The sequence below is a fragment of the Tiliqua scincoides genome, chromosome 4, assembly GCF_035046505.1.
Source record: "Tiliqua scincoides isolate rTilSci1 chromosome 4, rTilSci1.hap2, whole genome shotgun sequence".
Lineage (NCBI taxonomy): Eukaryota > Metazoa > Chordata > Lepidosauria > Squamata > Scincidae > Tiliqua > Tiliqua scincoides.
This window is the reverse complement of record NC_089824.1, coordinates 150501481-150645659: the sequence shown is the minus strand read 5'-3', so window position 1 is coordinate 150645659 and position 144179 is coordinate 150501481. Positions and strand designations below refer to the sequence as shown.

General features: G+C 43.8%; 2 protein-coding genes across 5 annotated transcripts; both read left to right on the top strand.

The window, feature by feature from the left end:
* The first annotated feature begins 65030 nt into the window (after nt 1-65030).
* On the top strand, nt 65031-67051 carry FOXD3 (forkhead box D3). Its single transcript, XM_066625245.1, has one exon. The coding sequence runs from the start codon at nt 65031-65033 to the stop codon at nt 66246-66248; it is 1218 nt and encodes a 405-aa protein (XP_066481342.1). The 3' UTR covers nt 66249-67051.
* A 19303-nt stretch (nt 67052-86354) lies between these two features.
* ALG6 (ALG6 alpha-1,3-glucosyltransferase) lies at nt 86355-118028 on the top strand. Of its 4 annotated transcripts, none has more exons than XM_066625401.1 (15): nt 86355-86376; nt 89489-89600; nt 94500-94584; nt 97395-97484; nt 100156-100244; nt 107026-107108; nt 107945-108009; nt 109654-109839; nt 110365-110500; nt 112269-112354; nt 112816-112900; nt 115032-115102; nt 116654-116722; nt 116835-117033; nt 117536-118028. In XM_066625401.1, the coding sequence occupies exons 2-15, from the start codon at nt 89519-89521 to the stop codon at nt 117731-117733; spliced, it is 1524 nt and encodes a 507-aa protein (XP_066481498.1). In that variant the 5' UTR covers nt 86355-86376; nt 89489-89518; the 3' UTR covers nt 117734-118028. The 4 variants fall into 4 exon arrangements, with proteins under 4 accessions (XP_066481498.1, XP_066481500.1, XP_066481497.1 ...); XM_066625403.1 differs by lacking the exon at nt 86355-86376 and adding an exon at nt 86526-86591 and having other exon boundaries at nt 109669-109839; XM_066625400.1 differs by lacking the exon at nt 86355-86376 and adding an exon at nt 86526-86591.
* Nucleotides 118029-144179: the final 26151 nt, after the last annotated feature.

Sequence of the window (144179 nt, the reverse complement as noted above, 5' to 3'; positions counted from 1 at the left end):
CCTTCCCAAACTGCTTTTGAGTGTTGGGGACAACTTTCCAGAATAGAGCACGCGGGGTTGCAAGAGGACAGAAGGAATCAGTGAATATTGGACAACAGTTGTTACAGCTGGAGGAGTAGAAAACTTTCCCCCATGGATTTTGATGTTTTCTAAGTGCAGAAAGCAATATTATGTGTTTTTACTCAAAATTTACATTATAGACTATAAATTGCGTTAGGTAGGTGATATAGGTGGTATAGTGTCAGCAGGTGAAGCCACAATCTTTACCCATGCACACACATTCCATTAAATTAAAAAAAAAGCCAAATAAAACTTTTATTTTTTCACACATTTTGAATTTTTTTTTTTGTAACCAAAATCAGAAAGCGGTGTTATGTGTTTTTATTTTATTGTCACCATTTTCTCCCACCTGTAGTTATAGCCAATCATCTTATTCTTCTGGAGTGGAGCTTTTTGTTGCAGACTATAGCGACTATAGTTTTCAGAGTGGTCCAAACACTTCACACACATTTGCTTACTAATCCTTTCCACAACCTTGCAAGGTAGGCCACTGTTACTATTCCCATGTTGCAAATGGTAGATTGAGGCTTAGAAACAGTTGCTTGCATAGAGCTACCTACCTAGTGACCTCATGGCTGAGGTGAGATTTGTAGTATGAGCCTCTCAGCTCACTCTTAACCACTACAGTAGACTAGCACTTTCCCCACAGAACCTCTTGCAAAGCATTTTGCTGCTAGACTCACTGCTGGACTCTTCTGTTTTCAGATGGGCTAGAATCATCAAATAACACAGGTGAGTAACATAGACCAGTGAGTCAAGCATTGTGGTCCATGGGCAGAGATACTGAGCCACGGACAGCAGACCCAGAGTCAAACCTGCCCACCTCCTTTAAGCCTGCAAATATGGTATGCTGGGAAGGAATTCAGCACAAAAAAGAGAATTCACATATATATCACTCAACAACCCAAACAAAAAACAAACCCTGGCAGCTGCAGCCTATGCAGGGCCTTGTTTATGTCAATCATGGCTGCCGATCCGGCTCTGATCAAAAGCCCAACAGATTGTCTCCTCTGCTGATTCATATGGGCTGAGGATAGATGGAGGCCAAAGTGACAAAGATCATGGCTCACCTCTGAATTTCAAACAGCAGGAACCACGTTAGGCAAACAGATATGGCAATTTTGGAGCGGCAAATTTCAGATTTCTTTGCCGAAAGCACAATGCATCATTCCAGTATTTTCAAATGGTAGAGAGTGAGCTCTTTGCTCTGCAGAACTATCCATTTTATTGAGAAGCAACCTAAAGTTCAACTCACCCCCTCTTCCGTCCATGTTTTCAAGTAAGATCTAAATTAACCATATATTGAGTGAAAAATATCTGGTAAGTTGCCCTCTTTCAGAAAATAAAAGAACTTCAAAAAAGAAAATGATCAACGTCTTTATATTTCATGCACAGTAATGTGAGTTATTTTCGTCTCTGCTTAGACTTTTTTTTTAAAGCCTTCCTTTCATTTCCCCCTGATTTTTACAGTTCAATAAATATTTTCCCAAGCTCCACTTGTCAAACAAAAGAGTTTAGCCTCAGTGTTAGCACTCTGACAAATATCCTTATGGTGTTGCTCATGTGAGCCATTGATAAACAAATTAAAATTCTGTCCCAGCACAGAGCTCAGCTGGCCCATTTCATCTTGCGGTATGGGTTTGTAAAGGTCTGGGTGTCTGTCATCCTCCCCTAACCTTGTCTTTGTCAAAAGGATACAAAAGCCTGCACGCTCGGGGCCTTACGATACTGATTAGTGTGAGTGACAAAGTGGAGCAGCAACTCCACTCAGCCCTTCATAATAAATCTATCAAAGAGTAATAGAATTCCATCAATCCTGCATCATCCCCGAGGGTCGCTGTGTTGGGATGGAAAGTGTGTTCCGTTGGGATTGTACAACTGTTATTATTCAATTACACTCTTTTCTTCCTAGTTAAAGACCATGATATCATTATCACTTAATGAATATATATAATTGGATCTGGACTCTATGTTTGGCTGATGAATACCGCTCACTATTCATTCAGTCTCAGCTCATCTTCTGACCATTTATTATAGACTTTTGGCTGAAAACCATGATGACAAAGGGAATTTGAAATTAGCTGAGGTTTCATTCACTGCTCAGTTAGACACAAAGGCAAAATACCATCCAGATGCCTAAATGAAGCTGAGGCCACACGGAGAAGTTTTGTCTGATTTAATAGCCACTCGTTTGTATAAAATAGAAAGACACATATACTTAAGCATGGGAAGGCTCCTGCGGGGTCTTTTTTTTTCCTCTTTCCCTCTCCAAGGAATCCCATAACTTTGCAAGGCAGGCAACCTACGAATGTTTAAACATCCCATCAGACACCCCCTGAAAGAAAGCAATTATCCAAAAAGTAATTAGGGCAATTATAAACACGAATATTTTATTTTCTCACAATTAGGCAAAAAAAAAAAAAATCTGCAAATGTAATTCAGATCTCAGGCATAGATTTCCTGACCCAAACACCATTTTATGGCAACAGAGCGTTTAAATCAGGCGGCGCAGAAGAGCTTTCAACGCAGCGTATTTATGACACCTTTGCACAAGACCGTCATTAAGTTTCATCAAACAGTGTGGCCCCCAAGGAAACTCGCCCTCCTCTTCATATTGTTGGGAGTCAATGTAGCATACCTCCTTTGGATCACTGGTGAACAGGCCACCTCATTAATCCTAGTTAGTAGATGCTGCTGGGCATGTGGAGCAGCCAAATCCAGATGCTACCCACAGAGGCTCTCTAGGCAGTTAGGGAATCACAGAGTATCACCTCCAGCCTTCCATACATCACTTCAAATTAAATTTACATTAAGTGCTACTCCATCAGAGCTGAGAGAAGCTGACATCTTTGGAAAATGCAGATGATAATCCATTAAATCCTATTATATACATGTCTTCTAATTTTGCTTAAGCTCCTGCATACCAAAGTGTGAGTTTGTGTTAAAAATTAAAGACCCTCTTACTAGAACAAAAGACTTTATGAACTGTTGACTTTGGGAAGGTTTATTACAAGATCAGGCAATTCTGTCAAGACCAGTCGACTGGGTTCCTTTTTTGTTCTCTCTCACTCTCTCTATTTCTCTTTCACTCATTTATTTGTCCTTGCCATAAAATTTCTGGTTAATTATTTGTTCTAGGGCTCTGTTTTCAAACCTAGAATGTGTCTTAGCTCCATCCCCTTCAAATGCTTTGTTCTCTAGTGTAAGAATGCAGACTCTCCAAGTTAATCAAATGTTATGAATGAAACAGTGGGACACATATTGTCTCTTTTTGCAATTAAGAAAATATTTACTGGCAGCCTCCAAACTGGCAAGAGTAAGAAGATGCCATAAAATCATTACAGTGAAAAAGCTCAAGATTTAATTACCCCATTACCACATATGTTAATCTCTTTTTATTTTCAGAGCCCTTATCACAGATACTTTTACTTTGATTAGTCTTTCACTTCAAAGCCCTTATCTTATAATTTTTGATTTGCAGTACTCATACGTTTATTTTTAACTGCAGTCTTTAATGTGCTTGTTTCCTTCCTGATTCACCGGTAACTAAACTAAAATTGGAAAGTATACAGAATTTTAAAGGAATTATTATTAATTCTGGTATAAAGTAATGATGATTGCATTTAATCAAAAAGCTCACATAGCCATAACTACATCATTAATTAGAATGCTATTTATCAGGATTTTTAATTTTGAAACGTTGTCTAGATGTCTGTAATAATTTCAGCTCACATTCAAAGTGTTTGCACTGAACTTGCCTGCCTTGCCAACCACACCATGTGGTCCTATCTACGGTACGTATCTTGCAGTTATACAATAAGGGATCACAAAATGAGGAAGGATATGTTTAAAATCAGGACCGGTTCAGTGCCCAGCTTGGACAGGGATCCACCATTAAATGGATATGCACGCACACAGAGAATCCAACCACTATTGTAAGAGGAGAAAAATAACCACAATCTGCCCAACCTCTTCCTTGCCCTAGCAATCACCACTGAGCAGCTATTTAGCTAGGCTGTTCACTGCTTTATTCATCCTTGTTGCAGTTTAGTGGAAGAGAGTGGCAGGGATAAGTGGGCAAGAGGAGAAGGAGCAAGCAGTAAGTCAGTTGGCAAAATCACTGCTGCATGGGTGACACTTGGAGATAGCTTTACTGCGCAATCCAGTACCTGTCTAAATCCCATATAGTTCAATATGACTTACTCCCAGGTAAATATGTATAGGATTGCAGCCTTTGAGAGGAGATGGGGTAGATTTGGGCAACTACTCTTCTTCCTCTGGGAAGCAAAATGGAGATTCTCTTTCTAGGCAGTGGTGGATAACAAAAGTAACTGCCCCTGCTCCACATTTTAAGTGGGGCCACTGAGGGCATCTCAGCTCGAGAACTCCCCAAAATCTCGAGCTGGTACCATTTAGATTTTTCTCCATATCACATGTCCTGACTTTTCCTGAGAAACCAATAGGGCACTGGTCCCTTCCATTGCCTCCCAAAAAACGATTTCTAGTTTCATTTAGCCAAACATTTTAACACTGGGATCAAATTTTAAAAATTAATAAGTAATAAATTAAAATTATTGATAATAATTGAGGTTCTGTGTTCCCGAGGTTACTAGAGACCTTACATATAGTGCGTGCATGTGTGTGGACATTAGTTAGACTCTCCCTAGAAATGGAGTTCAAGGTCTGTTCCCCAAAAACCTTTACAGCCATTCCAGGGTACCCAGAATGCTGAACTAGAGAGCAAGACGTGCAGATAGGGACTTCCGGAACAGACAAAAGGATGAAACTGGGTTCACATGTGATCTATGGCATGCTAATGACTAGATAATATTGGAAAATGTGATACTTTAAGTTGAGGCTATGAAGACTACCTCATATACAAGTTAGATTCTAGCTAACAGTTTTCTTCTGCAAACAGCAAAGTTTCTTCCAACTTGCAAAGTTATTCTTTTTAAATATGTCAAAAACTGATTTTGAAAAAAGGTGCTTGCAAAGCTTTTTTGTTTTAATATTTCAAAAACTTTTCATGACCCACCAAAAATAGGCTCCAGCCACTCCTATGGGATTTCTCAGATCTGGGAAGTCTGATGTAATGCTGGGCCGACCAGCCAAGAGGTTTTGATACAGCAGAGGCCTGCCTGATCCTCCGCCTGTTCCACCCTCCCCCACCCAAAAATGCTCTTTTCCCACCTCCAAACTGCCCCCACCGCTCTCTCCCACCCTCCATGCCACCCAGTGGCACACTTGCCCTGCTCCAGGGGCAAAAGTCTATGATGGTGCTCCCACGAGCTGTCATCACCCCCTGCACACAAATCCACCACCCCCCACTCACCAAAACATTGCAGAACCTCGCATGACTCTGGGACACATTGGGGAAGCGTTCTGAAGCTTCCCAGACTTCTTAAACTGTGCTTCCGGCAAACCGGAAGCACAGTTTCCGACCATGTCAGATGCCTCAGAGAGGCTTCCACGTGGTCCTAGAGGGGCACAGAACTCTGCACCTGGGGCATTTGCGCCACTGAGTTAATGGCAGACCCACCACTGATGCTGCCCAGTGTAAACTTACATGTGCTGGCCAGCATGGTAAAAAGACCTGGTGCTGCTGAGCCGGTGTGGACCTCTGCATCAGCCCAGTCAACTCTACAGTAGCTGCAAACATGCCTTATGTGAACGTATCTGTGCCTTATGCTAACTTGGGGCCCAATCCTATCTAATTTTGCAGTGCTGGTGCAGCTGTGCCAATGGGGCATGCACTGCTTCCTGTGGTGGGGAGGTAGTCATGCAGGCCTCCTCAAAGTAAGGGAATGTTTGTTCCATTATCTTGGGGCTGCATTGTGGTTGCACCAGTGCTAGAAAGTTGAATAGGATTGGGCCCATATTCTCATCATGGATCCACCAACATGTTTCTGAAGAACCTTACCGTTCCTAGGGACAGACTGAATAAAATGCATTAAACAACCCCATAATTTTAACTGGATGCAAAGCTGAGAGAAATCATCAGGCTATAGAGAATAGCAGCACCTCAGAAAAGACTGTTATTCATCACTACTCATTTGAACTAGCGTTCAAAGTGATGTGGGGAACAGGAGACAAAAGGTTAAATTTGTGCCAGAATTTTGTTTATTGTCTTCACAGAGCTATGAAGGAAAAGTGAAATACTGGCCCATAATACTGAATAAGGTTCCATGTAGATTTTCCTAATGAGTGTCGGATCAGTATTTATATGGACATAAAAAGTTTTTTATTTCTTTGTCCCCATGAATGATTTATAGGCTTCTCTCCCTTTTTAATACACCACCCATTTCAGGGATCTGAATTAGACAAGGCATATAGCCTGGTTGGTTTTTGTTATTCATAAGCTTTATGAAACAGGGCAAGAGAAGGGAAAAACATCATAAAGAGTTCAACATCCATTCGCCTTCTCTGTGTACCTGCCATTCCTTGGTTAACAGCACAATCCTATGCAAGTCTACTGAACTTGAAGAATAACTGAACTCCACAAAGGATCAGAGCATTCTGTGTTTTTATTAAATTGTCATCTAGCGCTTATGCTTACTGGTCCGGTTGAGACATAATGAATGAGCCCTAGGAAGTCCCAAGCTTTTTATATCCCCTCTTCTCTCCTGCATTTTCACACATGAGAGGAGGAAAGAAAAACTTTTTACTTTCATTTGGATGTTAACAATTCCATGTTAGCTACAAATTCAAGGAACTGGTTTACTTCAAACCAAGGTACATGAATTACAGATGTTAATGTAATGGTACATTTATTTTTATTGAATATTGCTCTGGTAAGCAACTAAGGGCCCAGTCCTGAACCCTCTCAGTGCCAGTGTTCAGTGCCAGCGCTGGGTTCAGTAAATGTGCCATAAAGCACAATAACAGCACCCAGAGAGTAGGGAGTTCTGGTGCTGGGCCTGCACCAGTAAAGAGCCGGGCCCAGCTCCAGCAGGAGGAGGTGGCACTGCCGCAGGAGGTAAGCGAGAACTCCAGGCAGCGGTGCGGCCTCTGGGGGGGCAGGGGGAGGGCAGAACAAGTGTGGGGTGGGGGAAGAACCAGGGTGGGAGAGGAGCAGGACCACTGGAGCCCTGCTCCGCAAAGCCCAACACAAAGGCTCTCACGTTTGCGCCAGCAAAATAGCCTTCCTCCAAGGAGACCCCCAGCATCCTTGGCAGCACTGCTGAACGCAGCAGATCAATAGATTAGATAGATAGATAGATAGATAGATAGATAGATAGATAGATAGATAGATAGATAGATAGATAGATAGATAGATAGATAGATAGATAGATAGATAGATAATCAGCTGTAATTCATGTATCTTGGATAGATCCAGTGGTACTTCATTTACCACTAAATAAAGTTGATCGTCAAGTCAGAAGAACCTACAAAATAAATAAATCCAACAATTGTGGTGGGCAAGTTTAGTAGAGACCAGTGAAAAATATTTTTGGACCTAAACCAGATATGATCAAAGTAATTTTAAAGAGAACATTTTCAATTATCTACTGCAGAAGAAATCACCAGTAAGTTAGTGGGAGCAGAACTATTTATAATTTCTGATGCCAGCAGTGAATTTTGGCTCACTCAGCAAGATGACAAAAGTTCCAGGTTGCGTACATTCACTATACCTTTTGGCAGATACAGATTTACAAGACTGCTGTTCAGTATTTCTTCGGCTACAGAGGTATACCGAAAGGTGACCCAACAGACATTTGCTTTTTGAATAAGATGAATATGGATTCTGATTGTTTGGATAGCTAGATAGCAGCACTCAACTTTGTGTTTGTTTGTGGGCTCCATGGAAGTCTGGACAAGGACTAGAGTGTTCAGCTCCCTAAGGAATTGTCAGGTTTTTGGCATCCCAGGCTTGAGATTGTTGTTAGCCAGGATGTGGCAGGAGGCCTTGATATCTGGGCCTGGTCAGAATCTGGGCCTGCTGAAGCAATCAGCAAAGCAGCACAGCTGATGCAATCAACTGCACCAGTTGCAGGTGGGAGTCACGTGACTTGGGGAGAGATGAGTGCTGAGTGCTATGGAGGAATGGTGCAATGCACCACTGGACAGCCAACCAGGTGGGTCACAAGACTGTCTTGTGACTGTGAGGTCGCCCTACTCTGATTGGCTGGCCCTGGTATATATGGGGGCAAGCACAGACTCCAGGTGTGGGTTGTTGTGGTGGAGTTTCTGCATGTCATGCTGCTGGTTTGTGTACTGATTTGGACTGCCTTCTCTTGACTGTGACCTGCTGTATCCCTGACTTCTGGACCATTTGACTGCCTACTCCTTTACCAATACATGCTTCTGCAACAAACAAGCCTGTGACTGCTTCTTTGGCTCTGTTTGGGATCGCCTGCTTCGTGTGCTGTCTCCCTACACTCCCATGCCACTTTGCTATCGGGAAAGCAAGGGCTATCCTCCCCTGCTGACCTGACAGGAATAATTTTGTGTCCCCATTTCTCCACAACAGAATCATGCTCAAATAGATAAATGTTGGCAATTCCACCAATTCAGCGATAAAAAATTGTGATGAAAGTGGAAGGAGACCACAAAGTACTGGAGGGTACTTAAAGAAAACTTTGTAGAATACACCTGCAAGAATCCAATAATGAATGCTATCACTAGAGAAATATCAAGTGGAATATTGATCAAGTAAAGAATTACCAATTGCTGGCATTCTGTCCAAGACAGATCTGGAACAAGGAGAAAAAATAAGTTCTCAGAAAAGTTAACATTTATATACAACTCCTACTGTCAGAGGAGCAAACAGCATGCTTCCTAAAAACTTATCATTACAGCAGCAAATGGCTTGAGGGTGCTTTTAAGTTGAGTGTTTTTAAGCTTTCCAACAGATAGGGGAAGGCAATTTGGCATGAGAGCATAGCATATGGGGAGTTGGGATTTCCCCATACACTAGTTTTGTCACTATGTTCTCCCCTCCCTAGATTTTATTTGCAGAAATAGTCACTTTGGGGCAAATAGCCACTTCAGAGTGGCACATTTGAAAAAAAACAGTGCAAACTGTGCTGTTGAAGGCATTGGGGACTTAGTGGTTGTTTGGAGGCTTGAAAAAGGACCAATTCCTGTTAAATTCCTGCTTTCTATTCATTTATTACTAATGAATTTAAGGTAACATGCAAACACTGTTCACGTGTTCAGAATCTATGTACAGAGCAGATTGTTTAGCTATTCCCCAGCTCTCCTTGAGTATAGCGTTTATCTGTAGAGATGTATATTCCTACACAGAAGTGTCCAAACCCAAGACCTATACACAAGAACATTGCATTTGAGGGCAGGAGGTCTGGTCTAGAGAGCAGAGCCTCTGTTTGCCTGAAGATAACATCTGCAGGTCACCAGTTCAAGGCCACCAGCACCATGAATGGTGAGACCTTGAAGCAGCTGACAAGCCGAGCCATTCCACCTGCTCTTCGGTGTGAGCGAAGAAGCGTCTTGGCTGCCCTCCATGTGAGAGATGGAGCTGCTTGTCAGCTTGCGTGGGAGGAAACTGGAGGCCAGAATGTGATCCATCTGAAATGTTGTGGTTCTTGAAAGATAGATCCTTTCAATTGTAAAAATCCCTATGGAGATTTAGAACAGCCTGCCTTTGTAAACCGCCTTGAATAAAGTCTGAGGAGAAATCTGACGACCAAGAAAGGCGGTATATAAATACCTGTATTATTATTATTATTATTATTATTATTATTATTATTATTATTATTATTATTAGAGGTGTACTGGAATGGGCTAACACCGAAATGGCTGCCACTGCATCCAATGGCCGCTGTGCAGCTGCCACTGGCTCCTCGGCGAGAGGGGACAATTCGTTCCCTTCCCCCTGGTAAGAAAGGAGGCCCCACAATGGGGCTACTCACATCTGCACAATGGGGCTACTCACAAGCAGCTCCATATCAGACCGGAAGGCCCAACACAGAGTTCTGGATCTGGCGGAGCAGAGCTGCCTTTCCCCAACCAAGGAATGCCTCTTCTCTACCATGGATCACCCCTCCACTGCCTGGAGCAAAAGACGAACTCTGGACAGCACGCAATGAGCCTCCGGCTAGCACTGGCTCAGCACAGACTGGTACTAAACCAGCTCTTGTACTGAGCCAGAGGTGAGTGTCACAGGCATGATTTATGGCATGTTTGTGACACTCAGCGCTGGTGGAGAGCTGGCACTGGTCTGATAGGATCGGGCTTGGTAGCTAACTGATAGCTGATTGCATCAAATGAACTTGAGGTAGAAGTCTAAGCAATGGGGCAAACTATTTGCATCCTCTAGGACAGGAGTGTCCAAAGTTTTTGGCAGGAGGGCCACATCATCTCTCTGACAGTGTGTCGGGGGCCAGGGAAAAAAAGAATTAATTTACATTTAAAATTTGAATAAATTTACACATGTTTACATAAATGTATATATTAAAGATGAACATAAGAATGAAGGTCTTGCAATAGCTCAAGGCCTATAAAAGGCCTTGTACAATGCAAGGCTGGCCTTTCCTTTTGCTGCCTCTGCTGCATCACAGACATGAAACTGCAAGCAGTGGCAGGAGCCCTCATCCCACAGCTCACGCTCCAACAAATCTCTGGAGGGCCAGTGGCTCATTGGAGACTGGGGGCTCCCTGAGGGCCACTTTGAGAGTCCTCGATGGCCGCAAATGGCCCCAGGGCCAGGGTTTGGGTACCCCTGCTCTAGGAAGTGGGCCTGCACCAAGCTATCCTCCTGCCTATAATCTTCCAACCTGGGCTTATGACTTGACGGGAAACACACATTTTACTTTTGTAATCAGTAAAGTTTGAGGCACTTTTGACCCAGTGAAGTTGTTCCCTCCAGCGTAATTATCATCCTTGCGATAATCGCAGCAATGATTTTCAAATTATAGACTAATAAAACCTTTTAATTTGTTAGGATTCATTGAGGTCCGTTTTATAGGTTCCTTACGGTACTGAGAGAGTAATAGCAATTTATTTTTAGATGTTATAATTACTTTGACTCGTTATAAATATAAGTAAATAGGGAATTTTTTTTTAAAGTATTCAAAAAGAGGTCCTGTTCAAAGACAGTAGTTAAGAATCAAGATAAGTTTATTTGGAATCCAAGTTTAGAGTTCTCTTGTTAAGACCTTGGATAGATCTGTTTGCATTCCCTTTGATTTTACATAGTTTTGAATTGTCAAAGTGAGGAGAGTCCTTATCCTCACTCTATTATTGTTCACTATCAACCAGGGCTGGCCTTAGGAGCTGCAGGGCCCAACTGGAAACATTTTTTGTGGGGGGGGCCCCAGGTTCACAGCCAAGATCTGTAGAATCTTAGAGATATCAATAAAATTTATTACAGATTTTATATCTCTGTGGTAGAAAGGAAAACAATCATAACATGCATTTAAAAAGTTCATGTGAGTTAATGGACCACATAGATCTAAACACGTTTTAATATAAAAATTGCATACACGTAAGTCTACAAATAAAATGCATACATTACCCTTGAAAAGTAAATGGTAAAAAGTAAAGACCAGCCCTGCTGTCAACTACACATCTAGTGTGAGTGTCCCTACTTCCTCGCACTTCACATACAGCCACTTGTTCCCACAGGAAAAGTTTACATTGTACGTACATGCAGATCTTCAGATATCTGTCAAAGAGCCTCCATACCAAGATAGAAAGTATTTGTGATACAAGGAGGGATTATTAGCCTTGATAGAAATTATATAGACAAGGAATGACAGGCTTATGCCCAACAGAATGTTGATGGCTTGCTTACTTAGGGCCCAACCCTATACAACTTTCCAGCATATGTATAGCTGCAATGCAGCCCCAAGGTAAGGGAATAAATGTTCCCGTGCCTTGAGGAGGACTCTGTGAACTGTCTCCCTACCACAGGATGCAGCGCATGCCTCATTGGCATGGTTGTACCAGCACTGGAAAATTGGATAGGGTCGGGTCCTTACTTAGAACCCTATCCTATGCATGTCTCCTCAGAAGTAAGTTCCATTATAGTCAATGGGGCTTACTTCCAGGTAAGTTTCAATAGGATTGCATCCTCCAAACTGTGCCCTATGCCGGGCCGGACTGGGAGGGTTGCAAACATGCTGTAAAGCACGTTTGTGCCTCCTCAGGAGGAAGCCCGACCGGCAGTCCCAGAAGCACCGGCCTGCAGAGGCTGAAGGAAGCCTCCACCCCAGCTCCTTGTGTCTGCTCGAGGACGAAAGGTAGATGTGGGGGGAGGAGCAGGGAGGAGGAGGGAGGGAGACATTCCTGGGCGGAGGTGGCGCTTCAGGAGGTTGTGCAAGTCCGAGGAGACCCATAGGCGCCAGCAGCCCTTACTCAGAGGTAAGGGGAAAAGTTTCCCCTTGCCTGTGGCTAAGCCACTTCTGGCCACAATCCTGCACTGGATACAGCACAAGCCTCCTGGCTTGCCTGTTCCAGTGCAAGTTAGGATTGCGCCCTTACTTACTTACTTAATGTTGGCACATGTTATGGGACACAGTAACTTGTAATTGTACTAGTAGCTTCTGCCACCACACTAGACATAAACTTTTCACCATATGCTTTTAGAGACTTGATTCATTTCCTGTAATTAGACTGATTCCAAATTAAGAGATTCTCAGGGAAGTGTTCTCCCTTCTAAAGCAGCAATCCTATGCATGCTCATTTGGAAGTAAACCCCATTGAACTTGGTGAGATTTACTGCTAACTAAACATGCATAAGATCAGACAGCACATTCTTCCTTCATCATAAAATCACCCAACATGTCTGGAATAACCTAAGTAGCACTGTACATTTAATCAAATCCATTGCAAAAGTAACATCTAACTTGTGTTTGCAGTCATTGATAAAAGGATCCTCATGTAACAGTGCTTTCTTGGAGATAAGGTCAATTTTTAGAATAAAATGTTTTTCTCCATCGCATAGGGGAAAATGAAAGATATTCTGATTTTCAAAGTTTTGAATAGTAGGCATTAATCACAAAGGGTTACAACTGGGCTGAACTATGAGGGATTCAAACAGTGAATTTGGATCATAAATGTTTGAAGGTTCAGTTAATAGGGGTTTCAGTTCAGTCATATAAAACCAAACTGAATGCTGGGAAGAACGTCACATTGTTAAACTACCAGATCGATGGGAGCTAAAATAGTTCCACCCTTTTCAGGAAAATATTCATGTACCTGAGATGATCCAGCAGTTTGACAGGCCTGATGAAGGGCGTGGTAAGCAAAGTTAAGAGCCAGTTTATGGAACGAAACTATGCATGCTAAGAATGTGCATAGAATGATTGTCTGAATGCTTCACAGTGCCTGCAAACACTTTCAAATCAGCCTGCATTTACTGTGCAACTCAAGTCTAATTCTTACAAACCACAGATGAGTTGGTAACTTGTTTCTGTACCACTTCAGACTACAGGTTGTATCCTCACATGAGTGAATGCTCTTCTGTAAAGAAGCATTTCCCTGAACAAAGAACACTGAATGTCAGGGAATAGGGTTCTAGCCTAGCCTTCTCTCTGACAAGCCAGCTTTCAATGGACTGAACATTTATATGGAGCAGCTTTAAATTATTTGAGTCCCCCTCCCACTTTTACAAGTTTTGACAAAGGATGGTAAATTTGGGTTGAACTCAAAAGCTAGAGCAGTGATGCAATAGAATCACACCACAGTGCCAAACACTCATAGCATAGGCTGGCACTGTGGTGTGAATATGTAGTCTTAGGAGGCTAGGATAGGCTACCAACACTGGCCTACCAACAGCACCAACAGTGGATGTGATTTTCAAGTGCAGGCATGGCCATACTATGCATGCAGAGACACCTTGGCCCAATTCTGAGACCCAGGCTGCAATGAGGGTGGTCCAGTTTGGGCATGGAGGGTCAGAAACAGAAGACACATTTGAAGATGGGAGAGAGTAAGGTACTAAATCAAGCAGCAGAGGACAAATGAATAGAGGGAAGAGGCATTGCTGATCAAGGATGGTCCTGGCTCAGGTACCAGATCAGTGAGACAAAAGCAGAGATAAAAAAACGAGATCTGCTCAAAATCAGGCAACTGAGCAAATACTAGAACAGGGCAAAAGAGGACAAGGTAAGAGAAAGCAGGGCAAAGCAAGTCTGTGGAGCTACTTGAAAAGCAAGTTGCTAGGACTGCCAGGCTGTCTCAGAAGTGGAGCTTGTGAACAGGGGTCTGATGTGTCCTCATTGGATTAAGGGGTCAGCTGACCACATTAAAGCTGATAGTGCTCAGACTTCCTTTGCAGCCTAGAGGCCATGTTTGCTCCACAGTCTTACATCTGCTTGGTTTGCTGAACAGCCATGGTGTAGGTGGCACAGGAAGTAAGATGCCAGAGACAGGCTGCAGGAAATCCCAAATGGAGGATCTTCCACCTGGCATCCTACAGCCACCAGTGTCTTGTGCCATTGCAAATTACTGGACCAGTGCAAATCAGTGCAGTACTCACTGAAAATCACAGCATGTACAACCACCAATGTTTTTGCTGTTCTTCACTATGAAAAAAAATTGTGAATTGCCCCAACAGAAAAATTATGGGAAGCCACACTAGAAATTTAAATACTTTGTTTGCAAAACTGACAATAAGAAATGTTTGTGTTTACACTAATGATTATTTTACTGATGATGTGATGTTTTAATAACTACATGTAGCTAAATTAGATTGATATTTGATCAAGAACAACTATTGCAAGAATATCATTCCCAGAAAGCTGTTGTGGATATTTGTCACCATTATCCCATCATTTCTAATATATTCTGCCTCTCCCCACACATCCTTCTCCCTCGGCGACGCTCCGTGTTGTTAACATCTGAACATCCAACAAGGTAAAAATTACGATAAACCATTATTAAATTTGCTTGAATATTAAGCTTTTCACCAACATTTACCCAGAATGGGAAAATTAAATCATTTTTGCATGTGACCAACGGCACATAATTAAAAACAACAAATAAGAGTCACATTCCATAAGAGCATAATTATATTCATGTGGGATGGCTGTAATTGAAAGACAGAAGATTTCATTCTGTATTAAAGGAGAATTTCTTTCACAGGGTTTCCTGCAGCTCATTAGCTATTCCCTGGGTGCTTCTCCTAAGTAATTAGATTTTAACAGGATTTTCAACAGATCAGAGCAATCTCAGTGGGTGCCAATAGGATACATTCCCTCTGGCCCTACCAGCAGGGCAGTATGGATAACACCCAGACTGGGAGTTAATAGGGACCATTACTGGTTCTTTTTTTTAATGAGTTGCATTAATGCACTTAAGCTAAATGGTTCTGCGTATGATTAAATATTAACATCTGCAAAATATGAAATCATTATATGCAATCAAGTTTTGTTGTTTTAATTTCCCCCAACATAGGGTTTTTCAGATGCGTATGTAAAATGTTCAAGAGATGGGGTGTGTGTGTTAAACTTTCAGGACCCAAATGAACCATATTCTTGGCCAATTGTTTTCCTGGATCTGCTTAGTTGCAACATCTTTGGAAAGGAGGGTGGGGAAGCTAAAACGGTTATGTTTTAGACTTCCTCCACCACTATGAAGGATTAAAATGTATTCTTTTCCAGGACTTTAATAAGAATTGTCTTCCACTACTGTAAATTCATAGAATCACTGCCCAGCAAATTAATAATGTTGCTGAGTATATATTGGAAAACTTCATTAAAAGATTTCATTAATCCCTCACTGTACTTGCCTGGATTATACAGTGGAATGGCAAGGCTGACCTGTTGTTTTTATACTAGACGAGTATGAAAAGGGGCCTCATTCAATAGATAGCATATAGTCATATGTACTTTTAAGTGGTAAGGTCATGAGACTACGTATTATATGTGCCTAAACTAAATACATAAGAACATAAGAACAACCCCACTGGATCAGGCCATAGGCCCATCTAGTCCAGCTTCCCGTATCTCACAGCGGCCCACCAAATGCCCCAGGGAGCACAGCAGATAACAAAAGACCTCATTCTGGTGCCCTCCCTTGCATTCTGACATAGCCCATTTCTAAAATCAGGAGGTTGCACATACACATCATGGCTTTTAACCCGTAATGGATTTTTCCTCCAGAAACTTGTCCAATCCCCTTTTAAAGGCATCTAGGCCAGATGCCGTCACCACATCCCGTGGCAAGGAGTTCCACAGACTAATCACACATTGAGTAAAGAAATATTTTCTTTTGTCTGTCTTAACTCTCCCAACACTCAATTTTAGTGGATGTCCCCTGGTTCTGCTGTTATGTGAGAATCTAAAGAGCATCTCTCTATCCACTTTATCCTTCCCATGCCTAATTTTGTATGTCTCAATCATGTCCCCCCTATAAATACATATTTAAATAACTCACTGAACTGGATCTTAAATTGAATTGTTTTTGTTTTGTTTTTGTTTGGGAAGGAATTCATGGTGTAGGATAAGCAAAGGTTGTAGGGTGTAGGTGTAGGTTGGGGAATACCTATAATCGTAGTGTACAGGCAGGGATGGCATGCATTTTTCATGATTTGTACTGACTCAAGTCATGCGTGTCAAAAAGTTGGGCACTGATTTGAAACTCAGGGATTTTACCCTAAAAATGAAAAGACTTGAGTAGACTCAAGGCTCACTTTTGTGTGGCTCTGTTTTGGGTGTGTTTGCTTGCTTGTTTTGTTTTCACTGCTTCTGCATCTTGACTCACTTAGAAAGACTCCTACTTGAGTCAAACTGACTCAAAAAATGACTCTGAACGAGTCACAACAGTGACTGTTATGACTCTTGGGCAACTTGAATCAAGGGGGGCAGATAGTCAGGACTTGAGACTCGGCGCTGTGGCTCTGGCAGATCCCTGACAGGCATCCCCCCATATGCACAGATCCAGTATCCGTAGATTCAGCTATCGATGGTTCCCCCCACACCCATTACCTTCTGTTTCTTCATTAGCAAGCAGTCATGTTTCTTGCTTTTACAGACTCTAGAACAGGAACGCGACAAGCACATAGGCAGGCTGCACATCATTTGCATAGCTAGTGAGGGGCAGGGGGCGGTCAGCCCCAGGTACCAGCCGGGGGGGTGACACCACAAATGACCCAACATCGCTAACATCCCGGAGGTTACAAATAACCCCATCATGCCATATACTGTTGGATGCAGAATTTCCAGCAGAATGCAGTGGAAAAACTGGGGTGAAAGATCTCCTTTCCATCAAAAGTTATTGCCAAAAAACTGGAAACCAAAAAATGCATGGAGTCCTATGGAAAGTGAAACCGAGCCATATCACGTGTTTATTCGCGAGTAGGTGAACTTGCCTTAGTTCGTTGGAAAGGGCAGGCTGAGAGGAATACAATGACACCTTAATGGTTCCTATCCAATGAAAGCAGCCCCCCAAAAAATACCCAAGAAGGAAGTCCCTCCCTCCAAGCAGATGAATGTATTGAGCCCTATGGAAAGTGAAAGTAAGCCACATGGTTGCGTTTACTTGCGAGTAAGCAAACATGCATTGGCTGCTGGTCAAGTCAGGCAAAGGGGAATACAAGGCTAGCTGTATGGTCCCAATCCAATGAAAGTGGAGCAAAACAAATGCTCCAGAAAGCAGCACACACACACACCCCCCCCAAAGAATAAAACAGAGTCTTCAGCTGGTAAGGTCAATTTTTATTTGTTTTTAAACTTGCAAAGCCAGGTGGGTCCTGATAGTGATATGCTTGAAATATAAGAATTAAACTCAACTGGGCACTGGGGAGGGCTGAAAATCTCACTGATATTTGGGGGGGGGGGTGTTATTGCAGGCAGGCTACAGAGAAAAATCACTTGATGAAACAGTGCTGGCTTCTCCTTATTTAATTATTTGTTTTTCTTTAATTTAATTACACAGACCTACAAAATTGAGGGTCAGAAAAGTTTTTCCCAAACTTTATGGTGGTTTGATATGAATTTGGGGTGCCAATTCCAAAAATGGCATCCATTTTGCCCTATCATGTCTAGTTTTGGAGATATAGTATAGCCTCATTAGTGAATGGTTCAAGCAGGCTCCTTAACTCTTGAGGCTCTTCCTCATGAGGAAGCTACTTGAACCATTCACTAAAGAGGCTATGCCGTGTCTCCAAAACTAGACGTGATAGGGCAAAACGGATGCCATTTTTGGAATCAGCACCCCAAATATACCCAGGAATTGGTATAACATTTAAGGAAGCAAAATGTGTGTTGGCCTGTGTTATTTATAATTATTTATTTTATTTTTCTTGATTATGTCATTTCTAGCCATGGCATCACTTTCGGGGGTCCCAGATTGTCATTCTAAAAAAGTGGGTCCTAGTGTTATAAGTTTGAGAACCACTGCCTTAAGTCAAAACAGGCCAATGAGATATCGGGGGGCGGGTGACGCCCTAGTGACCAAAATTCTGGAAATCGTGGCTTTTAGGAATAATACCATCATGTTATATACCATTTGATGCAGAATTTCATCCATTGCTTGTGGGGAAATATTCACTGCATTTATTTTCTGGCCATTATTATTATTCATTTCATGTCATGACTATTATTTATTTATTTATTTATTTGCAGAATTTATATCCCACCTTTCCACTCCAGAAAAGAGCACTCAAGGCGGCTATCTATCTATTACTATCTCTCAGTCTCACCTACCTCACAAGGTTGTTGTAAGGACAAAATAAGGGGAGGAACCATGTACACCACCTTGAGCTGCTTAGAGGAAGGGTGGTATAAAAATGTGAATGAATTAATAATTAATACAATTAATTAACTAATAATTAACTAATTAATAATCAATCAATTATGTCAAATGGGGTGACAAAAATTTATGGGGCCACAGTCAGAATGTTAACAGAAAGCAGGAAGTTCTGTTGGGCACAGGGAGACGTGGAGGATTGTACAGGAAAGATAGGGTTTCTTCTTTCATATCCACTGTTTCCATATCTGGGAGGGAGGGGCTGGAATGGATCCCCATGGGTACACCTGTAGTTCATTTTATATCTTGTATTCCTTTTGCAGAAGAGGTCTTTACTGCTCCCCTCTTCCCACTGAAACTTCCATCACTCCAAGCCAATTCTGAGCTGCAGGGGTCTCTCAGTAATAGTGTGGGATATGACACTGGGAACAACAGAAGAAGTTAGCATAAATCATACAACCACCACCACACCTTGCTTCAGTCAAAGTGCCATTCCATTCTGGCTAGCCACTTCTGCATCTATCACTCTGCCTTTATCTTTTTATGTCATTTCTCATCAGTCCATACTTGCTGGCTGGGATGGGAAATTGCTGTCAGTACATAATATTTACCTATTTTTGCATATTTGTCTAGTAAGTCTTGCCATCATAGAGTAATTGTAATAGTTGTGATCTCTTCCAATTCCATTCAATGACTAAGGGCCCAATCCTATCCAACTCTCCAGCACTGATGCAGCTGTGCCAACAGGGTGTGTGTTGCATCCTGTGTTGGGGAAACAGTCATGAAGGCCTCCTCAAGGTAAAGGAATGTTTGTTCCCTTACCTTGCGCCAGTGGCATCGCTAGGAGGGTGCGGGGGGGTGCAGGCTGTACCGGGTGACGTGCACAGGGGGGTGACATGTACTGGGGGAGTGACACGCTAAAATCGTGGTAGTTAGGAGTAACCCCATCATATTATCTACCATTGGATGCAGAATTTTGAGCAGAATGCAATACAAAAAACCAGAGTGAAATATCTCCTTTCTGTCAAAAGTTATGGCCAAAAAACTGGAGAACAAAAAATGCATGGATCCCTATAGAAAGTGAAAATGAGGCATATCGCACGTTTACTGGTGAGTAGGTAACTTGCCTTAGTCCATCAGAAAGGGCAGGCTGAGAGGAATCCAACGACACCAGAATAGTCCTGATCCAATGAATGCAGCCCCCAAAAACACCTGAGAAGGAAGTCGCTCCCTCCAAGCAGATGAATGTATTGAGCCTTATGGAAAGCGAAACTAAGCCTCACGGTCGCATTTACCTGTGAGTAAGCAAACGTGCCTTGAATAGTGTGGAAGATCAGGTGAAGGAGAGTGCAAGGCTACCAGAATGGTCCTGATCCTATGCACCTGCAGCTAAACAAGTGCTCCAGAAGGCAGCCTCCCCCTCCCACTAAAAAGGATCAAAGCAGAGGCTTCCGCTGAGAAGGTGAACATTTTTGAGACTTGGAAAGCCAGGTGGATCCTGACAATGATCTGGTTTAAACAGAACCAGATCTTAAATTGAACTGGACACTGGGTAGGGCTGAAAACCTTACTGGTTTTGAAGGGGGGGGGGTGTTATTGCAGGCAGACAGACTACAGAGGAAATTCACTTGGTGGAACAGGGCTGGCTTCTGCTTATTTAATTGATTGTTTTACTTTAGTTATTTATACTTATTTATTTTAATTTTCCTGATCGTGTCATTTCCACCATGACATCACTTCTGGTGGATCTTGGATAGATTGTCATTCTACAAAGTGGGTCTCAGTGCTAAAGGTTTGAGAACTGCTGCAATAAGGTGTTAGTAAGGTGACATCCTGGGGGGGGGGTGACACCACTGGTGACCAAAATAACTAAAATCACAGTTTGTAGGAATAATACCATCATGTTATATATCAATCAATGCGTAATTTCATGCAGAATGTGTTCTATCTTTGTTCTATCAAAAGGTACAGCCAAAAAACCAGTGGGGGCAGAGTGATGGTACATCACCACGCCCACCACCTGGGGTGTTGCCCCTCCCACTGCATGGGGGGTGACACGCTGGCATCCTGTACCGGGTGATGCGAACCCTAGTGACGCCACTGCCTTGGGCCTGCATTGTGGTTGCACTGGCTCTGGAAAGTTGGATAGGATTGGGCCCTAAGGCAGCAATCCTATACACACTTACCTGCAAGTTAGGCCCATTGAATGCAGGGGTATTTAATTCTGAGCAGACATGCATAGGATCGTGTTGTTGGTGTGTTACATGAACATAAATTATGACTGTTCAAAGCAACTTGTTCCTTGGAATTGAAATTGAGTTGCTGTCTAAAAGAAAAGAATTTCTGGTTGGTGAAAATGCAGAAAATTCCAAAATCCTAGAGGAAAACTAGGTCTTTGACCACCATTGGAGATTATATGGAAGCTAAAGCTAAATGACAAGAGACGTATGAGTGTAATATCAAGGTCCATAGCTGTAAGGAAAGCAATTTTGTTTGCTGATTTGATGATATAATCAAATCAAATCAAATCAAACAAATGTTTGATTATATCGGTGCAATATAATACTGATCACAGCAGTCATAGGAGCAGGAGCCAGGGTGGTGCAGTGTTCTAGCAGCTCTCAAACTGTGGGTTGTGACCCAATTTTTGGTGGGTCGTTGGCCAGGACTACACGGAAGCCACAAGGCATTTGGGGACATGACAAGGCCAACGAAGTGGGTTGGGTCCAGGGCTCCCCGGAAGCTGCAAGGTATTCTGGGGTGCACTGCAGTCAACAAAGTGGGTAATGGTGGTAAAAAGATTGAGAAGTGCCAGGTTAGATTAAAAGACTGGGAAGACACAGGTTCAAATCCCCCATTCAGTCATGAAACTCACTAAATTATCTTCAACCAGCCACTATTTCAACCTCATCTACCCCACATGGTTGTTCTGAGTTTAATATGAGGATGAGGAGAAGCTCATATGCTGTGCTGGGATTCTTGGAGAAAGGGTGAGGTATGAATGAATGAATGAGTGAGCATTGGGTGATGGAAAGCACCTTCAAGAAAATGGAATTTGTCTTTGATCACTATTTCAAGACCATTAAAAACAAAAGAAACTAAGGGCTCAATTCGATCCAACTTTCCAGTGTTGATGCAGCCATGCCAACAGGACATGCACTGCATCCTGTAGTGGGGCGGGGTGGGGGGAGTCACAGAGGCTTCCTTGACATAAGGGAATGTCTGTTCCTTTACCTTTGGGCTGCATAAGTGCTGGAAAGTTGGATAGGAAAGTTGGGCCTTTAACAAATTAAAGGACCTAGAAATCTACATATTCATAGCTATGGTGAAATTCAGCAGGTCATAAGTTCTGCCTAAGGACTAGAAACCAACAGGTGGCTCAATAGTGCTTGCCGTGTTTTAAGCTGTACTCGCTTTAGATGCAGTTTTCAGACATCAAATGGTATTACTAGAGATCTTTCCATGATCTCTCCATCAATCCTCCTATGGTGATAAAGGCTATCTTACACATTACAGCTGCCATACAGAAAAGTTTGCACTAACACACTGAAAAATTCCCCAGTTATGAGATTATCATGATTTACTACATGGTAATAGATACAATGACATGGAACAATTTAAAGTGTCCATCATGTGACAGTGATCTTTATTATCTGTATATCAGCCCTAAGTCTGTGTCTCACCTCCACCCTGCACTTTTTGCTGCCAAACTACTATTCCTTTTCTATGAAGTAACCATTAGGTTGGTCTTCCTGTCCAGAAAGCCTTGCAAAATCACTATCATGATCCCAAGTTCCCTTTTTCTAAAAAGCAGATGTGCCTTAGACAAATTCATTTAGTTTTGATATCACCGAAAACTATTAGTGTGGGTGCAGAATTTGGATTTTTTTAAATGGGTGTGTATATATTCCATCTTCCCTTGAATACCTCTTGTACACATATTATCGTGGATAAAAAAGGTTCTCCTTTTAAAGTTCTGCTCAAATCTGTGCCTTAATAGGAAATGGCTATTTCTGAGAATCACCATTTTCACTGTGTAGGTTTTATTGTGTAACATACCTTCTCTCCTGTCATTTATGATAAATAATGTTTATTGATGTTCACTTCCTTCAGTGAAATAAAGTGTCAAACAGCACATCAGTATTTGCTCATTTTCTTTGCACATTTCGCGTGATGTGCTTTTTATGTTACATGCCTGATTAAAAATTTAAACATTGTCACCATCAATGTTAAAATGTGCTGCCAGCGTATCTCTAATTATGCTTACTCTGTCTGCTCCAAGCAGGGACTGACATTTCTGGGGCAGGGTTTGGCTGATAAGCATTACAGAAACTATCCAGAAGCTACTCCCCAGAAAAGAAGGTATTACTGCTTTGGTGAAAATTGTTCAGTGTGCAGAGTGAGAGCAAGTCCTATGGAAATGGGCTTTGAGAACAGGGATGGGGGGGATGCTACGATAGAGCTGCTGTAGCCGACTGGAAGACTGAGTTAACCAGGACTTCCCTGGTTCAAATCCTTCTCTTGTCATAAACAAACTACTGTATCTAGTCAGGGAAACTACCCTGCCTCAGCTGCAATGTCAGGATAATGATAATACTTACATTACAAGATTGTCCAAAGCACAACGTAAAGATAATGCACATCATTTATTTAAATGATTTATATTCCACTTTTCCCTCCAAATAAATAGAGAGCTCACTGCTATTCACACTCTGAATGTGCTATGCTAATATTAATCAGTGCTTTTTTTGTAAAGAAAAAGGTGCAGGAACTCACAACTTGTTAATCTTTTATTTATTTATTTATTTATTTATTTATTTATAAACCATTTTTTATTGGAGAAATAAAATATTTTTATGTGCTTCCCCCTAAAGATGAACTTACTTCTGAGTAGACATGCATAGGATTGGGCTGTCAATTTCCACATCCCCTTCCCCCTAGCTACTTTTTCTACACATGGGGAAAAATACTGTACAGGTGCACTTGTAGCATGTAGTATGTAGTGTGGCACTACTTCAAGGAGAGGAAGCAGTGAATGGATTCCGAAAAATGGCTTACATGAGTTCCATGTAGTAAAATTACTCTAAGCAACTGTGGGAGTAAGAACAAAAAAGGAATTCTTACACAAGAGGGGTCCTTAGGTGCACATAGAAACAGCTACATTTGCAAACAAGCGATTAAATATGGTTTAGTTCAGGTATCAGAATACTCTTGTGTCTTTGGGAAGGCGCTTGGCATGCAATTGTATGTTCTCTTGCCCTGAGCAGCTGCTCTGCACTGCTGGAGAGGAGCTGCAAATGCTGGCTGGCGGAGGGCATGCTTGTGGGGGAAGGATGAGGAGGACCTCTGGCAAGGCTGGACAGCACGTTGTACAAGCGTAGAATCCCTTTTCACCTGCCCTTAGCATGTGAAAATGGGTGCAGATATATATCTCTGTCAGGATTAAGAGCCCAATCCTAGGTATGTCTACTCTGAAGTAAGTCTTGTTCTAGTCAATGGAGCTTACTCCCAGGAATGTGCCTAGGATTGCAGCCTAAGAGCCCAATCCTATGCATGTCTACTCAGAAGTCCACTTTAGTGAATGGGGCTTACTGTGGATAGGATGGCAGCCTCAGGGCCCAATCCTGTGCCTGTCTCCTCAGAAGTCAGTCCCATTAGAGGCAGTGGGGCTTCCTCCCAGGAAGGTGTGGAGAGGACTGCAGCCTCAGAGCCCTTCCTCTGCCTGTCTGCCTGTCAGGCTGCAAGGCTATGCACCCTTTCCCAGGAGCAAGCCCCACTGAGCACAATGGAACTTACTTCTGAGTAGACATGCCTAGGCTTGTGCTGCAGATTGGCACGGGGCTGCACCAGCCAGGTTCCTTCCCCTCCCCCTCCGCCAAGCCAGTACCTGGGCGTTCCGTGAGTGCCGCCGCCCATCTCCCTGGCTAGCTGGCTGGCTGGCTGGCTATCCGTCCTTCTCCTCAGCGTCAGTGCATGTCCCCCACTCCCTCCACCCTCCTCCGCCCGCCCTTGGAAGCTGCGCGGGGAAGCAGAGCGCAGGGGGATGGGAGGCGGGCTGGGCTCAGGCGAGAGCCTGAGGGGGCAGGAGGGGGTCGTTGTGCGGTCAGGCAGGGGCCAGGCGCCCAGCCACCCTGCACCCCCCAGCACCCACCCAACGAATGCCTCCGAAGGGGAGGGGCCCCTGCAAAAAGGTGCCAGAACTCCGTCCCCCCGCATTCCATTAGAAAAAAAGCCCTGATAATAATTAATGTTATACTTTAGAATATAAGCATTGTCTTTCTGGATCAGGCCAAAATTCATCTAGTCTACCATTTTCTTTCTAACAGCAGCCAGCCAGATGCCTGTAGAGGCTCACAAGGAGGGTGGGAAAATAGTGACCAATCTTCTAGCATCTAGAATTGAAAAGTATATGCCTGTATATGAAAGGGATCTGTTTGAGTGTATCAGTGGCTATTAGCCATGACAGCTGTCCTCCAGTTAATGTCTCTATGAACTTACATTTTATTTGCTAGAGTTTCTTCTCTAACTGAAGGCTGCCTTATGGTCCCATCTTCAAAGTTTTGCCATTTACATCAGTTCTATTAGTTTGTCTCAATAGCAAATAGATTGCTATACTAGAAATCAATAAGAATGACTTGTCCCTACCCACATTACCCAAAAGGAACTCATAATGATCATTGAGGTGGTGTCAGGGCAGGCACTGGCCAAGCACCTGCACCCATTAAAAACCCCAGCTTGCTGGGATAACCATTCACTACCAGTGACTATGGTAGCACCCAATTTTCCATTGGGGGTGAGTAGGGGATGTTGTAGCGGCCCTGTGTAGGGCTTTGCCCCAGGGTCCAAGCAACCTAATAGTGGACAAATTATCATTATCCAGTAGTTTTAGGGTAGCGGTTCCCAAACCTTTTTGACTGGTGGCTCCCTTGATCTTCTAGGCCATGGGTTACAGTCCCCATTGGGGCTACAATTCTATACATTGTATAGGGGACCAGGTTTTTCATGAGGATCCCTGGGTCCCCCTGGCTGGTTTCTGCAGCTCCCCAAGGAGTCTCAGCTCAAAGTTTGGGAAGCACTGGTTTTAGGGGGACAATCCCAAGACATTAAAAGAGAGGTGAGACCCAGCATTCCATCCCGTAGGCCAAAAGGCCATTAGTAAAGGTAAGGTTGTCTTTGAAATAGAAGCACTAAATGTTGGTTCCAATGGTGTGGGGATGAGAGTAATGATATACAGTGTGTGCTTGATGCTAATGGAAACTTTTTATTTTGCCATTCATTTTTTAGTAAATTGTTCCAACAGTTCATCCATGTGAAAGCTATAATTCTGTCAAGGTCAGGGAGACACAGAGATTTCCTGAGAAATCACCTTCATTTCAGCAGGTAAATAAAGACTCATTTTTCACAGCTTCCTAAGTAGTCATTCCATAGAACAGTTAAATTATGAATACAGCACATATGTTCCATATCATATCATTTACAGCACACTTTAGTATAGAAAGGATGCTTGCAAGGGAATGGTGGTATCGTTCCCTAAATGCATTCCAATAACGTAATTTCATTCATTAAAGCCAAGCCATTTACAGTAAGTCAAAATCATCACAGGGATTGAATAGAGTATACAGTTGTTTGTTTGAATAGTTAAGCTAGGCAAGTCAATTTCTTTCTGAAGGTCAAGGACGCAGTTGTTTCCATTTTCTGTTACAAAAAAGATACAGCCTGTATCATAAGATAATGTAGCATCATTTCAACATTATCAAACAGATACCACCACCACCCAGCTCGCCAACCCCAGTTGATCTTTGCTGTAAAGCGGTCTCATGTAAAATATGCTTAAATTTTCAAAACTATTTACATAAAACAGAGTCAAATTGAGATTCTCTTTTTGCAATAAAATACACAAAATAGTAATTTTGGAAGGATATGTTTCCGCAATTTCATGCTGGAAAGTCAGGGTATAGATTGTAAAAATAAGAAATGATCAACCACTTGGCTTGTGGAAATGTTGTTCTAAAAGCAGTGTATTTTCTTTGCCTTTGTAACAGGTTCATGCTTGCTTTTTTCCATCAAAGGGCATACGTTAACAAATATATGCTGTCACTAGTACAGTATTCATAAAAATACAGTAGAACTTCTTTAAGTTGACCACCCAAGGGACTGGAGAAAATTGGTCAACATAGGGAGGTGGTCAACATACAGGGGGAAAAAGGCATTTAAATATTATCATGTTTAGCTCCCAGGACAACAAATGCAAAGCCAAGTTATTATTTAGATTGAATTTTTTTAAAGTTTTGTTTTTTTGTTTTTGTTTTTTGTTTTTTTTATAATGCTTTATTTATTTATTACAGATACAGGTAAGGAAAATTGGATAGACTTAGGGCTAGGACTACATAGGTTACACACGAGGGTGGTGGCCATCGATTACAACAAACATTAATCCACACAAAATTAATAATCAATACAAAAATTATCATATTCTTTAACCCGACTGGTTAATACTTTAACATTCCATATTTTTCCTCTAACCTTATCTATCCCATCATAAAAAAAAACACTTCAAACTTTAACTTATACACTCTTCTTACCACTAAACTAATCTCTAAAATAAAATCTTTCTTATCTAATTCTTAATTTCTAATATAACATCTAAAAAAGAAGTCTCCGATTACAATAGTATTACCTCCTTCAATATCTCTTATACCATGTTATACATCATTTTCCATAACTATCCAATCAAAAAAGGCTTCAAATTTTTACTTATAGACTCTTCTTACCACTAAACTAACCTCTAAAATACAATCTCTTATCTGATTCTTAATTTCTAATATCACATCTAAAAACAAATATCTCCAATTACAATAATATTATACTTTTTACTTATTATTGTATTAATTGTATTAATAATAATACAATAATATTATACTTTGCTTATCCACCACATATTTATTAACCCAAAATACAGGTTTAATATTTTCTCCAAAATAAATTGACATCTATAATTTATTTTATTTACCTTCTTTTTTTATAAAATAACCTTTTATTTGTCTTAATACCACTATAATTTACACCATACTTATATTCCAAAATTACAATTCCATCTAATTTATTTCATATATTTACCACTTTAATTTTCACAATACTTATATTCCAAATTCCCTTTTCATCCACTTTAATTTAATCTAATTAATAAAATATTTATCTTAATACCACTTAATTTCCGCAATATTTATATTTCAAATTTTCATTTGCATCTATTTTAATTTAATATATTTAAAAAAAATTCTATTTATTATTCAACCATTTTGCCCTTATTATTATTATTTACTTTGTACTCTATCTTATTGGTGTTCCCTCTTAGTCCTCCTACTGGTTCTTCCACTTCTTCTTTTTCTTCTTAAGTTCCCCCCTCTGTTTTTCTTTCTTCTTTTTCATTCTGTTACTCTTGAATTCAATCCATAAATTCTTCCTCTTCATGAGACAGCTTGCTCTCTGAACATTTCGTCTTTTTTCTTCCATAAGATTCTCAGTTATTATGACAATTTCTTCTTCCATCTCATGTCCCATTTCAAAATACTCCACTTCTTTAACTTCACCCGACATCTGATCCATTCTTTTTTCTTCTCTATTGTTTATAATCTGTTCCCGCGAGTTTACAAGGGAGGAGCTTATTTGCCCAATTTGTTCAGAGAGTTCTCTGACTTGTTGCTCCATTTCTCTTCTAAAATCCATCAGAAAGTCCACCAACAAGGCCTGACTTTCACGATCATCTTTTAGATTTTCAAAAGCCATTTTTATCAACACCAACTCGAGCCACTTCCTGCAGGGCTACTTTCTAATTTTGTATCCAGGGCTACTTTCCAGGTTTTTTTATCCAAAAAAAGTCAATCAAATCCACAGTCAAATTAGGTTAGTATGCCTTTAAATGACCAAAAGAAGAAAAAAAATTCAAGCCTCTTGCTGAGAAACCGAAACCGAAAGTAGCAGTGTCCAAGAATTTTTTTTAAAGTTTTATTGCAAATATCAATGAGAATTGATTCTCTTGTGATGCTTACTATTTATATCATCTATATCTGTATCAAGAGACAGAGAACAAACAGCCCACAATCAGTGTTTTTAAAAAACCCTGAAAATTCATAAGCTTAAAGAAAAATTGTAAGTTAAAAAAAAAATACTTGGTTTCATAGCAGACAGGCAGACCAATGCTATCCCTTGTCAGCCCATAGCATGTAGCATGTTACATAGCCCCAACAGCTAAAAAAAAACGAAACCACTTTTTTACTTAGGCTGCCTGGCCTCCACTGGGTCTCCTCAGATTCACTAAATGCCAGAAGGTGTTTGATACAGTCTATAACTAAAAGCTGTTGAGAAAACTCCACAGTCAGGGAATAAGAGGATAGGTTCTCTCATGGATTGGGAACTGGTTGAGGACCAGAAAACAGAGAGTGGGTGTCAATGGGCAACTGACAAAAAAAGTGGAGAGAGGTGGAAAGTGGAGTGCCTCAAGGATCTGTCCTGGGACTGGTGCTTTTCAACATCTTCATAAATGACCTGGAAACAGGGATAAGCAGGGAGGCAGACAAGTTTGTGGATGACACTAAACTTTTCTGAGTGGTGAAGACCAGAAGGGATTGTGAAGTGCTCCAGAAGGATCTCTCCAAACCAGGAGAATAGGCAGCAAAATAACAGTTGTGTTTCAATATAAGTGTAAAGTAATGCACTGGTGATGGGAACCAAAGTGAAAGGACAGTGGCTTCACTATGCACAAGCAACCTCATGTCCCTCACAACTTGGTACATGTCCAAGTACAATCAGTAGCTGGCACAGGTCTGTCAGCTATCTGCAGTGTGCCCACCTATAGAAACCCTTTCACACACGTGCTAGCAGGCATAGGGGAGGGATTATCGCGTGGCTTCTTGCTTTTCCAAGATGGGACAAACCAGACAAAACACAGGCCCACAGTATTGCGTTCAGTGGGCAACTTACAGAGGGTAAATTAATACTCTGCGCAATGGTCGAAGTGGTCAAGATACAACTTACGGAAGTGGCCAATATAGAGAGGTTGGTCTCCCATAGTGTATATGCAGTGTCTGTGCATGCTGTGAAAATTAGGTCAACTTAAGGAGGTGGCCATTATAGAGAGGTGGTCAACTTTGGAGGTTCTACTGTATCATTTTTGAACCACTCCCTTTACAAAATTCGTAACTGTTGTCAGTTCTTTAGAGTTAGGGATAAAGTAGATGTGAGACTAAAGAATCATTTGCATATCCCATGGTGGAAATTTGTTTTTTAAGTAACAGCAACCTAGCAACCACAAAGGGGCAATCTGGATCAGAGCCACAGTGCTTGGGGGTGGGGAGTGGGGACTGACCCATTTCCTATGCCATTTTCTCTCACCTGCTATTTCTTCCATGGGGGAAAACTTATGAGTATGTGTTAATATTTTTCCCACAGAGCAAATAGCAGTTGTGGGTTGCCAGTTTTCAGGGAAGCCCAAGCCAATTTAGCACCTGAGGTGGTGCCAAATTCCTTTACCCACCCACCCCCATCAGCATTCATACCCCCCCATGCCAACACCCACCATTACTCCAGCATGAACCATCCTTGTTGCCATCTTCTTCACCATGGCCTCCTCTACTGTAACTGCTTCTGCTAAACTGGCCTGGTATGGAGAAACCATTTATTGATTTATTTTGCTACGTAAACTTTGTGAACTACTCCTGTTGAAAAGCAGTATATAAATATTCTTAATACATAATTAATCATCATCATTACCATCCCAGGAGGGAAACCTCTCAGCTTCTATCATTCATCCCACAACACAAAGACAGTTGAGAGATGCAGTGGGGGGCGGAGGCAGTGGACGAGGAAGTAAGGGCCAAACACATGTAACTTCAGTGCCAGTGCTGAGCTCCAGTACCAGTACTGCGTGTTGCAAACATGCCATAAGGCACGTCTGCAGCATGTGGAGAGGAGGAGCTGCTGGCACAGGACAGGTGCCAGTCAGCGCTGAGCTGCAGTGTCATGTGCAGAGCTAGCCAGCGCTACTGCAAAGCCGGCTGACAGTGAGTATTTTCAGGACAAAGGGGAAGCAGGAAGTGGGCAGAATGGAGCAGGGGGAGGGCAGGGCGGGGGAGGAACAGTGAGGCAGGTGGGATCAGAGGAGCTCTGCTCCACTGTATCCTGCTCCACTGTATCCTATCCTTCATGTCAGGTTGCAAATTGGCTTGTGACCCCCCTGAAATTCGCTCGTGACACACCTAGTGGGTCTCGACCCACAGTTTGAGAAACACTGGTGTATAGAAATGCATCCTCAGTCTTCAGAGTTTCAGATCCTAGATTTAAAAAAAAAAGAATTCCATGAGCTATACTGTAACCTCCATTTTTATGGGTCTGGCAATCATTCTTTGTCCAATAGTTTTATTACTAGTTAAGAACCTTCTTACTCTCTATTTTCACAGCTGCTGCAGCAGCAAAAGGGCTATCTCCCTTGGACTACCATCAAGCATGGCAAGCTGAATGGATTAAAATACAACCTAGTTGTTTGTGTCTGTCTTTATAAAATCTATTCTATGCTTTCAGAGTTTCAGCTTCCTTCCCATTATTTATATTAGCACCTGACAACAGCCAATCAGAAGATAAAGTGAAAGTGAGGCATTTGTAATACAAATGAGCACTCTGGCCAATGTACATTTACATTCTCAACACAGAGCTACGATAGCAAGAGGTGTTTTAAATCTGCCTTATCTTATGTCTAAATCCCTTTCTCTAAATCCTAACATCTCTAAATCCTCTTTTGCTCTATTCACAGATGGCTCCAAGTGTATATCAAGTCAGATGAACGAGGTGCTGTTTACTCATGCAACACTTTGGGTCACCTTGCACCCTTATAGTGAATGTAATGCTTTCAGATGGTCTGCAGCCTGAGTGGCAACATGTACGTGAATCTGACCTATATGCATAAACCCCTTGCAAACCTTATTTCTAACATTGGGCGCAAGGTGGGCCCAATGACATGGCAACGTACCTGCCGAGTGGGGTAGGGACAATCCATTCAAGCCAAGTGAACTGAGGCTGAATGTAGGCCTAGCTCCTCCCTCTGAGCATTTGTCCTGATAAGCAGTCACATGGACTGACTGCTCTGCTGGCTGCCCCCCTTTGGAAGGTCAACCATCTGCCTGATTTTGACTGTATACCTACCTTGGCTCCTTCCAAATCTCTCTGGCTGACTTCTGCCTGCCCTTATCATATGCCTGACTTGCCCACTCTGTCCCAGACCCTGTACACTTGTTCTGGCAGCTAACCTGTACCCTGCTGCTCAGTGGCGTCACTAGGGTTTGCATCACCCAATGTGGGAGGCCAGCACGTTACCCCCATGATGGACCTCCTTCCATGCAGTGGGCAGGGCCCCAGGTGGTGGGCGTGGTGATGCACCATTTCCCCGCCTCCCGTGCTGGTTTTTTAGGTATAGTTTTTAATAGAATAGAGATATTTCATTGCAGTTTGTTTCACTGCATTCTGCATGAAATTACACATCAAATAATATATATAGTGTTTCTCAAACTGTGGGTCAGGACCAACTACGGTAGGTGGGTCGCGAGCCAAATTCAGGTGGGTCCCCATTCATTTTCATATTTTATTTTTAATGTATTAGACTTGATACTCCCATGGTATGTGACTGCATTTGGAGAAATGTTACAGATCTGTACTCTTAACAGGCTACTAGATATTTTTTTTTTAACAATAATAGTAAATGGGACTTACTCCTGGGTAAGTGTGGGTAGGATTGCAGCCTAGGATTGTTAAAAAATTTCCTGCTTAATGAGATCACTTCCAGTGGGTCCTGGAACTAGATTCTCATTCTAAAAAGTGGGACCACGTGCTAAAAGTTTAAGAACCACTGATATATAACATGATGGGATCATTCCAAAATAGTAAGATTTTAAAAATTTTGGCCAGTAGTGGTATCATCACTCCTGTGCACACACCCTGCACCTCCCTAGAGGTGACAGCCTAGAGTGAGACCCTAGAGTCACTGCTGCTGTTGCTGGTGCTCTAAATCCTAGAGCGTCCTCACTGTCAAGAGGAACAAAAGACAGGTTGTAAAGCTCTCTAGACCTTACAAACATTAGAAATCATAATACTTTGTCTTAGAATTATGAGACAACATGTTTGTCTTTTGAGCATTTTTTAAATGTAAACACACTCTCCTTCCTCCTTCCAGGGGTGGTATATTTCTAATCCTCCACAGAATAAACTTTGCTAACTGGCATGCAAAAAGGACACACTTCCTGAAACCTGCACTGAGAGAAAGAAGCCATTTGCATTCAAAATGACCCAGGCTGCTGTCCCAAAGCAGTATACATACTCTGCATTCACATCGGCCAAAGACCTGCTAATCTATCGCTCTTTTAACACATCATTGATAGTCAGGATCTGGTGAGCTTCACCTTCAAGGGCTGTATAGCAGAACCCCACACATATTTACTCATGCTAATTGTGGCCATTTCTCCTCTACACAAAGCTGTTGTTTCTGCAGGATCCTACAAGTCAACTTTTTTGTTGTTGAAAAGCTGTATATAAAAACAATGTAGTCCACACTCAAGCTGTTACAAAGAGCATAATTCTCCAGGCCTGTCCATCTCATCATTTCTGTCCCCTTACACAGAAGCAAAGAACCACACAGAGTCTTGTGGCACCTCAAAGACTAACAAATCATTTCTTAGAACTGTAGCTACCTTTTCTAAATGCCATGGATATCACTAAGGCTGCAATCTTACCCACGCTTTCCTGAGAGTAAACCCCATTGAACAAAATAGGATTTACTTCTGAGTAAACCTAGTTAGGATTGTACCCTTAATCAACTTACATGGGTCTGTAAGATTAAAATCAATTTTCATTTTGTGGTAACTGTTGGAGTAGATGCACCAAGATTTCTTCATTGGTAATGGCAGCCCTAAACAGATGAGTGTTTGGAACCCCCTTCCTGTATTTTTCTACCTCCCATAATTGTTTCAAAATTGGATTTGCTGGAGCTCTTAGTTTAGATCCACAATCACTCTGTGGCAGTGGTCAAGTCTTTGGTTTGATTTATCTGATACAGTTCAGAAAACCATATTTTGCAAAAACAGAAAATAAAACTTTAAAAAGCCTAACAAATCTATTGTGGTGTGGGTTTCTGAGTGGCAATTGCTACAATTGATATTAAAACATTTTTTTTTCTCCCCTTTCCCCTACTAGAGGGAGGAGCCTGTTAAATTTACAACAGCTTAAAAATGAAAACAATAATAATATGTTAGACAAAAATTTAAAAAGCCCACAGAAGTAACCTCAATGAAATCATCTGCAAATAGACAGCCCCAAGAGAACACAATGACAAACACCTATAGGCTAAGAATAAATGGTTGCGGTGCCATTTTCTCATTCCTTTGCTAAGTGAATCACTTTGTGAACTTTTTTTGTTGAAAAGCAGTGTATAAAAATTCATCATCACATTCCTGGAGTGACTGAAGTTTTGGAAGACATTAGTATTGCAACTGGTTTTTGATGGCAAGTGATGGGATAGATTACTACTATTTCCCATAGCAGGCCTTTGGATGGTATCTAATTGATAATATTTACATTTAGTACTTATCCTTCATATAAATCTAGCTATCTGAATAGCAAATTGCACATTTTATCATTTACTAATCGAAATGTTGGACTAAGAGTGTGGACAAACTAATCAGTCCAGTTATTCTAAAAATCTGCAAATAGAGAGAAATGGTTCCTAAAGCACTGTGGATTGTTAAGCCTTGAGCTGGAATTTAATTCTTGACTCAGTTATGAAATGGTGGGCAACCTTCAGTCTCGAAAGACTATGGTATAAGCCTACAGCACCCGGTATTCCCAGGCGGTCCCCCATCCAAGTACTAACCAGGCCTGACCCTGCTTAGCTTCCGAGATCAGACAAGATTGGGCATGTGCAGGATAACTCAGTTATGAATTTTTTATTCAAAGTCACAATTTTTCGGCCCTGTCTTTAGACTTATAAGGACCTACTTTGCAGGGTTGTTGGGAGAGTGAACAAGGTAAAGATTGTAAAATCCTTCAGCAAATGAAAGTACTAAATCAAGTAGTGAATAAAAATAATCATTACAATTGTTTTTATTGTGGTAAAAACTTGAAGTTGATCACTAGAGTGGGAGAAAATTGCCTGCCAATAAGGCTATTGAGCAAAACACTAACAGCAGGAAAAACACTTGAGGCCAATAAGCTTCCCCCATCTTCCTGAGCATTGGGGATGAGCAGCTCTGGCCATGCACAAAGGACACAGATGGCCGCTAAATCTCTTTGTAATAGACACTCCAGCCACAGCTGTCCCGGGACTGACAGCTTGCAAGGAAATGGGCCTGGTACAGATGATCCTGGCCACTGATGAAACACTGGCAGTGCTCACCAAGGCAGAAATGCCAAAGTTTTCAAAAGACTGGATTGTTTTTGGGGGTCAGGCCTGAAAAACATCAAACTGAGAAATAACTCTGAATCCAAATGCCTGGATCCAAAGTCCAGGACTAATTAAATCAAATATTTTACAGGATGAGCAGAAAGCAGCAGACATACATTCGTTTACAGTTGGTAAAAGCCACAAGAAAGAGAGGTAGGAAGACCTGAACTTTCCTGAACTTGTTATCCTTCAACCTGACATTGCACATCATATCAGGAGCAGCTCAGTTCATTTGAGGGAAAGAGACAAGAATGGTTACTGTAGTAACATGTTGTATTTGCTTCTGAACTGTTGTGGTACTTGTATTTTTAATGTCTCGAATCTCTTCCTAATACGTTTTGGGGGGGGGAATAATAGGAATATTGGGGGCACAGGAATTCTCTAGGCATGATGAGCATGAGCATTGGCAAAAGTATCAGCATAGTTATACATCATTCATGAATGTCTCCAGAGGCATCCTTGGGACTAGGCCCCCAGCCCAGCAGGTCTTCTTGGACCTGTGCCAACTATATAGCTTGCATGGATCTGTGAAGGCCCAGGAAAGCCCAGATTGGGCCCAGGAAGGAGGTGAAGATTCAGTGGATGCCACTGCTGCTGCCATGCATTGCTACCATCCCCCTTGCCCCTGTCTCTGAAAGGGCCAGAGCAGAGTTCCTCCCTGATCAGTTTGGGAACCACTTATCTAGGCACAATATGGTCCTTTGGAAAGACCACAGTTTGTTTTGACTGAGCAAAGACCCAAGCTGTGGGGTCTGCCTCCAGTTCTACCATGACCGAAACAAACAAACCAGAAATTGGTTATGTAGGCTGATTTACAGTGATGGGTGGGATTAGACACCACTTAAATTTGTCTGGGAGATGGTGCAACTGCAGATGTTTCAGTTATGTGCCAAATAAAAATCATGCAGGTCAATCAGGAAGCCATGTGGTTTCCCCAGACCATATCCCATGAATATTTTGTGTTTCCTTCATCGCTGCTTACATTTATTCAGGAAGAGCTATAGCTCACTGGTAGAACTCCTACAGCCAAATCCTATCTGCACTTTCCTGGGAGTAAGCCCCTTTAATGGGATTTACTTCTGAGTAGACATGCATAGGCTTGGGCTGCTAATCTCTCCAGGTAGGACTGGAAAAGACTAGATAGGAATCTTCAGGTAGGACTGGAAAAGACCCCTGTCTAGAGGGCTGCTGCCTGTCTTTGTAGACAAGACTGAGCTAGAAGATGAATGGATGCTCCAAAATATTTTTTCAGGGTGGGCGGGACTATAGCTCCATGCTAAAGTATATGCCTATCATACAGAAGGTCCCCTTTTAAACATTTGGTATCTCCAGGTAGGTCTAGGAAAGATCTCCATTTGAACCCTCAAAAGCTGCCACCACACTGTAGTCAAGACTGAAGCAGAGGCAGCCATGGTCTGAATAAGTCTAATCTTTTGTCCTTTATTCCTCCTAATCTCACTTATTTTATTCATCTTTGGATAGACAAGTGGTGCTTGTACAATTCCAAAAGTTGCTGTAATATTACATAACGTATGTTTCATCCCTTTGCGTTTGGTGTTTGATGGCACCAACCTTGAGTGTGAAGATAGAATCAGTTGAACCCATTTTTACCAGGGCCACAGGTGTACACATTTGGTCCCTATTGCACATATGCAACATTGGGTAGAAATGGCTGAAGTGAAAACTTGACCCTACCTCAATTTACCTTTGGAATCTTTGCCTTTATAAAGGCTCTGGATAGCTCAGGACCCAATCCTATCCAACTTTCCAGTGCTGATGGAGTCGAGCCAATATGATTGATATGACTGGGCCCTCAGTCAGCTATGCCATTGTGGTTAGGCTAGACAGGCACCAACTGTGGCAAAAGACACTGTCACTTTGCTACACACACTCCCTACAGGGCCTGGCAAGAAGCTTTCCTGAATGACTGTTTACAATATGGAAATCTCATTGTTCCATTAAAAGTAGTTAAAGGGAGGGGATGTTGTACTTCACTGATAGTCATAGATCACGTGCATTGCTCACCGTGGTGAATACATTATGAATCAGCACCCAAACGAATGTTTAATAAAGCAATAAACCTGTTGGAGAAATAAATTAACTGTACCGCAAGATTATGCTTTGAGTCTGTCTACACTACAGAAGAGGAACCAACTCATTATAGGTTTATCTACAGTGTGGATGGCCATTCGGCATAAAAATTTAAGCAATTAGCAGACTTATTTCTCAGGAAGAATTGCTTGCTGCTGTATATTAGCACAGATTTTGCTCCATTAAAATTGTTCACAGTCAGCAAAAACAATTTCTGCTCTGTAATGACATAATGAAATAATTATATGCAAGGGAGGACTTCTGATCTTTTTAATTATTCTATTCTTCACTTTTAAAGGGCCTCTTTGAAAACGCACTCTTATAATTGATTGCTATAAATCAGTCAAAAGCATTCTAAGGATCATAAATATTCTAACTTTTAAAAGACAAAGAAATGCTAAATATTCAATGAAATCCTTCAACATTCAGAACATTTAATCTAGGGTAAAAGGATAGAGTGCTCTTTTGAAAATAAAAAGTAAATTTGTTGTGCTGTGAAAAATGAAATATCTTGAATGTCAGTAACAGAAATGGAATTAACAAGAGATCTTTTTATTGTTTTTTAAGGTCATTAGGCTGTGAATTCTATAATTATGGAAATTGTCAGTCCAGTTCTGTAGAATGTTTGCTCCCATCCATAAGGTATTGGAATGTTCAATCAGTCTCTCTCGTGGGAAAGTTAGGTCATAACTGTAAGTGTACCAGCAAAATTGAATTAAGCAAAGAGATTTCATTAGTATTTATAGCCAGAAGGCATCTGTAAAAGTACAGGGCAAAGAAGTTATGTGGAAGTCAAAGGAGAAAAAAATGGGTTTCTAGTGACAAAGGCAAATCTGAAAGAGATATAAGTGTATAATGAATAAGGGCTATTGAACGCCGTTCTGAGGAAGGAGTTGCAAGGATGTCAAATATTGATTTTCCCGGGTATGCCTTTGGACTACATATGTAATTGTTTGGCTTTGCTGTCTCTGTGATACAACAATATTTGTTATTGAAGGTTAAAAAGACAGGCGTGAAACAACCCAAAAAGTCTGGAACGTGCTAGAGAATTTATTATAAATTTTACAATGAAGATTATGGGAAAGATTCCTCCTTTTCTTTACAATTAAATATTTGCAGAACAACATAAAATGCTAGCCTATAATTTTTTTTTTTTAAAGACAAAGTGTCAAATGACAAACCCAATAACACTGCAATACCAATAGTCATTGTATGGCCTTCCTATTGAAGCATACTGCCTTTATTGATTATAAATGTCAGTTCACATGCAACACATTTTTCTGTTTTACAGCATGTCTGCCTAGGTGCACATTCTGCATGTGGGACTTGCATTTGACCTCTACACTATCAAGAGGAACATATGAAATCTCTAAAAAAAATACTATATTCAATAACCTGTATATTTACGCTACATGTTACACAGTGGCGTCACTAGGGTTTGTATCCCCCTGTGCGGGAGGCCAGCATGTCACCCCCATTGTGGACCTCCTCCCATGCAGTGGGCAGAGCAAAACCCTGGGCTGTGGGCATGGTGATGTACCATCGCATTACCCCTGTTGGGATCTATTGCTATAACTTTTCATAGAATTGAGATATTTCGACGTGGTTTGTTTCATTGCATTCTGCATGAAATTATGCATCAGTTGATATATAACATGATGGCATAATTCAAAAATAGCAAAATTTCAAAATTTTTGGTTGGTAGTGGTGTCACCCCACCCCCACCATATGCATCACCTGGTCTGGTCTGCACCCCCCCCCTTAGCAACACCATTGATGTTACATTTAAGATTAGAAGTGTGCATGAGCAGGAACCATTTGGTTCTGATTGCTATCCATTTGGGGCAGAGCACAATGGCCCCAAACCACTTTCAAGGGAGCCACACTCCATGTCAGTGTTCAGGTCTGCTTAGTGCTCTTGATTTTTATTTACAGCAGTCAAGCAAGAAGGGAGGAGAGAGAGACTAAGACAGACTAGTTCTGTATTTTAAGCATTTGTAATTCTTGGATTTGCAGCCTCCATTTCTTGCCTTATGTATGTCAGTATCAATGAAAACTTTTTTTCCTGGGGAACACAGTAGCTAGATTTGGGGGCCCAGAAGTCAGACCTGTAGCAGGGAGAAAGAGTAAAGCCCCATATGCCCTTTCTCACTGTAGCCCTGATCTGTATCAGTTCAGCTGCTATTGATGAAAGAAAATGGCATTTTACCAATAACTTTTGAGTTTGACAGATGAGCTAAATACCCTTTTGTACAAGAGCAGCACTAGTTTCAGCGGGGGGGGGGGGAAATCACTTGTGGATCTCTGACAACAACGGAGCAACAACTTCACTGCTGTGTGGAATAACACTACTGCGCAATTGTTTGGGGAGTAACACAGCAAATGTTACTGCACAGCAGTAACACAGAAAATATTCTTGAGCAAATTCAGGAAGAGACTGGACAGCCAGGCTGCAAGCTTTCTGCAGAGGCTCACTCATCAAATAAGGTGCCTCTTTTTCCTTCAGTTGGCAAGAATCAAACAGATTGGGGCCAAGTTAGATGGGATTGTTGAATGTGATTGGCTGTGGCACTCATAGAAAAAAAGGAAAAACTCTGTTTTTCCCATCTCAACCTCTCAGTTAGTACTTTCACCTATTAGATCATGCTGTTGACATCACTAGTGACAAGGAACAACTCAACCCACCTGTGCCTTTCTTTGAATTTCTTGATTGTGGAATTCTTGCTGAACTAATAAAGCACGTAAGAGCTCATGTAGCTATTCAGATTAAAGGACTGCAGCAAAGCTCCCACACTGTCAGCAGCAAGGTTTCCAACACAAAAACTTTAACTTTTATTTCTGGAGCCTTTACACTCCTCCTCTCCAGTGTTGCCGCACTCATTTGAATGCTTCCAGAAGCACACTACAAAGTACATGTTGTTCTGGGAGTGCATTTTTAAATTTAAAAAAAAAACCTGTCCAAAAAAACAAAGCAGCCATTCAAGTTGAAAGGATGGGAGGAGAGGCGAGAGAAGAAGAATTTTGTCAATCCTTTTGCCAGTCATATGTCTGCTCAAAACTGTACCTTCCCCCAGATGCTTTCCCACCTGCTGTGGAAAAGATACAGGCATCCCATACCTTTTCCTCCTCAGAGAGAAGAATATCAGAGCTGACAAATGACTTTGCAAGAGACAGGGTCAAACAGCCCTTTCCCCCCACTACCATCAATTCTCTGCTCAAGCTGGAATTGTTCTGAGTTCTTTAAAAATCACAGACTCCTTGAGCTGAAAGGTACCTAAAAGGTCATCCAGTCAAACCGCCTGCCTGTAACAAAAGTATAACATTTGTTATGATTTGAACAATTAAAAACACAAGATACTGCCTTATACTGAGCCAGACTATTGGTTTTGCCAGCTCAGTATTGTTTCCAGGATTTTAAGGAGAGACTGAACTTGATATGGTTTTATGGTTGGCAACCTTCAGTCTTGAAAGACTATGGTATAAGTACAGCACCCGGTATTCCCAGGCAGTCTCCCATCCAAGTACTAACCAGGCCTGACCCTGCTTAGCTTCCGAGATCAGATGAGATCAGGCATGTGCAGGGTAACTATCAGGCATGTACAGGGTAACTGGGGGCCATCTGCATGTAATGCAAGTGTTCTTTCACAGAGCTATGAACTCTCCATAATACGTGAATTCCACAACTTGTCAAGAAAAGCATTTCCCCAAAACGAGCCCTGTCTGTTTCACCACTTGAGAAGAAGTAGGTGAGAAAGTAGCAGTGAGTAGCTGCTTGAGAAAGTAGGTGACAAAGCTCCCAGACAAGTTATTTCCACCCTCTCTGCCTGAACAGCCTTGGAGATGAACTTGCTCTTTGGGGCAAAAAGGGTTCTGAAACCCTCTAGGATAGAAAGAAGTGCTTATAAGGGGATTGAGAAAATAACACCATGTTAGGAAGCGAATAAGGCCAGGGTAAAGCAAAGGGATAATCACAGCAAAGGCACCACTCAAGTCCAGTTCTGTGCGTGTGAATAGTGAAATCCTAATTGCATAGACCCTTCACACCTGACTTGCAACTGGCTAAGAAGGAAGGCAACAGGGAAAGAGCCATGTGACCATGAGTTTGGCCCTAACCATAGTTTCAGCTATTCTCACATATATGTAGATGCATCAGATGAAGTGTGAGTGCAAATGATGCCGGGAGAGAAGGAAAAAAGGAAATTATGGAATGTTGAGTAAACATGTTGGTAGGATCAATGGCAGCAAAATGAAAGCTGTTGTGTAGCAAGACTGTTGTGTAGCAAGACTGACAACAATGTCAGTTCTGGCAGGAGCAACCAAAACAAGCTCTTTTCCTTCAGTTAAAAAGCTGGTCAAGACTAGCAATCCACCTAACAAAAGTTAGTAGCCTTAGTCTGTGGTAGCATTGCAATTCTATGATCACTTATCTGGAATAAACGCTGCAGTGACTTACTTCTGAGTAAATGCACATTGGCTGTAGCTACACATGTGTTTTCAAAGTGAGGGTTTTGTTCTGCCAACTTTTGAAATAAATCTTCAGAGCTTCATTAAAAGCTGAGAAAGACTCTACCCCCCTCAAACTTCCGGGTGGTTTCACCTATGAAAAGGAAAATGCCTTTTAAATCTGTAAACACCTCAAATATGCTTTGCCTGATCCATTTAAGTGGAAAGATGTATAATTTAGCAAGCCATCAGATCACTCTGCATTACAACTGTACACATTCCCTGAGCCTGCTAATCTTTCCTGCTTGTTCTGCTAGAACTAAAGAGGCTGGAAGTTTTTGGAGCCCTGCTGGCAGAATACAATGTTGCCTAAGCAAGCATTAAGAGATTATGGTAATGATCGGTGTGCTTTCCCTAAATATAAGGTTCCATTAATCACACCATATTGAGATAAACCTGTCAGTGGACAGAGGAAACCAGAAATCAAACAGTGTGAAAGTTCTGACAGAGTGTTAAATAGAAACCCTTTAAAATGGAATTTAATTTACTGTGATATTATAGATATTTATGCATCAATAGGCAAGTGCAAATTGAGTTCAAGGGTCAGCTGTGGTGCTTGAAAAATAAAAGCCTAGAATGAAACAAAAGGTGACAGTTACCTGGGCAAGAAATTAGAGTTTATTAACCCAAAGAGTTATCTCTAGGCTGATTTGTATTAGGAGAGGCACCAAAGCAACCACATTGGGGAAGGCAGAATGGGTAACAGGAAAACCACCCCAAAAGGATTCTTCATTCCGTTAAAGTCAAACTTATAGTAACTTTTCACATGCAAGCTGTGGAAAATCAGTAGAATACATTTTCTACCATAGAAGAATCCAGAAAGAAACACAGGCAAGTCTTATACATATATGCTTCCAGAAGAAGTTAATAAGAAATCCATGTCTACCTCCAAAGTTTCTTGGGGGAATTATGAGATGTGTGATAAAATTTAATTTTGCTGGAACTATTGTGTGTGGATTTAATAAGACAACTTTGGCTTTTAAGTACATCACATTACAGAGGCTAGCTCCTAAGGAATAAATCTTCAGTTTTACCTATGCCAGAGACATTAATCCTACTCTGATTAAGCAATTGGCACCAATTTAAATTCAATTTACAAGCCTGTTTTTGAGATTCCATTCATCACATAATATTTGCCTTTCTTTGGTGTGGCAAAGCGAAAATCAAATGGAACTTTTGCAACAAATGATCACTTCCTTTAAATTGCTAATTTACATAGATTTTTTCCAGACATGATTTAGGAGGTGCCACAGAAAATAGGGCTGTACTTTTGATGGTTGTATAGAAGCAGAAGTTTCAGTAGACAACAGCAGCAGAAGTTTTTCCACAGGAGAAACATGTGCTTGCTTCCATTCACTCACCTACACAACTGTTAAAGGAACAGGAACCTTGTCATCTGGTCAGCCTACATTGTGTGAGCCTCCTGCAGAAGCTTGATTTCACCAAAGTAACTCACAAAAATGTAGGGGACCTTCAAAAAGAGTTACATCTGTGGAATTGAATCTATAATTGTTCATTCGCAAAAGCATTCAGTCATCAGATGATGAACATGGGTTAACCAATGCTTGGGTCCCATTGGTTTCTAGTCCCCATATACAGTAGTTCTCCTTTTCATTAAGGAAAAAAAGTTTCCCTTTATTTCTGCCACATGCATGCAGATATACACGCAATCTCTCATTTAAAAACTAAAACTAGTGCACCTTATACAGCCATCTTCCTGACTGATCTGAAAAAATGACACTTTTGCCTCGAAAGCCAAGGAGCAAAATAAAATATCCCTGGACCATCCTGTACCCATAAGCCATTTTCTGTAAGCATCAACCTTGTGCATGAGGAAGGACACAAAGCAAACCACTGTTTAAGAATTATCAAAGTGAAAAGGCCCCTAGAGACAAGCTTATAAAGGCTCATGAGCAGGTGGGGAATAAAATATAGTTCATGTTCAGACCCATTTCCTGGCATTTGTACATACAAGTCAATCATAGGCAAACAGGTCTAAATCATATCATAGTGATGTGCTATATCTATATTTAATGCATCTACTTAAATCTAGGTGCTGCTAACACTTGTGGGGTCCGCACCCACAATAAAGCAGTTTCATTGTGAAGAGAGGTTTATTATACAATAGTTGCAGATTTCCATGTGCCTCATAGTAAAACAACTGGGACTGGACTTTTTTTCTCACCAGGGGACAGCAATATATAATTTGTTATACATTCTGTTATGTCACTGCTGTCAGGAATATTCATGGAAAAGGAAAAATGCTGTTCAATTACCACAGTTATGATGTTCTAAGAGGCAGCAGAAGTTTTCTCCAAGGAACAAGACAGACCGAAGTCCAACACACTCCAGATTAAGTACTACTATTACACAGGCCTACAAAATTGAGGGTCAGAAAAGTTTTTCCCAAACTTTATTGTGGTTTGATATGAATTTGGGGTGCTGATTCCAAAAATGGCATCAGTTTTGCCCTATCATATCTAGTTTTAGAGATATAGTATAGCCTCTTTAGTGAATGCTTCAAGCAGCTTCCTCATGAGGAAGCCATGGGATAGGCTTTCTCATGAGGAAGCTGCTTGAACCATTCACTAAAGAGGCTATGCCGTGTCTCCAAAACTAGATGTGATCGGACAAAATGGATGCCATTTTTGGAAGCAGCACCCCAAATATACCCAGGAATTGGTGTAACGTTTAAGAAGTAAAATGTGTGTTGGCCTGTGTTATCAGAGCACTATAAAAATTTGTCTGACTGCCTGCAGTGTGAAAAGGCAGGACATGTAAAAAGAGAAGATGGCTGAAGGTTGCCTCCTCCTCCTGTTAATAACCTCACACTTTTCTTTACATAACACTGTGAGGGGATTCTCAAATCCTATCCATTTGAATCATATGCAAGGAAACTCCTTTTCAATGGTGACAAGACTACTCCAAACCCCCCCTTTCTTCCTCACTATGTGTTCCTTACCTAATTAACCACTACTACCATATGCTATAAACCTTTCCCCTGGTAACCTGGTGATGATCACATAACCAGATACTAAAATTGAACCAACAGAACAAGCTTGTTATTTAAAAAAGAAAAAGAAAAAAAAAAGCTTGCTTCAGTTGACCATTACTTACAATACTTCTCAGATACTAGCTCTCAAGAAATGTCAAGACCCTGTGACTAGTTTATGTTCCCTTAATAGTTTAGATAGCCAGTCACCCCTTCCTATCTCCACCCCTGTAATGCACACACACAAGCATCTCTGGAAAGCAAGCTGGCTCCACATCACAAGTAGCTTCCAGAAGCTCCCTCAATTCATAGGCCTCTGGACACTCTTGCACCTGCTACATGACTCACCACCAGGGACACTGTCAAGAAGTCAGATTCTAGCTTTTTGTTCAGAGTGACTTCTAAGAAGTCTTCCTTGAATTCTCACTCAAGTTCTTATCTACCACAAAGCCCTCATCTACCTTGTTTCTTTTTCCTAGCAACCCTTCCTCTCACATCCCAATAGCCACCTCTCTTCCAGGTGCTGACTACCTCTTTTATGTTGTCCCTCTCAGCATCTGTGACCAACCATAAGGTGCACTCTCTCAAACCTATTGACTATTGAGTCTTAGTTAAAAGTCCATGAGAACTCTTGGAGGGAATTTTGAATAGCCAATTGAAAATGACCATCTGTCAACCAATCAGAACAGGTTTCCAATGTCTCCTGGCCCATCTGGGTATCCCTACCACACTCAATCCTTCACAGTTCTTTAAATAGTTGGTGTCAATCACTGTGGCTGACAAAGCTACCTTCTCTCTGCCTCAGCATAGCCCCCCAGTAATGCAGCCATTTCCTCACAGACTCTATCTGCTCAGTTCAGGGTGACCAGATACAATGAAGGACAGTGTGTCTAAACCTTTAACCATTATATAGAAAAGGGAATTCTGACAGGTATAGCTCAGCATGGAAGGATTTAAAAAGTGGCACCTGCCCAAAAACCCTCTTCTATGCAATGATTAAAGGTATAGGCATCCTGTCCTCCATTGGTTCTGGTCACCCTAGCTCAGCTTTAACTTGAGGTTCAATTTTCAAACAAAATTACCTGGATTATTATTATTATTATTATTATTATTATTATTATTATTATTATTATTATTATTATTTAAAGATTATCTTGCCAAATATCTTTCTGTTAGGTGGTCCTAAAAGGCACAAGAGAATTTAAAATGTGGTAATTCCAATCACTGTAAGAATTGGCTAGAAGTAAGAAATTCACCAGGTATGGTTTTTCTTCTTATAATGAGGCATCTCTAAGAAGAACAGCACTAGCCAGGATTTTTCCTTCTATATCTCTCTGAAAAGTGTATGAGAACATTCTCTGATTTGGGTCTGACTAATACTACCCTGGCTCTTTGGCCTGTAGTCTATTACTTGACTAGATGACAGCCTATCCAGTTGCCCCCTATTTTTACTATCCTGTTCTTATACCTTTAGCAGCAATCTAGGACTCTGAGCAGGTGAAGCTTTTCCCAAAACTTATCTCCATGAGAAAAAAAGTTCCATCTGCTAAATTTGTCAGGCTGTTTTAAGGACCCAGGACCAGTGCCAATATAGGCACTTTCCACTTTCCAGCACTGACATAAGGGCAATGTAACTCCAAGGTAAGGGAACAAACATTGCCTTAACCTTGGGGAGGCCTCCATGACTGCGTTCGAACTGCAGGATGCAGCACATGACATGCCCCACTGGCACAGTTATGCCAGTGCTGGAAAATTGGTTAGGAAATCACCTTTCCTAAACCTCTCCTCCCTATCAAAGCCCTCACACCCACCAAAAAGTCACTGTTGAAGGCTGGGAGAGGACTGGCAGCAGCATGAGATAAGCAGGGTGCAGAGCAAGGGGAAAGACTTTGAAAGCTGGATGAGGCTGGCATTCTGGTTCTGTGGTGAAGTAATTACTGTGCATTGCTCTGGTGATTTCTTTTACCTTTAGGCTCATTCTCTTGTGCCTCATTTTGGTAGTGAAGCACAGATTGATCTTCAGCATGTCATGCATCAAAGTTGAACCAGCATTAATTCTTCATGGGCTTTCAATATCTATTCACATTTTTTTTCCAACCCTGAATTGTTCTCCTGTCCCTGTTAAGTTAAAAATTAAAAATTAAAAAAATAATAATTTAATTGATTGATTGATTTCTTAAAAATTAAAAAAAGTTAAAAATACAGTATTTATTTAAATTTTTAAAGAGACCACACATTGGACCCTGCTTCATCTTCACCTAAAAATTATCCACCTTTGCCTGGTGGTTTCCTCTTCTGGAATGGAATATGTACCTTTATCAGATGTAAACATGATATTAAACAACTTGCCTGTTGTATGGGACAGTGGCATAGCTAATGATCTTGTAGCCCGGTGCCAAGCTCAAAATGTTGCCCTGGAAGTGATGTCATAACTGGAAGTGACATCACGCCCAGGTTTTTTAAAAAGTGAAAATTGGGAGGAATCCACTTCCTCCCCCCAGCAGCTCACCACCCACTTGCTCTGCTGCCTCCCCCCAGTCAGTGGCATTGCTAAGGCATCTACCTGCTATCTGGGGTCAAAGAAAATTTTGTGGCTCCCCCTCCATAACAAAATCAAATTTAATTAATTAAGTAAATAAAAAGTTATTGGTTCCATGCTGCATCGTAATAACATCTCATTGGCACTCAGAACAATCAGTCTCATAGGTCAGTTTGGAGTTAAACAAATCCACTTTTTGTTCCATAAAGGCAGTTGTGTTTTTATTTTCTGGTTAATTGGCCATAACGTTTGATAGAATAGAGATATTCTAATATGGTTTGTTTCATTGCATTCTGCATGAAATTACCTTTCCAATTATATATAACATGAAGGTAGTATTCATATATACCAAGATTTTCACAATTTTGGTCACTAGTGTCAAGCTCAGCTTGTTGCCCCCTAAAGTCAGATGCCTGGTGCAACTGCTACCCCCTGCACATCTTTAGCTATGCCACTGGTATGGGACATTGCTGGAGTCCCTGTGCCTTGTTAGTGCAGAAAAGCTCTTCTTGGAGAACTGGAAGGATCACACTCCAGCAGCTCAACAATAGATCAACAATCTCAGAGGTTTGGCAGGTTATGACCAGGCAATCTACAAACAACATCTGATGGACAGGTTATCTGCTGGACAAGTATGACATTTTGATCTCATTGCATAAGGTCACCACCTCTATAATAAGTGATGATATACTGAATATTCAGTCCTACAGTGTGCCCTCACTGTGATCCTGATACACCACCCCCAGTTTTCTCCTTTGGTTTTACATATCTTATTGGGTTTTTAAAATTTTTTATTGAATATGGAAAAGTGGGTTAAAACTAACAAAAATAGTAATAATATAACAAGACTGTGTATCTTATTAATTATCTATATGTCTACGTACAGACTGAAAAATTCAACATACAATGTATTGGAACAGGATTTATTGCAGAAAATATCAATCTCACTTATGTCCTATTAAAATGAATGGAATGTTTGTTACCCCCCCCCCCCCCAAAAAAAACCTTATAATGTTATCAGCAAGGCTGAAGTGACTCTTTCCCTGGTCACTTCAAGCTAAACAATTTAACAGTGCAATCCCAGGCATGTTTACTCAGAAGTTATTCCAGTTCTTCTTAATGGTGTTTGCACATTATGCACTGAATTAAAACTCAAGACTGTTAAAGCATCAATCTTATCCATACTTGGCAATAACTTCCACTGAATGTAATGGGGCTTACTTCTGAGTAAACATGCAGAGGATCAGGTTGCATTTCTTTCTGTGGCAAGTTTTGCTCTGAGGGTTTAAGAGTCACATAGCCCTGGTGCTGATGCTTGCATGGAAAACTTTTGCCCACCATGAATTAATGTGTGAGTATGTATTCAGAATCTTTCTATTTATGGCCTCAGCATTTCAACACATGTTCTGTTCCTGGTAATAAAAGAAACCAAGGATGCTGTCCGTGTGGCACTGCTACAGGCTCAAAAAATGCATTTGGAAAAACACACACAAAGCTTCCTTTGACTCCCAAAGAAACATGGGAACATGTGAAAGGGCAGAGCTGCCTGCATTGGAACTTTGGCCTCCTGTTCCCTAAGGACAGTTGGAAAAGGGCCATCGACAATGGGAAGGGGAGATGAAAGCCAATCAGAGGCAATCTTGAAATCCCATAAAGATAAATGAGGAGCAGTAATGTGGTTAATATCTACATAGAACTGGCTGCAGCCAGGATGAAAATCACACCCTCAAAAAAACATTTGATTTCTCTTTCAGGCATTGACCAGGTTTGCACCCACTTAGCTTCTGAAGCTGGTTTGGGTAGGTGGTTTAGAATGGGGAACTGAGGCTAAGTAATAGGTTACTTTTATGCGCCTCCCCCCTGCTCTATTCTAAATGGTTCCTTCCCAAAGTGACTCTTGTTTTTAAAAAATGGCATCAGGGCTCAGTTACCCTGGTGTATTAGGCAGTTAGCTCCTCATTGCAAGCATTGCCTTCTGACTTTTGGAGGCAAGCTACACTAGCTGGACTGTGGCTAAGACCATGTCCTATGATTACAGAAGTCCTTGCTTTAAATCTCACCTTGGATACATACTGTTTGGTCATAAGGAAGCCAAGAGTTCTTCAGCCTCATCTCTCTCTCCACAAGAGGGGGCAATACTGGATTAATATGTATATGGGGCTGTTGGAAAAACTACACAAGAGAATGATGGTAAGGAGCTTTGTGTACTTGAAATACACTATGCAAATGCTATGCGTCATTGTTAGAGATTTGCTGCACAGGTTCAGACTGATTATCCACTGATTCGGGATCCGAAGTTTTATTTAACTAAAGGTTCCTAACCTGTGGATTTGGTGGACCTATTCCTTTTGAACGTGACTGGAACTGCACTCCGTCTGAGACTGGAGGGCTGGAATTTGATTAGCTGTGGGTTTTGGCATCCGTGGGGCTTCCCAGAATGCTCATAAAAGTGAAAGGAAGTGATGTCAAAATCACATCCAACCAGAGCTCTTCCTTTAGAAAACCCTATCAGGGCTCCCAGTAGTTTCTTTCCAGGCATTGATTGGGTTCACACTTCTTTAAAGAACATGTTAAAGCTCTGGCTATTCATCAGTATTGAACTATGACATGCAAAGCCCAATCCTAGCTAACTTTCCAGCACCGGTGTTGTCCCAAGGTAAAGAAACAAATATTCCTTTACCTTGAGGAAGCCTCTGTGACTGCCCCCCCCCCCACTGCAGAAAGCAGTGCGTGCCCTGATTGCATGCTGTGATCCTGTGCACCTTTCCTGGGAGTAAGCCCCATTGACTATAATGGACCTTACATCTGAATAGAGATAAATAGGATTAGACTAGCACATTGGTGTGCCACAAGCGGTCCACAGGTGTGACATAGGAATTGGGGGGGAAGGTCATTTATTTGTAGAGCCAATGGGGGATGTCAGCCCCGCCCCGCACTGGCACCATGGTGTGCCTTGTCAATTGTCAACAACCTGATGGTGTGTCATGACAGTTTTAGTGCCTTGTCAGTATGCTGTGAGATGAAAAAGGTTGAAAATCACTGGATTAGACTGCTAATTATGTGTAAAAATCAAGCATCAAAGGAAAGGTTTAAATCATGTAATCCTGTTCCCCCCATCATTACCTTATATCTTTTCAAAGGAATGTTTTTGCTGTGTTCATTTCAGTAATCTATACACACAACCACTGAAATATAAAACTGCCATATACCAGGTCAAAGCACTGATGTATAAAATTCACACACACACACATGTTGAAAATCTAATGTTAAGGATAAGGGTTTGAGCTCAGCCTTTTCTGGGTGCAGTGACTTTTTGCTGTGTTCAAAACCTATCCTTTCTCCACTACCACCTAGATCTGAAACTATTTCAGGGGTACCGCTGTACTTTTACCACCTGCCCTTTGTGTAGACCAAGCCACTGTTGTTGATCCTGAAAAGCTGCATAGTATTCACTCCCTTGAGGAAGAGATGGTGCTCCAAAGTGAGCAGCAAGATTTGCGATGGAAATGTGTAACTTTTGAAACTGTTTTGCACTCTTGTTATGGAATGTCTGCTGTCCACTGAACTCTGTTTAAGATGTGAACACATACAAGGACTTGGGTTGGAGCAAACTGACTGCAATAAATGATTTAGTTGTTCCCCTAGTCATGGTTGCCCCTTCCAAGGTATCTGGGAGTGAGCCACCACATCCATTCAATCTGACTTGATTATTTTTTCATGAATTACTCTGTGCCCTGCAAATTGATGTTCAGTATTCAAATATGAATTGTGGTGCTGATTTGTGATCAGACTTGCACAGAGCCAGCAACTCTTCCTGCCTTAGCACTGAGGCAGCATGGTGACAATGCAGAGATCCTGGATCTGATTTGGTGCCCTTGGAAAGAGCTGGCCTGCAGGAAACCTGCAGGGAATACAGCTGTAGACAAAGCTGCCTATAGTGGCAGAAGAGGAAGGGCCACAGGACAGGGGGGTGGGCTAGGCAGCCATGAAAGGCTATGAATGACAGGAAGTGGTTTTCTTTCAGGGAGATCAGAGTTTAGTTCTGCAGTTAGTTAGTTAGCACTGTGTCCTGTCCTGTTCCATCTGGAGAGCCTGTAGGAGGGTAACAGTATTGATAGTGTCCATTATTCCAGCTATGAACCAAACCTATAATATAGCGCAGTGGTTTTCAAACTTTTTAGCACCAGGACATGCTTTTCAGAATGACAATCTATTGGGACCCACCAGAAGTAGTTTCATTGACCTGCAAGTGATGTCATGGCCAGAAGTGACATCATCAGTTTAGGCTTCAGCCAAAGGTCCCATTACACAGTGTGCTCACGCTGTTGTTTTGCATAGCTTGGAATCCAAACATTGCAGCTTGGAAGTCAAAAGCAGAATGTAGAATTGGATTTTTCTCCAGCCACACAGCCCTCCCCCCTTTCTAGTATTCCATCTTCCCACCCATTCAGAGCAAAGCACCAGGCCTCTCCCCCATCAGGAGCCCACCCTGTACGGCAGCTCTGGACCCTGTATTTTCAGCTCTGTATTTTCAATGGCAGCTGAGCCAGGTGCTAGGTGACCCACCTGAAATGGGCTCACAACCCACCTAGTGGTCCTGACCCACAGTTTGAGAAATGCTGCTTAGAGTATAGCAGGGGTGGGCAAACTTTCAACTGTAGGGATCCTGGACCTTTAACAATGGTATAGAAGGTGGAATTTCCGCAGGTGCAGCTTGTCATCTCACAGAACACAGATGAAATTCCCTCTTCTGCACAAATGCTATAGGTCCAGAATCACCTTAGATGAGAGTTTGCCCACCCCTGTAGTATAAAAAGAGGCATCTAGTGGCTACTTATGAGAAACCCCCTTCCTCTTCGAAGCTGCCCATGCCCTTGTTCAAGACTTCCAGAAGGGTTGTGAGATCTTCATGCTTACACTGCCGTTGGGCAGGCTGGCTGAGAAGGAGGGCTGGAGAGAAGAAGAGACTGTTGTCACCATCGTACTTCAACTGGCCCTGCCCTGCCCTGCCCTGCCCGTGACCATCCCGTGAGGATCGAGGTCTGTGGCTGGAGAGAGCTGGGTTTGTGGAGAGGGGCCCCAGCCAGCAGCCAACGCTTGGACGCCCCCCCCTCCCCCCAAACCCATGTTCAGTCCCACAGTGGTTTGATCCTCTCGTTGCGCGGGAGAGCCTGGTCTTAACCTCAGCATCTGCGCTTGTGTGTGAGTGAGAGAGAGGCCTATTTTCCCGTGCCTGCAGGGTCCAGGAGAGCGGACATTCTTCTCCTGCCCTGCGCTCCTCACTCTCGCACTGTCCCACGCTGTGCCTTGCGCTACGCTCTCCCCGCGTGGGACGCTCCGAGACAGGGCTGCTTGCTCAGGTGCCGTCGCCCAGCAGGGCCTCCTGCGTCGTGGCCCCTCTGCTGCCACGGAACCCGGGCAGATTAAGGCCCCCCCCCCGGGGATTCTCCGGGCTCTTCCACACCCAAACCCCTGTTGCCCTGTAAAAAAATATGTTTTTATTTGTTTTTAAATTGTTTTTAATATGTTGTAAGCCGCCTTGAGTCCCTTCGGGGAGAAAGGCGGGGTAGAAATAAAGTTATTATTTATTATTATTATTATTTGCCCGGCGCAGGCCAGCTCCCCAAGAAGAGGCGCCTCCTCGCTTCACTGGCGCCTCGGGCTTCCTCCTTCCCGACGATCCGCGCAGGGAAGAAGGCAAGGCCGGGCAGAAGAGTCAAGCTTGGCTTAAATGCCAGGAAAAAACCCAACCCTGCGTAGCCCACGAAGGGCGTCGTTGCCCGTGGATGTTGGTTGCAGTGATTCTTCCGACTCTCAATTAGGAATGGTCTTCTCCAAGATCAAGTGTCTTTTTCCCCTGTGTAGGTGCTTAAAAAAAAGTTGTTTTTAAACACACACACAGAGAGAGAGAGAGAGAGAGAGAGAGAGAGAGAGAAATCTCTCACACACAAAGAAATATCTCTCACTCACTCACTCACAGAAATCTCTCTCTCACACACACACACAGAGAGAGAGAGAGAGAGAGAGAGAGAGAGAGAGAGAGAGAGAGAGAGAAATCTCACACACACACAAAGAGAAAATTCTCTTTCTCACACACACACACACACAGAAATCTCTCTCACACACACAGGGAAAGAGAAAATTATCTCACCCACAAACACAGAAATCTCACAGAGAGAGAGAAATCTCACACACTCAGAGAGAGAGAGAAATCTGTCACACACACACAGAAATCTCTCTCACATATACAGAGAGAAAATATATATATATATACCTCTCTCTCACTCACACACATCTCAGACAGAGCAGAGCGCTCCTGCACCTATTGATTCATTTTTCTTATTTAACCCTCTAAGAACCCTCGCGGGCAACCAGGTCTTTCTCCGTAGCCCAAGGCACCGATTTCATTTTGTCTCCTCCCAGAAACTCATCTCTTAACTCAAACGTGGGGAGCAGAACTGAAGGAAAAGCTCCGCCTGCACATTTAAACAGCGACACGAAGTTAAGACAAAAACCTGGTGATTTCCCACGCTGGTTTCACGTGCTTTAAAACTTGGTGGAGAGGTTAGGTTCGCTCTTCAGTTCACCTCATCATATCTCACTCAACACAGGATAAGTGTGTGAGTGTGAGTGTGTGTGTGAGAGAGAGAGAGAGCGCCTTCTGTTGGGGTTCTTTTCTTTCCCCCTCCCATTGGTTGAGAATTTCCAGGCAACGGTAGAGGTGAGCAGATGGATGAAGGGTGGGAAAGAGAGAGAGAGCCCTTGTCTGGGTGCCCAGTCATACCAAGGCACTAGACCTGAACTGGCCTGGAATGGCTACCACTCCCACGTCATCACTAACGCGTATTGAAACCTCCAGGTCACCCGGAGTGACGCCTTGAAAAATACACACACTTTTAGCACCGTGGAGTTACCCTGATTGTGAGGGCTGGGCGAAAAAGGTGTTAAGGGCAACGAAACTGCCTTGGTTAAGATGTGATCGTGAGCGAGCTGGGGAGAAAGGTTCTTATTCTGAAAAGAAATATAGTTCAACGAAAGGCACACGGACGCACAACGGGAAAAAAGAGGGGGAAACGCCAAGAGAACTCGTCCCAAGCCACCTTTTAATTGAAGGCATCATAATGAGAATGGACGGAAAACTCAGACCCTTGTGGAGAATTCATAGATTCCCCCCCCCCCCAAGTAGCAGCAGGACTTGAACCCAAAGCCGGGCTGAATTGTGACCCACTGCGAAAGACCACGCAGTATCAGACCGCAGGCGTCACCTGTATTGCGCATACAGTCACACCAAGCAGATCATCTATAGACTCTCTACGGTCAAGTCTGCCAGCCATTCCCACAGGTCGATCGTCTGACTTTGATGCCCCAGGGATGTCCGCCGAATCACCTGCCGTCGAGGCTGTGGCGCCTGGAGCAAGCCGGTCTCTGCTGCTGCTGCTTCAGAAGCCTCCTCGGGAGCGCCAGCCGTCCTCCTGGAGGGTAAAGAGAAACAGCCTCGCGTGAGATGAGCAGCCCCCAGATGAGCAGGTCCAGGATCTCAATGATAATCTGACTTGATGCGACGCTCAGAAGAAGCAGGGTGAACTTTGGCAGGTCTTGCTGGTGGAATAGGGTGGTGGTTTGACAGGAATCCGATTTACACAACTGTTTGTCTGAATGGGGTGCTAGAACCTACACAACAAGAGATCACACACGCACACATACACGAAAGTATTCTTTGGCAGGTACAGAAAGGAGGGTAAATCCCATTGAACTTGGTCTTACGCCTAAGGCTAGAGCTGTTCCTGATGACATTGCACAGGCAAAAGATTGGGGTGAGCTTCGTGGGTGTGTGGGGAAAGAGAGCACTCCGAGTCCATTCATTCCCTACACCCAGGGTGATCTGGGAAGACAGACTGCCTATACCTTTAACCACTGAATAAAACAATGGTTCTCAAACTTTTAGCACCCGGACCCACTTTTTAGAATGAGAATCTGTCAGGACCCACCAGAAGTGATATGACTGGAAATGGCATCATCAAGCAGGAATTTTTTTCTTAAAACAATCGTAGGCTGCAATCTTACTCACACTTACCCAGGAGTAAGTTCCATTGACTATCATTGTTAAAATAATATACATAGTAGCTTGTTAAAGTACAGGTCTGTAACATTTCCCCAAATGCAGGCACATACCACATGAAGTCTAATATATTAAAACTATAATATTGAAATGAATGGGGACCCACATGAAATTGGCTCGCGACCCACCTAGTGGGTCCCGACCCAGAGTTTGAAAAACACTGTGAAAGAAGGAATTTTGTCAGGTGCAGCTTTCCATGTTGAGCTGCACCTGCCCAAATTCCCCTCTTCTATACAATGGTTAAAGGTATAGGCAGCCTGTCCTCCATTGCATATGCAATGGTCACCCTCTGGTCACCCTGCCTATGCCCTCTCATTTCAGGGCGGTTCCTTAAGGGAGCATTTACCAGGCTGACTCTCCCATCTCTCCAACCTGGGAAACCTACAAGGAACATATGCTCTGGTTTCGCATTAACTAAACCGGGATAACCACGGCTACTCCTAAAGCATCCCATGATGATAAACAAAATCCACCCCACCTGGGCACTGATAATTGCATATTTGAGCAGAATTTTAATTCTAGAGTCATCGAGGTTCATTCAGTTGAACCCCCTCCCCCGCATCAACAGAGGTGGTAAAATCCATATTTTTCCTCGCTTGAAACCCTAAAATCCAACTCGTTGGGGATAAGATAAGCGTTCCTAGGCAAGAGCTGTGATCGATTTTAATCGACTGTGCAACGCGATCCTACACACCTGTCCATTCAGAAACAAGTACCACTGAGCCCAGCGGGCCAGTGGAATTTACAGCCCAATCCTATGCATGTCTACTCGGAAGTAAGTCCCATTAGAGTCAATGGGGCTTACTCCCAGGAAAGTGTGGATAGGATTGGGCTGTCACTCCCCAATAAATGGATACTTGTTGCGGCCCTAAAGTGATCTGGGGACAGTAAGAGATCTCAGGCTTCAGCTCCTAAAGCGAACCTAATCTAGGTGGAAGCCGGTGGGCCGCCTCTCCAAGCTAGCGTAAAATCAGGAATATGAGTCTAAATAATCAGTCTAAACTTAAACAAATTTAAACCGGGTTTAAATTTAAACCCGGGTCGCTCTAAGAATAAACCAACAGCAGCTGCCCTTGTTCTCCAGCTCCTCTGAACCGGGGCGAAAACAGGTTCTCCAAAGTTCGACTCGATCACGCAGATATTTAGTGCCACGGCCAACAAGTCAGGCTGGGGTTGCTCCCAGATAGGGAGATCGGGGCTGAGACTGAAGGGCAGCGCTCTCTCTCTCTCTCTCTCTCTCCCCCCTGCTGGCTCTACACCTTCCCAAGATCCCGGTTTGAAACCGGCCCCGAAGCCTCCCTCAACAGCTCTAGTTTGGACTCTTAAGATGTCCTGCCAAACCATGGGACTCGCCTCCAACTCAGAGCCCAATCCTATGCGTGTCTACTCAATGGGGCTTACTCCCAGGAAAGTGTGGATAGGATTGGAGCCACAGCCCCGTATTTAACCCATTTCTGCCCAGTTCACAGGTGTACACATTTGATCCCTGTTGCATATATGTAACGTTGGGCAGAAACGGCTTAAGAGCGGGGTGGAAGCGCCATAGAGAAGCCATGAGATCGGTCTCATCATGTTCTCCACGCCCTTTCCACTGGTTTTAAATGTTTTCTGGGGGGGAAAAAAAAAAATCTCCCGGCAGGTCAGCGATAAGGGAGGGGGGCTTGCTGGGCAAGCGAACACCCTCCATTCAACATTTCTGAAAGCTGACGGGGGGAGGGAGAGATGATATTTGGGTAGCCCAAATAGGTCGTCTTAAGGTCTCTCTCTTTCTGGCCTAGCTCTCACCTATGGTGTCAGGGTCTGGCTGTACCATCTCAGACTGCAGGTAAGAGTTCTCGCACATGTCTGAATATTTTTGCATATATATTAAAAAACAAACAAACAAAAACAGAGCCTGCCTCCTCTGTGGGGGGAGAAGGACTGAAACCAACTTTGACACACCCCTCTTCTATGTCCCTGGGTCACTGAGTGCCCTCCACTCAGGCTGGGTGGTACAGTCCAGGCACAAGTTTAGTACCACAGCGGGGACAACGAACGAACTCTCTGTGTTGGGTCCATGAAGACCCAAAGGCAAGTAAATGGGATGTTTTAACCCCACTCGAGTGTGGAAGGGATACGGAAGAGCAAGGAGACAGGCCCCGTTAGGAAACACGCGTGGAATACAAGCATACCCCAAAACATCCTCTCCAAGCTGGACTGTCGGTTTAAAACACCTATGTTGGTATCACTCATAATAATAATTTTTTTCTTATTAAGAATATCTATGTACCGCTTTTTAACAACAGCAAAAAAGTTTCTTTTATAGAGAAAATAAAATAATTCCATTGCTCCCTGTGCCAAAAGTGTTAACAATCTAAAAGTTGCAGAAGACCCCCAGCAAACAGCCACCAGGAAAGACACCGAGCTGGAATGAAGGGGGGCAGCTCTTCTCCCCCTGCTAAATATCAGATCAGCCCCACTTGAAAAGGTGCCTCTTTGCCCAGTTGGGGGGGACGGACACATCAGCTTTTACGTCGAGCTTGGCGAAGGTTCAAAGCGCACCCCAGTCAGAATGGAACCCTCACAACAATCTTTTGGGGTAGGCCAATTTTGGAACTCTCCTCTGCTGTGTGGGCTGGCGTGCTACGTGGAATCACTCGTGGGAGGGATGAGGTTCGAAGGGGAGGTTTCCTGATTTTTTAGCTCAACGAAGGAAGGGTCCCCGTTTTCGCTTCAGTTCATTGGACGCTTCCAAGGAGAGTCATCCCTAGTTGTCATGTGCCCTCCTCCCCAATCCTTGGGCGGCGAACGAGATCGAGGGGGTCAGAATGGGAAGTGACTGCCCGTCAGGTCTACGGCTGAACGAGAATCGACAGGATTCGAACCCAGATCCGGCTTATCAGGACAGAAGGGAACCAAGCAACCCTGCCTCCCTATGAAGTGGTTTTGGGTCATCGCCGAGGAGGCTGGGCAACCCCCCCCCCTTTCACGCTGCCAGTGCCTCCCCTTCCTTCTCGTTTTGTGTCCCTCTGTGTGTGTGTGTGTGTGTGTGTGTGTGTGTTGAAAAGGTCTCTGAGCTCCGGAGCGGCGCCCTGGCCGGCATTTGGCGAGCGTGGAAAAGGGTTTTGTCAAAAGGGGACAGATAAAAATGAGCAAGAACATATTGTTTGACAGAGTGGTCCAGGATGATGAAGCGCCTTCTCCGAAAGGGGGCGGGAGGGGGGCGCCAGAAGGGTGAATCCCTAAAAAACAGACCCCAGAGCGCTCTTTTCTCTCCTAGCTTTCGCCTGGGGGGGGGGGGAGGAGAAGCCCTGGCAGGATCACGTCCAAAGTCGCTTTTCTCCATGCCTAAGCCATTTGTTTCGCGGTTGAGACAGCTCCAGCCTGGGATTCTCCGGCTGCTTCGCCCCCCCCGCCGCCAACGCCACCGCTTCCCCCCCCTCTCCCTCTTTCCCTGACTGTGGATGAAAAGGACCATTTTCGAGAGAAAGGCTCGTTTTGATTGAATCTGACGTGCCGCTGATAACTCCATGCTAATGCGAAATAATTAACATAATAGCCATAATTAAAAGCACGCTAACAATGCCATAAATTTATCACGCCGTTTTACGAGCTTCCTGCCCCGAACTGCTCTCTCATCGTTCATTAAACGTGTTGCCTTTGCTCCGAATGGATGTTTGTACATTTCCAGGGCAAATAGATCCGCGGTGGAGACCTGACCAGGTGATCTGGGGGCTGCTGCAGCCTGAGAGCTTTGGCTCCCACCGTCGTCCCCCCCCCCTATTTTAGAGCCCAATCCTATGCATGTCTACTCAGAAGCAAGCCCCACTGGAGTCAGTGGGGCTTACTCCCTGGTAAGTGTGGATAGGATTGCAGCCTTAGTTTTATTAGTCTTATCTTCATCTTTAGTTAGTTCATCTTTAGTCTTATCTTAGTTTAATTATGATTTCTTTTGAGTTAAGGGGGGGGGAATAGAACCGAGACTCTTTCCAAAGAAGGAGATCAGTTTCAATTAAAGGGTGGCGTTGAGTGTTGGTGGCATCTCAGGCTGGAGGCGCCCCGAGTCCTGCCTTGCGTGGAGCGAGAATGGAATCGGACAGGGGACGGGAGGGGGGGCTTCGATCGCACTCAGGCGGTGCTTTTGCAGGAACCCCTGAAGAAACCTCCCCTCTCCTGCCTCTACCCCGCCCCCGTTCCTGAAAACGTGGCTTCAAAACACTTTCAAGAGGAATAACCATCGACATTGCCCACCGTGCCAAAGGTCTCCAAAACCTGGTCCGTTTCATCCCAGAAGTACAGACCTTTCCACTCCTCCTCCCCTTTTGACTCTCCATCTTTCTTCTGCCTACATTTCTCCCCCCTCCCCGGGAGATCTGTATTAATTTGCTTATTCTCCCCCCTCCCTCTTCGATAGTCCTTCCTGTTGTTGTTTTGAGAACACCACCGTTCCTTATCACAACCCGCCACAACGCGGATCTAGCACAGGTCAGGTCAGCGATTTATTCAACTCATTAGTGAAAGTAATAGGGTTAAGGAGATGAAAGAGGACACCTTGGAGTCCTCCTTCTCCAGGAAACGATTACTGGGTGAAGGATCTGAAGCCAGGAGTGCCAGTCCCCCCTCCTCCCCCCTCCAATCCCACCTAGTCTGTGGGTTCATTTTTAACTCGCTTCCAGGCCAGACATTCGCTTGGTCATATTAGAACCAAAGTGAGCTGTAATTAATTTTCCCTCTTCCATCATAAGTTGTTTGGGCTTCTCAGCCGCCGTCGCCGCCCGCCCCCCACCCGCTAATGCTAGTTATGTCTCTATCTGACTCTATATCGATCTGATCTGTACAGTTTTCGTGTCTCTCTTTGCTAAATCTTTGTGTGTGTGTGTGTGTGTGTGTGTCCACGCACACGCACACACAAACTCTCTCTCTCTCTCACACACACACACACACGAATCTACATTTACCTCTGCTACGGTCAAGATCTCCCCCCTCCACACACACACGCACACATCCCATGGTCTTTGGGCAGCCACCAAACTCTGTTAATCGAGTCCCCACTGCGAAAGTTTGCCTGTTCTTATAAAAGGGGTTTCTTGCCTCCACATCCCGGTTAAGCTTAGAGCTGATGATTGAAGACGTGTGGGTTTTAAGAGCAAACTCCAATTAGGCTTAAAACAGGATTTACTTAACACCCCAGCAGTGTCAGGTGGGTTCCTCCATGGTTTTGTTACATGACCTTCCTTGTTCTCTTCCCCTCCCCCACGACACTCCTCCCCCCCACACATCACCGATTCCTTTCCAAATATTAACATTTTGGGCGCAGTACATTATTCTCCCAAGACACTTTGGGGGGGGGGGGAGGATACTTTCTCAGTAGTTCCTACTTCTCGTTTCTCCTAGCGCTGGACCAACAGAGCCACTTACCCCTAAACCTGAAGTTACCATACAATTCAGACTGATGCGTGGTTAAGGGGGCAAAGCCCCCTCCCCGTCCTCCACCCCAGCAATGAAACCGATTGCGAAAGCGAAAAGGAATCGAGGGGCTTCGAGTCCACTCTAACGGGATCTGGCCACGGGAGAGCCAAACTTTCTGTCTCAAAGGCTCTCCCCCTCCTCCTCCTCCTCCTGGCCCTGCCTCCCCCTCTTCGCCCCGGATCAGATGGTAACACTGATTGAACAAGAGATTAGCACAATAGATCCCTAATCGAGGGGAAACGTTTGTTTTCACGCTAAGCACCATAATTAATGGTATGAATCAATTAATTTGACTTTTATTGTGTCGAAAGGAAAAAAAAAGCGCAACAAATGAAAGCGAGGTCTTTTCGGGGCGGGGGGGTTTCTTTTCCTTCTTCCAAAAAATCCTCCCTCCCCCTCCGTTTCCTTGACGGATCTCCGGCAGTCCGTCTGCTACACCGGGCGTGTTCTTTGATCGGGGCGTCCGTCGCGATCTATTAGTCCTGAGCTTCCCAAGCCAGAGAAGCCCTCGGTAGGAATAACATCCGATATATATAATACTAGGATTATTCATTATTGAAGCGCCTGCTGTCCTACAGCCCCATGCTAAGCACGTCTACTCAGAAGTAAGTCTCATTCGAGTCAATGGGGCTTGCTCCCAGAAAAGTGTGAAGAGGATTGGGCTGTTAAGTGGGGGGAGATGCTTTTCTTTTTCAAGGAAGAATTGGTGGTCCAGGAAACTAAGAATCTTTGGAGGATAAGCAACGAAAAAGCCACAGGGTGGGAATCAGGAGTAAGACACCGAAATAGAAGGCGAGATTCTCGCCCCCACCAGGAGTTTGGAAGTAGAGGCAATAAAAAGACGGGGGCGGGAGATCATACAGATTTTTTTCCCACCCGCAACCCCTTGAGGATTACCCCCTCCCAAGGAGGCATCACGTTGACTCATTGCCTTCTAACCCCGATCCACAAAAAAGGGGGCCCTTCTCCAGAGTTTCCATGGGGAAGAGTGAGTTCTCCGTCCATCCGTTTTCTGGCGTTTGGAACCAGGCCTGTTTCCTGACTCTCCCGACAGGGGTGGCTTCGGAACGGGCGCCCCTCCGCGTCTCATCTTTGACGGGGACACCCACTGGATGGAGGGGGGTGGGAAAGAAGGATCTTCTATGAGGAATGTCCCGACTGTGGTTGATCGGGGGTCTCTGTCTTTTGATGAGCCAGGCTAAGTGAAGGCGGTGGGGCTGGATGGAGAGATGGACTGAAGACCCTCCAGTAGGCCCTCAACCCTTCCCCCCATACTTCACCAATTTGACGCCTGGCGCCTCTTCAAGTAAGAGCGAACAGGATCCCCCAACATCTCCCCTGTGGACAGCAGTAGCTCCGAGGTGACACACACATCAGAGGGCCACAGGGATTCCAGGTCCCTCTTCCTTCCTTCGGCTCCCACACTCAGGGAATATATCCATTTTTTTTACTCGATGGCTTCCTATCATATAATATTTCTCCCATTTCTTTATTCAGAGGTAGTTTCTCTCCCCCCCCCCCCAAATCATCCTCAGCCACCCTTTTCTCTCGTGGCAAAACTGGCCTGTATTTTATAGGCTAGCCCGGCTGACAGCTCTTCAGCCTGGATCAGAAGAAGCCCAAGCCGAGAAGAGGGCTTTTAATAAAGAAAGGCAAACCAAAGGGCGCCTTGGACGTCTCATCATTTTAGTTCCTTTTTTTTTCTCTCCCCAAAGAACCTTCTGCTTGCGATGAACGGAATCAGAAGACACCTGCCTGCTCTCTCACGGCTGTTTGCTGGGGTTTCTCATGGCCGATCTCTTCACGTCTCCCCCCCCAAACCACAAGATCACAAAATCCTCTTCATCGCAACCCTGCATATGGTCCTGCCGAGCGAACCGTTTCCTCGCTCGCCCCGAAGTTGCCTCCCCTTGAAATCGATCCGTTTGGACCCAGAGCAAGAAAAAGTCCTCCACCGACCACCTTTTCCCATGCCCTTCCCTTCCCTCTGGGGAGCCTGTTCTTCTTGGGACAGTCTTTTCCTTCAGCCGAGCGAAATTAGCCTCCCCCCCATTCACACGCACCGTCTCCCCATTTCCGATCCCTTCATATGCTAAAGTGTCGTTTATCAAGTCATTAAAAGTCACTTCCGAAGAATAATCCCTATAAAGTCGCCCAAGAGCCTGCTGGATTTCTAATTTCTCTCTCTCTCTCTCTCTCTCTCTCTGTTATTCGAAGTCTTTTTTTTTGTTTGTTTTATTTTTCCCTGCAACTGATCTAATAGATTAATCAATAGCCATTTTCTGATTTTCGTTCCCAGCTGAGGCTGTTGTCTGGGGAAGGGCTGGGGGGGGGGCGCAGAAAACCAATAGCAGAGGGAATTCCTTTTCTTTTTTTTCCCACCATCTAAAGTTGCTTCACCTCTTGTTGTCAGGACGTGGGGGGGGGGGGTTTGGCTTGTTTTTAAAACTCCTGGTTTAAAAGCAGCGCCTCTTGGGTCCTGTGGCTGCGGTCTTAAGAATGGTATTAGCAGCAGGGTCACGGTTCAGACTACTCCGGCCCATTGTAGCCCTGTTGGTTTTTGTTTCGATGTTTAATTGACACCTTCTCAGTTTGCAAAAAGGAGGGAATATTTTTTTTTAAAGAGGGGGTCAGCCACGCACCCTCTCTGGAATTATTTGCAAAATTGGAATTATTATTATTGGAATTAAATACTGGAATTATTTTTAATACTTTTTAAAGAGGGGGTCAGGTGTTCGCCCTTTCTGGAATTATTTGCAAAATTAGAATTAATAATTAATAATTGGAATGATTATTACTGCTGCTGCTGCTACTACTACTACAACTACTACCACCACCCAAATTCCAACCTCCCCAGTTTGCTACACGGGAGTGTGTGTGCCTGTGTGTTAGTTGGATGTGCCCAGGTCTGTCCTCAGATGGCCCAAAACTCCGGGCCAGGCGAGGAGCAGTTCCTGAGGGTGTCTCACGTTTGGGCTCCCCCAGCATGCCCGGAGGGGCTGTGCGGTGATCCAGCCGAGGGACAGCCACTGTTGTCTCTTTGTTGACAATTCCCTGGAACAACTTGAGTTGTGCATGGCTTGGCAGTGGGGCGCTGACGTCAGGCCATCACGTGGCCCCGCCTCCTGGTATATCTTTAAGTGGAAAGTAATCTATCAGGCAGCCTTTGGAAAGGGACTTCTAAAGTGGCCGCCGAGTTGCATGTAACGCCCGTAGATTCCCTCCCCCAGCCCTCCCGCTCTCCGCAGCAAGACCCTCACCTTCTCCCTCCTCCCTCCAGGGAGAAAAAAAGAGGGGAAGAGAAAAGAAAAAGAGGAGGGAAAAATAATATCCTAAAAAGAAAGGAGAGAGAGAGAGAGAGAGAGAGGCGGGGGGGGGCAGGTCTTTGCAAGAGGAGCAAAGAGAGAGGCTTGGAATAGCGGCAGCGCTTGGGAGAGGAGATGGAGAGACCGAAGCGCAAGAGATCTGACCTGCAGCAGCAGCAGACGAGGCAGTTCCGATGACATGGGAGCGGATCGAAGGCTGGCTCTCTGTGCCTCGGGGAAGCGCCAGGCTCGGGAAAGCGCCAGCGCTTGGACGGGAGCTCTGCTCACACATGACCAGGCGACTGTCAAGGAGGAGTTTTGAGCCGAGCCCAGCTGGGGACGAAAGGAGCCCGCAGCCCAGGAGTTGAGCCCGGCAGCTTCGCTCTTCAAACCCCCCACCGCCACCCGCTGCTGCTCTCCCTTGGCGAGGTGGGGGGACAGTCCCCCACCGCCGCCACCAGCAGCGCCACTGAGGAAAGGCGAACCCGGGGGGAGTCCGGAGGTCCAGCCGAGTCGGAGCAGAGGGAGGAGAGGAGTTCGAGGCTGCGCCCAGATGCCCGCTGGAGGAGGAGGAGGAGGAGGAGGAAGAGGAGGAGGAGGAGAGGAAGGCACCCAGGCCGGCAGATAGAGGTGGAGGAGGAAGCAGGAGAAGAGGAGGAGGAGGGAGAGAGGGAGGGGAGCCTCTCGCAGCCAGAGCCGCTACCTGTTGGAGAAGGAGCCCTCGAGGTTGGCTGGGCTCCCAGGTGCCTCCCGGACCCCCTCCCCGTCCCACCTCCCTCCCTCCCCCCTGGTGTCATTAATTCCCCCCGCCGCCCCAGCCCACCCTCCCGCCAGCGGGGATGACCCTGTCGGGCAGCCTGAGCGCCAGCGACATGTCCGGCCAGACGGTGCTGACGGCCGAGGATGTGGACATCGACGTGGTGGGCGAGGGGGACGAGGGCGCGGAGGAAAGGGGCGGCGGCGGCAGCAGCAGCAGCGACGCCGAGGCCGGCAGCAGCCCCCTGGCCGTCGGGGGGGCGGCCGCGGCGGCGCCGTCGGGGCTGGCGCTGGAGGAGGCGGCGGAGCTGCTGATGGCCAAGGAGGCGGCGGGCGAGGCGAGCCCCGCGGAGGAGAAGGCGGGCGAGGAGGCGGCGGCGGCGGGGGCGCCGTCGGGGGCGGCGGCGAAGCCGAAGAGCAGCCTGGTGAAGCCGCCCTACTCCTACATCGCGCTGATCACGATGGCCATCCTGCAGAGCCCGCAGAAGAAGCTGACGCTGAGCGGCATCTGCGAGTTCATCAGCGGGCGCTTCCCCTACTACCGGGAGAAGTTCCCCGCCTGGCAGAACAGCATCCGCCACAACCTGTCGCTGAACGACTGCTTCGTGAAGATCCCGCGCGAGCCGGGCAACCCGGGCAAGGGCAACTACTGGACGCTGGACCCGCAGTCCGAGGACATGTTCGACAACGGCTCCTTCCTGCGCCGCCGCAAGCGCTTCAAGCGCCACCAGCAGGAGCAGCTGCGCGAGCAGACGGCGCTCATGATGCACTCCTTCGGCGCCTACAGCCTGGCCGCCGCCGGCCCCTACGGCCGCGCCTACGGGCTGCCCCCCGGCTACGCGCACCCCGCCGCCGCCGCCGCGCTTCAGTACCCCTACATCCCCCCCGTCGGGCCGCTGCTCCCGCCCGCAGTCCCGCTCCTGCCCTCGGGCGAGCTCGGGCGCAAAGCCTTCGGCGCGCAGCTCGCCCCCGGCCTGCAGCTCCAGCTCGGCGCGCTCGGCTCCGGGGCCGTCAAGGCGGAGCCCTCCGGCGGCAGCACCACCGGCAGGCCCTCCTTCAGCATCGAGAACATCATCGGGGGGTCCGCCGCCAGCTCCGCCGCGCCCGGCGCCCAGACTTTCCTGCGGCCCCCCGTCACCGTCCAGTCGGGCCTCCTGGCGCACCAGCCCCTCTCGCTGGCCAGGAGCACAGCCGCCGCCATCGCCCCCATCCTCAGCGTGCCCACCAACATGCTCTCCGGGCAGTTCCTGCAGCCCGCCGCCTCCACCGCCCCCGTGCAGGCCAAGTGGCCGGCCCAGTAGGGCTGCAGCCCTGTCCGCGCCCGCCGGGGAGGAAGGAAGCCCTGCTGACTATCATGGACCTTTCTGAGTAGGGGGCATCCTGCTAGTAGTAGATCCTCCGAGTAGTATCCTGCTAGGAGTTGATCCTGCTAGTAGTATCCTGCTAGTAGTTGATCCTGCTAGTAGCATCCTACTAGTAGTTGATCCTACTAGTAGTACATCCTTCTGCAGAGGATCCGGCTGCAGACCGGGGCGCGAGCTCCGATCCCTCCTTCCCTTTTCTCCTTTTTTAATCCTCCTTCCAAGAAATTGCCACGGTGATTTTTTTTTTTCCTCTTGAGAAAACCAGAGAGACTCATTGAAGCTCACCCCACTCTTGGACTACGATCGGCCGCGTCTCTGCACCCCACAAACCCTCTGCTGGGGTGCCCCGAGTGTCATGGACGCTTCTAAACACCCCCCAAAACTCTCACACGCGCGCCACACACAAACACAACGAAGGCTGTCTGTACAGGTAATCAACCCAACGCTCAAAACCCCCGCTCCCACCCTCACCCCGCCACAAATTTGTACATATTTGTATGGGGGGAGTGAGTGGGGTGGAGGGAAAATGACAGACTTTCCTTTGCAGTTTTTATTTTTGTAAAAAAATAAAAATAAAAAAGACCCACATTTGGAAAAAAAAAAAAAGACAAAGCAAAGAAGGGGAGGGATTCAGGAGCCCCCAACCTTCACTTTTGTTGAAGGTTATTTCAAAACACACCCCTGAATTTTACATTGAAGGCATTTTGCATAGGGGGAAAAAAAAGAATTGAGTAAAAAAGAAAAGGGGGAAAAAAGATTCCTGCCATTCTATTATAGAAAGTCTGTTTATATATGAATGAATATATCTGTATTCGAAATGTTACTCCTTCGTGTTGTACACAGCTTTGTAAATAAATTTTTTTTCAAATGGTGCTTTTTTTTTTTTTTTAAAGTGTTGACTTGCTAATTACCAGACGGGTATTGTGGACTGAGTGGAGGAGGAGAGAGGGACGAATTTAGCGTCCTGATCTGCCGGGGGTGGGTTTCCATTTCCAGCCGTGTGAGTGACTCTCTTCCCAGTCCACGGCGAGGGGTGTACAAAATGCGAAGGACTAGACATTCCGATGCTGAAAACGTGTTCAGGAGGCAAGCGGGTCCGGCTGATGGTCTCAGGTCTCTGCCCGAACTAAAAAAATTTTCCAACATCTACAAGCCGGTCTAAATTCCGATACTTTTGCTGAACTCGAAGTTCTGATCCGCAGAGAAACCGTTTTCACTGAAGGCTGATTTGAAGATCTGGGACTGGTCAAGTCTCAGGCCTTCAAACATCCATTCCCGGGACAGGTCAATCCTCCTTATTCTGCTAAGCTCTCTCTCTCTCTCTCCCCCCCCCCCCCAGGGTGGTGAAAGCAACACACCAGACTTCGCTTGTTTAAAAGCCTTTCTCAAGCGAAATCGAATTAAAACTGAATCAAAGAAAGTAAATCCATTTTCCAATTAGCTTTCATTTTCAATTTTTTTAGACTCAGAAAACTTGTTTTCCTAGATTTATTTTTTAACCTAATTATGTGTACGCGCGCGCACCCCCCCCCCCCAAAAGCGCACAGAACCTGTCAAGATTCTGTGGGCCCAATCCTATCCAACTTCCAGCGCCAATGCAGACCCAAGGTAAGCGAACACGAAGTAAGGGGAAATTTTCTCTTACCTTGAGGAGGCCTCTATGACTGCCCCCCACCGCAGGATGCAGCACATAGCCCCTAGGCTTTGCTGGAAAGTGCTGGAAAGTTGGATAGGATTGGGCCCTGTGTTCCTTCGCTTTAGTGTATGTATTTTTTGTGTGCGACGTGTGAGGTTCTGCTGTCCGCCCTATAGGGTTCTGAATTAAGGCTGCGATCTTATCCGCACTTACCTGGGATCAAGGCCCGTTGACTACAGTGGGATTGAGTAGACATACCTAGGCCCGGACTCGGAGGAGTTCCTTCGAATTGGCTTGGAGACAGGCTCACAGCCCAAGCCTAGGCTTGTCTACTCAGAAGCAAGTCCCATTATGGTCAGTAGGGCTTGCTCCCAGGCCAGTGTAGAAAGGATTGCAGCCTCAGGTACAAGAGGCACAGCTACAAACTTGAGACCAAGGGGCGGCCTGGCCGCTTTTAACACTATGTTCATATGGTGCGATATGGAAAGATACATTGGGGGGGGGGGGCGTCGATGAAAAAGGCTTGCATGCAGAGTGAACTCTAAGCGCGCCTTCTGGGCCTGTTTTGGGGGGCCTAACAAGCGGAAAGGCATCTCTAGATGTGGTCCTAGGTGTCTGTCGATCGAGGTCTGCGACTAGAGAAACGGGGGGGGGGCTGCTATTGGAAAAGACCCCAGGAAAAGAAGGGTGCCCGGATGGACTTTCCATTTGGATGGGCGCCTGGCCATGGTTGGCCTGAGATTCCTTTCCAAGACGTGACCCCCATTTTTTCAGAGGCCCCCCAGCTCTTCCATTTGCTTTGATCCTGCAAGGACTACCCAGTGGAGAGGTGTGGGCGCCTTGGCATTTTTGATGGGGCCAAAGGAACCTCCGAAGTCCTGACATATCGGGGGAATTTGGGAAGGGGGGCGCTGATGCCTCCGTCCAGGCAGCCTTGGTTCTCTTCTCCCTCCCAAGCGGCCCGAAGGTGCTGCCTTGGCAGGAGCAGGAGGAAGGAGGCGCCCGGGTCTGGTGCGGAGCGCGACTCGTTTCCCAAAGAAACCATAAATATTATTCCGCCCTAAGTAAACACGGAGAGCTCGGGATCTGCGGACGAAAATAAAGCGGGCTGCCCGGGGCCGCGGGGACGGGATAAATCAGGACCTGAGAATCATTTGACACTCCCGGGAAGCGATCGGGTGTCAGCCTCCTCGGGCTGCCAGGTCCGCTCCCTCCCTCCCCCCCCCCGCCACAGACCCCTCCTTTTAACTTTGCAGCAAAAAGGGGGGCCCGCGTGTTTGGGCGCCGCTGCGCGGTCAGAGCCGCGCGTGGATTCCCACTCGTGCCTGGCTCCTCAGCTCCTGCCCGCGCAGCAGATGGCCCGTGGCTGGGGCCAAACGCGCCGCGCGGGGCTATATTTAGCCGAGACCCTTGGGAAAAGGGGAAGGGGGATCTTCTTGAATGCGCTGCTGACTGAGGCAGGCAGGCCTTGGCCGTGACATCGGATAACTGGAGGGGGGGGAGGCTCATTCATTCCAGGCCTGAGCTTTTGTCACTTCGCTCACATTTCCGCGCATAGCTCCCATACCTCGGGGCCCCGCCTGCCTGCCTGCCTGTGTGTGTTTAGGGTCAGTGGCTGCAGCCTCCGGGGTAGAATCGCTTCCCCATTCCCTATCCCCCCCCCCCAACATCACCACCCCTTGCATCTGCAAGGGAAGGCCACCGAGCCCTCCATTTCTGCCCACCAGCTGGGCTGCCCCGTCCTTTTGTCTGATCGCCACGCCACACCACTGGAGTCAAGGTAGTCCATCGTCCTTAGATCGTCCTCAGCTGCAGGGTGTGGAGTCGGAGAAACCTCCAAGATCAACAGGAGGATCCCCAGGATCAGGATCCCCAACCGCTGGCATTGGGGATCTCTCTCGAATATATAGATAGACCTTATGGACAGTAACATGGGGCACAATCCTATGCATGTCTACTCAGAAGTAAGTCCTATTGTTTCAATGGGACTTACTCTCAGGAAAGTGTGGATAGGATTGCAGCCATAAATATACATGGCTTTTGTATAGGGTCTTAGTTTGGGTAATAATGTTTGGGAATTTTTATTCCCAAATTTGGGACCCACAGTGAACCTTTGGGATGCATGGGAGAACCAGGTTGGCATTGAATTCCACCACTAGGAGATGCTTAGACTTGCTGGCGGTCATCATTCGGTTCAGGTGGACCCTTTGTATTGAGTGCGCGAGGATTTCCTGGCTTGGATGTGTTTGGTTTGTTCACACGGTGCTTGTGGAAGGAAAGCCCTTGAATTCAGGAGAAACTTTAAAAAAACAAAAAACCCGTTGCTTGCCTTGAGGGTCACATGAGAGAGAGAGAGAGAGAGAGAGAGAGAGAGAGCAGGCAATTGGAAACTAAAATCAGAGGAAGCAGGTGAAGCGTCCCTTTGGAGAGAGGACCACGTAGTAGTAGCGGACAGGGGCCTCCAGGGGGCCCCTGGTAAGTGCCCAGTTCCCCTGACCTCTTTGGAGCTTGGTCCCTCTGGGATCTCTCTTTCCCGTCCCAAGGCCAGGTTGAATGGAAACTGGAACAGAAGGGAGCTTGAAATGCATTGCTCCGTCCAGAGGGATCGGGGAGGAGAGGAGATCACTTGGTTTAGGGGTTGGAGAGGACGAATCGAGGAAAGCCCCGTGAATCAGGGAGAGTCAAGGATGAGGACCCTCCTCATTGGCTGATCAGAACGTTTTGGGAAGAGGCGTACGAGACATGGCAAGTGGATATTCTATCGCTGGGTAGATATCGCTTGATATGGATATCAAGACAGGAGAGAGATAGGGATCTCAGAGGAAATCTATTGTTTTACAGGGACATATAAGCTGTGCTTTCCGCTCCTTCTCCCAGCAATGGTGTGGTGCCAATCACTTCCACGTCGGAATAGGGGGACCTTGGGTATTCATGTCCCTTCCTCGTTTCCTGTGGTTTGAAGGGAAGAAAATATTAGGTGGATAGACGTGACTGGGTGTAGTGGGGGGTGGGGGAGTGAAGGTGGCTTGGTAGAACGAGAATTATTTCAAGAGAAAGCATCGGATTCCTTCAATCCTTTCAATCCGAGTTTGCCTCCATTGGTCGTGCTTGGTTGTGTCTCGGATGTTCAGCAAAACGATAACTTTAATTGCTGACTGGAAGGTGTGCATGGCACGAGTCTCTGCCCTCTTCTGACTGCCGGAACCTACCGTGCTCAGACGCGTGGGGGGTGCACTAGAGAAGTGCCTTGGAGAGGTTTGGGGTCCCGGTCTCCAGAATTGCCCGCTTCTTCTTGCCCGGAGTGCCAGGCAAGAGAGAAGGCCAACGTCTCCCCAGCCCCAGCCCCTCCCCTCCCGCAGCAGCAGAGGATTCCAGGTCTTAACACGGCTTACCTTTGGCTGGGTGACATTCACATCCAGAGCACTGGAACCTCCCATGTCCCTTCCTCCCCACACACGGGCATGACTCTCCCCCGCTTATGACAGATGTCTGCTTTGGCCAGAAGTGACACAATGGCCTCTGGAGTCTATTTAAAATGGACGAGAGAGCCTGAGCACCAGAGGACTGACTTGGCCAGCAATTGATGACAGCCATTCTCCCCTCACACTTTGAGGTTCTCCAATGGAATCCAGAATTCTCTGATAACTTTGCAGTTGTGGGAAAAGGACCCTGATGTCGGGGATTGGGGGGGCATTTGGAACCTCAGATGTCCCACAATGTCCTGGTGCAATGAATGAGCAAGACCACTGCACTGGAGAGTGTTGTGCCTGCTGAGAACCCATCCCCAGCTTGCTTACAGTGGGTGAAAGGAACAGTGCCCTTGTTGTTGGAGTTTGGTGCAACTCCATCTGCTGTCCAGAGGTGGCAGGATATTGTCCTGAAAGGGTTAAGCCATGGCCCAGTGACCCTACACTTTACCTGTCCCCTTTGGATGACCTATGTGGGGGTGTGGCCCAGACCCTATATCCTTCCCTTCCCTCCGAGCACACCCTCTCTTCCCCACTGACCACTGACCTGACAAGGTGGCACCCAGCAGGGCTCTGCTGGTGACACCATCTTGACCACATGGCACGCAGGATGAGGCAGCTCCAGGGCCTTGTTATCTCAAGTTTAGTGTAACCTCTGATCATAATCAGATGCTGTAACATATGCTTCTATGGAACCGTGAGTAAATGACTTTCTTTTGCAACTTCAACCAGCCATTGTTGTTTGTCTTTCTTGATCAGCAGTCAGCCGGGTGTGGGAGCTTCCCTGGGGTTGATTCCCAGCAAGAGGGGGGGCCTGCTGCTGAAGCTACTCTGCTTCCCCCCTTAAGAGGAAACAAATTTTTAAGATTCCTCCAACACTTGTCTCCCTGGTTCTATGGCTGGCTCATTCTGCTCTGAATTTTGTGGGTTAATGGAGTGGGGGGGAATGATGTGTGGAGGATCCTGCATGAGGGCAGGATGTTAGGTCTTAGCATCCTTTCAGTCTTTCTACTGTATTTTTTTTTTTAAATCCTGTGTTAAATGTAGCTAAACACATTAACACTGGAAGGGAGGGCTTTCACCACTCTTGTATTTTCTACTTCCGTATGAATGGCAGCTCTTCAAAGCAAATTGTGCCTCATCAACAGATATTAAAGGCCAAGTTTATAATATAAGCAGAATTAAGTCAAAACAGCTCTCCATGACTGTCAGCCCAATCCTATCCACACTTTCTTGGGAATAAACCCCATTGACTCTAATGGGACTTACTTTGAGTAGACATGCAAAGGACTGGGCTGTGTGACACCTTAGGAGAACCACAGGTGGAGAGTTGCATGTCTGAATATGCCTCCACTGATGATGATTTTCTGCGCATAGAAAATCTTGGGACCAAGCCTAGCTGCATCCATGATTGCTGCTTTTCAGTGTGAAGCAAGGTGTTTTGTTTGTTTTGTTTTTCCTGCAAGGAGCGATCTGATATACAGTTTTCTGCCTGAAGCCATGAGTGATGCAGTCTGGAAAGCATAACTGGCTTAAAACATGTAACTAACAGAGCACAGGAGGACTGATCCAGTCATTTAGATTGAACTGGTCCAGTTCGCCAGGCTGTGGCTGTATTATATTTCAAAAGGAATGTATAGTAAGTAGGGTGAGCGGTCTGGGAATCTTGCCTCCACCCACAACTGGGTAGCCATTTGGATCATGTTGTATGGGGAGAATCTAAAATATTAGGACTTCAAAGGAAAATAGAGGTGCAGAATAAAGTAGCATCTGTTCATTCTAGTTAACAACATGGTCAATAAGTCAACAAGCACATTGAGTGAAGGTGCTAAGAAGATTTTGGTCTTATCTAGTGGATTGCTTGGACCTGAATAGTTTGATTCAGATTCTTGCAGTGCCTGCCTTGTGCAAAATTGATGTCCTTTACCAGAGAGTACATTGGCTAGAATGCTGTGTTTGGGATTATGGAAATACTGATTCCCTCTTATACAGCCTGTGAATATGCCATTGTTTGCTGCAGTGCACACTGAGTAATGTACATGACCAGAGTCACAGTGGACAAATGCCAGGGAGGGAGCATCAGCAGATCACATGTTCCTTAGTGTTTCAGACACACATGTTCCCTTTGTACTTTATGTGTTCATTGTGGCAAACATTAGTGGAACCACAAAAAGGATGAGGCAGCTCTGAGGATCTGTTCCTTTAACTTTTTTAAACACTTATGGGGACCCACCTAGGTTTACCAGACTTTAAAAAAAAAAAGATACCTAGAAATTAATAATATTTTATTTACATAAGTAACAATAACTGGAGAAAAAGACCCTAAAACATTTATCTCCCTATATTTACACATTCTTACAAACTGCAGGAGCTGAGCTCTTTGCAGGGTAATTAGCAGCTTCAGTGTCTTACTTTTGAATAGCCTCAGGGCTTGAGGCAATTAGTTATCTCATTTTTCCATCACCCTTTGGACACTCACCAAACATCAGATTGCAACCCACCAGTGAGTCCTGACCCACAGTTTGGGAACCACTGGTTTAGATTATCAGAATTCTGATTTTCTGCTCAATGAAATCCAGAGACATTTGACTGATCATTTTAATAAGGTCAGCACATAGCACATATGTACTGTATATTAAAACATGTAATCCACAGTGAGTAGAAATTGCCCTGCAACCATCAGGTGCTGACTGCACAGTGGGTCAAACTGTACATCTTAATGAAGATATTGTTTGCATACAAACTCTGCTGGTACCATCTGATACTACTGCTGGGGAAGGGAAATCTAGAACTTGTTAGAATGTCATGTAGTCTTTATGCAAGACCAGTTTTAAGCCAATTGGACTAATTGGGCCTCACACCTAAGGGGGACCCACATTAGGGTAATCAACTCTAGTCTTGTAATTTTATATTAACATGTGCTTAGATCCATTTGGTCCATTAACTCGAATGCACTTTAAGTGCACTCTTTGACTACTTTCCATTCTATCATAGAGATATAAAGTCTGTAATAAATTTGATTTATAACTCTAAGATTCTACAGACCTTGGCTGTGAACCTGCCCCCTCCCCCCATGTTTCCAGTTGGGCCCCTCAGCTCTTAAGGCCTGTTAGAGGAATCTTAAATATTTTTTAGGGGGGAAACAGAGTAGCTTCAGCAGCAGACCCCCCTCTTGCTGGGAATCAACCCAGGGAGCCTCCCACACCCAGCTGACTGCTAATCAAGAAAGACAAACATCAATGGCTGGTTGAAGTTGCAAAAGAAAGTCATTTACTCACAGTTCCATAGAAGCATGTTTACAGCATCTGATTATGATCAGAGGTTACACTAAACTTGAGATAACAAGGCCCTGGAGCTGCCTCGTCCTGCGTGCCATGTGGTCAAGATGGTGTCACCAGCAGGGCCCTGCTGGGTGTCACCTTGTCAGGTCAGTGAGGAAGAAGAGGCGTGCTCGGAGAGAAGGGAAGGTTATAGGGTCTGGACAACATCCCCACATAGGTCATCCAAAGGGGACAGGTAAAGTGTAGGGTCACTGGGCTATGGCTTAACCCTTTCAGAACAGTATCCTGCCACCTCTGGACAGCAGACAGAGTTGCACCAAACTCCAACAAGGCCGGCCCTGTCTTTCTGTATTTCTTTGTTTATTACCTTTAGTTCTACCCCACATTTCCACAACAGTATTGCTTCCAAGGTGGTTAACAAATTCAAGGCAATGTAGCAGAAGCTATAGATACATGTTTAAAACATTGCACTGTGATACAAGGCTCACAGTAATGAAGACATAAAAGAGAAGCTGAAAGCAATTTGCTTTGGGAGAAAGATCTTTGATCCAGGTAGGAGTATGATGCAACAGGGCGCTATTGAAAAAAAGGCAGTGATGGGCACATCTTGGGGGGGGGGGTGTTCCATAATTGGAACATTGGAACATAATTGGAAATTGGGCATTTCCCTCTCTCTTGTGGCCACATGTTGTGCTTCAGATGGCGGGTAGGTCAGAAAGAGGACCTTTGACATAGACTGATCTAGGAGGAGGCAGTTAGGGTCTCTCAATAGGCCAGAGCTCCCTAAATGTTCATATTCCATACACACAAGGTAGATACACTGATCCTCTGAAATATGTGGCGATTTTCATATGATAGGATTACTGTAGCCTGGCATGCTATTTGCTTTGAGAATAAAAATATCCAATGATGAATTACCATGACATCACTATTACTGCTGCTGCTGCTGCTGCTGCTGCTTCTACTACTACTACTACTACTACTACTGATTATGCATGCCGGTGTGGATGCTGAGAATGACTTACCTAAAGCCACTCAGTGAATTCATAACTGAGATCCCATTTGTACTGGAAACTTCCAAAATCACAGCTCATTTAGCACCCCCCCCCCCAGCTCTCAAAGGCAGCCTTCCTGAATCTGATCTGTACAGTACTTCTATCAGGACACAGAGGGAGGTGCAAATTACATGTGATGTAGACTGGGATATTAACAGAAGTGCTGCTGCTTGACTCTATAACCAAAAAAGCGGGGGGTGGGGAGGGTTGGGTGGGCAATCTGGATCAGGTCCACAAGGTGCAGGGAGGGCCGCTAAAACCCTTTTTGGCCTTTCCCCCTTTTCCCACCACAAATATTCCCAAACTGCTATTTGTCACAGAAGGAGCATCTTGTCCTCAGAGATTCTTTTCAATGGTGTTTTAAGATTCTTAAGCACAGGTAGAAAAAAGGAAGTTGTGGTTGTGATAACAGGCGTTTAGAAGAATCCTGATTCAAAAGCTGGGCCTGATCGTGGCTCCCTTTGGATGCAGGTTTGATGGTAACTTCGGTTTTGGTACTAGGCCTTGGGTGAAATGGCCTTCACTTAAACTCATTTTATACACATGTATATATACACATTTTCCTGGGAGTAAGCTCCATTCAACCTAAAGGAACTTACTTCTGAGCAGACATGCCTAGGCTTGCATTGCCAAGCTCCTATAAGTATTTCATGAGCAGAGAGGCATTGAGGCTTGAGCCTGCCTGGAAATCTGACTTGGGACCCCCCTGGCCCATTGCTCTGCAAGCGCGGTTTGCCGCTATTGGAGGAAAAAAAAAACTTTGCACATGCTCAGAGACACCTGTGTAGGTACTGATTCCGTAGCCACTTGAATTGATCCGCAGTAGCCCAGCTGCTCGACGAGAATGGCGACAAGTGTTGATGACTTCGAACGTTCCAAGCATGAGCTCTAGATGGGGTTGAGGTGGGAAAGGGATTCCCGAGACTGAGCGCTGGTGAGCTTTGAGCATGTTAAAGCCATTCGTTCCATAGCACTGTGTGAGATCAAGTGTGCATGGGAGCACGAATCCTGTGGGTGGGTGGGGGAAGTCTATAAGTGATGACCAGCCAGGCAGGCTGCACCTCCCGCTCCCCCAAGGACAGCACTGAAGACCTCGAGGCTTTTCCTTGGGGGGGCTTCGCTTGCACTGAACCGAAAACAGTGTTATATACTTTAAAGGCCGTGCACAGAGCACTGAAGTGACACCCCAAGAAGTGCTTTAGTCAGGCAGAGTGTGTCGTGTGTCAGGCAGACATGAACTGAGCACGCCTTCCCAGACAGAGGTGGTGGGGGCAGCCTCTCTCTCCAGCAGAAAATTCACTTAGCAGTCTGTTTAACGGTGGCCAGGGCCTTGACAACGCAAGATCCATGCTAATCCTGCCACTTGTCTCCTCTTTCCTAAATCAGAATGCATTAAATTAAATTATTTATACATTAAATTATATATAATTATTAATTATAACAATTTGATGATGATGATGATGATGTGAGTAAAAGTAACACCTCCCTCCGTATTCAGTTGCAACATTTACAGCACAATCCTAGGCATATATACTCAGAAGTAAGTTCTATTGTGTCCAGTGAGGCTTACTCCCAGGAAAGTGCGTATAGGATTAAACAACTTTGATAAGACAGGCTGCAATTCTGTGCCCACTTCCCTGAGAGGAAGCCTCACAGAACTAGAGAGAGTTGGACTCCTCTGGTCCTGTAGCGTAAAGGACATGCTGACTAGGACGCCTGATGACTTGGAAGTCAGACCCAGGGGAGTGTCCAGTGGGGTTTGTACCCAGGGAAGCATGCCTCGGACTAAGGCACGCTTTCCCCAGAGGAAGCTCCCTTGTAGACAATGGGGACTTACTTCTGAGTAGACAAGGACAGTACTCTAAAGTTGCAAGCCTAAACACGCTTATCTGGGAGTAAGCCCCATTGAACACGGTTAAAACCCCACTTCTGAATAAAAAGGAGAAGAGGGCAATAGATGGATGGATGGCCCAAGGCACGTCGGTCGGAGCGTGGGAATTCGAAATCTGTGAAAGATTCAGAGCACAAGCCTGTGCATGTCTACTCAAAAGTAAGTCCCATTGAGTCCAATGAGGCTTACTCCCAGGTAAGTATGTTTAGGATTGGGTTGTTAGAAGCAGAGAGAGGGGATTGGTTTGTTTTGCATTAATTAATCCAATTATCAATTAATAAAGAAGGAGGGGTTTTTGTGAGCTCAAGCACAGAGTCACCAGGGCCGTTCTGTCCCTGTCTGCAGGAAGAACAGCTGTAGGGCACCAAAGGGCAGCACTGGGACCCCTGCCAAAAACCCATCTAGGCCTCCAATTCAACCTAGATCTCATAAAGCCAAGTGAATGTGTGAACGACCTAAGCTACAAGGGATGGCGTCTTGAGGTGCTACGGAGGCCTGTCTGACTGTGGTGGTCGACCCTGTTTCAAGACACTTCAGCTGGTGGTCCTGCAGGGCAATCCTGTGGATTTCTGTTTACACAGAAGTGCTCAGTGGGGCTCACTCCTAAGGCAGTGTGGACAGGGTTGCAGCCTCAGCCTTTCAGGACTGAACCTGAGTGTGGGACTCCCCCAGGGGCAACACATGAATTCCTTATTGGGACAACAATTAGTAGCCAGAGCAGTAAGATTTGGTTTTAGAAATGTATTTGAAATGGTGCATTCATAAATGAACTTTAGGGATATTTTATATGGTCATCACAGCCTTCGACTGCAACCCTTTGCCCACCCTTTTCGGAGAGGAGACTTTGCTGAACGCAGAGGGGTTGATATTTCCAAAAAAGTATTCTTAGGCTCTCTCTGTTGCAGCCCAATCCTATGCATGTCTACTCAGAGGTAAGTCCTATGATAGTCAGTGGGGCTTACTCCCAAGTGAGTGTGCTTAGGATTGCAGACTGGCAGCCCAAGCCTATGCATGTCTACTCAGAAGTAAGTCCCATTTTAGTCAATGGGACTTACTCCCAGGTAAGTGTGCATAGGATTGCAGCCTAAGTGTGTCCGATGTCAGCATTTATAATAAGCAATAGTTAAAAGTGGCAAGTAAAGGCAACAAAATAAGTGGATTCTACATTTTTTCCCCACACCAAACGTCTGCCCAGAGTTGACTTCTGTTCGAGTTTTAAAAAGCTCTTTAAAAAATGATTTTACCGTCGTTAAATGCAGCCCCCAGTATTGGCTTAGAAATAGACCTCGATGTTTACGTAGGGCATGCAGTGCACTGAAAGAGAGTCTTGGCCAGCTCTCGCAGAGAGGGAAGGGAACGATGATGGCACTGGCTGCACTAGTCAAATCACATCAAGTGTATTGATCGGGAGACCTAAAGGGTCGATTAGTCACTATTAAGTTCTGCTGGATTGCCCCCTTTGGAGAAAGCCACTCAAGGAAGAGAGAACCCTGAATCGAGGGACCTAAGAGCCCAATCCTCTGCATGTCTACTCAGAAGTAAGTCACATTAGCCCCAAAGGGGCTTACTCTCAGGAAAGTGTGAAGATTAGTCTAAGGCAGTGATTTTCAACCTTTTTCATCTCATGGCACACTGACAAAGCACAAAAATTGTCAAGGCACACCATCGGGTTTTTGGCAATTGACAAGGCACACCAAGCTGCCAGTAGGGGCTCACATCCCCCATTGGCCCTACTAATAAACCACGTTCTCCCAAATTCCTGTGGCACACCTGTGGACCACTTGTGGCACACCAGTTGAAAATGGCTGGTCTAAGGCTACAATCCCATCCACACTTTCCTGGGAGTAAACCCCTTTGACTATAATGGGACTTACATCTGAGTAGACATGCATAGGATTGGGCTGTAAGTGATCCATCTGGTGGGGCCGGTGGAGGGTAGTCTTTTCTGACTGTTTTTTCACTCGTTCTTGCTTCCTGGAGGCCTAAGGAAGTAGCAGGTCCTACACAGACTCATCCTGTCTATTGCTTGCCAGTAAAAGACTTTTCTGTTCAGGGTGCTGCTAGTAGGTGGCCACACACTCTTTGAATCAGGCTGCAATCCTATCCACGCTTTCCTGAGAGTAAGCTCCATATTGACTATATGGGACTTACTTCTGAGTAGACAGGCATGGGAGTGGGCTCCGAGAGGGTCGAACTGGAGACTTCCAATCGAAGATAAGTAGCCAGTCAGCCTGTGTCGGTCCAAAAACTCCTGCAGGAGTTGGAAGCGTGGTCATTTCTCCAGAGATCTCTGACTGGGAAGAAGATCTTGCCAAATCCTTCCTGCTTTCGTTAGATCCCATTTCATTTGGGTTTAACTGTGTAACTCGAAGCTGCTCACTGTCGCTCACTGTGGGGTTATCCAGTCCACCCAGCCGTCCAGGCCGTGAAGGGTTAAGAGAGACCGTGGCCTTTCCAATGTGTCCTTAACTAATGCCTTTGCCAATCATTGATCGAGTCCACAGCCACCAGGAAGGCAGCTCATCTGAGAGAAGGAAAACTCTGATCCCAAACCTCCACTGCCTTGTGGCTACATCCAGTTATGGAAAAGGCTTCAGGAGTCAACCTCGAGGCAAAATCCGGAGCCGGAGTCCCTGAGGCAGTTCGTGGCTGAACACAGTCAAGTTCTGGCAACTCCTGCGACACCGCTGGAACCAACCGTATTGGCCTCTGCCTTTCCATTGGACCATTTCAGCGACGTGGAGAGGGGGGATTTGCTGCATGGGAAACAGTCTATCCTCCATATCTACCTTACCCAGGCTTCGCGCACTGGAGAGGACACTCTGTTCCAGAACCACCATTCAGAGCGTGACACCATAGTCTTCCGAGACTGAAGGATCGCGCCAGCGGCAGGGGCTCGATTGCCAGCAAGCACTTAGCAAGCACTTCATAAGAGAGCCTTCTGCAGGGCGGGCTGAAGCCAGCAATGCACTTGAACCGGTGCAAATGATCTCGACAGCCTGTAGGCCAGGCTTGAACCATTTCCCCTTTGGAAATGAGGCTGCTGCAATCCTATCCACATTTTCCTGGGAGTAAGACCCACTGAACACAATTGGATTTACTTCTGAACATGCATAAGATGCATAGGGACTTGCCTAGAATAGTGCCATGTTATCAGGAACCCAGCGCTGGTTAGGGTGCCCAGATGCCCTCTTTTTCAAGGACATGTCCTCTATTTTTAGCCCCATGTCCTGGAAAAGAACTTAAATGCCCTCCTTTTCCCTGTGAGCAGACAGCACACAGCCTTCTTGTAATTAACAAATTATGTGACATAGTTTTAAATTGAATAAGTAATATTGTGTTTAGATTAACCACATGAAATCAATATGCAAGTGCTTTTAGCTTTTATTTTGTCATGTCCTACATTTTTCTTGGATGTCCTACATTTTGGGGCACCTTGTCCTCTTTTGTGGTTATGGCATCTAGTCACCCTGCCTGAGACTTGTCTAGGCCTTCTGCCATCTGTCAAAGGACTAAGAACATAAGAACAGCCCCACTGGATCAGGCCATAGGCCCATCTAGTCCAGCTTCCTGTATCTCACAGCGGCCCACCAAATGCCCCAGGGAGCACACCAGATAACAAGAGACCTCATCCTGGTGCCCTCCCTTGCATCTGGCATTCTGACATAACCCATTTCTAAAATCAGGAGGTTGCGCATACACATCATGGCTTGTACCCCATAATGGATTTTTCCTCCAGAAACTTGTCCAATCCCCTTTTAAAAGCATCTAGGCTAGATGCCAGCACCACATCCTGTGGCAAGGAGTTCCACAGACCGACCACGCGCTGAGTAAAGAAATATTTTCTTTTGTCTGTCCTAACCCGCCCAACACTCAATTTTAGTGGATGTCCCCTGGTTCTGGTATTATGTGAGAGTGTAAAGAGCATCTCCCTATCCACTCTGTCCATCCCCTGCATAATTTTGTATGTCTCAATCATGTCTAGTGACATGTGACAGTGACAGTGAATGAGAGACAGGGAAACCTCTGATGAAGGGCTGACACCTGAGGAAAGAAATCTCACAGTGCAATCCTATACATGTCTACTCAGAAGTAAGCCCCATAGAGCTCAATGAGACTTGAGCTTACTCTACTCTCAGGTAAGAGTGTAGGATTGCAGCCTCAGGGCCCAATCCTATCCAACTTTCCAGCCCTGGTACAGCTGCAATGCAGCCCCTAGGCAAGGGAACAAAAGTTCTCTTACCTTGCAGAGGCCTCCCACCACAGGATGCAGCTCAAATCCCATAGGCACACCAAGGCTGGAAAGTTGGAATTGGCCATTAGGCATTCAACTATGCCCTTTTTCAGGCTGCAAGCCTAAGCTCTCTTGTAGAACTTCAAAGAGTCCTTTCAAGTAAATTTGGGTCATGCTGTTTATTAACTAATTTGTATTAAGTTTGCAATGTGTAAATCAAACTTCAGGAGCAAAATGTGACTTTCTTTGCCTTTAAACTGCCCAAGTATGTCATAGCAGACATAATCTTAGGAGAGGCATTGAATGTAAGGGAGAATGCCTCTTTTAAGATGATGGTTGCCATCTCCAGTTCGTACTTGTATAAAAAAGTAAAAGCTTTTTAAAAGAGCTGCTGCTTGCTTACTTTGGACAACCTTTAGTTGATAAAATGTTTTTAATGACTTCATGCAATTGATTTATCTATTAAATGTTGCATGCTACTGTTAAGGAAAAAAGAGTTGGATGAATGGACTCTATGGCAATCCACACTGGGCCTAAAGGATAGGCCAAGAAAGAACCTAAAAAGGAAGCAATATGGAGCACAACCAAAGCTAGATTTTCCACTTGGTATAATAGGCATGTTTGGGATCTTTAGATTTCTGAAGAAAGAAAAACACCCTGGGTAGATCCTCAGTTCAGCAATCTCCTGTTGATCCTTCACCTGCATTGTGATGTGAATGTAGCCCTCCTGCAAGCTTTACAATCTGCTTGCAGGAAACCTGCTGTTGATGGAGGGGGGTACCAGTAAACCCCAGTGTTCACAGGAGGGATGGAGAAGGGCATGATGAGAATGAGGGCAGGAGTTGAGGTCTGGAGGCTGGGCTGCAGCCTTATGTGAAAAAGCTAAGCAGAATCAGTTCTAGTCTCTCCTTGGATGGGTGACCAGAAGCCACTGGCTAGAGACAAAGGAATGTGGACTGGCAAAAAATAGATGACATCCTGAGAACCAGCCTGAGGCCTGTGTAAGCTTGGAAATTGCAAGAACTGCCAGGACAATGATTGCACCATGAAGCGAACCATCTGGTGAAATAGAGGGTGCTATGAATTTCTTTCTGACAGGATGCTTGTAAAAACTCAGTTTAAAAAAAAGGGGGGGGGGCTTATGGTCAACCTGCCTATGGAAACCACATAAATAAATACTACAGTGTTTCTCAAACTGTGGGTCAGGGCTCACTAGGTCGATTGCGAGCCAATTTCAGGTGGGTCCCCATTCATTTCAATATTTTATTTTTAATATACAAGACTTGATGCTACCATAGTATGTGACTGCATTTGGGGAAATGCTACAGACCTGTACTTTGAACAGGCTTCTCTGTATATGCTTTTAACAATGATAGTAAATGGGACTTACTCTTGGATAAGACTAAGTGTGGGAAGGATTGCAGCCTAGGATTGTTAAAAATTTTCCTGCTTGATGATGTCACTTCTGGTCATGACATCACTTCTGGTGGGTCCTGACAGAGTCTCATTTTAAAAAGTGGATCCCGGTGCTCAAAGTGCGAGAACCATGCTGTAATAAATAAATGATGCAGTGGGAATGTTTTATGAATGTTTTATGAATCAGATTTTTATCTCTCTAAGCTCAGGTCAGGATACATGGTGTGCTACCTTTCCCAATGTTATTCTCCAGCAAACCCGGTGGTAGGTTATACTGAGAGAGTCATCTAGTGAGTTTCATGATGAAGCTGGGCTAGTGGCAGTCCTGGTGGATGTCAGGGGGGCAAAAGCCCCTGGCGACATACCTGTGAGCCCTGTGGGGGTGGCACCAGCCATGGCATCACTGCTGCCTCTGCAGCCCTCCAGAGCTGTTCCAGGGACAGGTGAAGTCCTGCTCTGCATCCACAGGCAAGCCAAAAGCCTCCTGAGGCCCCTGAAGCACCCTTAAATAGTACTTCCAGTTTTCTTCCATGCTTTCCAAACATTGCTACTCCTATTGCACAAATGGTGGTGAGGCCTGTCATGTGCTACAATGCTTGGCTATTATGCCAGGCAGTAGAGAGGAAAAGAAATCCATTTGTGTAGGTACCCACTGACATTGCTTAGCAACAGCAGAGTAGCACACAGGTGCAAATGGCAAGGTGCAAATGCTGTGCCAGGTGAGAGGCCTTTAGGGAGCAATCCAAACCATGCTGGAGCAGGCAAGCCAGGAGGCTTGTGCTGCATCCAACGTGGGTTACTGGCCAGCAGCAGCTCAACCAGAGTCAAAGGGAAACTCATCCCCTTACCCCTGGGTGAGGGCTGCTGACCCCAATGGGTCTCCTTGGACCTGCATCACCTCTTCTTGGCTCTTGAAGCCACTCCGTTCTCCCTGGGGACAGGGGTTGGGATAACTGCCAGGTCCCAGCCCTGCCCCCGGCTCCCCACAGACCCGTCCCCGGGGTCGCCCATTGCCCGCCCTCTCCCCACCCAGAAACGCCCCCTCCCACCTCCTCCCCACCCCCCATGCCTACCTTCACGTGCGTTGGCACATCTAGATGCGCTGACACAGTTTCTTCCCATGGAGCTGAAAACCTGCTTTATAGCATGTTTGCAACCCTCCCAGGGCTCCTAATAAGTGCCGATTAGGATTGCGCCCTCAGAAAGTCAGGTGAACAGACATGCCAGTCCTTACTTCAGCCTGCGCATTGTTTTGACTGACTGCCCATTCCTTACACACCCATTCCTTACACACCCAACTGGTAATGGCTGACAAAGGCATACATGGGGTCTTCTCCCCTGCTGCCTGATAGTGGTAGCCTCTTATCACAGCACCACTACACTACACAGGTTGCAAACCAATTTTGGGGGAGTCACAAACAGTTTTTGAAACATTTAAAGAAAATAAAAAATTTTTGCAAGCATCCTTGCCCAGTTTGGAGAAGAAAATTGTTAACTGGAATGCTAATCTGTGTTTTGATGAGGTAATTTTCATACCCCCAAATTAAAAATTTCACATTTTGTGATTTTCTCTGGTACAGTATTCAGTGTGCTGTAGATCATATGTAGACTCAGTTTCAGCCTTTCGTCTTTCCTGGAACTCCCTAACTGCAGATCTTGCTCTCCAGTTCAGCCTTATGGGTAATTTGGAATGACTGTAAAGTCCTTGAGCTCCATTTCTAGAGAGAGTCTAGCAAATTTCTACAAATACAGCACAGGACTCCAGTTATTATTGATTAATGATTTATTATTTATTATTAACAAATAAAAACATTTCTTCCTAGATCTCTTTCTTTTTTTCTTGTGGTCTAGTGCAGGGGTCTCCAAACTTTTTGGTCAGAGGGCCACATGAAATATCTGGTGCAGTGCTGGGAAAAATATTTAAATATAAAATTTAAATATATAAATTAGAGCTGGAACTTAGATGAATGAATAAATGAATGAGTGGGTTCATTCATTCAGCTTCTCTGGCCCTCAGAACACCCTCCATATGCAATCAGAGCACAGCTCTGATCATGTTCAGTTGAGTGGGCCAGAGGTTTTCAGGGGACAAGAGGCTGGCCGTGGACTGGATAGAGGCTTGCTGAGGGTCACATCTGGGCCCTGGGCTGGGGTTTGGAGACCTGTGGTCTAGTGCAACGATTTTCAGCCTTTTTATCTCATGGCGCACTGACAAGCCACTACAATTGTCAAGGCACACCATCAGTTTTTTGAGAAATGACAAGGCACATTGCAATGACAGCAGGAGCTCGCATCCCCAGTAGCCCTACTAATAAATGACCCTCCCCCAAACTCCTGTGGCACATCTGCAGACCATCCACGGCACCCAGTGTGCACAGTGGATGAAAATGGTTGATCTAGTAGGTCACAATAGATGGTTGTTTTCAAAAGTGAGTCCTGGTGCTAAACATTTGGGAAGCACTGGTCTACGCAATGTCCCTAATGCGCCTGGGATCAGGAGCCTCCACTTCCAAGTATTCTGCAAATGCAATTTCTGGTACTTCTCTTTGCTCTCCCCCTTCCTTTAAAATTCAGAAGGTCATCTCCTTGGGGCAAGCATAGAGCCAATAGGCCAATTTAATTCACTGCTATCCCTCATACCATCAGCTTCCAGGTGACAGACCTAGAGCCCAAGCCAATGTATGTCTACCCAGCAGTAAGTCCCATTCTAGTCAATGGGCCTTACTCCCAGGCAAGTGCGGATAGCATTGCAGTCTCAGGGCACAAGCCTATGTGTGTCTACTCAGCAGTAAGTCCCATTCTAGTCAACGGGTCTTACTCCCAGGTAAGCGTGGCTAGGACTGCATCCTTAGACCACTTAAGTATGCACAGGTAGGAGGTCTCCTATTAGGACGAGGACTTTCAGCTGCACCTTCTTCCCCGCAACCCCGTCGCGAGGCCAGGGCTGCAGCGCAGAGCTTCCCGGGGAGGGGAAGCACTGACGTCACAGCGCACGCCGAGCCGAACACGCATGTGCCCGATGGACGAGGCGGGGCCCGGAGAGCCGGTAGTGGACGCGCGTGCGCACGGCTTCCTTTCCGTCTCGGTGAGTTCGGAGTGAGGGATGCGGGGAGGCAGGGAAGAAAAGGCGGGATTGGCAGACGCGCGCCCCCGAGGAGGCCAGAGAGCGCGCGCTCCCGAGCAGGACGGGCTCTCCCTCGCTGAGGGTTGGGGAAGTGGGCGGGTCTCAGGTGGCGGGAGAGGACTGGTCAGCCGGGGGAAGAACTGGGGACCTCCTTCCCTTCCCCTCCCCTTGACCAGGTATGGAAGTGTGGGAGGGGGAGGCGGCTGACACCCTGCCTGGACCAGTGCTGGCAGCACTGGTTTCTTCCATGCCTCTCAACAGGCCCAGCACTGCCTGTTATTCTGACCAGCCTCCAGCCCCTGAACTCCTCCTGAGCAGTGAAGCGGTCAGGCCAGGAATATATGAGGTCATACAAAGAAAGAACACGTTTCCCGAGCATGTGCAGAGTTCATGGTGACAAGGTGGGACAGTGTGCCTGTACCTTTAGCTACTGGATGGAGGAGGGAATTGGGGAAGCTTTTCAAGCCCTTCCATACTGAGCTGAACCTGCCCAAATTCCCTCTTCTATACAGTGGTTAAAAGTATAGGCGCCCTGCCCCCCCCATATCTGGTAGCTCTATTCATGGCTTCTCTGACATTCCCCACCACCCTAGATGAAGCCATGGAATTAAGGGCAGCACCAGGACCAGTCAAGACCTCCCCCTTTCTTAGCAGCACAACTAGCGGTAGCCTCCAGTCCATGCACAGAACTCATGACTTCTCTGTTGTGAAAGAGGACATTCCCCATCACCCTAGATCAGTGATTTTTAATCTTTTTTTGTCTTAGGGCACACTGACAAGGTACTAAAATTGTCAAGGCACATCATCGGTTTTTTGATAACTGACAAGGCACACAGGCTGCTGATGGGGAGCTCATGTCCCCACTTGCCCTATTAACAAATGATCCTCTCCCATACTCTTAAGGCACACCTGCAGACCATTCACAGCACACCAGTGTGCCATGGCACAGTGGTTGAAAATGGCTGCCTTAGATGAACCCAAGGGATTAAGGGCAGTGCCAGGACCAACCAAGACCTCCTGAGCCCTCCCCTTTACCCAGGGGTGGATCTAGTGTTTGTCTGTGGGGAGGCCATGAGCACTCCCTTAACTCCAGAGCCCAGGTCAACCAGATGGGTATACTTGGGCTCCTGCCTGTACCTGGAGACCAGATCTACCTGCTGGGTAAATCTGGGCTTCCATTCTAACTCAGCTCCATCAACCACCAGTGCCCTGCTAGTGGGTGTTCCCCTGGCTCCCAACTTTGTTCCCCAACGGTGCAACAGTTGGGGCATGCACCCATGGCCCCCCCCTTGCATCTGCCTATGCCCTTACGTAACAGCACAACTAGCAGCAGCTTCCACTCCATGTGAAGAATTCATGGCTTCTCCATTGAGAAAGAGAATATTCTCCACTCTAGATGCACCCATGGGATTAAGGGCAGAGCCAGGACCAGCCAAGACCTCCCAAGTCGTCCCCCTTACCTAACAGCACAACTAGCAGTAGTCTCCACTCCATATGCAGAATTCATGGTTTTTCTGTTGAGGAAAAAGACATTCCACACCACCTTAGATGCACCCATGGAATTAAGGGCAGAGTCAGGACCAGGCAAGACCTCCTGAGTCTCCTCCCCCTTACCTAATAGCACATCAGCAGCAGCCTCCACTCCTTGAAAAGAGGGAGGGGAGGAGGGCAGAACACTGAGTTAGAACCTTGGAGATGCTCTCATCCATGGCTCTCCCCTTCCCTGCATTCAGGTATAGGCATCATCATGTGCAGTGGACACTTGGTAAAATTACGGGTGGACACTGGTGCTCTGTTAACATTACAGCCTCAAAATAACTTCCAAAAACATGTTGAAATCTGCAGTCCGATACTGTACTTAAGGGTGAGTACAGTGGGACTTAATTCTGCGTAAACATATGTTGCACTGTTAGAGCTACATCACATGATCATGGAGGTCAAATCTGCCCTGGGTGTCAAATGTATCACTGAGTGGTTAGTAGACCTGGCCTCCACCAGAGGATCTCAGTGAGGGAGGCCAGGTATACCTATGGCTTTGAGCTGCCTGTCTCTGGTGTCAAATACCATAGGTATTGTACCCACATCTGTTGCATTTTCCAGGAAGAAAATGTGTAATGTTTTTTCTTGGTCCAACTTTGTTATGATATTACTCACTGTGGAGTTGAAGTTTGACAAGGTTTTTTTAAACTGTCATTTAAGTAAGTGGAAAGAATGAAAGAATTTTTATCTTAGAAAACCAATTTCAGGCATTCTCTAACTGAGGAGCCTTCTTCTGTCCCATGGGATAGTGTCTGAAGAGGCAAGCACTAGCCTTGGGAGAATCAGTGACTGAAAACACTAGGAAATTCTTTTCTCAGGGATAGTGTTTGCTTTGAGATATCCCTAAGGAGAACGGGGCAGACCTATGGAGCACAGTGGTGGCAGAGTTTGCTGGTACATTCCATCTCAACTTTGGACACACTTCACATTTGGATAATGTCTAAATAGATGTACTAGGGACTAGCAGCTCTCTTTCTGAGTGTGTCCTTATACTTAAAGTTTGTGTAACTAGCAGAATTTCAACAAGTGAACTCTGTTACCAGGGAGTGTGTAAATTTTCAGCCCTACTGTTTCTTGAATAGGGCCAAGTCAGGCTACAGGGAAGCACTGGCAAGTAGCAGATCAAAGTGCAGTCAAGACTAGACTAGAGTCAAAAGTTAAATCAGGCAGAAGGTCAGAAGCAAAGACAGTAGTCAAGGCCAAGCTAGGAGTCAGGACAGGGAAGTTCTGCTGGGCTGCTCTTGACAAGTTACTGAACTGGCTTAGAAGCCAAGGTTTTAAAAGGGCTGGAGAGTCAGCTGGCCATATTCAGGCTGCATCAACTGGGTTGTGTCCAACCTGACAGTGCCCTCTAAAGGATGCCCTTTCTGCAGGAGATGTGGCTGAAGGTCAGGCATGACCAGGATGTAGATACCACAGGACTTAGGGTACCAAAGTTTAGTGATAGTGGGACCCAGATTGAGACCCATTCCACTGCCTTACAGGTTCAGAAGTCAGCATTGTGTGGCATCATTGTTTTTGTTCTTGTTTCCAGGTACTTTCTGATGTGACCTGACAAGCAACTATGGAAAAATGGAGCTTAATGACAATTACCGCTTTACTAGGACTTATTGTCCGTTGGACTGTATCGCTTGGTTCTTATTCAGGTAGTACATATTCAACATTTTATCCTAAACATGTATTTGAGCTAGCTCACAGCTATGAAATGTCTGTTAGGAGATTGGAGTATGATGGTGAGAATTCTTAAAAAGAAACAAGCATGTGGTAGTTAAAAAATACAAATCATAGGATTACATCACAAGAAAGCTAATCTCATGCTGCAGTCTTAAACATGCTTTCTAGGGAGTAAATTTTGTTGATTACTGTAGGATTTACTTCTGAGAAAAGATGCATTGATGGTGCTGGAAGTCTCATTGAAATTATTGGATCTCAAGTTGGTCATGACCAGCATGTGTTATTGCTTTCATTTGTGCTTAGGTATGACTAGCTTTCTTAGAATATAACTCAAATGACAATAGTCATACTATGAACCATGAGTAGCCATTTTTCTTTTCCTGACCAAACGGCAACCATAAGCAGTAACGGTTATAGCAAACAGAAGACTCATTCTGTGTTTTCTTCTTTTCCCATTTTGCCATACTTGTATTTTCCCAACTTCTTGAGTTTAGTTCATCACCATGTTCACATAGTATAACTGTAATAGTTGATTTTTTAAATTGTTAAAAGTAATTAACTTTAGCATTGTAATTCCTAAATTATGATTTGTGAGAACTTTACTATTAGATATGGAAGACACCTAACAGCTAAAATGTTCTAGTATTTGACTGACCTTGAGGTAGCTCTGAACGAAACCAGGGGTTCTCAAACTTCTTGGGAGTAAAACTCCTAAAGTAAGTCTTTGCAGAGGAGGGGGTGAAGGCAGCAATGTGATTCCCAGAATCACATTGCTAACAATAGTAGCAAAGGGTGGGTGCTTTTACTTACAGAGGGCTGTTGCAATGTCCAGAAATTGCAGGAAGCCCCATGTAGCCCTCCACAGGGCCCCCCAATTCTTACAGTGTTGAAAAAAAGATTGCAAACCACATCTTGATTGCGATCCCAAAACTGGAAATGGTTTGCAATCGCATTTTTTCAACATTCTAAGACTCCTGGGGATCTTGTTGCTGCTTCTCCCCTCTGCCCACCCTCAAGGGGCCAGAGGCAACGTTACACAAGCAGGTGGGTCCACTGTACTAAACTTTTTATACTTTGAAACCTATTGCTCTGCTCTTCAAGGTGCAGTCCTTGGCCAATGTAATAAAACCTGTACTTGAATGCTGCTTTGAAGATCTGCTTAGTAGTAATTTTTGAAATGTTATACTTTACAACTTTTCTTCACTCCCCCCCCCCCGAATATGATAGCATAATTATAACTCTCTGCTTTGAATGTGTTCCTTCTTTTTTATCCCAAAGCTGCAATCTTGCACATATGCTGTTTTAATCTAATTTATTTCAATGAGATTTGGGCAGTCTAACTGCAAGAATAAAAATCCAACTCGAGATATAAAGCGCAGAAGCTAAAATGAAATTATTTTTATTTGAAAGGGCCTAAGTGTTCATGTAGCTGGTCACTTGACTGCTAGAATTGAGAGTCAAGTTCTTCTGATTTGGACCTATATTTTTTGTAACATATCTCAAACAGGATTTGGAATGGGAAGTAACATTTTTAATTGCCTTCTGCATGGCTGATCTTGCAAGGAATATACTAGATGCAACATGAACTCCTGTTTTGTTTACTTTTATTACTGCCTGAAAGTTGGTGATTTTAAAGGATTTAGAGTCCAATCCAGTCTGGGCCAGCATCGGTCTCCTGCATACTGCCCAGGAGATGGCTGAAATAAAAGTTCCATAAGGCATTTGATGGTGGCCAGAACAACAGAAGTACCCGCAGGGAGACCAGCATGGGCATATGAACTTTTTTTTGTATTGAACCAATCACATTGATCTGCATTCATTCATTATACTGATAAACAGACAAGAAGAAGAAAGCACATATTTCCCCTGACACATGTGTGTATGCATCTAAGTGCTGGTAAGTGATAATATTTCTACAAAGAGAAGCATGGGATAACCCAGTGGTTCCCAAACTTTTTTGCACTAGGACCCACTTTTTAAAATGACACTCTGTTTCAGGGATGGCCAACCTTTCAACTTTATGGTTCTTAGACCTTTAACAATTGTGTTGTGGAGGGAATTTCAGCAGGTGTAGCTTGTTATCTGTGAGATGACAAACTGCACCTGCTAAAAATCCCCCCTCAACACAACTGTTAAAGGTCCAGGAACCCTAAATTTGAAAGGTTGGCCATGTCTGCTCTACTGGGTCACACCTAGCTTCATGAGTTTTTAAAAAAAGTTTCACTTTACAAGCTGTTCTAACCTTGTAATTGGGGGGACATGATTGAGACATACAAAATTATGCAGGGGATGGACAGAGTGGATAGGGAGATGCTCTTTACACTCTCACATAATACCAGAACCAGGGGACATCCACTAAAATTGAGTGTTGGGCGGGTTAGGACAGACAAAAGAAAATATTTCTTTACTCAGCGTGTGGTCGGTCTGTGGAACTCCTTGCCACAGGATGTGGTGCTGGCGTCTAGCCTAGACGCCTTTAAAAGGGGATTGGACGAGTTTCTGGAGGAAAAATCCATTATGGGGTACAAGCCATGATGTGTATGCGCAACCTCCTGATTTTAGGAATGGGTTAAGTCAGAATGCCAGATGTAGGGGAGAGCACCAGGATGAGGTCTCTTGTTATCTGGTGTGCTCCCTGGGGCATTTGGTGGGCCGCTGTGAGATACAGGAAGCTGGACTAGATGGGCCTATGGCCTGATCCAGTGGGGCTGTTCTTATGTTCTTATGTTCTTAACCTCAGATTGTATACTTTTACTATGGTGGCAGGGGGCTCACCTTCTGGAGCTTTGGTGTGAGCTCCACTTTCTTTGGATTGGGACCATTCTGGCGGCCTTGCATTCGCCTTTGCCTAGCCTTCTGTAAGATCCAGGCATAGTTGCCTACTCATGAGTAAATGCATATATGTGGCTCAGTTTTGCATTACATAGGGCTCAATACATTTTCCTTGTCAGCTGGGGGAGACTTCCTTCTCAAGAGTTTGTTGGGACCTGCATTCATGGGATTGAGACCATTCTGGTGCCATTGTGTTCCTCTTGGCTTACCCTTTGAAATGTATTGAGGCATGTTTGCCCATTCAGTAGTAAACATGAATGTGCTGCTTCATTTCAGCTCAAAACATTTTCCTTGTCAGCTATTAGCTTGTCAGTTTTGCAACTCACTAAAAATCAAGACACTGCCCACTGGTGGGTCATGACCCACAGTTTGAGAACTACTGAGATAATCTATGTTCTGACAAAATACACTTCTTTTTTTTTTACAAATTTGATATCAGAAATGGCAGCATTCAGAAACCAAGTCATGAACTCCTCAATCTCCAAAATCATTTTGCTTCAGATTTTAAAGTGATATTCCTCCAACTGAAACACTTCAAAGAGAGATTAAAGTTGAATTAGAATTTATAATGAAACTTGACACCTTCGAAAGGGGAATCTGAATCTGGCTTCCAATAACATTACAGGGTTTCAAACTTAACATTCCAATGAGGTAATTTCACTAATTGTGAATAGCTGCTGAGCTTATCTTGCGTAATTTTTGCTCCATACAGATCAACCTTGTTTCCTCTTGCTAATTCACATTGCTGTTTTCAATTTTTTTTAAGAGTCGTGTACTGTGTACTCCTGCTGAGGTTTTCATTTCATGTATCTGATGAAGTAGAATGTAGTCTGCATAAATCTAACCTAAAATAAGTTTGTTAACCTTTAATTCTTTAGTCTTGGTGTTTACCATTTTTAAAATCCTATATCATAATTTCAAAACTGATGATGCCTCCCAAAGAATAACAAACAATAAAGGCTTGACCCATAGATTTTCAGTGAATTTCAGATATCTAGGATAATTTGGTGTTTTTGAGACTACTTTCCTCGAATAATTACTTTCTTCTAGAAATTGTCTGTTTTCTCTTCTAAGGGACAAATTATAGCCTTCTCTGCTGCTTTTGTGAATTGCTTAAACATAGATCATATGATAGAACTATAGATGGCTTTCCTATATTTAAAAGAAACTCTTCAATCTCCATGAAACTGGAGTCAATACTTAGCAGAAATAACTGTGTTCTCTCAATAGTTAATCAGAAGAGATAGGAAGTGAATAATCAGTATGTCTAGGTATTTAATGTGATACTGCAGTTGAATTGTTCTGTGGTACTCGTTTAAGAAGAAATTCATGCATAACTTTTTTTTAAAAAACATGGAAAATTAGGAGAGCTCTAAAGAATAGTAACTGAGGGAAAGGATGGGGAATGGGATGACTCTTTGTTCATCATTTAAAAATACAGGCTACAAGGAGAATGATAAGTGGAGCACACTTCTGGTAATATGAAGTGGAACATAGCTGTGGTAACAGTATTTACAGTAACTATAGATAAACCGAGCTTTGGCTTTACAATAAATAGAAACTTGGAAAAGAAGCATATTAGATCAGACCCCTCAAATAAGCAAATATCCAGGGACTTATATAAGGACTACAGAAGAGAACATTTAGTACTAGTGCCTGTGAGAGAAAAATAAGTATTGCACCAGAGATCATGTGTCTGAAGAAACCGAATACTATACATTTCTGATTAATTTGTAAGGTGAAATAAGGGTTCCTCTGGAAAATTTCAGCAGAAAGCTAATCAAATAATGTAAAATACTTAAAGTATCCTATTTCTAAAACTACCCTTAGATGTTTTTCTCTTTCCAAAAAAGATTTATTGTTGTAAAAGAATCTCACATGTACATTTTTGACATGCATTTATTATAGAGATGATATTAATTTCCAGACCAACTATTTAATTGTAAGTAATAGAGCAAATCACCTTATTGAACAATGAATAAGGTACTTTATGCACCAGTTAACATATGTATACTGATAGTTTTCTATCTTTTTCTTAGGTGAAGCAAAACCACCAATGTATGGGGACTATGAAGCTCAAAGACATTGGCAAGAAATTACCTACAACCTGCCAGTGAAGCAGTGGTATGATTCATTTTGAATGTTTGATTCCCTTAGTATAAACAAAGAATATAATCTTGGGCTGTTCATGCAGGAAAACTGAGTGTTAACTCTCAGATGAATCCTGTGCATGTTTACTTGGAAGTCAATCCTACTGAATTGTGAGGGAAAGGGCTACCTAGGGTGCAGTGCAGCCATAAAAACACAATGGAATTCAGTATGGTCAAAGTGAAATAGAGCAAGACAGAAATGCCATTAAGAATGGACAGATGAGGTAAAGAAGCCACATTTAGAAGCAGGGAATGCTCAGGGAATAGCATGTGAATGCCTGACAATGCCTTTCATATGGCAGCTTTTTCATTCTCCAAAGGTTATAATCTTTGGAGAATGAGAAAGCAGCTAACTGCCCAGAGTGATAAAAAAAGAACAGTGGTGCAGGAGAAGTGGTGCTTGCCACTGCCCTCAAACGGCCCAGTGTTAGCTGACCTTTTAACAGCATGGTCTGTAAGGGCTGAAGGTCAGTGATAGAGCCCATAATGTTCTGTGTTCAACTCTTGACAGTTCCAGTTGGACACAGAGACAGTGGTCTTTGGTAATAGAGCTAGGAATGGCCTCTGCTGAAGATCTTGGAAAGTAATTGCTAGTTAGTCTAGTCCAGCGGTTCCCAAACTTTATAGCTAAAAAAAGGTCTCACTTTACCAGCTGCTCAAACCTCTGTGGCTGTAATGCTGATTGGGCAGCAGTACTCCCCCCAAGTAGCAGGTTGTTTTATCCTTGATGCGCATAGCCTAATCTACCATCAGTTTCACAAACCTCCAAAAATTGGGTCGTGACTGGGTGGGCCATGGAACCACAGTTTGGTATCCACTGGTCTTGATAGTACTAGGACAGATGGGCCAAAGGTTTGGCTTGGTATAAGGCAACTTTGTATATTCACTAAAGGAGTTTTTATGTAAATTGCATATACTAAAAATGTAGATACTTACACTCCTGCCACTTAGTCATGGTTTATTTGTGTAATCTGAATGCTAGGATAGTAGATGAGGGGAAAAGGGAAGGTTTGCTTGAGAATGAATGGTTTTATAAAGACAAAAATATTTATAAAACATTAGAAGTTAGAATTAAGGAAACAAAGACCAATGAAGATGGATTTTGTTGTCAAAATCAAAGACTGCAGTCAGTCAGTATTTGCCACTAGTTTAATTTTGGAAAATTACAAATTCTTCTGCCTAGGTTGTTACATAGCAGGTTATAATGTTGTGGAAAGTGTAATAGGAAGTGGTTTGATAATTGCTTGATTTTGCAGCAGCAACATATTCTTATCCACTATGCTAGTTGCAAGGTGGCATTTTCAGACAGTTGTTCCTCCAAAGTCTTTGCCTTTAAAGAGTTTTCAGTATTAATATTATTCATGTATGTTTAGATGGTATTGCTATGTACTTCATGTTCACTCCCTTTTTTCCCAGAAACAAAGTATATTAAAAGGGTAGGCAGTAAACTACAAATGTGATTTGTATGTAGTGTTCTGCATGTGATTTTTCTGAGCCAGAGGCACAAATTTAAATCTCTCTGCCTTTCCTCTCTATCTTTCTCTGGAGCCCATGCATATTTATCAAAGACAACCTTGACAGCATCTTTTCTTCTTTTATTGCTAGTTAGAAATGTGGCAGTTCTACCTCTTTTTCTTATCAGCACACACAAACTTTTACTATGAAATCTAAGACTGAATAAGAGCACCATGCATGATTAAGTGAGTGGGACACTAACTAGCAAAATGTGGTAGACTGAAGTCCAAATGAAGGAGTTAAACGTTTTTGGCACAAGAGAAATAGTAGGATAAGGGGCAGAGATGCAGCTTTAAGAAATATGATTTATCATGAATTGTTCATAAGATACTTCAGGCTGCTCATAAGGTATTCAAGAAATATCATTTATTGTAATAAATGTCAAAAATTGGCTGCATTTGAGTGGATAGACTGGAAAAGCTAAAAATTTGCCCCTTGGCAATTATAAAATACTATTCACTCTGTTTCACAGAGATTTAAAGGTTCTGATGTCTTATTTTTGTAACTTTTATTTTCATTGAATAAAATCTTCTGCCTTTCAACTTGAAGATGTGGCTAAATTCTGACTGCTCTCCACAGAAACATAAGTACGAAAGAATCATATGAATGAAAATCCTTTTGGCTTTGCACTTTCGTATTGTTCTCTAGAGGTTACTTTCTTGGGCTAGTTTGGAGGGCCAATTGAATTTGTTATTACTGACATGTCTGAGCAGGTTCATGACCCTGTCAACTATTGTGTCGATAACTCAGTTACAGCTGTTGTTAAAGTGTGTTTAGGTCTTTAGAAATTCCTAATCCTTCTACAAGCCAACAGTGCTATCTGGATATGCTTGAAATCAAGCAGTCCTTTTTCCTAAGCACAGCGGTTTATGTTTTCTGACAAGAACAGTCGATCATTCTTCCTTAGCTCAGATGTTTTTGGAACGCAGGAGTTGGCATTACAGTGAACCCTCAATTTAACGAACCTCGATATAGCAACTTCAGAAACAATGAACTTTTTCTGCTTCATTGACTGTTCAGGATTGAGCTGGTCCAGGTGGGCCCTTGTGCAGTGCCTGTCCATGCCATCTTGGCACAAATTTTTCTGTGAAAAAGCAATCTATAACAAAAATGCATTGAGATGGTTTGTTTGTAAATGTATCTACTACTGTATTTAACATGATTATATATTTAATAGTAGGTTTGAATATTTAGCCTAAGTTATGTGAAACTGTCTTTATAAGATGCTGAGGCTTTATGTATATTTTTAAAATTTTCCATGTTTTTCAGGTACTTCAATACCAGTGACAATAATTTGCAATACTGGGGCCTTGACTATCCACCTCTAACTGCTTATCACAGTCTTTTATGTGCTTATGCGTAAGTTATATTTGTGAAGGCTGTTCTAAACACATTGTTGTTTCTCAGAAGATACTGGCAAATGAATGCTCTTTGCATTCATGAGAGTTCTGATGTACACCCAGAGGTTTCATGTACATCTAGGTTTTTTCCATGACAGGGTTATTTCTGTGCATGTATCTTGCAGCGCAATCCTATCCAACTTCCCAGTGCTGATGAAGCTGTAATACAGCCCTGATGAAAGGGAACAAATGTTCGCTTACCTTGAGACCTCTGTGACTGCCCCACCAACACAGGAAGCTGCATATATCCCATTGGCACGGCTGCATCAGCGCTGGACAGTTGGATAGGATTGGGCCCGTATTCAGGGTTGTGGATGGAGAAGGCTGTGCTTTTTAGAAGTTTTGTGTACCTGCATTATTTTGAATTGGGGGTATAGCACTGAAATTATTCTTGTGGATGTAGTAGTTCATATATTGAAAACCATTATGTACACTTCTGGAACAGCAAGGACACTATGGCTTCATTAATATGATTTTGCATTTATTTAACTCTAGAATCAAAGGGAAGGATAAGTTATTAACAATGCGTTAAAAACTATATTCCACCCAGTGCTATCCATGTAACCAGCTTGTTACCTATTAGACAGCCCTGACTCTCCAGGGAATAAGAGTATGTCTTGGGTCGAGCTTCATACTTAAATATTTGATGTAAATAGTAATTTTGTTTGCTCAGATATCAGATTGTTTCAGGCCAATGCGGCCCTTATGCCGCCAGAACTTGCATTCTGTAAAGTCCTTTACAACTGTTCTTCAAAGGCAGCGTAAGGTTCTTTACAGCTGTTGCAAAAGTCGACATTCCTTATTGCAGAGCCAGGCCTCTGCATCAAATGCAAGTGGATGTAGCTCTGCACCAGTGGAATCTTGATCCTGTGCTGCCTTACCAGCAGCAGAGAGGCAGAACGGAGCAGGGAAAAGGAACAGAGGGAAGACAGGGCAGAATGAGGGGCCACAATGAGGCCTTGAAGGGGATGGTATTGGTGGCAGCGGCACTGTCAGTATTCTCTTTGCCTTCTTGGAACTACTTGGACTTGCCCCAGCAAAATTACTTGTGAAGGTTTGAATAGACCCATTCAAGCCCTCGAGACTCCCCCCCCCCCCAGGTCAGGGAACAACTGACCTCCAGGACTGCCTCCCAAAGGATCCACTGCATGCTCTAGTGGCACGGCCGCATCAGCAGGGGAGGGAAAGGATAGGTAGGATTGGGGCCTTGAAACATTTTCGTTTCTGTTCCCCCATGTATTTGCAATAATATTGGGTTGTATCCAAAGGCAGTTTGTGACAGCAGAAAGTCACTTCTACTCATGCAAAGCATCCTTTCACCCCCACCAGTTCCCCAGTTCCAGCCCACTTTTTCCCGTTGTTCATTGTTCTGTAGGGTTCCCAACCTTCAAAAGCGGATTTGCAGTGGCAACAAGGGAAGGAAAGTCCTGTTGCACAAACTGCTTGCACTTACTGTGCTCCAACCCATTCTTTTTTTTACGTTCTGTGACCCCAGATATTTTGACAGAAATTCTAGAATGGCTTCTAACCTTAACAAAATGTGTGATCATAAACACACAATTCTGTGTTAAGAGGCATACGGCCCACTCCTAACCTGCTCTGGAACAGGTAGGCTGGCTGACCTGCAATATATCCAGTGCAGGTTTGAACATGGAGGGAACACAACTCAGAATAAGGGGACTTATATCCCTTTTCTTTGAGTAATGCCCCAGGCACCTCAATGGGCTCCTCAGATCTTGTGTAATGCTGGGCTACTTGGGAGGGGAGTTAGATCTGGCCTAAGTGCCAGAGGCTGGTCCCACCCTCTCCTGGGCCTGGTCCATCCACTGGCCTGCCCACCACCCACCCTCCACCCTCCCTGGAACAACCCTGGTCTGCCCTCTTCTCACCCTCCCCAACTTTACCTGCTTGGGCCAGGTGGAGGCTGGATGTGGCCTCTGCAGGCTGTCACATGTCCTTGCACTGGCCCAGCTAACTCTCCCAGTGGTGCAAACATGCTGTAAGGTACGTTTGTGACACACCCAGGACAGTGCAAGGGACTTTCACCAGTCCAGTGTGAGGTTGGGATTGTGCTCATAACCTGTAATGTAGCAGGATAGCCTCACACATGCAAGTAGGTGTTTACTGTTGTGAGCTGTGGCAGAGGAGAGAGAGAGCTACATACTCAAGAGCTCTAGCTGCACAACCTGGCAGTGAGAACTTCTTGTTTGTGTTGAGCTTTGGCTTGTAGATGCTTTTTCTTCATTTGAGGAACAATGTTCAGTACATGGAGATCCACAGGAATGTGTTTGAGTCCCACAGAAATGTTCTCTCCTGAGAAAAACGCAGATCATTTTTTTGGGAAAAATTGTATATTTTTTCCTGGAGTGGGTTTCCCATCATGACCTTTAGCCAGCACAGAAAAGACCTTAGAAAACCAAATTTATGAAATAAGAGAATCCCTGTAGAATAGGTTGGTGGGGGGATTTGCTCAGCTTCTTTGTTCAAATTTTTAAAAATTCCAAGTGTTCTTGCTCTATAATATGTGAAAGAGAAATTGTTTTAAGTTCTTCTTAATACTTATGATATTAAACTGGAAAATTCAGCCATGAGAATTGCCTTGGTTTATGTTGCTATACTTTGTTTTACAGTGCAAAGTTAATCAATCCAAACTGGATTGCTCTACACACCTCCCGTGGGTATGAGAGTCAGCCACACAAGTTATTCATGCGTACAACAGGTAGAAAATTGCATTTCTTCAAAAAGAACTCAAGAAGGCTTTGACCTGATTCTATTCTCTGCGATTCAAATAAGCCATGCAAGGGATGTTTGCAGGTAGGATAAGAAAAGGGAGTAGGGGAGGGATGCCAGTAGCCCTTTGCATTGTAATCTGAAGTTGTGCTAGCGTTCCCAAACAATTGCAGCTTCATGCTGACAAAAGGCTGTCATGAGGATTGTTAGAAGGTATGGTATTGGGCTACGTGGTTCTACCCGAGTTGCTAGAGATAGTGGTAGCACCTTTTCTGTTTCTTGACTTGCAGCTTCTAAGCAACAGCAGATGACAGGTTGCCTGTTTTAACATAATAGTTCTGCTAATTCCTGCTACAGGAGACTAAAATGTAATAGTTCGTGGTGGTTATTAATTATACTTCCTGCCAACAATATGCAAAACATTAAACTGACCAGATTTAGAGCTGAATCCTATGCATGTCTTCTCAGAAGTAAGTTCCACTATAGACAGTCCCATGATAGTCACATGTACTCCTAGTACATATGAATAGGATTGCAGTTCTAAATTCCACCCAGGTGCCTTTTGTCCCTTTTGAGCCAATATTTAGGCTCTGAAATTTTTAGCGTTTTCAAATCTTTTCAGATAAAAAAGAGGAACTATAGTTGATCATTGAATGGTTTGATGAATGTTTAGGGCATCATAATAATTTTCTGTTAGCTTTGTATTTCTGCAATTAAACAGGAGGTCACTGCAGGATTTTCAATATTTAAATAATGAAATCCTTTTTCAAAGTCATTGGAACGAAGCAGATGTTCATACCTAACCAAATAATTTTAAGTACTTCCATTATTATATTATTCCATTATTATATACAGTTACTTTTCCAACCTTTTCAGAACTTTCTAGTGCTCTTCCACGCAGCCATAAAGTTCAGTGTTCATTAACCTTTATGACTAAAACCAAGTTTAAAAAGAAGACAGTGATAATTTTCACAAGCATATTAACTGACAGTGAATGTGGTGCTTACTGAAGAAAAACATGTACAAGCAGTGTCACCAGGTAACTCATCAGACAGTCTAAACACCTCATTTATTAGTTTATGCTCAGTATTCTTCTTCATAGGATTGACAGGAGTCCTGTAAAAATCACTTATGACGTGTCAGCATCTTCTTATTGCCGATTATCCTGGGCAGAATCAGACACTCCTCCACACCACCTCTTGTGTTGGCCAGGAACCTTTCCATCTGGTCTCTAGTAATTGATTATATTTTAAAAATCACTAGAACTAAATTACCCTTGAAACGGTCTTTAATAATGCCCAAATCAACACGCTTGACAAACCATTGATGTACAAACTAAGAAAATGGATAGACAGTCTTTTAACAATAGCCATTAAACTAGTGCATCAGGGTTACAAAATTCAATACAGTTAAATGTTGACCATTAGTTTTACACATTTTAGAAATATCTCTCTCGCACATACACAGATTACAAATTCTGTCAAAGAAATTAGAATATAAAAGATTTACTGCATTTATCGTATGTGTGTCTGGAATAAGTCCCAATAAGTTCAGTAGCATTTACTCCCAGGTGAGTGTGATAGGATTTCAGCCTTAGTATTGCTCTTGCAGAACAAGATAGAGAATATGATCAGTCAGCAAGACCAGTTGATTTGCAAACCAGTTAACATCTATAAACACAATTAAGTACTTGGGCAACTGGATCCTAACCTGCGCTGGAACATGCAGGCCAGCTGGCCTGCCCCGTATCCAATGTGGTGCTGGGACTGGCTGCGGTGAAAGTCAGAGTAAAGGGAATGAATTCCTCTTACCCCATGTTGTGCCGCAGCCAGCCCTATGAGGCTATTCATAGGTTGGGAATTTTTCACCAGCGAAATTGCTGACACAAATCTGAGCAACCTGGGTTGGGCCAACCTGGCCGGGGATAGGGTTGGGAACTGGCCTAAGTGCTGGAGTCCTATTCCACCCCTCTCCCTGAGCTGGTCGTTCCACTGGCCTGCCCGCCCTCCCCCTACCCTGGGACGCCTTTGTCCCACCTCCCCCCACCCTTCCCAACCCTCTGCGTTAGCCACCCTCGGTCGGTGGCACAGAGGATGGATATAGCCGTTGTGGGCCTGTGCACGTCCTTGCTTACTCCAGAGGAGGTGCAATTATGTCTTATGGCATGCTTGCAACAGTACTGGACCAGAGCAAGGGACTTGCGCTGGCCCAGAGAGTGCTTAGGATTACGCTCTAAGGGCCCAATCCTATCCAACTTTCCAGCACTGATGCAGCCATGTCATCGGGGTGTGTGCTGCATCCTGTGATGGGCGACCTGGAGGCCTCCATAAAGTAAGGGAACATTTGCGACTGCATTGTGGCTGCATTGGGGTTGAAAAGTTGGATAGAATTGGACCCTTAAGCCATTTATGCCCTACAGCGCATTTACGCACAGGGATCAAATGTGGACACCTGTGGGCTGGGCATAAATGGGCAGAAACCTAATATAGGGTTAATACCAATGCAGTCATAGTATTCTAGGTTTGATTAAAAAGATTGCTATTTTGAATATTTGTATGTGAAGCAGAGTACTGTATCACCTTAAGTCTGAGGTATTCAATCTGTGTGTTCTGCCTCCCTAGTGAGGTGTGGCTAGCCTCCAGGGGTGTTGCCAGGCATCTCGGGGAGAGAGGCTGCGCTGCTATGTTGCATGCGCTGCCTGCTGACTTGCTGCTTTTCTGCAGCTGTAAACGAGGTGGGTGGGGCAGCGTGAGGCTGGGAGGGTGTGTGAAACATGGTGGGGGGAGGTGGGAGAGAAGGCTGGCTGGGCAGGCAGGCAGGCAGGCAGAGGTGCCGCATCTCATCATAGAACTCTCTCCATGTGCAACCTTGCCCCAAGGACTACATTTCCCAGTGTGCCCCTTGCCCTGGGCATCCTGGGATTGGTCAAGGCTGGAGGAGAGAAGAGTGCAGAGGTGCTGCATCTCATCAGCACAGGGTGCGCTCCTGGCAGGCTTTCTCTTTTTCCTCTTCCTTCAAAAAAGAAAAAAAGCCACTCTTGATGCCTTTGTCTCCAAAAATTGGTTAAAAATAAAAATCCCCATTCCTTTTTAGCCATTCCCCTTTTTCCTCCTGCCTCCTTTTGGGGGGGGGGGTACTCTGTTGGCTGCTATTGTAAGACAAAAGGCACAATCCTAGCTAGGTCTGCTCAGAAGTAAGTCCTATTGTGTTCAATGGGACTTACTCCCAGGAAAGTGGGGTTAGGATTCCAGCCAAACAGTCTCTAGGTCTCAGTTTGCAATTAGCAGATACACACAAAACAAAGTCTTCCCCTCCCCCAGCAAATTCATCACTTCCCCCTTCAAAACTCTCCAGATGTGCTGCTAACAAACTCAGGGCACAGTCCTAACCAGGTCTACTCAGAAGTAAGTCCTATTTTGTTTAATGGGGCTTACTCTCAGGTAAGTGTGGTTAGGTTTGCAGCCTCAGAGTGCTGGCAGCCTTGTTTCTAGTGTATAATTATAACACCTTCATCCCCATTTTCCTCAGGGGGTAACTGAGGTGAAGTGTTGTAATGGGGAGCTGTGGCCAATGGCTACAAGGATCAGGGGAGGCGCGAGCCAGAAAAGTTCAAGAACCACTGCTTGAAGTCATTTGGTATATCACCTACCCAATACTACATAGGATTGGGCCAGAGGTTCTCAAATTGAGGCATTGTGATACCCCAGCCTGAGAAGTTCTGCTTCTGGCCCCTTAAGGGGTAGGGGAAGGCAGGGATGCAGTCTCCAGGATCATGTTGCTGTCAGGATGGGAGGGTTTTCTTTTACTTTCCTCTAGTGCGGGGGCGGGGGGAGAGAGAGAGAGTCTGGAGAGTCCTCCACAGGGTTCCCCATACCTGCTAACATCTAAAAATAACAAAAAGGGCACTTCCATTTTTGTGATGAAAACCAGAAATGCCCTTTTTTTTTTGTTATTTTTAGATGTTAGGGAGGGCTCCCTGGATCCCCCAGGAATACAGCACTGGCTGGAGGTAAGTAAAAAAACAACAACCCCTCCCATCACTGGCAGCAGTGCAGTGCTGGGGATCATGTTGCTGCCTTAGCCCCTCCCCTGCCCACACTTACCTCAGGCCTCAAACTTCCAAGGCTGCATCATATATCTGACACGTGTCACGAGCCAGAAAATAAATAAATAATGCTTGAGAACCAATGTGCTGAGAGTTTGATTGAATACAGTAAGTGGGTGTGGTTGGAAGGAGGAGGGAGCAGAGGGCAAAATTGACTTGCAGAGGAAAAGGGAAGAGTGGATCTTGAAAAAGGATTGTGGGAAGCAGAGAGCAAAATTGATATGAACAAGAAGAGAAGGAATGGATTTTGAAAAAGCATCCTATGGCACAAATCATAAACCTTTTTTGTCTCTGTTTTAACATAGACATACATTTATATTTATATTCCAAGTCTCCAGCATCAGTATATATCACATTCAGCCTCTAGAGGTGCTGAGTATAATGCAATGTAATGGAATAATTCCTTTCTTTACATTGTCTTGCATTCTGCACATTTAGTGGCTGAATGAGAAATATGCGAGGTATATACCTCATTCAGCCCCTGAGGTGCTGAATGTAATGCAATGTAGTGGAATACGGGTGTGTCCCACTTAATGATAGGGATATGTTTTCCAATCCCCAATATGCGATTAGGTTGTTAAGTGAACATTCAGCCCAATCTAGTGCTTTTGTTGTGTAAACAGACACTACCTGCCAGACACTAGCAGGCTGCACGGGCTACTGGAGATAGATTACCTCGTATTTGCATTAAGAGCCTCTTTGTTGTACAGTGGTGCCTCGCATAACGAAATTAATCCGTTCCGCGAGTCCTTTCGTTATGCGAGTTTTTCCCATAGGAATGCATTGAAATTTAATTAATGCGTTCCTATGGGCAAGAAAAGTCAGAACAAAGTCAAATTTGGTTTACAAAGTGTTTATTAAGTGCTCTTTAAAGGCATACATACTGTACAGAGGATTTCAAAAACAGGGGGGATGCTGAGTGGGGAGCTTGAAGGCTGTAATCCTGTGCACACTTTCCTGGGAGTAAGCACAATGGGACTTACTTCTGAGGAGACACGCACAGGATTGTGCTCTAAGCTGGGGAGGACACAGCAGCTGCACTCAATTGCTTGCTTTTGCCGTGATCATGGGGGGGAAACATGAAGAAAATGGGGCAGTGAGAGGGTGAATGAGCGATGGGGGGGATGCTGAATGGGGAGTTTGAAGGGTGTAATCCTGTGCGCACTTTCCTGGGAGCAAGCTGACATGCAGATCTGCCCCTTACTAGGGTGGACGGGATCATAAAGGGACATGATGATCCGCCCCTTACTAGGGTGGACGGGATCATAAAGGGACATGATGATCCGCCCCTTACTAGGGTGGACGGGATCATAAAGGGACGAAGATCCGCCCCTTACTAGGGTGGACGGGATCATAAAGGGACATGAAGATCCTCCCCCTTAAGACAAACCAAGACAATAAAAAAAAATTCGTTATGCGAAGCATAAGTCATAAAAATCGTTATGCGAGTTACCAAACTTCACACACCGCTTTCGTTCTGCGGGTTTTTCGCTGCGCGGGGCATTCGTTATGCAAGGTACCACTGTATAAACAGACACTAAGCTGCAGGCTGTGGGAGACCTTCATTAAGAGCCTCTTCCTTGTGCTTTGACCACCAACATATTTGTGGATCATTGTTAAGTGAAAGGTTGTTAAGCAGCACATGCCTGTAATTTCTTTCAATTATGTTGCATTACATTCAGCACCTATTGTGGCTGAATGAGGTATATACCAGGTATATACCTAATTCAGCCACTAGAGGTGCTGAATGTAATGCAATGTAATGGAATAAGCCAGGGCTTTTCAAACTGGGGCGTTGTGATGCCGCAGCCTGTGGGCCCTGGCCTCTGCCCCCTTAGGGGGCGTGGGCAGCCTGGAGGCAGGGAGGAGGCAGCTCAGGGGGCTGCAGGGGCTTGGGAGCACTTTCCCAAGCCTCCTGCGGCCTCCCCAGGGTGCAGGGAGCCTGGTGCAAACCTTTGTTAGGGCTCCCTGTAGCAGTGAAAGTGGAGCAATCGTGCTCCACTTCCACTTTAGCGGAGGCGGGGCGTGATCGCTCCACTTTTACATTCACCTTTCCACCCCCCCCCCCCGCTGCCTCCGCCCCCGCAAGCACTTACAGTGGCTCAAACTCTCCTGGAGAGTTTGAAAACCACTGGAATAAGCTCTTCATTACATTGCATTACATTCAGCATCTCTCGTGGCTGAATGTGGTATATACCCGGAAGTGCATGTTTGGAGGTATTTTTAGCTCTGAGAGACTGGGGAACCCTGGGGGCAGGATGATATCATCCAGAAGGCCACATGTGGCCCACAGGCCAGGGTTTGGAGGCCTCTGGTTAAAAAACAGTAATGCCTGTATTCTCTTGCAGCCATTGGATGTTGGAGGCCTGCACAAAGTTCTATTAATTAGTCCTGGGGCTTTCATTCTATAGAACCTCTGGGTTGAAAAGTGTGTCTTTAAATGATCTTATCTGTGACACATAAGGGCTAACCTTGACTGCTCTTTGGATTTCAAATAATACAAATATATGCCAAATGCAAATGAAAACTATAAAGGGTGAAGGGAAATTACCAAGATTAGTTACATGTTAACATTCAACATGCAACACAGGATGCAAAATAAGCAATTTCTGTATGGACTGATAATGTTCATTTGATTCTTATATGTAATGTTTCTATCTTGCAGTTCTTGTTGCTGATTTGCTGGTTTACATACCTGCAGTAATTTTATACTGTTATTATTTAAAAGAGACCTCAACTAAGAAGAAGGTTAGTGTTTTTTGCTTTTTTGATAGCAATTATTTTGTTCTTAGGGAGAAGAGAGAAATGAAGTTAATGCTGCTAAACCAGAAAATAATTTGTTTACATAAAATGCAAAATGGTATTAATTCATTTATTGTTAAACATCAGTTTGACAGCAATTATTGCAATGCACTAAAATACACTGTCAGTTGAGCCAAATTTGTATGTTACAAAGAAACCAGCTTTGTGAAAGCATCATTTGTTTGAACTTCACATCCCCATTTCCAGTGTTCTGACTGAAGCAGGTGACAGATCTCAGTGTGATGATATGTGTGTGTGTATATGCCATGGGTATTTTCAATTGTGCTTCTGAATCCCACATTTAAAGTAACATCGACTGACTCCTTAATAACCATGAACTAATTGAGAGCCCAATCCTATCCATTCCTGCTCCCTAACTGGTATAGCCATGCCGAAAAGGCACATACTGTATCTAGTGGGAAAGTTGCATTGGGAGGCTTCGGAGGGGAGAAAGGATTTAAATGTGCTCCTGCGTAAACCTCCCGCTCCACAGTGAGTTTCCTTGGATCTGCGCCAGCTCCATTTTACTGCAGATCAAGAGGTCCCTGGTTGCCAGATGCAAGGGAAGGCACCAGGATGCAGGTCTCTTGTTGTCTTGTGTGCTCCCTGAGGCATTTGGTGGGCCACTGTGAGATACAGGAAGCTGAACTAGATGGGCCTATGGCCTGATCTAGTGGGGCTGTTCTTATGTTCGTGTGCTCTTTCTAGATTATGATAATCTATTGCAAAATTAGGTAGCTTTTTTTAAACATTGTATTTTTTCTCTTTTTCCCCTCTTCTAGATTTCTAGCACTCTCTGTATATTGCTTTATCCAGGCCTCATCCTCATTGATTATGGACATTTTCAGTATCCTTGCATTTTCTGTGAAGTCAGATCATTTTAATTTGCCAGTCAAACCTGTATGTAGATAAGATAGGTGAAAAAGGTATTTAGGTGTGGATTACAGAGCTAAACATATAAACTACAGTTAATACATAATTCACAGTCCCATCCTATTGTGGGCTTGTAGCTGCCAATCTCATGTTCCACTGCCATAAGTCCTAGTACAGTGTTGTAAAAGGCATGCTGCTGTCATGTGCTGTGCAACTGCTGGCAGAAATGGCTAGAGGTCCCAAGTACACAACAGCAGAGTGTAGAAGCCCTGCTGATGCAGGTAAGGTGGCAGCCCTGGCGGTTCATATTGGTTCAAGGGAGAATCAGAGTGGGGCAGAGAGGATCTTGGCATCAGCAATATGCACCAAGATCCAATCCCCCTTTTCCTGGCTTGATGTGCCCCCACGGGGTCCTTTGTAAATCACTGGCATTGGTCCAAGGAGCCACATTCGTGACCAGGTAGCCTGTAGAGAGGTACTTAAAAAAATATTTTTACTTGCCTCTCCTGGACTCTTTAGTTACCCCCCCCCCCCAATGAGATGCAGTGTGCACACCAGCAGAGTAGCTGCATTTCCTAAACTGCTGGATGGTAGGATTAGGGCGGCATGCTGCAATCCTGCGCATACACTGAACATAGTGGGACTTATTTCTGAATAAAAATGTATAGAATTATACTGTCAGTGTTCTCGTCTTCTTACACCAAATGTGTTAATATACATATGTTCAATGAATACGTGTCTGAAGGTGAGGTTACATAAGCATTTTACTCTCTTGATAACTGAAGAAAGGAATTGCATGTATGAGACAGCCACAACAAAGACAGAACTTTAATAACACCTGACATTATCCGAAAAAATTCAGTTTGGTGGAGCTCAGTTGTGTGCTGTCAAGTGATGTGCCTATCACTGCCAGACTTCCCATCACTATGATGGTTTCTAACATGAATTTCTTTTATGTCTTGAAAATATAAAAGCACTTTGCGATGGCCCAGTGTTAGTTGTCACTGGCGCTGAGGCCAATGTGGGTGAGTGTTGGCCTTTCATGTTGGTGGGAGAGGGAGCGGATGCTGGATGGGGTAAGTGCAGTGTCTGGCAGCGGGGGGGGGGGAGATGGCAGAACAGGGGGAGAGAGGCAGGGGAGAGAGGGGTGGGGACAGCAGCAAAAGCTGCCACTGCATCTTATCCCCCTTCCTATTCCTGCAAGCTCTACATGGGCTACTCAAATCTTCACCAGCTATTGAGGTGGTGCAGACTTGAGTAGACCCATAGCAGCTGCTGGGGCTCTACAGCAACAAAGTTCCCTTACCCTGAGGAGACCTCCAGCTGCCTTCTTGGCCCTGCGGAATACAGTGGTGGCAGTTTTGGCTCTGCTGTCCCACAGCACTGGCAGCCTGGATAGGATTGGGCTGCCCACCATGGTATGGCATTATATCTTAACCGAACTTCAATTTTCCCCACTGAAATCAGTGGGACTTCAAACTTTTGCTGAGTTCTATCTATGGCATGCACAATCTGTCAGAATAGGTGAGATCAAGAGAACACAAGAAGCGTTCTCTTACTACTGTATGTTCTTTATCACAGAGTTGTAAGTGGTTGTTGTCCTTAATATAAAAATCATATACAATTCTGTAAGTCTTGGCTTTGCTCTGTGGGGTGTCCTTTGCCTGTCTTATGAGTTTGATGTTCTGGGCTCAGTAGCATTTTGTCTAGCTATAAACTACAAACAAATGGAATTATACCATTCTTTGCCTTTCTTCTGCTATCTGCTGGGAAAATGCTTCAGAAAAGGCCTGATGGGAAAGGGGTGAGTATCTTTAAAAGTTAACATCCAGAAAATGGTCCTGGAATGCACTTAGGCAGCCTTGCCTTGGGAATTTGTACATGTCATTCATTTCTCGATTAAGCTTTTGGAGAAGGGATTCATGTCATTATAATTCTTTACTCCCCCCCTCCCTCAGTAGAACATGTTTCTCCTAAGTCATTAAATAACATACTAAATAGTTTTAAGAGTGTCCATAGTGTATCAAAATACACACAACTATCCTTTCTCTTCAACACCTGTCATTAGTTAAGAGCAGGTCACAAATGGACACCCAGATTTAGAAGATAAGAGTTAAGCATGTCTTTTGACATTTAACTGTTTTCTTATTCCTGATCTTCTCCGCTGGTAGAGTTCTCACTTTTGGTTATTTGCGGAATGTCCGTGTGCACGGTGTTAAGTCTGCTTATGTACAAATATTGTTTTATTTCATATGGCTGCTTTTTGGGAGGATCTGTATTAATTTCTTCTTTTTGGGAGGATCTGTATTAATTTCTTCTTTTCTTACAGGTTACTTCTGTTAATGAAATTGGGGTTTACAGTAGTAGTTTCTTTTGCTCTCTGTTGGTTCCCTTTTTGTACAGAAGTCAAACAAATCCTGCAAGTACTTCAAAGGCTCTTTCCAGTTGATCGAGGTTTGTTTGAGGTATGCCCCACGTTTTTCTTTTTACCCCCCCCCCTTCCAAGCTTCTTGTAAATGTTTTATATTTTTAGCTCCCTTGAGAAACCTTCACTTTGACCCTTAGGGATTTCATGTGGAAGATACACCAGAAGGCTAGTAATATGATCTGCTTCTCTGGCCGTCATTTCTTGCCAGTTATTTAATCCAGCATTTAACCCCTAGCTCAGCTGGCATCTTCCAGGATATTATATGAGTAGGCAACATTTATCCCATCGTCAGATCTATAGTTCAGACGTACATTTTTCCGTTCAAATAGATTCCATAGTAATTAACAGTGTCCTTGCAGATTTTTATCTAGAGGATCTTTTAAAATGCTTTAAATCCATTCTTAGTTTTCATTTTCATCATTCCAAAATAGTAATTGGATTGATGCTCCAAAGATACAGACTTTAAGTCTTAAGAGTTCCAGTTTGCTATGAGCTGAAATGTACCAGTTTGCTTTAGTTTGCTTTGCTAAAGTAAAGCCTAAAGATATTTGGGGGAGGGGTAGAGATATTTGGAAAGAAAGAAAAAATAGTACATCCATTTTGATAAAATTTGTACAATAATACATTTGATTACATCTAACTACTCTGCACTGGAGAGAAATAGTGATTACATTCTGCAGCAGACTTATTTTTGAAAACCCTGACCTCCCCCCCAATCCAGAGTAGTGGTGCTAGCACAGTAAAAGAAGAATTTAAGATTTTGTTCCTGGCTATGAAGATGAGATGTTACATGAAGTGCAAAGTATATAAAAAGGCAGAAGCCAAAATACTGTCAGCTATTTAGTGTGTGGGGATTGCCTTGTTTGTTTTTACACTTTACAAGGTTTTACTGGTGTAGTCTACATTTTATAATAAGGCAACCTCATGCAACTTATCCAAGACAGCTCAGGAATTTTAAGTCTAATGTTAGCTGAAATATTTTCGGAGTTGAGCAGAGGAGTGACTGATTTGGATATTAATCTGGATAAACTGAGAAACTGTCTACGTAAGCAATGCACAGTAAGTTTATACTGGGGTGCCTGTGACAGGTTCTTTGAATTGGTTCCCATTTACAGAGATCCCACAAATGCTGATAGTTGTAAAATCTTGCTAGCTTTTAGCCAGGCATCCTATATATTTGTGGGTACTGCCAAGCACTTGTCACCTTCAGCAAATTTGTAGTGTGTGTTCTGTACACTTGTAAGTGAACAAGGAAGGATGGCTCAGTTGTTGGTAGTAGCTTTCTTGCTGTTATGTCTACACAGCTGTGACTCAAGCAGCTGTTTAGGGATGAGTTTCATGAGCATGCTAGCTGTGTGGTTACAAATTTAATTTGGAAAGTGATCCTAGCACAACTGCTAATGTCTTTAGACTTCTTGATTTATTAGGGGTTAACTCTGTCATTGCTAGCAACTAGCAAGCAGAGCTAAATATGTTCTAGTAGCAGAATGTGGCAAAATATAGCGTGGCTTTACATTTGAAAAAAGTATCATGTCTCATTTTTTAAAATTTGAAAAATCTTGACTGTAGATAATCTCATAATTTAATAATTGTGATTTATTGGGTCCTGTATTTAAGAATGCATTTCTCTTCATAGAAGACTTGTTTTAATTAAACATCGCAGTGCAAGTTTTGAATCAAGGTCACACAGGTGCAAATGTTGCATTTAATCTTGGCATTGATCTATCTGAATGTTCTCTGCCATTCAACATGTGAATAGTGCCTACCAATGAAAAATTAATACTGTTCATTAAATATCTTTTCAGGATAAAGTAGCTAATATTTGGTGCACATTAAGTGTCTTTTTCAAAATAAAGACTGCTTTGTCATCAGAAACCCAGCTTAAACTAAGGTAAGTGAGAATGGAAGTATAGAACAACTTTCAGATTGAATTATATTTTGCTTACAAGGATTACAAGAGAGCATTTTAGAACAATCTAATAAAGTAAGCTTGTCATACCAGTTCAGTCACTTAATATAGAAGGAGAATGGGTTTAGGCTGCAGTCTTATACACACTTGACTGGGAATAGGTTCTGTTTAATTCAGTGGGGCTTACTTCTAAATAGTCATGCATAGGATTGCACCGTTAAACCATTACATTTTCCTGCCATCGCTTTCTGGTTGTATGGTAACTATGAGTCAACAAATCAAGTCATCAAAAGTAGAAGCCCTACATATTGTGATATTTTTACTTCTGTAAATATAAATGTGCTCATATCAAATATAGCTAGTAAATCATTATTTTAAGAAGATGAATCCAATGTTATTAATTTCTGTGTTTTTTAAATATTATAAATTATTCTTATTTTTAGTTTTGCTCTAACTTTTCTGAGTGTGCTTCCCAGTTGTATAAAACTAACTCTGCAGCCATCTCTCAAAGGATTTAAATATTCTTTGGTAAGTTTACAACAAATTTCTCTGTTTATAAATGTTATAAATGTTTTATAATGAGTTCAGTTTAGGAAAAGAAAAAGAAAAACCCTTGCCTTCTTCATCCATACTATGCCTGGAGAAAGGGAAGGAAGAAGGGATGACGACATAGAGAAAAAGTAAAAGAAAGAGACATAGAAAAAACTTAAGGAATACCATTCATTGTCAAACATACTTAGACATTTGGACTATAAAACCAAGACAACTTCTTGATCTATCTGTTTGCTAGCCTATACACCACCTTTTTCTTGACAGCTAAATCTAGGAAGTCCACCAATCACTGTTCCATTTACTGTGTTCAGATTTTCAATTCTAATGAATAATCTATTTGGTCAATAGGGTGGCCTTGAGCAACCAGGTTTTGTCACCTTTAGGGAATGTCTATAGCTGATGCAGGTGGGAACTTTCACCCTTCTTGCTGGTGCTCAGGCATTATGATAATTGGCACAGTACTGGAGCATGCTTTATAACCATTTTTCAGCAGTCACCACCAAGAACACATGTTCCGCTGGCAGCAATGCCCAATACTATTGGGCCAATAGGACTGAGCCATAATGGTACATATATTTCCAAAAATGGGGATGTCATTTTACAGTGCTAAAGGAAGTAGGCACTGTTTCCCCATAATCCATTGCATCTCTGATTCATTATAATTTCCACTTGCTGGACAGAATGATCCATAGAAGATCAGAAGTAGCCAAACATAATGTTTTGTTAGTCAAAAATCATGCAGCTTGTCATGGTTGAGGTTTTAGCAATTGCCGAGACACCTCTGCCTGTGAAAGAAGCTTAGTTGGGGTGTAAGATCTTCTTTGTATGGGAGTAGGAACAGGGTTTGATTAAGGGGGAGTGGAACTCTGAGAATTCTCCTACAACAGGAGTGGTGATGTCATCAGCAGGAGCACTCAGGTGCTAACCTTGAAGTGTTTTCAAAGGACCTCGGTGAAAAGGCACATCAGATTCAGCAGGAGGCAAACTGAAATATGTCTTGGAATATACATTAATAGACCATTGCCTTTTGCAGAAGTTGCCTTAGAGACAGTACAGGTGGTGCATCAGGATGCACGGGGCATCAATTCCCAGACCAACTGCAGATACTGAAATCTGTGGATAATCAAATCCACAGATTGTGGTACCTAGATCCTCTGATCATGACCGGATCTGTGCTTCAGTTGTGTTCAGAGGCCCTTCTGAGAGCAAGGGAGGCCATGCGCAGCCCCCCCAACACTCAGGAGGCCTTCTGGAGGACTCAGAAGTTCTCCTGAGTGTCAGGGAAGCTGCGCACAGCCTCCCTGGCCTTCAGAAGGGCCTCTGATTGTGACTGGAGCACAGCTGTAGTTGCGATTGGAGGATAACAGGAAAGCAGATCTGCAGGTTCAGGACCTGCAGTGAGGTAAAACCACAGGTCCCAAATCCATGGATACAGAGGCCCCATGTTTACACAGTGTGAGTTCCTTCTGACTTAACATGCAGAATCTAGTACTCTTACAGCGCAATCCTGTAGAGGACCTACAGCAATGGATCTCACGATTTTTGATGCAGCCGGTTATGGTAGACGTTTTAGCAATTGCTGAGAGAGAATGGCCAACAAAACATGTGTGCTCTTCTATGCAGAGTAGTACAGATTTGAGTACTGGCTTTTGGCTTTCACCATCAAGGCATAATTAAATGGATTGACTGATGTTGCTGAATAGCAAAAACACCTGTTGCATTAGGAGGGTTGAACCCTCCCAGGAGGGTTGCAAGCAGCTTGGAAGGGGGTGGCAAAGCTTTGAAAAACAAAAAATAAAATACATGAATGAATTGCCCATCTACCTAAGTGGCTGCTGGGGTTATGCTGCCTGCCCACCTTGTCTTAATCTTCTCCCATGCTGTGTGGACCAAAGCATTCCACCCCTGCATTCTGGGTGAGGCAGATATACTGGTTTATGTTAGCTAGTCTACTGCAAGTCAGGGTTTGTGTAAATGTATATATTATTTTTCAGGGGCTGCAGTAGCATAATGTTTGCGAACCTCTGTTTTTACATAGTCCAGGCAAGGAAATGAAAGCAGTTCTTTCGCATCATGCATTAACACTTGTTAACTTTATTTTTTCAAGGCTGCTTGTGCATTGTCCTTCTTTCTTTTTTCATTCCAAGTGCATGAAAAATCTATTCTTCTAGCTTCAATGTAAGTAATATTTTATACATATAAAATTTTGTACCCGTCTGTTAATATGAAGAATATCTACCTGCATTGTGGCCCAATTGTTTAAATAGCTGTGCTGATTTATTGGTTGTAGGATTTGATCCTACAGTAAGGCTCAAACATCTAAGGAATACAGCTTGTACTTCAATCCTTCTTACCCACTTGGGGCAGAAGAGTTAGTGCATCTGTATAATTTTGTAGAGCTTTTTGAGTCCAGAGTTAAGCATAAGAGTTGGATCAGGCAACTGGTAGCTCTATCACCCTTACTACTCCTTTAGTGTGCATGAAAGTTGAACAATTATATGATGTTCAAGGGGGCACCCTCTGCATCCTTTCCTTTTGAAACCAAGGGTGATGTCACAGACTCTCCTCAGATCATAGAGTTCTTGCTTTCCTTGCCGCAATCATGGGAAAATAACACAAGGAACTGGTCAGGTTTCAAGGAGATGGGAAAAAATTGCTCTAAAATTGGCAAGTGTGTTAGAAGCCTGCTAGCTTTTGCCAGTTTGCGGGGGGGGGGGGAATGTTGAACATGCGTTGAAAACGCATTGTCTTCAAAGCCAGATTCCTGTATCATACTGTTGCCTAGTCTGAATTTGTGGAACATACTTCTGATGAAAGGTCAGTTTTTGATTCAGTAGACTGGGTCATAACATGCTAAGCAGAAAGACACTCACTGTATTCTCCTTTTTGATGTTTTGGGGATCCTTAGCAGGGGCTGAAGTAAGGCAGGGGAGCTTCAGGAGGAGGTGGGCATCCTTGGAAACTGCAGGCACCTTACTTAGAACCTGCTTATGGAAGGTAGCTGCACCTGGTTAGCTGAGATTCCATGTTCTTTCTGCTCCCCATCCCGCCCACTTGTGATTCCCCAAATATCAAGATTTGGGGATCTCCTGTGGAGAAGAGGAAGTCAGAAAGAAACATGCATGGGTTTCATTTTACTTGCATGAGTTAGGAATCCTAGTATGGCTTTTCACAAACCTCATTCCAATATGTGAACTTCATTCCAAGGAGAAAAGTATTTTATTTATTTATTTTTCACATTTTTATAGCGCCCTTCCTCCAACGAGCTCAGGGCTGTTTACACAGCTGCTCCTCCCCTCTTTCTTGTCCTCACAACAACCCTGTGTGGTAGCTGAGGCTGAGAGAAAGTGACTGGCCCAAGGTCACCCAGGAAGCTTTGTGGCTGAGGGGGGATTTGAACCTGGATCATCCAGGTCTAAGTCCACCTCCCAAACCACTACACCACTGCCTTTGAGCATATACCTGCATAAGCCTGGCAAGATGGCTGTGTTCATGCAATAAGAACTCGACTAGTGGTATCACATGTGGGAATAGAAATGGAACTTTGTTAACAGTTCACTCACACCAACTGGAAGATGGGTAAATGGGTCTTCTGTGGAGGGGTCAGGCTGCTCCATTATCACAAGAGGCCCTTATCCTGCTGGGTAGCAACAGTGTGATATAGCAGCTCTGACACTAACCCAGTGAAAGTTTACCTTGACAATGTTTGTATTTCTCTCTTCCTCTTAGACCAGTCTGCTTAGTTATACATGAAATTCCTTTTATGGCTACATGGTTTTTGCTTGTATCAACCTTCAGGTGAGTCCGAGTTTTAGTTTCTCTAAAGAATTTCCAATTTGCTAAATTCTTTGTAAGACCTTTGGAGTGTAACCTTGACGGAACACACTTTAACTGACATGTTTCTCAACAGCATGCTCCCTCTTATCCTGAAAGATGGCCTGCTCCAGTATTACCTTGTGACAACAGTGGCCTTTCTCACAGTGTGTGCAGCTTCTTTTTCAATACTTGAAAAGACGACCGAAGAGGACCTGCAGCTTAAAACACTTTCCACTTCTATTAGAAGATGCATTCCTTGGTTTAAGACATTCCCCAAGGTTATCAGGAGTTTAGTAAGTAACTCTTGTTTTGTTTTTTTAAAAAAGTGTGCAAGATATAGATTTACATACAGTAAGTAAGTATAAGGCCTCATAGAGTTGCCAAGTTCCAAGCTGCTTTGTTGCTGTAACCCCCATTGAGGGTAAATTCTGCTACTTAGGAACATTTAGATATAAGCAGCCTTTCTGGGCAACACTCTTACACTTATAATAAACTAAGAGTTGAATTCTAAACTATGCATTTCTGTGCATTAGCATCCCCCTTCATGCAATGAGGACACTAAGTGCACTCCCAACATTTGAGGTCCTTTACCCATCAGAAGTTCTTCAGTTACTTAATAAGACTGTGTTTGCATTAACCCTGGCAACTGGAACATAAGATGTCATACTAGGGACACAGTGTATTTACTGAAATACCCTCCATAAGAATGATGAAAACAGAGCATCTATGCAATGAAACGACTTATTGGACATTGTAAATCAGTGGTAACCAGTGTACCTTTTTTTCTCCTTTCAGTTCCTTGTCTCAATAACTCTGATGGGCATCCTGACTTTAATGAGTGCTACCCTGGATCCTCCAAAGAGGCTACCAGATTTATTTCCTCTAGCTGTCTCTACTGTATCCTGCTTGCACTTTTTATTCTTCTTGCTATATTTTAATGTCATCGCAATATGGGAATCAAGAGATAGCCGAAATCAGAAAAAAACCAATTAGTTCAAAGTGTCAACTCATAAAACTAAATCTAGAATTGAAAAAGGGGGAGACCCCCTTTAAAACATTTTATTGACCTATGTCGGGTATAAAGTTTCTTCTTTCCTAGGGAAAACCAGCCAAAAATGTTAATATATCCATTTGTGCTGTTTCAGGAATGTGGATAGAACTCTTTGTCCTATGTATGCAATAAAAAAAGAATCATAATACTTTATTCAAAATGGAAAGACTGCTTGTACCCTGTAAACAATTAAGGAACATCAGTTCCAGCTTATTTTAAATAAAATCTCAAAATTAATTTAACAGAATCCGTGTTTTAATTTTATGTACTTCCAAAAATGCAAAGTGTCAGAGCTACCAAACTATGTTGCAGCAGTAACTCTTGTCTGTTGCTACTAAGTGCGGTCTCTTATAGCCTATTTGATTACATACATTAAACTGCCTTGTACAATATTTCACTTCCTTCCATATGATATGCTTAAAATCATCAAGGCCACTGCACAAATATTCATGACTCATTGTCATGGTTCATGCACACATGACAGTCTTATTTCAGCATTAACCTCTATACTAGCTGAAGTCCCTAACAAGAGTTCCAAGGTGCAGTGGAGGGTCTAACATTATTTTTCATATATATCCTTGCATAAACCTCACCATGATGGAGCTCTGCAAATTTTATAGCCAAAATAAAACTATCCATCTTTATATATGTTTTGTTCTAATTCAACATTTAAACAGGAATGTAGAAGCAGCATATCACCAAGTGGACCTCAAATTCTGTTGTAAAATTCATTTTTGTAAAACTCTCATATAATAGCCTCCGCCTGAAATATATAATAGCCCCCACCTGGAATGTAGGATTTTTAAAGTTAAGTTTGCAAAGTGACTAGACTAGTTATAGTTCTGTAGTGTTTTATGGTTATCTCCGCACCAGTGTCCCTAAGGAATACTGCATGAAAATGCATGTATGATGTGTAAAAAAAAAAAAATGGACAGACTCCTGGCAGCTACTTTTGAAACAACTTAGTGTTTTTGTTAAATATAAACACCCTCATCAGGGACAAGAAACAGTAATTATTTCTTTGTAACCAAAGTTATCCACATTCAATACACCTTAAATTTGTGTACAAAATACACTAATAGCCTAATCCTAAATGGCTGATCTTTGCAGCAGTTGCAAAAGCTTCTCCAGCAGTGTGCACAGCCACATGCTGCCAGAGCCCTGGCAAGGAGGTCATGTGGTAACAGCTCCAGAACAGCCCACCAACCCAAGTAAATCAGCGGGGAGTAGGGGTGGGAATAGGGTGGAGAGAGAGCTGAATGGGGCAGTGATGGGCTGGGGAGGAGGGCAGATCGGGTCTGGGAAGGGACAGGTTTGATAGCAGCGGCAGCCACTGAATCCTAATCCCCTTCCCAGACACAATTCTTAAGCCCAGGTTCATGTAGGTCTGCACCAGAGATTTTGCTAGCACATGTCCAAGTAGACCTCTCTGCATCACAGAGGCTTACCCTTAGGTAAGGGTACATGTTTCCTTACCCAGAGGAGACATCTGGAACTGTTCTCCACCAGATGCAGCACAAGCCATTTTGGCAGGGCTGCACTGGTGGGTGGGAACTGTGTCCCACCATGTATGTACTGGTTTGGTTCCAGGAGTCTTTATGGCAGTCATAACAGCCAGCTCTTGATAGGCCAGTACTATTGCAGAAAAGCACCACAAACAATGTACTACACCTGTGCGAAATGCCAAGATAACCATCTATAACTTCAATATCCATAACTCAGGAACTGAGTGTAATGTAAAATCTAAAATTCATTGGCCTTTAATATTTTGGACATGCCTGTTGCCACATTTTAGCCTCTATTAAGCATGAAAGTAATTAACACTTTTTTCAAAATCTGTATGGGCAGCTCTCCATAGATTTATGCCTTCCCTGTCATTTTAAAAAGATGTGTACTACAATCAGATTTTTAAAAATATGATCACGAAAGTGCTACAGCATATTTCTAGGAAAAGAACTCTTAATTGTGCAAGTACTTACATGGTTTACTGCCATACATAATGCATTTCAATATGAACATAACTTTTTGCATAGCCTTTGCTTTGGTAGTATCCTGAACCAAGAACCCCCAGATTCTGCACTCACATTTGTATAAGCTATTATGCAAATAAAAGTATTTCCCCAAAGTGCCTGGATAGTGTTCAGTAGTCCTGTTAAAACAACCAAAGTTGAGAACATAAGTAAATAATGGAGGCTTCCTATTTTAAAAAAAACAACAAAAAACCATCTCAGATACGACGACTTAAAAATAAAGATACCACAGATCAGGCACATTTAATTTCTTGCATGAAATCACATTAGTTCCCAAATGAATAATTTTACACAAAGAAAAACTTCCTATTCTGCAGCTATGTAAACCCATGTACTATGTACAAGGTAACTTTTTTGAGCATATCATCCCAATCAACATGATTTATTCTCAACTCTTGCATATCAGCAAAGGTAGTGTGCAGGAGAGAGCTTCCGCATACAAATAATGTGTTTTATTGAATAAATGCCTTTAGGGGGAGAGGGGAAAAGCCACTGCAATTATGACCCCAAGCTTTAAATGATCAACTGCTAGAAGATCACAAATGAAAGGCCTGCTTAAGGAAGATTTCCACATTAAACTTACGAGCTGGTACCAAATTTAACTTTGCTGCCCACAAGAAAGGGAAACAATTTTGCCTTCTAAGAGGCACAGGGACTGCAATGTCTCTAGTTCTATCTACAATCACATTTTTAATTGTCATTTTCAAAAGAGAGTGAAATGGATTTGTGAGTTTCAAGACACACACAATATATTCTGCATGACACTTGGGAACTATGCAGCTCCCACTGTGATTCCCCAAATAAAAGTTTGGTGAACTGTTTCTAAGAGGCTGAGGCACACTGCAAGAATCCTTCAGGGAAAGGAAGAGTGTGAAAGAATCATTCTTGATGGCAGAGCCACTGTCTCAAATTTCCATTAGCCCTTTTCCTCCTCGCAGTCATCACAGAACCAGAGCAAGTGTTCCTCAGCATATTAAAACATTAGTTTTGTGTGTATCTCTTTTCTGTGTCCTTCAGATGGCCTTCAAGGGTGATAAAGTGCGAGTCATCTGATCCACCTTATGTCCAACTAGGAAATGGTTCTTTACAGACCCAGCTGTTTTTGAAAAAGGAAAAAGCTTAGTACAAGTGGCCAAGAAACAGTAGCTGCTTTAATAGCTTTAAGCTGCAACCTTATGCAAACCTACTAGGGAGTAAGTCGTATTGAAATCAGTGGGACTTGCTTGTAAGTCAACATGCTTAGGATTGACCTTGTAAACATGCAAGGAATGAAAGAGGTAATTCTCCTATCACTTACATTGGTTCCACTAAAAGCCTTGGAAGTACATCCGTGTTAATGACTAATGATTACAGTACTTCTAAGGAGGACAAGAGACCTGCTTGGAAAAGCCTGGTCCTAAATACAAATTTATTTGGAAGTAACCAGCACTGACTGCAGTGAAACCTGCTTCTAAGCCAGTGTGGTTTGCATTGTAAGCCTAAAAACTACAGTTCTGATACTGAAATTCCAAACTGAAAGATGAGTCTGCGTAATAACTTTATCATTAGAAACCAATCCTTTAAAAACTATATTGTATTACAAATAACAGTTGTGGCTTGATCTGATTGGCAACTTCAATTCTGAAATCAGTGAGACTTTTCCATAAGAAAAATTTATTAATAGTTTGAATCCAAAGAACCGCTTGTATGTGGGAGGGTGTGTGTGTGTGGGGGGGGGGGGTTTGAAATGGCTCCAATTTTCAGCCTTCTCCCTTATATCCTTCCATAAACGTCTCAATCCTCAGGCATGACTTTTGAAGTGTACAAGAGGCTGCAGTAGAAGGCAGGGGGAAAGGATGAAAGCCTGCCGTCTCACTTGTTGGGTCCAGAGCATTGTAAAGAAGTGTATTTTGTACAGAAGTCAACTGGAAACACATCCTATAGCTGAACTCTTATTCCTGTTTCTGGAAGAAGTAGAGGTGTTTGAAAACAGCGTTATTTTACTCAGAAGTAAGCTCACTGTCCTTAATTGTCTGTAAGACTCAGTCTGTAATTGTACCTTAATCACCAGCAACAAACAGCTCTAGGAAGAAGTCATTCAATGTCAATCATTTTTGAAGATTTGAAAGGGTTCATCACCTAAATTTTCATTAAAAACAATTATGTTTTGGCATATTGTTTTGGGCATATTATGTTTTGGGCAGGAGGTCTGGTCTAGAGGGTAGAGCCTCTGTTAGCCCAAAGATAACATCAGAAGGTCACCAGTTTGAGGACACCCGCAGCTCCCTGAACGGCTGAGTATGGCGAGACCTTGAAGCAGCTGACAAGCCCAGCTGAGTGATTCCACCTGCTCTTGGTGTGAGCAAGAAGAGTCTTGGCTGCTCTCCATGTGAGAGATGGAGCTGCTTGTCAGCCTGCATGGGGGAACTGGAGGCCAGAAGTCAGACCAAACCAGGAAGATCCATTCTGAAATGTTGTTTGTTCTTGAAAGAGAGAACCTCTATGATTGTACAAATCCCCTTGAGGGATTTAGAAATGCCTGCCTATGTAAACCGCCTTGAATAAAGTCAGAGGAGTAATCCGATGACCAGAAAGGCGGTATATAAATACCTAGTTGTTGTTGTTGTTATATAAATTCCTCAAACCAAGAAATCGTAACAATAAATCTGAAAAATTTTAAAACAAAGCTTTAGATAGATGGTCACCAGCCATCTTTGTGGGGGGTGTATATCCAAATGAGTACAGGTAGAGCCTATTTATCCGAGTTAGTTCCGTTCCGTGACTAGGGGCAATTAACAAAAAACGCATTGTGCTGAGTCCATAGAGTTAAGAGTCCATAGAGCAAATAGGCTGTAGCCTGACAATTCCGGTTGGAAGGAAACTAAGGCAGCTGTTCTCAATTCCCTCCCCTCCCCTCTGTTCTCAGCCCTCCTGTTGCCAGCTGTCCTGCTTCTTTCACAGTTGGAATGGTGAGTTTGCTTGGGAAGCCTCCCAACAGCACTGCAGGTTCTTCTCTTCCTCCTCTTCACTGCTGTCGCTCATGCAACCCTCCCAACCACCATCATGGAAACTCCTCTGCCCTGGAGCATTCTGGGACTTGTAGTCCAGCTCTCTGCTCACCTTCACCTGTCTCTCCAAGGCTTCCCAAGAGCCTGCATTGGGGGGGGGGGATTTGGCAAACACTCCCTGGGTTTTTTAAAGCAATCCCCTCTCCTCCCCCTCCTGAGCCCTCCCTGTTGCCAGCTGCCAGGCTTCTTTCACAGGTGGGATGCTGATCTTTTAAGAGTCCAGCCCTATGTGTTTCTACTTGGAAGTAAGCCCCATTCCAGTCAATGGGGCTTACTCCCAGGAAAGTGTGGAGAGGATTGGGCTGTAAATAGCATGCTTTGCTTGGTGAGAAGACTTTGTGATAGGCTGCACCATCTCAAGGGGGGGGAAATTTGGCAAACACTCCCTGGATTCTTTAAAGCAACCTCTTTTAAAGTAATCCCCTCTGTTGCTATGGCACCTGCCCCTGTGTGTGTGTGTGTATGAGTATGTGAGTGAGAGAGCTCCACCTCCATGCATGTGGTCTGGCTACAGAGGTTCTTGCCCCCCCCCTTCCCCTCTTCAGCCTTGGCTGGCTCAGGGGCTCCAGGAATGTTACTGTTCCTTTGCAAGGGGAACCTCTTCCAGGGCTCTAGGGCTATTCCCTGCCTGGGGGAGGCAGAGCCTTTTTGCAGTGTTTTGGGCTGCCTGGAAACGGAGCAAGAGGACAGCACAGGGCAAAGGAGGCAAAGGTGTGTGTGACATTCAGTACCCCACCCCATTCATGTTGAGACAAATCTGCAGATAAAAAAATCCGTGGATAAATAGGCTGCACCTGTATAGAACTCAGGGCACACAACATAGCTGCAATGCATTGCAATAGAGCCACAATGCAGCCCTGAGGAAAGGAAAGAACTCTTCCCTTACCTTGAGTAGGCCTCCGTGACTGCCCCCAACACCACAGGATGGAGCACACACTTTCCCGCTGACACAGCTACATCGTCACTGGAAAGTTGGATAGGATTTGGCTCCTAGAATCAGGGACTTCTCTTTAGACTATTAGATTCTTCCATCAAATGTGGGGATCTGGGGCAGACCTTGTAAAGATCTTTCACTTAATAATTTACAGCTCCATATTGACAAAGGTGACTGGTTTGCCAAACCTGAGGATCTACCATAGCACACTCCTCATATGTAAATCTGATCTAGAAGGCATAGAATGCCCAGAACAGGCGCAACTGGAACAGCAGCAAATAGTGGCTGTGAGAGGGTGACATCACTACTGGCCAAAATTTATAAAATCTTAGTATTTTTGAATATCATGTTATATATCATTTGATCTGTAATGTCACGCAGAATGCAATGAAGCAATCCATGTTGCAATATTTCTATTCCATCAAAGGTTATAGCTGAAAAACCAATGCGATAGAGCAATGGTGCATCACCACACTCACTGCCCAGGGTGTTGCCCCTCCCACTGCATGGGAGAAGGTCCATCATGGGGGTGACATGCTGGCCTCTTGCACTGGATGATGCAAACCCTTGTGACGTCACTGCCTGACATCCCTCCATAACTAGGTCCCTTAAGACAAATCTCTCTCTTTTTTACACGCACACACTTAAATTTTTAAAAAAATCAACTTTAAATTTCTTCATTAGAGCGCACTGTCTTCTCCAGCCTCTTATTATACTTTGAAACTTATTGAATGACATTTCATCCTAAAAAAAAACTTCAAGTGGATTGCAATAGTTTAAAACAAATGTATAAAAATTGAAAAACTGGATTAAAAAAAACATAAAAGGTTTATTAAGTGCTACCCTCTGCATGTTTATCATGAGTAAGTCCAACTGTGTTAAATATACTCACAGGTAAATTTGCAGCCTTAACCCATTTTTGCATGGCTACACATTTGATCCCTGTTGCATATATGCAATGTTGGGCAGAAATGGCTTTTAATGTAACATGTACTACTGTCTCTCAGTCATCACCTTGGGAAAGATTATGGCCTCAGCTTTAACATATATCCCTAGGCAAATTTCACAGTTTGCTTCTCACTGACCCTGATGCTTCTTCTTGGCTAAGATTCTTTGAAAAAGGGGTCGCCGGCAATACACATAGCTACATTGTCCTTACATTCTGAAGTGAGTCCTGTGCAGGATAAGGTACACAACAGTCAACTATACTAAACATTGCTATTCACACTTCACCATGAAATGACCTTCTAAAAGCAGCTAAATGTAGTTCTTTGGATCACAGACTGCAACTTATTCAGAAAAAAAATAAGTCTGAGAATACATTTGAACCAAGACACATTTGTTCAACTGGGACTTGCAAGCCATAATGGAGCATGAAAATGTGCTGCTAGTGGTAGAAAGCTTAACTTATGGTCATGCCCTATCATAGCTCCTGTTATACATGTATTAATTTTGAATTGGACTGGATGTTAAAATGTTCTGCTATTCACCTACTTTTAGAACAGTGTTTCCCAAACTGTGGGTCAGGACCCACCAGTGTGTCACAAGCTGATGTCTGGTGGGTTGCAAAAAGTTTTTGAAACATTAAAAAAAAATGGCAATCATCCGTGCCCAGTTTTCAGAAGAAAATTGTTAACTGGAATGCTAACCTGTGGGATGACATCATCTTCAGACCCCCAAATTAAAATGTTACATTTTCTGATTTTCTCTAGTAATTGGCATCATGTGTGAACCCAGTTTCAGCCTTTTGTCTGGCCTGGAAGTTCCTAACTGCACATCTTGCTCTCCAGTTCAGCTTCCTGGGTACCTTGAAATGACTGTAAAGGTTTGGGAGAACACACCTTGAATTTCATTTCTAGGGAGAGTCTAGCAAATGTCTACACACACATACTATATGTAAGGTCTGTAGCAACCTCGGGAGCATAGGATCCCAATTATTTATCAATAATGCATTAATTGTTATTAATAATAATACATAAAATATTATTTTTAGATCTATTATTTTTGGCTAGTGGGTCACAATAGATGGTCATTTAAAAGTGGGTCCCAGTGCTAAAAATTTTGAGAAGCACCGTTTTAGAATATTTGTCAATGCAGCAGAATATTACTACTGGTCAAAGACTTTGGGTTCTACTGTTGTTATGGGTTGTCTGCCATTGTTGCCATCTTACTGGGATGGAAAATATAATTGATATCACACATAAGAAGGTGGACAGAAAACAGACATCTGCTAATTGAACAAAGAGCCACCTTTTAAAGTGGGGTCCTCTTATATTCAGCAGGAGAATTATCCTTCTTTACCCCAGCAGTGTCTTTTCTAGTGGCTGTTTGCTGATGTTCTTCTGCATCTTTTTTTTTTTTTTTAATTATGAGCACTCTGGGGACATGGAAACATATATTGATTTATTTTGCAGTGTAAACTACTTTTTGTTGAAAAAGTTGTATATAAATATTCATCAGCAGCAGCAGCAGCACTGGACCTTGCTGTTAAGGAGAAAATGCTTTACAACAGATTATGGTAAAAATGATCAGTATTTGAGTAACTTGGTCTATATTTTTAGAATGATTCAAAAATGAATGGAGCTTTTACAGCCCATTATCTTCCTTATCTTCCCATTTATTTTGACATATATCTATCCTGTTTGGTTTGCTTGTTTGTTTTGGAAGAGGTTTTTTGTTTTGGGTTTTTTTTTTGTAGCTTCGAAAGAGGTGAGAGCGTTCACTTTATACTTGTAGGGAGAGAGAGACTGGCCCAAGACCTCAAGAAACTTGAGGGGGCAGGATAAGTGCTGCACCTCCTTTTCCCGGTTAGCGTCTGCAAGGCTCTAGCCCACCATTCGCCTCTCTTCTGCTCTGTCCCCTCTTCCTTTTCCAATCCAGGAAGTGGGAGCAGTGGAGGCAAGTAGGCAAGTGGAGGTGGGCACCCCCAAGCAAGCTCTTGACTGGGACAATCACATCAGTCAGCCTCATAGATGGGTAAGTCCTGACAGGGAGTGGGAATAAGGCTGGTATGATTAAAACCTTAATGTCAAATGACATTTTAAAACCGTTTTGAAAATTGGATATAACTGAAATGTTAACCTAAAAAAAAAAAGCTTTATGTTGAAAAATGTATCCAAGATATACTCTGCCCTCCATAAGTTCCAGGTAGCTCACTTTTATTTTTGACAGACATCTGAGATCATTTGTGGATCTCAAGACATTGTAAGAGTTGCTTCTCTGATTCAGCGATCAAATGGCACACAAAAGTTAATCTTTAGAGGCCAGGATCTGAAGTCACTTGAATGGGAGTTTAAGGCCCACAAAGGAGGGAGCGCACGAGGTTTGTTAGCAATAAACACACTGGATTTCTGCTCTGCTTTTCTAAGATCTTACTGTTATCTCATTAACAAAGAGCAGCATTTGCAAACGCTATGTCTGCAGCACGCAAGCCTTTGCTAGAAAATGGATGGCATTGGCCGAAGGGAGCCGGTGAATTGCTTGATGTGGGTGTGCTGGTTGGTTGCATAAACAATGCCCCACAAGTTGGCAAGCAGCCTGCATTGTTGGTGGTAAAACTGGCACTCCTTCAGAGAGAGTCTGGAGCATATCATTACTGTGAAATTTACAGTTTGTTTGAAGGCCTGGGAAATCGTGTTCACTCTAATGTACAGCCCCTTTTCCCAAACATGACCAAAAGCTCCTGGCAGCCTTCGACAAGAGGTAATGCAAGAGCAGGGTCTTGTCACGGCCCAGAAGTAGTTTGGCTTGCGCCACGACCCATTTGCATAAGAGAGCTGTGCAGAAGTGTATTATTTACATTGAGATTATCCTGTGGTGGAGATTGTAAAGTTTAAATTAGATGCGAGAAACTGTATCTAGATGTGCACCTGCCTAGTGCACTGAGCAATCCTTAGCCGGTATTTGCTGGGGAGATAGATTTACAGGCACTTCTTTTTCAGCCTTTTAAGTAGGATCAGGCAGTTGCAGAATCTTGCTGCCTAGCTGACCATATTCTTCAGATAAGACCTTAGTAAAGTACACATATATACTTAAATATACAGCAGTTAGGCAGCCACTTTTCCATTGGAACTCACTCTGTAATTAAAGGCACATTCAGTACTAGCTTTATGGCATATGCACACAACACAGAAAACAAAATATTTCTACTTCCTTCAAAAAGTGAGAATGTTTTGGGAGTCAGAACGCAACTCTTTCCCAGTATTCTTTTAGTCCACAGTTTACCAAGAAGACAAACGTAAATGTGTATAATCCAGATTAAAAAAAAATTATTTCATTTGGGAATAGCTAGACAAAGTGCGACTACTCACAAGCAATTATCTTCAGTTGTAAAATGCAATGACATCTTATATGGTATCCTTGAGATTGTATATGTTCTGTGACCATTTGAACAAACTCAACTTTCTTGTCTGTCTCTTTTGGAATTCCCAGAGGTTATTTTTCTAGATGGAGATACATGCTGTCAGAGTTCCCCCCACTTAGCACAGCTAAACCAGTGGTTCTCACACATTTAGCACCAGGACCAACTTTTTAGAATGAGAATCTGTCAGGACCCACCGGACGTGATGTCATGACTGGTAGTGAAGTCATCAAGCAGGAAAATTTTTAACAATCCTAGACTGCAATCCTACCCACACTTACCCAGGAGTAAATGCCACTGACTATCACTGTTAAAGGATATACAGAGTAGCCTGTTCAAAGTACAGATCTGTAACATTTCTCCAAATGCAATCACATCCCAAGGTAACATCAAGTCTAATATACTTAAAAATAAAATATTGAAATGAATGGGGACCCACCTGAAATTGGTTCGAGACCCACCTAGTGGGTCCTGACCCACAGTTTGAGAAACACTGGATAAACTGTTCGTGCAGAGATGAACATTACATGAACACTTTGTGGGACTGAATAATGGAAGTTTTTCTACTTCTGTGTAATGGGTATTCAACTGATTTGTCCAGGTTGTGCTGGCCTCGATTTTTTTTTTTTAAATACCAGCAAAGAAAGAACAAACAAACAGTGTGTTCTAAGAGAGTTTTGGCTCCTCCCAGCCATATCTTGAGACTTCAGTTTGCCTTCCCAGCATGAACATCTTACAGGCTGTGTCCGCTATCAAGCATCCAAAAGAGATCCAACTTTAAACATAGCCAGTTGACGTGCATATAGCACAGACGGGGGAAAACCCATTCAACACATAATCGCAACTTAGTTTTAGATGCTTGTGACAGATGCCAGAGAGTCTATTGCTGTGCCTGCTATGCCTGGAGTCTCCTTGGTGCAGTTCATACCATGGAGACAGGCAACAAAGCATCTGTTTAATGTAATGCTATCTACTTTCTTGCCAGCCACACCCCCAGCTATCAGGTGAAGGCTCCTTGGTCATGGTGCCCACATTCTTCCTAGAGGAGCAGGGCACAGAGAGCTGCTGTTGCTGCTGCTGCTGTAAACTTGCTCAATCCAGAGAGTTCCCAAAGCAGGCAGGATTGACACTGTGATAACCACAGGGGATTTCCACAAACCATGGCTCACATGAGAACTATCACTGGCCCACTCAGCCTGGGCAGGTCCTGGGTTGATGATCAGCCTTCCAACCACAACTACCAGATCCTTTTGTTGGTAGCAACATGTAGAAAGACACCCCCAGAGCTGGTCCAAGACCTCCCAACACCTGAGGCCATGAACCAAATGCTGCTCCTCCTTATCTGCTGATATGCTGGCTTTGACCCTCACTCTCCAGATTGGTAAAGGAAGAGGGGGATGGAGTTGGTGTGGAAGTGTGGAGGAGGGGACAACAGTGGTTCACTAGAACACCTCCTCTCCTCCCTCTTCTCTTCCATGCCCCTCTTCCTTTGCCAGTCCAAGGAGTGGAGGGAGGAGGAGAACCACCAGCAGAGGCAAGTGGATGGAAGGATGTGGGTATTCCCTGACAATCTGCTGCCGGAGATGACCACATGGATTGGTCTCATGGAATGACTTTACATCCCTGCATATCTACTTGTTTTCTGAAAATTATGAAACAAACAGGCTCATAGAAATGGCTGCTGGCCTAAAAAATGACAAATCCAAGGACCTGAAGAAATGGCAGGCAAGGTTAGTCGTGGAGCTTGGGAAATGAGAGTTGGAACCTGGGAAGAGGAACCTGGTCAGAAAGCAAAGTGGGGGAACAGGATAAAGCTGGAAGAACACATCTGAGCAGGGGAAAGAGAACAGGAAAAAGAATAGAAAAGAAAGATGTTCTACCATAGCAAGATGAGAAATCACATTTTGATTTCACAAAGCAGCCAATTCTTTGTCTTCAGGCAAAAACTTTGTTTCCTCCTCATAATGGCATAAAAAGCATTAATTAAATTAATTAGGCAAACATTAATTAAAACATCATTTGGAAAAGTCGTCCTGCCTTCAAAGATAAATCAATTCTTTTTTTTTTAAAGGAAAGTTCAGTAAATCTGCTATGCCATTTCCAACATCATACATTCATTTCAACCCTTATGTGTTATAGCAAGAACCAAGTGGCTGTGCCCATTCTGTTGGCAAAAATCTTGTACAGCCAGCAGCAGTAAAGATAACAGTATCAATAGTATGCAAAACAGCTAAGTCTTATCCTGCTGTCAAATACCACAGTGTACTGCATAACTGCCAATATGGCAGCTGATGCACAGAATCTATCATTTGTTGCAGTGAAGCCACACACACCCCCATTTATTGCAGTGCTAATGGATGACAATTCCAGTAGGACCAGAACTGCAACCCTATTAGTGTTTGTCACATTGAGATGGTACCAAGGCTACTATCAGGCCCAATGTGATGGAGTGGGGAAAGGCATTTGCAAAGCTACAATACCAAGGGGAAGGGGGCCGTAGTCCCAAAATTTACGTAGCTAGGTACAACAACAGACAGCTCTTATGAACTTTTTGCTGCAGCTGGAAAATTGGTGATACCATAAAAAGCCTCAATATGGTAAGGTAGCTTTAGCTAGGGAATGTCTAGACCAGGGGTTTCAAACTCATTTCATATGGAGGGCCACATAGCATTCATGATTCCTGCTGAGGGCCGGAAGTGATGTCATTAGGCAAGAAGTGATGTCATTAAACAGGCCATAACAAAAAACACTTTTTTTCTCACTTAGGAACTCATTAGCTGCAAATAACAAAAGAGAAAATATATGAATCTTGATCATATTTCAAGATATGGGAGAGCCCAATTTTCATGTGGGCTGCCCTTTCAGCAGTAAGACCTCAGCACTACTCAGCAGCTGAAAGCCTGAGGGCCGTATAAAAAGCTTCCGCGGGCTGCATCTGGCCCCCGGGCCTTATGTTTGACACCCCTGGTCTAGACTCTAGGTAGAAATGCAGGAAGGGATTTTCCCCCTCTTCTTTTTATTTCTGTTTGCAGTTTCTTTAGAATTACTTATGTCTTAAAGTATGTGAGAACCAGCAGGATCTCAGCTCCATCTGCTGGGCATTAATGGTTATTGCATCCTCTTGGTGAAATTCTTTCTTTATGCTTTCCCGTCAAGCTGCTATCTTCTTTATTCATATTTATTTTCTCATTTCAATTTTATCTGTTTTGACTTTTATGTTTTGATTCATGGGTAGTGGATTGTCAGTCACGTCTCTTCACTCTGCAGCTGCTACTGTGGGATGGAATTTTAAAAGGAATTCCTGGGCTTCAGTGTTCTCTTGGGGGAGGAGTCCCAGATTGGAATTGAATTTTAATAGGAATTCCTGGGGGGTTACGTGTTCTCCTTGGGGGGCAGGTGTTCTCCAGATGACCCTCCTCTGCCTGGTCTCTGTGGCCTAGGATGGTGGCAGCAGATAAAATCCACTAAGGTGTTTACAATTCAGCTGCTTATCCAGTAAAGGGAAAGTGAGAAGCAGGGAGGGTGTGTTTGTGTGCACACTAATCATAAGGTACTACTCTCCTGGGTCAGCCTCCTGGGTGTTCCCTTCCTTGACAAGGGTGAATACAGCTTTGGAAATGTTAGTTCTCATAAATCTAATTTATGAACATTTGTCCTCTCTCAGCTAACAATCCAGCACATATATTACTGAAAAAATGACAAATATATTGCATGATTTTTGCATAAGTACAAAGGCAAAAAATGCTCTCAAACAAATAATCCTGTTTGATACACAATTTAAAATTACCATCTTGATCATTTGTCACTTTCAAATAAACTAGAATTCTCATAGTTGCCTATAATATGCAAAAATATTTGCATATTTCGCTTTGTATAAAAAGAGAATACATTTCATGCAATAGCATCACAACAAATACTTATATGCATGGGCAAACAGACAAATAAAAACCTTCAAGCCCCTGAGGGTCTTCCGTGTGTACAATTGCAAGGATGGAATCACATTCTGATGTATAAACTTACATGTGAATAATCAGGTTCCTTCTGAAATGCATCATGTCTGAACCAGCCCACATCTTCATTGTGCTACACATTCTGAGTTATGAAGGCAGGAGTTTGCAGAGCAAACATTAAACTTTAGTACTAATTAAACATGAGTTGCTTTTTACCCCTTGCAACACACTTTGAGTTGCAAGTTTACATTCAATGAAGTATTAATGACAATTAATGATAAAGTATTAATGACAATTTTAAGTTATTTCTCCATGATGACCTATTTTTCAAGGAACACCAGAAATGTAGCCCAACAAATCCGTAACTGCTCAACAAGTTTCCAACAAACGTTTTCTGGCAGTATTTTTTAATTACAGACTTCACACTTATCCATTAAACATGGAGCCTTCCTCACCTTAGCTAATAAGGAACTTCGACGATTTCAAAGCTGTTGACAAGCTGAACATAATCTGAATGACTAAAATTAATTTTCACAATTTTTCTCATTTACCCCAAAAGTCCCCAGTTCTGTACTACAGTATATACATTACACGGTAACAACTACAGGCAATGCATTATGTAATGCTGGATGTTAAGAATCCTTTGCCACAATCCAACACACTGTTGGATGCACTTATGCCTCCTGGTGTCAATAGAATGTGGCCATTATGTTGAATTTTAAGAAAAGAACTCAACACAAGTGAACAGGTGTGTTAAACATAAGGCACATGGGCTGGAAGCAGCCGCCAACGACACCAGAATGGTCCCGATCCAGTAAATGTAGCCCCCAAAAAACACCCAAGAAGGAGGTCCCTATTCAGCCCTATGGAAAGCAAGCGAAACCACGTGGCTGTGTTTACTCGCGAGTAGGCACACTTGCCTTAGTCCATTGGAAAGGGCAGGCTGAGAGGACTCCAATGTCAGAATGGTCCTGATCCAATGAATGCAGCCCCAAAAACACCTGAGGAGGAGGTCCCTCCCCCCCAGCTGCGAGTGTATGGAGCCCTATGGGAAGCGAAGCAGCCTCACGTAGCGTTTACTTGTGAGTTAGCAGACGTGCCTTGGCTGGTGGTCAGGCCAGGCAAAGAATGTGACGACACCAGAATGGTCCCGATCCGATGGGACTGGAGTGCAACAAAAGCCCCAGAAGGCAGCCCCCCCCCACTAGAAAGGACCAACAAAGAGGCTTGAACTGGTAAGGGGAAAGTTTTTTGTTTTGCACTTGCAAAGTTTCCCTCACAGCCCAATCCTACCCACACTTTCCTGGGAGTAAGCCCAACTGACTCTAATGGGAATTACTTCTGAGTAGACATGCATAGGTTTGGGCTCTGAGGCTGGATTCCTATCCCTACCTTCCTGGGAGTAAGCCCCATTGACACTAATGGGACTTACTTCTGAGTATACAGGCATAGGATTGGGCTCTCAGACTTGTAAAGCCAGGTGGGTCTTTGTATTGATGTGCTTGAAACAGAAGGACTTTAAACTGGGGACTGGGGAGGGCTGAAGATCTCACTGATTCTTTTGGGGGGGGTGTTACTGCAGGCAGACTACAGAGAAAACTCACTTGGTGGAACAGGACTGGCTCCCCCTTATTTAATCATTTCTTTTATTTTAATTTAACTATTTATAATTATTTATTTTAATTTGCTTGATGATGTCACTTCTGGCCATGACATCACTTCCAATGGGTCTTGGACAGACTGTCATTCTAAAAAGTGGGTCCCAGTGCTAAAAGTATGAGAACTGCTGCAATAAGGTGTTCGTAAGTTGACACTGCTCTATGCGTGTGTGTGTGTGTGTGTGTGTGTGTGACTCCACAAGTTTTCAAAATCGCTAAAATCAGAATTTGAAGGAATAATACCATCATGTTATATATCAATCTATGCATAATTTCATGCAGAATGCAATGAAACAAACCACATTGAAATATCTGTGTTCTATCAAAAGGTACTGCCAAAAAACCAGTGGAGGCAGGGCAATGGTACATCACCACGCCCACCTCCTGGGGTGTTGCCCCACCCACTGCATGGGGTGACACGCAGGCCTCCTGCACCGGGTGACGCGAATCCTAGTGATGCCACTGAGCAGCCCCCAAAAGCTCTTTATCCTGCCCCTGTTACAATTAGACTCTCTCAGAACGCCCTTTCAGAGTGCTGCTTCTGCCATGGCTCTGGGAGAGAGATGGAAGGCGGCCTCAGAAGGCAAGGAATGGTACAAGGGAAGAGGCAGTCCAAGAGGAGTAGAGAGGAAGATGCTGCCGAGCTGCTGGGAGAACCCAGTTAACAAGCAGGCCGCCCTTTCAGCAGTACCACTTCTTCAGAGGCATCACTTCACAGAATACATCTCAGAATACATAGGGCACAATCCTATGTGTAGCTACTCAGAGGTAAGTCCTACTGTGTTCAATGGGGCTTACTTCCAGGAAAGTGAAGATAGCAGCCTCACCCCTGCAAGATAGGGCACAATCCTAACCCCTTATGTCAGTGCTTTCCAGCACTGGCATAGCGATGCCAATGGGACGTGTGCTGCATCCTGCAGTTGGATGTGACTCACGGAGGCCTCCTCAAAGTAAGGGAATGTTTGCTCCCTTACCTCAGAGCTGCATTGCCCTTAGGTCAGTGCTGGAAAGCACCGACATGAGGTGTTAGGATTGTGCCCTCAGTTGCTGAGCTGTAAAGTGACGCTGCTGAAAGAGTAGCCTCTGTGATAACTGGGCTCTCCCATATCTTGAAAATATGATAAAGATTTGCATGTTTTCTTTTCTATCATTTGGAGCTAATGACTTGCTATGTGAGAAGAAAGTGCTTATTTCTGGCCATGATTGGTTTAATGATATCACTTCCTGCTTAATAATGTCACTTCCAGCCCTCAGCAGGTGCCATGAATGCTACTCAGCCCAGGGCGTAATCCTAATCCCTTACATCAGCGCTTTCTAGCAGTGACATAAGGGCAATACAGCTCTGAGGTAAGGGAATAAACATTCCCTTCCTTTGAGGAGGTCTCCATGAGTGACATCCAGCTGCAGGATGCAGCACACGTCCCATTGGCACCGCTATGCCAGTGCTGGAAAGCACTGACATAAGGGGTTAGGATTGCACCCCCACTGTATGAAATGAGTTTGACACTCCTGCTAGTAAATATAAGCATTGGATATTTCACATTTTTAAACAACATTCTAATTACATTTTCCAGAATAGATGCTTATCCAAAATTTTCAATGCAATGTTAGCGCCTCAAGACTTCAAGATCAGGTAGGCTAAAAACTGAAATAAAAGGGGAAAAAACCAACATTACCACTAACTCCCCATTCAGTAACCATCATTTTCGTGCATTTATAACAACCACGTGTCACAATACCTGGTCTGCATGTTTCCACATTGGGCTTACTTATTTATTCCATCTATAGACCACCCTTCCTCCAAGGAGTGCTTTAGTTTCACAACAAGGCAGGTAAGGTGGAGAGTTATTGACTTGCCCAAAGCTACAAAGAGAATTTCACAGCTCTGCTGGAATTTCTAACTAGGGTTCTCACGGCTTCCAGGCACTACACCACATTGGTTCAGGGATGAACTAGAATCAATGGTATTGGTGTAGAAGGAGTGGGTGAGCTCCACAGTGAATACTGTCATGCAACTGCCATAGACCTGCCAACATGGGCCCTGCTCAGGACTTTTGCAGAGAACTAGCCAACCCTGCTTGTGCGATCTGGAAGAGAGCGTCCATCTCTTCCTCCCCTCCACCAGCAGAATAACCCATCATGATCTAGTTGAAAGTTTACTCTTTCTTTGTGCGTGTATGTGCAAGTTTGAATGCTTTAAACCATGTATAGATCTAAACTGGAGCCAACAGGAGGAAAAAATGGCCACCTCTCTGGTGATATAAAACCAATCTTCTCCTAAATGTGCCAGAATAATTTTTCTCCATCTCAACCACAGTTAAAACCTTCAGTCTATTCATTACTGTCCTTTTATAGTATTTTTATTTAATAAAACCTATTAAGACTACCATACAAATCTCTTTACTTATGCTTTTATCTTTTAACTGATCAATTTTTATACTGCTGACATCCCCTCTTCACCATTTGCTCATTTAAAAATTCATAGTACATGAGCTATGTCTCTGGAGAAAATGTCTATAAAATTTGTTACAGCTGGCAAATGTGTATGAGTCAGTGATAGCACATGACTAAATGCTTCACAGAAAATAAAACTTGTTTCTGCAGTAAGCAGAACTGTTTAAATGTTATTTATTTTTATGTTTCAAAGAAAATATATTGTGAAGTGCTGCATTGATTTAATACGCAACAGTGTCTGTGTACACGCTGTACAAGGAAAATTTATGAAACCTTTGCACAACTCCTTTAATTGAATTTTCCAAATCTCTCACCACACACAAATAATCAATATCTTCCGCAGAGAAAACCAGTCAGAATTATTACAGTCTGTCTTTTCAATTTTGTTGTCATCAGCACATACAGAGCACCTGGATATTTGTAATGTCTGGCTAGCAAGTTATTTACGCCTTTAAAAGTATAATTACTATTAAGTAAGTCCAAACTGATGTGCCCTCTCTTTTTTTTTATTTTATTTAAAATAACTATTATATGTCTCAAAGAAGAAAAGGGTCTTTGGGAGTATTTGTCGTCGTGCCGGAGCTAGTATACACAGCACAGAGATAATGAACACTTAAGTTTTTATTTTGTTTCATATTCTAATGTCAGTTTTTGCAAAACAAATTTTGGAGTGGGAAATTTGAGAAAACCAGAAAGTGCATCAAAGCTTGTGAATAAATGCTGCTAGTAGACTCTCAATAAAAGGAATGCAGAATGACAGGTCAGTATGTGTATTTGCGGGGACGACGACGACTGGTTGTGCATACGTCTGAAGTCAAAGCCATATGCCTCACGTGCATTTGTGTGTCTGCCACACAAGTTAATAGCTTAATATTTCATCTACATAGTATAGGAGATGAAATCGCTGGAGAGGTTTGTAGTTTGCCTCCCAAATAGCTATCATATCTGGAGCCTCTCAGCCTCTGACGTTACCTGCACTGAAAGTTGCATTTTAGAATTCACACCCTAATTACGAGCTATGCCACTTATTAAGACAGGTGCGTTTGGGGGAAACAAGGTGTTCTTCCACAGAATGATCAAATCGAGCACTAGTTGAGGGTCAAAAGAAGAACTGAGCACCTACCATTTTTTTCCCCCTTAAGTAGTATCTCTCTACTAGACAGATTAAAGTCTCACCTGAAGCAAAACACTCCCCCAAAAATCAATAACAGCCAAAAATGTGTGTCTTACAAAATAATCTCACAAGTGGCGTGAGGTTTAAAGGAAAATAACAGTACAATCTGAGACATGTCTACTCAGAAGTAAGTCTCATTGAATTCAATGGGAGTTTCTTGCAGGTAAAGGTACCAGCAGCCTGCCGCTGTGTGTGTCAGAGCCACAGGCACAAACCACTGGAGGCTCTGCACACTCTCCAAACCCTGCATCAGAGCATGGAAGATGCTGGCGGGGACAGGTTGTGGGTGGTTCAGGGCAGAGAGGACAGGGGGTGATTTGGGGGCAGGAGGGGGTGCATCTTGGTGGCAGTAGTGCACACCATATCCTATAGCTGTTCTCCTGAAACAACACTCCCCTGCCTCTCCTCAGACTTAAACCAGCAAAATAACTGGCAGAAGTCCAAAGAGACACATTGACAGCTAGGCAGCCTATGGAGAGATAGGTAAAAAAATATTTTTCTCCCAGGCCATCTTGAGCTGCCCCCCCCCATTTTAGCATGCAGTACGTGCTCCGTCAGTGCAGCTACATAGCATAAAATACTAGGTGATAGGATTGGGTTGTTAGTAGAGAATAAGCCCTGTGGAACACAGTGGGTCCTCCCTTGAAGTAAACATACAGGGCAGCAGGCTACAGCAGCACCAATATTGTGAAACAATCACAGAAACACCCATTACAGGTTTAAATATGGCCTTTTTAAAGTGGTGAGACCTTTTGGGATGGGGGCCATTTATTTATGTCCATAAACTGCTTTGCGAGCTTCTTTTGTTGTTGTTGTTGAAAAGCATACTGCTTTTCATATTTGTAATATTTGTACTTGTACAAATGTACATATGTACATACTTGTACATATATTTTGAATTTGATCAGGTTATAGACTGGTTTTAAAAGTGACGGGCTGGTAATCCAACATCTGGTAAACCTGCGCCAAGGAGCTCATTGAAAAGCCTCCTCTACTTGATGTTTGTTTCAAAAGCCTTACCAAATCTACTCTGATTTATACTGAGTTTAGAAGGAAGCCACACCCAGAGAATCCTAACCACAAGGGTAAAGGATAAAACATATTCAAGCCAACAAGAAGGGGATCACATTTAAGAGCAACAAATGAATGCCACCTCTTGTAAACTCCAATGATGAACCATTCGGGAAGTACTGCTTTCATTGCCTAAAAGGCACACAGGAATAAGTGTGGTTTTTCAGGAGGTATTAGCAAATGACGCCCCCCCCCCCCATGATCACATGCTTTGTATCTGAGCACTGCTAGGAAGGGAAAACTGCTCTCCTTCCTGTATGTTAGAATGAGAGCTCCACCTTGACTCAGTTTCATGCCAGGCAAAGACATTTAAATAGTTCTCCTGCACCATTTAATTGAGTTTTAGATTCTGGGGCATCTGTAGGTCTGATTTTACGCTTTAGGGACAGGACAGGACATGGCACAGAGCACATGATTTGCATACAGAAGATCCCTGTTTCAGTCTCTAAGCAGGACTGAGAAAGATTCCTGCCTGAACCCTGGAGAGCCACTGCCACTCATTCTTGACAGTACTGACCTAGACAGATCCTTGGCCTGACTCAGTGTAAGATACAGTAGCATCCTGTGTTATATTGCTACTATTTTATCATTTTAATTGCGACTCTTTTTGTTTTCATATTGTTAGCCACTTTAGGGGCTTAAAGAGTGGAATATAAATTATACAAACATAGAAATAAAACAAAGGAGCAGTGTAACTGACTGGCATGTTGCCCTAAGGCACACTGGCAGACCTGCCACTCCCTTCACCCCGCCCCAGAAGTAACTGTGGTGACGTGTTGATGTCACCACAGTTACTTCTGGGTTGCTCAGGGCTAGGTCGCCTGCTTCAGCAGAAGCAGCACCTGGCTCAGAGAGACTAAGCCAAGAATGCTGGGGTGAGCAGAAGAACGTGCCTGCCCCCACATTCATTTTTGGCACAGTTGTGCACTGAACTGGGGGGCCTTGCTCCAAGCAGCTCATCTGCAAGCAAGGGGGACAGGACCCTGGTGGCTGCTGCAGGGGCAGCACTGCCACTCCCCACGGAGTGCCACCTGGCATCCCTGTGATGCCTCTCAGCTATGCAACTGAGGAGCAACTCTCTTCCCCCATCATAGTATAAAAGTATTACACAAAGGTACTAACAGCATACTAATGGCGATACTTCAGCATCTATGATTCAGTGATTCAGGGCATTGGTGATGTCGGAGTATCTTGGATCAATGACCAAAGGTCAGGCTAGGGTCCGTGTATTCCTCTACTTGCCACAGTGGCTTTCACCCCCCAGTTTGAGGGGAGGCCCTTTCACTCACCAATTGCTACTTCCCCCTCACCTTATGGGCTGGTGCAATGGTAGGGCAGTCGCAGCAGTGATCTGGTTGGCTGACCAGCAGATGGGTGCCCCTGTCACCCTGCCCTTCTTGCCAGCTATGCTGATTGCCAGCCCAACTGTAATGGTCTCTTAGGGAGGGAGAAAGAGAAATCCCTCCATGCCCAGAAACCAACGCACGCTTCCAAGCAGTGGAAGTCTCACAGCTTAGAAACATCCATGGTCCCATTGGCCTCTGTGCTGATGGTCAAAGGCACTTCCTCTTCCCTCCCTCTTCCAGGGGCCTATTGAAATCCAGAGTTATGCTGTGACTCTAGATTTTCACAGTTGTACATATGACTTGCGTGGCTCTAGATTTTGCAACTTGGTGGGTCATCAGGGGTTGCTACGGGGCCCTAAGCAGCATGTGGGCACTTGGCCAGTGCCTGACCTGATCAGCCCCAATCCTGCTGGATCAGGAGTCAAAACAGCTAAGCACAGTTCTGCCCCATCCTTAAAAAAAAGATAGGAAAGATTTTGTGCAGTAACTGGGACACACCCAAATGTTGCTTTAATTGCACTGGCGCATGAAATTGCTTGTGCTCTAACAGCTACAGCAGATCTTTAGGACTGTCTGTTGGTCAGGGCAAACAGCTGCTTCACAAAAGGTCCTTTAAATACTAGGCTGCCAAAATCAGGAAGTAACAAAGAGAACAAGCACGCTCATTAGTGCCCTAAATGTCAGACACAGGCAATATTTTCACTATCCCCCATCCCCAAGGATCTTCTTCTGTTCTAACCAGGTTATGCCTAGTTCAACAAAACTACATAAAATCAGAGGGCAAACATGGGCAGCAAATGTGAAAGTCTGCAAAATGTTGGTGCTCTGTTTTGCACACCACAAGCACACCAGTAAACATATTTTTTTAAATCTGGTTGAGTATGAATAGCCTAGAATAGCTAGATAAAAAGACCCTGGTAAATCTGGCACAGGACAGAGGACTTCCCCAAGTATTCAGAAACTGTCTAAATCAGCAGGATGAAGGTTCCCTTTGTTTGTATTCACTCCTCCAAAATGCTAAAACTGCTAGCTCTCTCCCTTTGAACTATGCAGAGTATGACCTCCACATACATAAAGCATGCTTTGGACGGCAGCAAATGACTAGATTTCATCTCCTGGCAGCTGCTCTCAAGTTTGCTTACATTCTCTTCAAAAAACATTTTGTTTACTGTAAATGCCCGTCATGGACAAACAATGGGGCTATTTTTTTTGCTGCTAATTCAGAATGATATACTTAGAGCTACATAATGTTGCCCATTGACAAAGGAATGTTCTGAATTAAGTTGTTTTAAGTAGTGGCTGTTTATGTAAAGTAAATAAATTTCATGCCTCACCATGTGATGATAATGTGACATTCCATCTGCATCAAGCCAAAGAAAAGTCATAGGTTTTACATTCTCAGCATAACTAATTAAAAATAATTATGGAAAATCACATCCAAAACTAAAAAGCAACATAAAACAATACTTTCTTTCCTCTTTACTCCTTTCTTTTTAACACTCCCAATTCTTATTAGGACAGTATAATGGATCCAAGGTTTTATTGCAGCTGAGCTGACATTGCATCATTTTGCTCAATCGGTTTATGATTTCAAAATCATATTACGTTCTAGCTGCCTTATAAAACTGGCAAGATCCTTGACATTAAAAACTAAATAGAACCTTATGAACCAGTATGGCAAATCAACTGTTGCTTTCGAGTGCAAACCACTCTGCTTTGTAGCAACTACACACAGATGCCATCCCAAAATGACACAAAGAGGATAGAGTATTTGTTCTCTGTTGACTTCCTTAGGTAGGCTAATGGTAGATTCATTCTGTAAACAGGGCCACTGACCTCAAAAGCTAAACCAGCAGGAAGAATCCTGTCAAATGAAAATTCTTAAACTTTCAACTTATTCTTCTGTTCCACTGTTGTCCTCCATGAAGCCAGGCTGTATCAAACTGGATTTTCTAAATCTACAGCTGCAAGAATGTTTATATGTGACCAACAGAAGACTGTCCAGATTGATCTTGGGCAGGGATATTTCAGTGGTCTCTTGTAATTCTTGGTATAAGGTTCTCTTGTAATTATAGAAAGAGAGACTACAAGTTGACTTTATTTTTTCCAACAACCAACTATTCCTTTCAGTGGGATGGAGTGGGGAGAGAGGCAGGGTCAGGTCACATATGGGACCATGTCTCAGGTTCATTTGCTTCATTGCCTCTCTTCCCCTTGCACACTCCAATTCCCTTTCTCCCTTTCAGGTTAGGGCAAGCTGAAGTCTGCCATTACATTCACACTATGATATGCACTGACTATGATTTGCCTCCAAACTGGAATTGGAAGCCACAGTTTGAACTGAATTTCCAGTCCTAGTTTGGAGGTATACTGTGGCTTTCACATTATGCCCCATATTTATATATTTACTTCAAAAATAATGTCACATTCTGTTAAATTTCTTCCCAGACCTTCTCCTGCCACACATGAATCCAATGAAAGAGATACGAGTGTTGTGAACATATATATCATTCCACATTTTCAAATGACTTCCCCAGTGGTTCCAGTTAGTTAAAACTGAATGGGGACACAATAGAGCCCTAAGAAACACACTAGCACACTGGTCTTCAACTCGCCAAAAGCTAGAACCCACCTCAAATCCCAAAACCAATGTAATTAGGATTTCCTCATCTGGTTCAGCCAGAATGGACCCTGATAATCCCCATTACAGCTGAAGGTGCTACTGCTGAATGGCAGATTGGCCATACTGGTTTTAATCATGGAAGAGCAGGCCACTATGTATTACTGAGACCTGGTTGATGGAAGAAGGAGCTGCTCTCTCCCAGTTGTGCCCCTCATGTTTCCATATGCTGCATCAGTCTCTCTCTCACAGGGGCAGGGAGGCAGACTTATGACAATCTACAGTGAGTCCATTCCCCTATCAAAATGTCCAGTCCAGCATCCATCTGGATCTTCAGAGCGCCTGCTCTTGAAGCTAAAGGCAAAAGAAAAAGATCAGAATTTTATTGGTCTACAACCTATCCTACTTCCCAACAGCTTAAACTACAGTCTCAGGAGTGACACTGAAGTCCCACAGACTTCAATGCCCATACTGATATGTCTGCCACAGGGTGGTTCAGGATTTCAGAGCCATCATGACAACTATGGATGTGTCTCAGATAGGCTCTGAGGCACAGAAAAGGTGTTATATTGGAACCTACCGTTTGCAACTAGGCTGCTCTGGGAATGGAAGAGATTCAGATTGCTCTTTTGCCATGCTCAGATTACTCCCTAGTGGAGTTTAACTTACTTGAGTTCATAACTTCTGCAGGGATAAAGGACTCATTTGGACAGCCCACTCACAGAGACAGACTGAACCACATGGATTCCAGAAGGTACTCTGCTTGGGAGGTCCTGCTTGACCAGGTGTTACAGCTGGATATCAAGGAGCCAGCTGTGGCCTGGAAGGCCTTCGATCTGCTTTGGCTAGTAGCTTTGGCTTGTTGAGTTCGTTCTCAACGCGGTCACATCTCACCTTGGTTCTCCATTCCATTGAAATGAGGGGGAATACAATTTTTAAAAAAATTAATCCATACTCTTACACCCTGGTTTTGAGAGTAATAAATCATGGCTGAGGTTGATCTGCACAAATTTCATTCTAACCTTCTGTTGAATATATGGACTTCACGTGGGCCTGGTGAGCCAGACAGGACCAGTGTGTTCCCTTACCGCATGTAGGCAGTCCCAAAGCATGGTCTGAGGGTACCTGACGTGGCCACCTTGTTGAAGCAAAGCAGATCTGGATAATGCCTGGATGGCTATGCCACCTTGAGCTTTAGGATGGAATAAAGGTGAGATATATATGTAACAAATTATGTAATCATATATTGTCTGCTCACACAGAGGCACTACAATGGTCTTACATTCAAAGTCAGAAAAATCAGCACAATTTATTTTTAAAAGAATGCCTATAAAATTCTCTTTCTGAGAATCCTATTGTAGATGCAAACCAAAGAAGGAGGTAACCAGGGAAAACAAACAATGTCGTTCGTTCCCTACATGTTAAAAATAAAAAATGAGAAAACACCACTCAACACATTTGACACTCTCCAAGCTAAGTCTTCATCTTTAAAATGTCCTTTAGTCTGTTTCTTTTTAAAAAAACTAAATCATAACCATGAGGGGAAATTAATCTATTTGATCAAGATGTGTAGCTGCCTGTCTGGCCCCAAGAACACACTGCTGAGCTACAGAGATTTCAGATCATATCGATATAAATGTTAAATGACTTCAAGCTGAGGGGGAAGGAAGCACAGCCTCGTGTTTACAGCACAGGACTGGGAGTCAGCTGTCGTCTCATCTCAGGCTTTACCCAGGAGCCTGGA

Bases quoted from the DNA above. Each gene is read 5' to 3' on its own strand.
- FOXD3 (XM_066625245.1), top strand. From the start codon at position 65,031: ATGACCCTGTCGGGCAGCCTGAGCGCCAGCGACATGTCCGGCCAGACG.
- ALG6 (XM_066625401.1), top strand. From the start codon at position 89,519: ATGGAAAAATGGAGCTTAATGACAATTACCGCTTTACTAGGACTTATT. The intron at 89,601-94,499 runs GTAGTACATATT...TCTTTTTCTTAG, and splicing joins ATCGCTTGGTTCTTATTCAG to GTGAAGCAAAACCACCAATG. The intron at 115,103-116,653 runs GTAAGTAATATT...TCTTCCTCTTAG, and splicing joins TCTATTCTTCTAGCTTCAAT to ACCAGTCTGCTTAGTTATAC.